General features: G+C 45.0%; 3 protein-coding genes across 5 annotated transcripts; 1 reads left to right on the top strand and 2 right to left on the bottom strand.

Annotated features, from left to right (window-relative positions):
• Positions 1-5,277: 5,277 nt before the first annotated feature.
• On the bottom strand, positions 5,278-10,106 carry LOC129705280 (UDP-glucuronosyltransferase 2C1-like). The gene has a single exon (XM_055648788.1). It carries the CDS (start codon positions 6,874-6,876, stop codon positions 5,278-5,280), a length of 1,599 nt encoding a protein of 532 aa, XP_055504763.1. The 5' UTR covers positions 6,877-10,106.
• A 6,674-nt stretch (positions 10,107-16,780) lies between these two features.
• On the bottom strand, positions 16,781-22,129 carry LOC129705279 (UDP-glucuronosyltransferase 2C1-like). Its single transcript, XM_055648786.1, has 2 exons — positions 21,992-22,129; positions 16,781-18,518 (listed from the first exon to the last, which is right to left on the bottom strand). The coding sequence occupies exon 2, from the start codon at positions 18,491-18,493 to the stop codon at positions 16,883-16,885; it is 1,611 nt and encodes a 536-aa protein (XP_055504761.1). The 5' UTR covers positions 18,494-18,518; positions 21,992-22,129; the 3' UTR covers positions 16,781-16,882.
• Positions 22,130-33,611: 11,482 nt separating this feature from the next.
• Positions 33,612-73,405, top strand: LOC129705281 (BTB/POZ domain-containing protein kctd15-like). Of its 3 annotated transcripts, none has more exons than XM_055648790.1 (6): positions 33,612-33,654; positions 37,356-37,477; positions 50,779-50,954; positions 59,957-60,101; positions 61,399-61,704; positions 72,669-73,404. In XM_055648790.1, exons 1-6 carry the CDS (start codon positions 33,627-33,629, stop codon positions 72,825-72,827), a joined length of 936 nt encoding a protein of 311 aa, XP_055504765.1. In that variant the 5' UTR covers positions 33,612-33,626; the 3' UTR covers positions 72,828-73,404. The 3 variants fall into 3 exon arrangements, with proteins under 3 accessions (XP_055504765.1, XP_055504764.1, XP_055504766.1); XM_055648789.1 differs by lacking the exon at positions 33,612-33,654 and adding an exon at positions 36,673-36,850 and having other exon boundaries at positions 72,669-73,405; XM_055648791.1 differs by lacking the exon at positions 33,612-33,654 and adding an exon at positions 37,031-37,180.
• Positions 73,406-126,327: the final 52,922 nt, after the last annotated feature.

The raw sequence follows: 126,327 nt of genomic DNA on the forward strand, positions 1-126,327 counted from the left end.
AGATTATAGAGGAGCAAGAGCTCCTCTATAATCTTTGGTTTGGAGATCGATCGCGGAAACAAGCCCTTCCCCCCACCGGGTCCGCGCCGATCAGCGATCCCTGCACATTAACACGATCCTGAACCCACTAAGAACATGTTTTACATTTACTAAGCCAATTAACCTACAACCCTCAGGGGGTGCAGCAGCATCTACGGTTCCTGATCCTTGCAGCTCCATAGATGCTGCTGCGCCCGCTGAGTTTCTCCAACTTTTTTGTGTACCTTCGATTTTCCAGCATCTGCTTCCTTCTGGAACCTACAAACCTCAACGTCTTTGGCAAAGATCTCTTTGGTCTTTGGGGTGTGGGAGGAAACGAAAGATCTTTGGAGAAAACCCACGCAGATCACGGGGAGAACGTACAGACAGCCCCCGCCCCCGAACTCCGGCGCTGCATTCGCTTAGGCAGCAACTCTACCGCTGCACCACCGTGACCTGTCCCCTGTAGCTTTTACCAAAGATTATCGAGGCCAAAGACTATAATCTTTGTCTTTTACTGTCTCCCGTTCATGTATACTTGGAATTTTAATATAAAAGTTACAGTTAAGTTTGCTCCTTTTACCCTTTCAGGCTTCCGAAAGCATAACCACTCACTGCATGAAAACATTTTCTTCATATCCTTTATAGTTCGTTTGCCATTCACCTCAAATCAGAGTCCTCTGGTTCCTGACCCTTGCAGCAGTGGGAACCAAAGATAACAAAGTCTCCAAAACATTGAACAGGTCAGCACACGAACACGTTCTTTGATTCACAACGACTGTGCCAGCTTTGTTAGTCCCTTTTAAACGCTTGTATCAAATTGCTTAATCCTTCTCGGTTCTGGGATAAACAATTCTCAGTAATCCCGCACGGGTTACCACAATTGAAGATTTGGCACTAATCCAACTACTGTTTTCTGCACTCTTTCACCGTCCTTCAAAACCTTCGCAAACCTGTTCCTGGTGAATCAGCAAACTTTAGTTCTAATGCTCCAGGATCATAACAATGCGCCAGTGCTTCCCCACCTCAAAAACAATCCTTAAATAGAATCCCAAATTTCCTGGAATTTGATGGTATTTCCTGAAATTTTCAAAAATGCTTCCTCTGTGCTATTTGGTTTTTTTTTCGCGGGCACACGTTAACAACACAAAGAAGAAAAAGGCAAAACCAGGGCTGCCAACTCTTGCATTTTGAGTCTGGCGAGTGTTTGCCGGGCTCGCGAGTCGCTCGCTGCAGCTCCGGCCATGGAGCAGTGCAAGAGTGCTGAATTCGCCCTGGTGACCGGCATGGATCAGGCAATGCTTCTGGAGAGTAGGAATGAGTGAAGTTTCTGGTCGTGAAGGGTCTTGACCCGAAACCTTCAGTGACTTGGAGAGTGGGCTGGACGAGTGCCGCAGCTGGTCGTGGCTTCCTGATCTACGTTATTCCCACACACTTATGGGCCTGTCCCACTGAGGCGACTGTTTAGGCGACTGTCAGGGACTAGTTTTACTAGCATTCACCTATGACGCCTCGCGACACCCTACGACACCTCCGACAGCCACTCTCGCTTGTAGTCGCCCAAAAGATCGCCTAAGTGGGACAGGCCCTTCAGGTTGCGGCTCGGTGCATCCTGGAGGACAACCAGTGGCTGCTGGAAGTAAGTACCTAGCACTGGGTAGAAATAGTGGAAAATAGTGGCCTTTAAATGGGGGTGGTTGGAGAAAGCATCCTGCTTGCCTGCTAGATTTTCACTTACTGTAACTGCAGGAAAAATGGTCCCGATGTTGGGGGAGTTCAGAACCAGGGGTCACAATTTAAGAAGGGTAGGCCAGTTAGGACTGAGATGAGACCAAACTTTCTTCACCCAGAGAGTTGTGAATCTGTGGAATTCTCTGCCACAGAAGGCAGTGGATGTTTTCAAGTGAGTTACATTTAGCTCTTGGGGTTTGCGAAATCAAGGGATATGGGGAAAAAACAGAAAAGAGGTACTGATTTTAAATGAACAGCCATGATCATATTGAATGCAGTGCTGGCTCGAAGGGACGAATGGCTTATTCCTGCAGTTATTTTCTATGTTTCTATGCTTGAGTGTGTGACAATAAAACTCGACCACTTGATTTTTAAGCATTCATGCAGGGTGGAGGTATAATGTAGTCATAGTGATACAGTGTGAAAACAGGCCCTTCGGCGCAACTTGCCCACACACGCCAATATGTCCCAGCTACTCTACCTGCTTTTGGTCCATATCCCGCCAAACCTGTCCTATCCATGTGTCAGTCTAACTGTTTCTTAAATATTGGGATAGTCCCTGCCTCAACTACCTCCTCTGGCAGCTTGTTCAATACACCCTCCACCCTTTGTGCGGAAAAAGCTACTCCTTAAAAAATTACCTTAAAAATACTTCAAACAAAAAACATTGAAATCATACTTCTACAGTGCAATAAAACATGATTTTAATACATCAAATTTCAAAAAGTCCCAACCGTGTGAGAGGGGACACCCCCCTCCCACATCCTCCCTCCACTAGGTTGCTCCACTCCCTCGCTGGTTACCCCCAAGGCGAGTGATCAGTCAGGCCCCCCACTTTCAAAAACGCTCCATGGCCCCTATTTCAGACAGAGAGCACTGCCAGATGTGAGAGGGGAACTGAGGCCAGTTGTCCGTGATGTCTGGATCCCAATGCTCAGCGCTTTGTGTTTCGGAGTTGGCTAATGTTATTGATTAGTAATTAGCCTGATTTGTAATTAGTTGACAAAACCTTAATTTATTAATCCGGAATATCCAGGGGTATGGGAGAAGTGTGATACTAAAATGACATGCAAGGTGTCAGGCTGTCTGTCACAACATCCAGTCCTGATAACCCATTATTTCCTTCAGTTAAATATTAGGAAGGTAGCACTATTGTCATTTGCCACTCAACTATCATGTTTGTTTACCACACTGACAATTTCTAACCCTCCCCCCCCCTAAATTCCTTTGACAGGTCAAATAGAAATGTCCCCAATCTCGTTGTTTTATTAATTGAACACGTAGATGAACATCCTCAAGGAGTGCAATCAGATGGAAACGAATTCAGATGTGATGTTTAAGAGCATGTTCAAAGAAGAGGCGTATTTTAAAGGAGTGACAGAGATACTTGCAGGGGAATGTATGAGGAGGTTATTATTTGTCTTTAGTTTTAGCTTGAACCAGGACATCTGAAGATTCATTGTTTAATATAGTAATTGTGCTGATACCGACTCCAACCAACCACGTAATGAATATCATCCATTCCGGAGGTTTTATTTTTTTGATGCCATTTAAACTCACTTGGATTTCAATTACTTCAATGTAAAAATAATTAGGAATGGGGAGCATTGGAGCAAAAATTTATAATGTATGCATGTTGGTGGGTGCAATCAAAACAAAGATCTTTTTTATCATTGTTGTGTTATGAATACCACAGAAAATATTATGTACTCTTAAAATCACTTTTAATAGAATTATATTGCTTAAATATATAGTTATTGGACTTTGCATTTCGGAAAAGTCCCAGCTGAGAGGAAGACAGCAAAATACTGAAAATATTGGGGATGAAAATGACTTCAGGACAGTTTGTTGGGAAAATGAAGGGAATTGTAACAGAATACTTATACAGTTGAGTGAGTATAATTTTATGGATGAAAAATTGTGTTCAACCAATTGACTTCTTTGACAAAGTAACTAGCATGTATGATAACAAGGAAGCCATCGGATGTAGATTATGCCAATTTTTATATTTAATGTGACTAACCATTAAAGCTCGTACATTTTTTTGCTGTAGAGGGAGCCAGTGGATTGAAAGTTTTATGTTATGGCTATGTTCTAAAACGATCATCACCATTAAAGACCTGCGAACCAGTAGTGGGTCTGAGCATCTCTAAGTATGAATCAATCTACTTGTCTATGATTGAATGTTCATGTGCTAATTTGTATGCATGACTTGTGGCCTAGAATGCGACCATGGTGTATGGAGAGAGGAAATTGTACTGGGTCCGAATGCAGTGTGATTGGAATCTGGGCATGTGTAATAATGAAGCATGACTGATTTCAGAGCTAGACATTCCAGTCGTACAGCATGGAAACAGGCCCTTCAGACCACCATGTCTGTGTCAACCAATAAGAGTTCATATGGATTTCATCAAAATGTTGCCTTCAGCGAAGGGCTTGAGTTATAGGGCACGAATGTGCTTGTCTTCCCTAAAGCAAGAGAGTGAGTTGTGACCTGATAAGGTAGATAGCCATTTCGCCACCTCCAACGGGATCCCACTACTGGCCACATCTTCCCATCTCCTCCCCTTTCGGCTTTCCGCAGAGACCGCTCTGTCCGTAACTCCCTGGTCAAATTGTCCCTTCCCACCCAAACCACCTCCTCTCCTGGCACTTTTCCTTGCAACCGCAGGAAATGCTACACTTGTCTCTTTACCTCCCCCCTTGACTCCATCCAAGGACCCAAGCAGTCTTTCCAGGTGCGGCAGAAGTTCACCTGCACCTCCTCCAACCTCATCTATTGAATCTGCTGCTCTAGGTGTCGGCTGCTCTACACCGGTGAGACCAAACGTAGGCTTGGCGATCACTTCGCCCAACACCTCCGCTCGGTTCGCAATAACCAACCTGATCTCCCGGTGGCTCAGCATTTCAACTCCCCCTCCCATTCCGAATCCGACCTTTCTGTCCCGGGCCTCTTCCATAGCCAGAGTGAGGCCCACCGTAAATTGGAGGAGCAGCGCCTCATATTTCGCTTGGGTAGTTTACACCCCAGCGGTATGAACATTGACCTCTCTAATTTTAGGTAGTCCCTGCTTTCTCCTTTTTCCCCCTCCCCTTCCCAGCTCTCCCACAGCACACTGTCTCCATCTCTTCCTTTCTTCTTCCTGCCTCCCCACCCCCACATAAGTCTGAAGGGTCTCGACCCAAAACATTGCCTATTTCCTTCACTCCATAGATGCTGCCTCACCCGCTGAGTTTCTCCAGCATTTTTGTCTACCAGGTAGATAGCCAGTGTTCCCACAGTTGGAGTGTCTAAAACAAGAGGGCATACATTTAAGTTGAGAGGGAAGAGATTTAAAGGTGACATGTGGGGTACATTTTTCTCAGTTTATATTGCAACTGCCAACCTCTCACCATTTAAACTATTTTTATCCTTCTACCGACTTAATGTCCTTCCCACAATTTGCTAATCCACATATTTTTGTATAAGCTTACTGTTGCACTTCCCCTGCACCCATTCACACAGGTTGACTATACTTACTGAACTTTTTATTTTCTCTTCAGTAGAACAAATAGTTTCTTCATTGTGAAATCTGTAAGTAATACAATAATTAGTGTTATTGATCCCAGGAAAATGATTACATCCACAGAGTAATAAACGAACCATGAAAATTTGTAAGATTCAGAGCGTAATTGTGCTGCGCCTTTGTTTCGGGCAGTGTACTCAATCCAGAAAATGGCTCTTTCCATTGGGGTCTCTGGCTGATCCCTGTGGAGAATTGAAAGTTTCTGCATGTTTTCTCGATAAGTGGAGTTATTTATGATTTCATTAAGTGCCCACACTAGATCTGATGACTGGAGAAATGCAACATTGACCACCTTTGCTGCTCCTCTAGTTTCAAGTCTGACCATATTATCAAACTGGTCATAAAACAATGGTAGGCCAACCACCGGCACCCCATGATAGATCGCTTCATACAGTCCATTGGTGCCACCATGAGAAATGAAGGCTCGAGTCTTGGCATGGCCCAGTAGGTCATTCTGAGGAATCCATTTTGCTATGAGGGTGTTATTTCCAGTATTGGGAGGGATGTCTCCATTGTGTCTCCAAATGACCTTTTGGGGTATTTGGGCAAGGGCTTCAGCGATTTTCATAGTAAGATCCAATGACAAAGTGTCTATAAGAGTACCCAGTGACATCACAACAATACCATGCTCCCCAGAGCTGTCAACAAACGTTTGTAGCTCTTCATCCAGCGGTTTGGATGGTTGACATTGGAAACCTCCGATGTACACAAAGTTTGGCATCGTAGGTCGCGGAAATTCAAGTATGAAATCTATTCTAATTAACCACACATCTGCCTTTCGCAGAACCATATTGATGTTAGTATCTCCGCCGAGGTATTGCTGGCACAAATCGCCATACAATGGATTAATTACAAACTCAAAAACACCAAGCTGAAGGAAATGTTGTAGCACATTTTGAACTCGTTGATAAAAACTCATTTTATCTGTTAATTGTGATTTTAGAGCTGGGACATAGGAGGGTGGAGATGGGGCAGCAAAGAAATGAGCACCTTCAGCCGTCATCCATCGGACATTGTACACCAATGGGATGTTGAAATAATAAGCAAGCATTGGGCCTGCATAAAGAACTGGATCTGCAAGTATCAAGTCAAAGTTTGCATCTGCGATTTGTTTCAACAATGCCTTGTTCTCAAAAATTGAGCAAGTTAAACGCCTCAACCAAAGATGGACTTCATGCATGAATACTGTTAACTGAAAATGAAGCCGGAGAAAGGTCCACAGTGGGATGTTAGGGTTGGAGATGGCTAATGAGTTTTGTACCAAAGTTTGTATGCCATCTGCCTCTTCCATCAACCCTTTACTTCCATGTAGCTGGACTACCAGGGACTGATACAAATCTGGTTCCTTCTTGATATACCAGGATGTTGATGAATGAAGTACGGTAATGTTGTTTCCGTGGAGTCTCAGTTCTTTCACTAGAACCCTCATGTTGACCCAGTGACTCCCTTCAAATGGGACGACCAGTATGTTAGCTCCATAAGTAACTGAACACGAAAGAGTTACGATGATACCAAGAGCACATGTGACTAATAAGCTGGTGTTCCATCGAGAAAATTCCATTTTGAATCAAATATATGTATAAATCCTGTTTGGAAATTATATAAAATGATTAGGAAACAATATAAATTGGCAATTTAATCAGAAGGTCAAGTGCAGCAAGTGTATGCAAACATAGAAACTAGGTGCAGGAGGAGGCCATTTGGCCCTTCGAGCCTGCATGCCATTCATTGTGATCCTGGCTGATCATCCACAATGAGTAACCCGTGCCTGCCTTCTCCCCATATTCCTTGATTCCGTTAGCCCCTGGAGGTCTATCTAACTCTCTTTTAAATTCATCCAGTGAATTGGCAGAGAATTCCACAAATTCACAACTCTCGGGGTGAAAACGTTTTTTTCTCATCTCAGTTTTAAATGGTCTCCCCTTCATTCTTAGACTTTGGCCCCTGGTTCTGGATTCCCCCAACATTGGGAACATTTTTTCCTGCATCTAGCTTGTCCAGTCCTTTTATAATCTTATACGGTTCTATAAGATCCCCTCTCATCTTTCTAAATTCCAGTGAATACAAGCCCAGTCTTTCCAATCTTTCCTCATATGACAGTCCCACCATCCCGGGGATGAACCTCGTGAAACTAAGCTGCGCTGCCTCAATAGCAAGAATTTCCTTCCTCAAATTAGGAGTCCAAAACTGCACACAATACTCCAAACAGGGTATCACCAGGGCCCTGTACAACTGCAGAAGAACCTCTTTACTTCTATACTCAAATCCTCTCGTTATGAAGGCCAACATGCCAATAGCTTTCTTCATTGCCTGCTGTACCTGCATATTTACATTCAGTGACTGGTGTACAAGGGCACCCAGGTCTCGTTGCACTTCCCTTTTTCCTAATCTGACACCATTGAGATAATAATCTGCCTCCTTGTGCTTGCCCCCAAAGTGGATAACCTCACATTTATCTATATTATACTGCATCTCCCATGCATCTGCCCACTCACTCAACCTGTCACCCTGCAACCTCCTAGCATCCTCTTCGCAGTTCACATTGCCACCCAGCTTTGTGTCATCTGCAAATTTGCAAGTGTTACTTTTAATTCCATCATCTAAATCATTAATATATATTGTAAATAGTTGCGGACCCAGCACCAAGCCTTGCGGCACTCCACTCGCCATTGTCTACCATTCTGACTCTCTATTCCTACTTTATTCCTACTCTTTGTTTCCTGTCTGCCAACCAACTCTCTATCCATGCCAGTATCCTACCCCCAATACCATGTGCTCTAATTTTTCCCACTAATCTCCTGTGTGGGACCTTATCAAAGGCTTTCTGAAAGTCTAGGTACATTACATCCACTGGCGCTCCTTCATCCATTTTACTTGTCACATCTTCAAAAAATTCCAGAAGAATAGTCTAGCAGGATTTCCCCTTCATAAATCCATGCTGACTTGGATCAATCCTTTCACTGCTATCCAAATGCACCATTATTACTTCTTTAATAATTGACTCCAGCATCTTCCCCACTACCGATGTCAGGCTAACTGGTCTATAATTCCCCGTTTTCACTCTCGCTCCTTTCTTGAAAAGTGGGATAACATTAGCTACTCTCCAATCCACAGGAACTGATCCTGAATCTATAGAACATTGGAAAATGATCACCAATGCGTCCACGATTTCTAGAGCCACCTCCTTGAATACCCTGGGATGCAGACCATAAGGCCCTGGGGATTTATCAGCCTTCAGTCCCATCAGTCTACCCAATACTATTTCTCGCCTAATGCAAATTTCTTACAGTTCCTCTGTCTCCCTAGATCCTCTGTCCTCTAGTACATCTGGGAGATTGTTTGTGTCTCCCTCAATGAAGACTGAACCAAAGTACCTGTTCAACTCTTCTGCCATTTCCTTGTTCCCTATAATAAATTCACCTGGTTCTGCCTTCAAGGTACCCACTTTTGGCTTTACTAATCTTTTTCTCATAACATACCTAAAGAGGTTTTTACTAGCCTTCTTTATATTCTTGGCCAGCTTACCCTCGTACTTCATCTTTTCACCCCGTATTGCCCTTTTTGTTACCTTCTGTATCCTTTGAAAGTTTCCCAATCCTCTGGCTTCCCGCTACTCTTTGCTATGTTATACAGCTTTTCTTTTAGTTTTATTCTATCCCTAACTTCCCTTGTCAGCCACGGTTGCCTCTTACTCCCCTTAGAATCTTTCTTCCTCTTTGGAATGAAATGATCATGCATCTTCTGGATTTTGCCCAGAAATTCCTGCCATTGCTGTTCCAGTCATTCCTGCTAGGATCCTTTTCCAGTCGACCTTGGCCAGCTCCTCTCTCATGCCTTCATAGTCCCCTTTGTTCAACTGCAACACTGACACTTCTGATTTAACCTTCTCCCTCTCCAATTTCAGATGAAAACGTATCATATTATGGTCACTGCCTCCTAGCGGTTCCTTTACCTTGAGTTCCCTTATTACATCTGGTTCATTAGACAACACTAAATCCAGAATTGCCTTCTCTCTGGTAGGCTCCAGTACAAACTGCTCTCAGAATCCATCTCGGTGGCACTCAACAAACTCCCTTTCTTGCGGTCCAGAACCAACTTGATTTTCCCAGTCTACCTGAATATTAAAATCTCCCATAACTACAGTGGCATTACATTTGTTACATGCCAGTTTTAACTCCTGCTGCAACTTGCACCCTATATCCAGGCTACAGTTTGGGGGCCAGTAGATAACTCACATTAGTGTCTTCTTACCTTTACAATTCCTCAATTCTATCCACAGCGACTCTACATTATCAGTCCCTATGTCACCCCTCGCAAGGGACTGACGATATAGGGTCACCCGGAGGTTCGCTTCCAAGTGACACACCTTGCCTAACGCCTGAAGGACTGCAGCAGTTCATGGAAGTGGATCACCAGCTTCAAGAACAATGGGGTTGGACAACAAATGCTGGTCTTGACTCTGATACAGATTTCTATTAAAAAAAATAAACTGGCAGTTGAAATATATTTTTGCCTAGTCCTACTTGCGATTTCTTCTGCCCAAATTTCCTATCACCACATTAGCTCCCAGGGTGACATTAAATGCTGATGATCAGTCAAATGCCATTAACAATGATCATTCTAGAAACTTCATTCAACTGTAGGGCGCCGTTCAGGCTAATCGCGGCAGGACCAGCTTTGTGCAAGAACAATCCAGTTATACCTGTCCCCTGCAGTTTTACTGTCTCCTTCATGTACTCTGCGAATTTTAACTTAAAAGTTAGAATAAAGTCTGCTCCATGCTTCCTAGAACATAACCACTCACCGGAAAAAATGTATTCGTATCCTAGAGTTTGTTTGCCATCCACCTCAAATCAGAGTCCTCTGGTTCCTCATCCTTGCAGGAGTGGGGACAATGTCTTAGAACATAGAATAGTACAGCATAGAAACAGGCTCTTTAACCCAACTTTGCCTGTGCCAACTTTGTTAGTCCCTTTTAAACACCGGTATCAAATGACTTAATCCTACTCCATTCTGAGAGAAACAATCCTCAAAAATCTGGTCTGCCCATACAGTTGAAGACTGGCACTAATCCAACAAATCTTTTCTGAACTCTTTCACTGGTCTTCAAATCATTCTCAAGCTCATGCCTGGTGATTCACCAAACTTTACTCCTAGTGCTTCCAGGATCTTAATAATGTGCTCAGAAATCTCCACAATCCCAAATTAATTCACGTACTTATCACTTGGATATAAATTATTTCCACATGAAGCCAGTTCCGATCATTTGACCTGCAGAAAAAAATGTTATGGGGAAAAAAGGTTGGTACACTGTACTGAAAAACCTGTTTCCATGTAACCTCTCTGCTGTAATCAGATCCTATACTCTTAAGAAATTAGTGCGTCAGTTTCACTGAGGGAGACCATTAAAATTGACGTGATCACTTTTATTGACACCTGTGCAATGGTCGTCTCACAAAACGTACAACCTAAAGTATTTTTTACCTTGTATTAACAATAGTAAACATAATTCTCCAGCTCTTATCTTCCTTTTCCCCATTAACACAACTGTTTTTACAAATATGATTTTCTATAACGAGAGATTTCTTCGGAGAGCAACAATTGCATTATAGTAGAACTACCTATACGGTCCAGAACCCTTGAAGTTATTAGAATATAAACTAATTGTTTTACTGACTAGCAAAGCATAAACCAATAGCTACTGGAATTAATGTCAACACAATTGATTTTTTATGTTTTTGAAAGTTTGTTCATAAAGGAACAATGTCCACATCAGTGCATATTGATAGATTTGATAACAATGCGACTAAAGCTGATTTAATGTGATTAGTCCTTTGCTCTCCAGACATGAAACTGTTGATGAATTTCAATCAGAAATATCAATCGTCTATTTCCCTCCACAGATGCTGCCTGTCCCGCTAAGTTCATCAAGTAGATTGAGTGTCAAGAGTGATTAATTGTCATAAGCATCAATAACAGAACAGATCTTACTTGCTGCAGCTTTTCAGGCAAATTATGCAACAATAAACATATAAATTAACATAAACAATAATGCATTAAAGTATCGGTTCTATTAGGTAACTAGTGCAAAGGAAAGTACATAGTGCATTAAATATCACATCAGTTTATTGCTGAGGTGGGATTGTGCGGTTCAAGTCCCTGATGGTTGCTGGGAAGAAGCTGCTCTTGAACCTGGAGGTCACAGTTCTCAAGCTCTCCGATAGTAGCTGTGAGATAGGAGAATGGCCAAGGCGGTGTGGATCATTGATGATATTAGCTACCTATTGTGAGGAAGTCAGTACCTATGATGGACACATGAATAGAAAAGGTTTAGAGGGATATGGGCCAAACATGAGCAGATAGGACTAGTGTAGATGGGGCATCTAGGTGGGCTGAAGGACTTGTTTCTGTGCTGCATCCACTTAAGCCCAACTGCCCTCATCTACTTCAACAATTACCTTCCGTGTTCCACAAGGTCAGAAATGGAGCAGTTTGTTGACGTTTGAAGTTTGAAGTTTGTCCAAAGACAGTTACTCGGCAAATGAAGAGAAGACAGCGAATTGTTCTGAGCCAGTGAATACCAGGTGTGGCAGTGAGCGCCGCCCACTCCTCACTGCCGCGCCGGCGAGACACCACCCGAGTCCTTGACGCCACCGCGCGGACACATGAGAAGCCGTCCTTAGTGTTTCCCGCCTATCCGCGAGCCGAGCCGTCATGGCCGCCGGTGCTCCCACGTTGTGGAGATTGTACCCGCCCGTGGGGACTTGTTCACACCCTCTTCCCCAGCGGAGCCGGAGACTGAGGTCGGGTTAGGAGATAAAACATGCTGGCGAGCCGAAGTTGTGAGGAGAAGGGGGGACGTGGATGAGAGGACAAGGCTTTGTCAGGGTCAAAGTGTTTGTTGTGCGGTCAGTCATTATGCTGGAACTACGATGGAGAACGGAGACACAAGAGGCTGCAGATACTGAAGGCTTCAGCAAAACATGCAATGCTGGTGGAGCTCAGCGTGTCGGAGCGTGTTGGAGAAGATAAATGTGTGGATGATCTTTTCGAGGTCATCAAACTGGAGGAATTGTTTTATTTTAGCTATCGTCCGAAGCTGGAAGAAGCTGGCTTTTACCACGGCATTGACTTGTTTGTCAAATTTCAATGCTGAGTCAAATATCACGCCAAGGTTTTTGACGTGAGATTTGAGTAATGGGGAAAGGCTTCCAAGGCTGCCTGCTATCATTTTGATTGAGTCCGAGGGGCCGAGAAGGATGACCTCAGACTTACTCTCGTTTAGTTGGAGGAAGTTCTGGGCCATCCAACACTTTATATCCTGGAGGCAATGGATAAGGTTAAGTAGATTTGATCGTTTTTGGGCTTCAGGGGGAGATAGTTGTGTATCGTCTGCATAGCAATGGAAGGAAATGCGTGCCTTTGAATGACTTGGCCTAATTGGAGCTTATACAAGGAGAAAAGAATGGGGCCAAGGATGGAACCCCGCAGCAGAGGCTAACTAGGGAGGAGAAAGAGTTGCCTACGTTAGTAGAGAAACTCTTACCTTTGAGGTAGGAGATGAATCAGTTCAGGGCAGTGCCATCAATACCAACCCCGTACCAGAGTCGGTCAATTAGGATGGTGTGGTCGCTGAGGTCGAGAAGGAGCAGGAGTCCACAGTCTCTGGAGTCAACGGTGAGCAGTAGGTCATGTACCTTCAACAAGGCAGACTCTGTGCTGTGGTGGGCCCTGAAACCTGATTGGAAAGTTTCCAAGATTGCATTTTGGTGAAGTTAAGGCATAAGTAAACTTAAAATTACCTTTTCAAGGGCTTTTGAAAGGAAAGGTAGTTTTGAAATAGGTCTGTAGTTGATGTCTGATATGAATTAACTCAACCACTGAGCCTCCACAGCCATCCAGAATACAAAATTTCCTTTCGCTGAAGAAATCTCTCCTTGCATTCAGCTTTATTTTCAGTTTCTGACCTCTGGCTTTAGACTCGACCAGTTAATATCATGTTAGTGAGATCACTTCTCGGTACCCTGAAGGTGGTGACAGAGATAAATAAGGTGGTAAAAGTATTTAGCACAATTGCCCTCATTGGTCAGGGTATTGACTTCTGAAATTTTCAGTCATCCAAACTACAGCAATAAAACACCAGCCGAAATATCAACGGCTTCTTTGCCTTGTACGATTGAGTAAAGTGACAATGATGACAATTTTTATATTTAACGTGACCAACCATTAAAGCTCATACATTAATGCTGCAGAGGGAGCTAGCGGATTGATTATTATATGTTATAGATATGTTTTAAAACAGTGTACATCATTAAAGACCTGTGAAACAGTGGTGGCTCTGAGCATCTCTAGGCAGTCAGCTCTATGACTCAATGTTCATGTGCTAATTTGTATAGATGACATGGTCTAGAATGCGACGAGGTGTATGGAGGGAGGGTATTGCGCTGGGTCCGGATGCAGTCAGACTGGAAATGGCCGTGTGATAATGAAATATGACTGATTTCAGAGCTATACATTCCAGTCAAACAGCATGGAAACAGGCCCTTCGGCCCAACATGTCCTTGCTAACCAATAAGCGTTCATATGGATCTCACCAGGATGTTGCTTGACATGAAGGGCTTGAATAATGGGGCAGGAACCGATCGGCTGGGCTTGTTTCCCCTAACGTAAGAGGCTGAGGGATGATCTGATATATGAACGTATGCAAAGCACAGATAGGGTAGACAACCAGAGTGTACTTCCCACGGTACGAGTGTCTAAAATGAGAAGGAACATGTTTAAGGTGAGAGGAAAGAGGTTTAAAGGGGATATCTGGGCACATTTTTCACACATCATATTCCGACTGCCAATCTCTCACCTCTCAAGCTATTTTTATCCTTCTGCGGACGTTATGTATTTCCCACAACTTGCTAATCCACCTCTTTTTGTATTAGGTGAGACAGAATGAAGCTCACTCTGCACTTTCCCATCAATTATTCCAAAGGCACAGGTTACACACAGATTAAAGCGCACTCAATACTGTCTATCAACCCATTCACAGGGTATGGGGTAATAATTTAAAAAATATCAAGTCTGGGATTTTGTATTTGCTGATTAATGAACAAGCACACATCTTTAATAGCCAATGACCTCTGAAATGTATGAATCATGCAATCATTTACAAGAGAAAAGCCTTTCCTCTGGTGGGTTGTGAGCTTGGTCCAGGAGAGGGAGCCATTGCATCAAATAACAGTCCCAGTGTTTTTGGTTGAGTCGCTGGTCAGTTGCCACTTCATATCTGCACTGCCACTGCCCCTTTAACTTCAGAGGATTCAATTAGAAATGATTACATCCAATTGCGATTATGTCTTGCTAGACTTCAATAACCTTTGATTAATCAACAAACTGGTTTTGATGACATACCTTCTCATTAGATTTATGTTTATTATTGTGAACTACAAAGTACAGTAACAAGCTTTGGTTTGCATGCTATCGTATCAAATCAGGTAATACTATGCATGAGTATAATCAAGCCAAACGCAAATACAAAACGTGAAGCTGTATCAGACGGTGTACTCAATCCAGAAAATAGTCCTATTGGGGACTGGCTGATTCTTATGGAGAAGAGGGTTTCTGCATGTTTTCTTAATATGTATGATGTTGTTAAGTGCAGAATATCGTTTCTCAGCATTGTGGTGTAATAGTTTCAGAGAAAAAGTCCAATGTCTGCAACGTGGTAGTTTGGAATATCGGGACTACACCCTATATTGTGGAAGAACCCTTTCAGAAGTCTGATAACATTGGGGAATAGCTTTTTCTGAGTCTGAGAGAGCTAGATAGGGCTCTTAAAGATAGCGGAGTTAGGGGATATGGGGAGAAGGCAGGAATGGGGTACTGATTGGGGATGATCAGCCATTATCACATTGAATGGCGGTGCTGGCTCGAAGGGCCGACTCCTGCACATACTGTCTATTGGTTGTGTGTATTTTCAAGCTTCTGTACGTCTGCTGGACAGGAACAGGGAGAAGGAGGAATGACTGAGCTTGGACACGTCTTTGATTTGGTTAGCTACATTCCTGAATCAGTGTGAGGTGTAGATGTAGTCAATGGTGAGGAGTCTGGTCTTTGTTGGACTGCGCTACCTCCACACGTCAGTAATTTCTTGCGGTCTAGGGCAGAGCTGTTCCCAAGCCAACATGAAGCAACTTAACAGTATGCCCTCTACAGTGCATCTGTAGATGTTTGTAAGTCTTTGGAGACATGTATTTCCTGAGGAAGACGAGGTGCTGGTGTGTTTTTTTGTGCGTAGCTTCAATGTGTTTGGCTCAGGATAGATCGTTGGTATTATTTGTCCAAGGATCTGGAAACTCTACCCATTTCCACTTTGTTGTTGATTGGGCCATGGATCCCACCATGCTTCTTGAAATCTAATGCTAGTTCCTTCCTTTTGCTGACATTGAGTGAAGAGGATGCAGTCTGACAGCATGTCACTAAGCTCTCTATCTCCTTCCTGTGCCAACATTGTTCCAGATCTGACCCACCACAGTGGTGGCATCAGTAAACTTGTATTTGGAGTTGGTGCAAATTTAACCACACAATCATGAATGTATAGGGAGAATAGCATGACTGAGACACAGATCCTTAAGGGACTTTACAACAAATGGGATGGAGTCATTGGTTAAAATATACATTTACTGTTAAAGAGGATGCTGGCGACGTTACATCTATTGGGAAATGTGGTTGAGAGTGTTTTCAATATCAGTGGGAAAGCACTTTGCAACGGGTGACCAGAATTCTAAAGTTCTAAGTTGGTGGTATTTGCATCTGCCTCTGTGCATGGCCTTCTAATTGGCAGCAGTGTGGAAGATGTTGTTGACGAACCTTGGCGATGTAATTCAGTGTTCATGCAGATGGTATATACCAAAATCTCAATTCACGAGTGGTGAAGGGAATGTGTGTTTAAGATGGTGGTTGAGTTGATGGTCAAGCAGACTGTTTTGCATTGGATCAAGTGGAATCCAGCTCCTGACTTGTTCTTCTCAGATGATGGGAAGTTTTTGAAGCTGAAGGCAAGTCCGTTCATGCAGGACACATGGGCTCCAAATGCCTGTGTAGTCCCACTGTTTATGCAGCTGGTCTGGTTAGGTTTTTGTCAATCCAATGTGGTCACTTTAGAATTGTAATATCCGTGTGGCATGTCATTCTCTTACTCATTCCCCTTCCTTTGTGTTATTTCTGCATGGACAGGAAGTGCTGATGGGCTAAAAATGGTGCCACATTGGGTAAATGTGATGTTTATGCCAGTATCTACAACTTTTGTGTGGAATGGATCCATCAGGTGGTGCACTTGTGATCTATAGAGCACTAGAGAGTCAGAGCGAAAGACCGTGCGTGCTACTTGGCTATGAAAGAATTCAATATTTATTTGAAGATAAAGAAGATGACTTCATAGAAAGCCAGGTGTTGCAGCTGTAAGACAAGTCAAATGGGATCCAAATGTTTAATCTTTAATGTGTTCAGATCTTTCATTAATACAAGAAGCTTACTGTTACACTTCCTCAGCACCCATTCCCACAGATTGACCAGTCTTACTGAACTTTTTCTTTTCTCTTCAGTAGAACAAACAGTTTCTTCATTGTGAAAACTATGAGTAATACAATAATCAGTGTTATTGTTCCTAGGAAAATTATTACATCCACAGAGTAATAAACGTACCATGGAAGTTTGTAAGATTCAGAGCGTAATTGTGCTGCACCTTTGTGTCGGGCAGTGTACTCAATCCAGAAAATGGCTCTTTCCATTGGGGTCTCTGGCTGATCCCTGTGGAGAAGAGAGAGTTTCTGCATGTTTTCTCGATAAGTGGAGTTATTTATGACTTCATTAAGTGCCCACACTAGATCTGATGACTGCAGAGATGCAACATTGACCACCTTTGCTGCTCCTCTGGTTTCAAGTCTGACCATATTATCAAACTGGTCATAAAACAATGGTAGGCCAACCACCGGCACCCCATGATAGATCGCTTCATACAGTCCATTGGTGCCACCATGAGAAATGAAGGCTCGTGTCTTGACATGGCCTAGTAGGTCATTCTGAGGAATCCATTTTGCTATGAGTGTGTTATTTCCAATGTTGGGAGGAATGTCTCCATTGTGTTTCCAAATTACTTTTTGGGGTATTTGAGCAAGGGCTTTAGCGATTTTCATGGTACGATCCAATGATAATGTGTCTATAAGAGTACCCAGTGACATCACAACAATACCATGCTCCCCAGAGCTGTCAACAAACGTTTGTAGCTCTTCATCCAGCGGTTTAGGTGGTTGACATTGGAAACCTCCGATGTACACAAAGTTTGGCATCGTAGGTCTCGGAAACTCAAATACAAAGTCTATTCTAATTAACCACACATCTGCCCTTTGGAGAACCATCTTGATGTCAATGTCTCTGCCAAGGTATTTCTGGCACAAATCGTCGTGCAAAGGATTAATCACAAACTTGGAAATACCAAACTGAAGGATATGTTGCAGGACATTATGAATTCGTTGATGAAAACTCATTTTGTCTGTTAATTGTGATATTAAGGCTGGGACATAGGAGGGTGGAGATGGGGCTGCAAATAAATGAGGTTCTTCTGCAGTCATCCATCGAATATTGTACACCAATGGGATGTTGAAATAATAAGCAAGCATTGGGCCTGCATAAGCAACCGGATCTGCAAGTATCAAGTCAAAGTTTTCATCTGCAATTTGCTTCAACAATGCCTTATTCTCAAAAATTGAGATGGTGAAATTCCTCAACCAAAGATGGCCCTCATGCAAGAACATCGTTAGCTGAAACTGAAGCTGGAGATAAGTCCACAGTGGGATGTTGGTATTGGAGATGGCCAATGAGTTTTCTATCAAAGTTTGTATACCATCAGCATCTTCAATCACTCCTTTACTTCCATGTAGCTGGACTACCAGGGACTGATACAAATCTGGTTCCTTCTTAATATACCAGGATGTTGATGAATGAAGTACAGTAATATTGTGTTCGTGGCGTCTCAGTTCTTTCACTAGAACCCTCATGTTGACCCAATGGCTCCCATCAAATGGGACGACCAGTATGTTAGCCCCATAAGTAACTGAACACGAAAGAGTTATGAAGATACCAAGAGCACACGTGACAAAAACGCTGGTGTTCCATTGAGAAAATCCCATTTTGAATCAAATAGATGTACAATACCTGTTTGGAAATATAAAAGTCAAGAAATCAATATAAATTAGCAATTTAAGTAGAAGGACGTGCAGCAAGTGTATGCAAACACCACCTGGAGGTTCCTCTCCGAGTCACACACCTTACCCAACACGTGAAGGACTGCAACAATTGCGGGTCTCCGGCACTGCAAGCACTGTAAGGCAGGAATTCTACCGCTGAGCCACCGTGGCTGCCCTATCATAGAGGTGGTTCACCAGATTCAAGGACAATGCGGGATGGACAACAAATGCTGGCCTTGTTCCTGATGCAGGCAGCTAATAAACTAATAATTCTAATATATTTCTCCGTAGTTCTACTCGCAATTTCCTCTGCTCAAATTTCATATCACCACATTAGCTCCCGGATTGACATTAAATGCCGATGATCAGTCAAATGTCATTAAACAAAGAGAAATTCTAGAGACTTCATACTACAGCAGGATGCCGTTCGGTTCATTGCAGCTGGGCCAGCTTTGTGTACGAGAAATCCAGTTAGATCTGACCCCTGCAGATTTACTGTCTCTCCTTCATGTACTCTGAGAATTTTTACTTAGAAGTTACAATTATGCCTGCTCCTTTTACCCTTTCAGGCTTCCCAGAGTCTAACTGCTCACTGCATGACAACATTTGTATCCTTTATAGTTTTCTATTCACCTTAAATCAGTCCTCTAGTTAATGATCCTTGCAGCAGTGGGAACAATGTTTTACTTCAGAACATAGACTAGACTTGACAGAACGTAGAATGGCCTAATTTTACTTAGGCCATTATAGAAATGATTTAATGATTTTCTATAAGGAGAGATTTCTTTGGAAAGTAACTATTGCATTATAGCAGAACAGGCTCTTCAGCCCACAATGCCAGTGCCGACTTTGTTAGTCCCTTTTCTGTATCAAATGACTTAATCCTTCTCCATACAGTTGAAGACCTAGCACTATTCCAACAAATCTTTTCTGCACTCTTTCAACTGCCTTGAAATCCTTTTCGAACCTGTGCCCAGTGAATCAGCAAACTTTGCTCCTTGTGCTCCCAGGATCATTAACAATCCCAAACTGATTCACATTATCGCAGAGATATCAACTATTTCCACATACAGATAGTTCTGTTAGTTTGGAAATTGACCAGGTGAAAAAAGAATTTGGGGCAAAAAAATCAGAGTTAGAAGAAAAACCTGTTTCTCTGTAACCTCCCTGCAGTAATCAGACACTAGTCCCTTAAGAGAGTCTCTCAGTTTCACTGCGGGAGGCCATTAAAATTGACGTGATCACTTCTATTGCCACCTGTTCAATGATAATCTATTAAACAACACAACATACAACCTCAACTATTTTTTTCTTGTAGTAACAAAAGTATACATACCTATTTAAAAAGAAAACCTGCAGGAAATGATTTTCTATATATCAAGTTTGAAACCCTCTAGCCTTAACAACCTTTTCTCCATTAACTCACCTGTTTTTACACTATGATTTTCTATAAGGAGAGATTTCTTTGGAAAGTAACTATTGCATTATAGCAGAACCACCTATACTGCCCAGGACCTAAGAAGCTCTTAGTTTTGAAGATGTAAATGTTTTGTTCACCAGCAAGGCACAAACCAATAGCTACTAGGCTAATTGCCAACACTATTGACTTTTAATGTTTTTGAAAGTTTGCTCATATTGGAACAATGTCCACGTCAGTTCTGTAGATTTGATAACTATGCGACTAATGCTGATTTCAGGCGATTAGTCCTCTGCTGAAAGGACATGAAACAGATGAAGGATTCCACTCAGAAATATCAACCATCCAGTTCCCTCCACAGATGCTGCCTGACCCGCTGAGTTCCTCTAGTAGATCAAGTGTCAAGAGTGATTAATTACCAAATGCACCAAGAACACAGATCTTAATTACTGCAGCTTTTCAGGCACATTATCACAATAACAGAACAAATAAATATATAACTCATGGAATAAATTATCAGTTAGATTAGTTAACTAGTACAAAGGAAAGTACTTCCAATACCAAGTTCACAGTAGTTTATTGCCGAGTTAGAATTGTGCAGTGCAGTTCAAGAGCCTGATGGTTGCTGGGAACAAGCTGTTCTTGAATCTGGAGGTCATAGTTCTCAGGCTCCTGTACATTCTTCCTGATAGTAGCGATGAGATATGAGAATGACCATGGTAATGTGGATCTTTGATGATATTAGCTGCCAAGGCAGCAACTGCTGTAAATCCCTTCAATGGCAGCGAAGTCTGCACCCAAGATGGACCATGCAGTGTCAACCGATTTCTGCACCTCCTTTGTTTTGTGTGCCACTTGCCGAACCGGACAGTGATGCAAATATGCCCTACACCATAGACACCTGTAGAAGTTTGATAGAAAATTTGGCAGACTGCCAAATCTCCAAAAACCTGAGGAAGTTGAAGCATGGATGAGCTTTCTTCATGACTGACAATGTGCCCAGGGCACATCTTAAGAGATTTGCCAGCAGAGGGGGAAAATGACTTTAATCCAAATTTAATAGGCCAAAATGTGATTTTGGCCCCATACGAACCGGCAGTGTTTTTCCTGCCGATATGGGTTTCAAATTCACCGCAACCGCAACGTTCCAATCGATCGCGTTCCACAAAAACCCACTCGCAAGATGATTTAAATGCCCATTCATTTATGGGAATTAAACATTAAATTCCTTCCATTTGGCCTATAAATTCATGACAATGAGATTTTAAAATCATGTTATATTGTAAATTCTTGTGTGAATGTTATTTGGACACTTAGGCTATTTAAAAATGTTTACCTTTTCTTAAGAAATGGATAGATGTTTTGATCTCATAATTGAATTTTGTAATTAGCTACAATTAGGTAACTTGCTAATTATATGCTTTAATTTCAGGTCATCTAAGTAACATTGTTTCATATTTGTTTTGGAATGCTTCAATCTATAATAACTGAAAATTTAATTCAGTTCTCTTAATTTTTAAGAAAGTTATGGGCTTTTGAATGTCCTTGATCACAGCTTTTGAGTTAAGTCAATGGAAAAGCAATAGGGAACAAGATACTAATTTCAGAGTATGAAAATGGACATAACTTTTTTAATACTGAAGATATGAAAGTGAATTAGGTGTCAAATTAATTCTTTATATGCTTTATCTGATGGGATAAATTGTAGACTAGAACTAGCTGCCTGAGGAAGTAGCTAACTCAGATACAACAATATTTAAGAGATAGGTTACACAGAAAAGCTGGAGAAACTCAGCGGGTGCAGCAAGCTGGAGAAACTCAGCGGGTGCATTTAAGAGATACTTGGCCAGGTACATGGATAGGAAAGGATTTAGTGGGATATGGGCCAAACGTGGACAGATGGGACTACATTAGATTGGTCATTTAGGTCACAATTGGCAAGCTGGGCTGAAGGACCTGTTTCTGCGCTGCATGACCTGTGAAGAACCTGTGAAGCATGTTACTTATCTGTTTCCAACACCCACCACGGTCAGAAATGGGGAAGTTTCTTGACGTCCGCTTAAAGTTCCAGTCCAAAGCCAGCTCCTCGGCAAATGATGAGAAGATGGCGAATTTCTCCGACCCAGCGGTCAACAGATTCAACTGTGGCGGTGAGCGAAGCCCGCTCCTCACCAAAGATCATTGCTCCTCACTGCCGCTGAGACACCGCCTGACTCCTTGACGACGCCGCCGCGCGGTCACGTGAGAGGCCGACCTTATCAGTTTCCCACCTCTTCGCGAGCCGAGCCGTTATGGCCGCCGCTGTGGAGATTGTGCCCGCCCGTGGAGACTTGTTCTCGTCCGTGGAGACTTGTTCTCACCCTCCCCTCCCCAAACGGAGCCGGAGACTGAGGTCGATTTCGTAGATAAAACGCGCTGGCGAGCCGAAGCGTGCTGGGGATGGGGCAATCTGGAAAAGGGGGAGAAATGTGAAGTTTATTGTGCAGAAACTACTGAGGACTATAATAAAGGTACAAGAGTGGTCATATAAATGGGGATTCAAATTTTCTGTGGAAAAGACAAAGATAATGTTTTTTACTGATAAGAAAATTGGTAGTGAGGTGAAATTAAAATTATATAACCAGGAATTGGACAGAATAAAATACTATAAATGTTTAGGTTTATGGTTTGATGAGAGGATTACATGGATGGTTCATATTCAGAAAGTAGTGGACAAATGTAAGAAGATACTTAATGTAATGAGATGTTTAGTTGGATGTGATTGGGGGGCAGATAGAACAGCTTTGTAGGCTGTATACACAGGGTTAATTAGATCTGTGTTAGATTATGGTTGTGTGGTGTATGGGTCCGCATCAAGTACTTCTCTTAAGAAAATAGACAACATTCAATATCGGGCATTGAGAATATGTACAGGTGCAATAAAAACAACAACAACAGCAGCATTACAGGTTGAAATGGGGGAGATGCCTCTAGAGATGAGAAGGATACAGCTTTCATTGAATTACTGGATTAACCTACAGGGCCACAGTCAAGAACACCCAGCACAAGTTACTGTCAAACCATGCTGGGAAAAGGAGAGAAGGGAAACAAAAAGTTTTGGATGGACAGTGACCCAGAGAGCATTACAAATCAGCATAGCACAATTAAATGTGGTTCCAACGGTTCCATTACCTTCAATTCCACCTTGGATACTTCCAGATGCAACAGTAGACTTTAGAATATTAGAACAGAAAAACAAGGATAAACAACATATGTATAATTCAGTCATCATACAGGAATACATTGACAGATACTACAGTTTTGTCCAAATTTATACAGATGCATCAAAAGATTCAGTAGATAAAGTAGGAGTAGCATTTGTTGTACCAGAATTTCACATCAAAGTAGGGAAGAGGATTAATAATGAGGTCTCAGTATACACAGGTGAAATGATTGCAATATTGTTAGCGGTACATTGGGTCGAGGATACTAGGCCTTTAAGGACAGTTATTTGTTCAGATTCAAGTTTAGCAATAAAGAGTTTACAGCACAGCCATTCAGACAGTAGACCACACATTTTTATTGATATACAACAAACACTATTCAGAATTCAAATGATGGGGCTTACAGTCATATTTTTATGGGTACCAGCACACATTGGCATTAGAGGAAACAAAATGGCAGATAAGGTAGCAAAAGAGGTAACAAAAAGAAGTAAGATTGATTTAAGTATTAACATAGGTAAAACTGAAATCAAATACATTATTAAGCAAAGACTGAAGGAAAGATAGCAAAAGCAATGGGAGGAAGAGCGGAAAGGACGGTGGTTCTACAGCGTCCAGGGGAAAGTGGGAGAAATGAGATGTGCAGGAAAAAACAGAAAAGAGGAGACAGTAATTTCAAGAATTAGATTTGGACACACTGGTCTGAACAGTACACTTTTTATAATAGGCAAGCATAATACAGGCAGATGTGAATACTGTGGGCAAGAAAAGACAATAGAGCATGTCATTGTACATTGTTATAGTATGAGGAGGAGAGAGGACGGATGAGTGAGCAGTTCAGAAAAGAAAGAGTACAATTTGATTTGGTAGATATTTTGCAAGGGAGTTCATATAAGTGCTATCAAATCCTGTTGCTTTTTCTTAGGGTAACCAATTTGTTCGGAAGGATAGAGGTTATTAGTATATGTAATGGTGTTGTTTGATCCACACTCCATGCCAGTTGGTGGCGGTAATGCACCAAAAATGTTTTTTGCCAACCGCCAAAAAACACTACATAGAAGAAGAAGAAGAAGAAGCGTGCTGGATTCGACGTTATGAGGGGGAAGGAGGGACGTGGATGAGGCCACATCGGGGTCAGAGAGTTTGTGGTGCGGTCAGTCAGTGCACTGGAATGAGGACGGGGAACGGAGACACAAGAGGCTGCAGATTCTGGAAGTTTCAACAAAGCACGCAGTGCTGGAGGAGCTCAGCGGGTCAGGCAGCACCTGTGAGGAAATGGACAGACAACATTTCGGGTTTGGACCCATAGAAGCATAGAAAATAGGTACAGGAGGAGCCATTCGGCCCTTCGAACCAGCATTAGCCATTCATTTTGATCATGGCTGATCGTCCCCAATCAATGATTATAACACTTCATGCTTATTCATTTGTTCCCATTGTTCCCCTGACATCTTCCAGCTCTGAATTATAAATATGGAAAGTAAGAAAACTAAACATCCTATCTTACAAAAATCCACCAGATGAGGATACCTACTATTTAAATGAAAATGTGTCCTGCATGAAGTACAGCAGTTCAAAGATTTAATCTTTTCATGCTGAGCAGTGCATGAAAGTGCTGGTTCGAAGGGCTAAATAGCTTCTCCTGCACCTATTTTCTATGTTTCTATGGATCCCAACCCATGCCTGCCCTCCCCATATCCCTTGATTCCACTAGCTCCAAGAGCTCTATCTAACTCTTAAATCCATCCAGGGATTTGGCCTCCACTTCCCTTTGTGGCAGGGAATTCCACAAATTCACAACTCTCTCGGTGAAAACGTTTTTTCTCACCTCAGTCTTAAATGGCTTCCCCTTTATTCTAAGACTGCCCCTCAGATTGCTGGAGTAGGGGGTGGGAGTAATTGAGTGAGGCCACATGCAATTGGACGAACAACACCATTTATTCATTTAATATTTTTCATCCTAATGGTTTGAACATTGAATTTTCCAATTTCAAGTAAGACCCCCCCCCCATTTCTTTCTCTGCACCTCTGCTGTTGCACACACTTTCTCCCACCCCATTCACCCGGCTCGTTTCCCCTCCTCCCTAGGTACATCTCCCACCCATGAGTCCCCACCCCCTCTTTCAGCCCCCTCCCTGCTTTCTGCCCCTCCCCCCTTTCACTTGCTCCAGGTTTATATTTCATTCCTCATTTTCTATTGTTATCTGACACCCTTTTGTCACTTATTCTGCCCATATGCTCACAGATGGGAAAGGGTTGGTCTATAGGTAGACATGGCAACATTGGCAGTGCATGAGATAAGATTGGAGCCAGGCAACTGGTGCTGTGAAGCAGCCTTGCCTCTGCCCTGTATTGCTACTGTTAATGTCTGGTGTGAATTACCTCAATCACTGAGCCTACAACCTATTTTCAATACAAAATGTATTTCTCATTCTTGCACAGCTCCTTGATTTTGTATTTCAAGCAGTTTCAAAAGATCAAGGAGTTGGGGACGAGTTTTGAGGGAATGATAGTGTTGAATGCCGAGCTGAGGTCAATGAAGAGCCTTCCCACATATGTATTCCATTTGTCCAGGTGGGTGAGCGCAGTGTGAGTTGCCATGGCTATGGCATCGTCCGTGACCCTGTTTGGTATATATGCAAACTGAAGAGGGTCCAAGGTGTCGGGGAGAGAGGAGCAGATGTGAGTTTCGACTAGCCGCTCGAAGCACTTCATGATGACTGATGTCAGTGCGACAGGACGGTAGTCATTTAAACAGGAGATTAACGGTTTCTTTGGAACAGGAACAATGATGGATGCTTTGAAGGGAGTGGGAACCGCAGACTGACTCAGGGAGAGCTTGAAGATGTTGGTGAACACCTCTGCCAGTTGATCAGCGCACGCCCTGAGAGCCCGCCCTGGAATACCATCCGGCCCTGGAGCTTTGCGGTCATTGACCTTTTTGAAGGACTGCCTCATGTCTGCCGTTTGTAGGGTAGTATCGAATTCGATAGTAAAGAAAGCAAACTCAATGCTAGCATTTATTTCAAGAAGACTTGTATACAAAAACAGGGATCTAACGCTGAGGCTCTATAAGGAGCTGGTAAGGCCGCATTTGGAATATTGTGAGCAATTTTGGGCACCATATCTGAGGAAGGATGTGGTGGCTCTAGAGAGGGTCCAGAGAAGTTTACAAGAATAATCCTAGGAATGAGCAGGTTAACCTATGATGAGCATTTGTCGACACTAGGCCTGTACTCGCTGGAGTTAAGAAGAATGAAACATACAGAATAGTGAAAGACTTGGATAGAGTGGATGTGGAGAGGATGTTTCCACTAGTGGGAGAGTCTAGGACCAGAGGTCATAGCCTCAGAATTAAAGGACGGTCTTTTAGGAAGGAGATAAGGAGAATTTTTTTTAGTCAGAGGGTGGTGAATCTGTGGAATTCTTTGCCACAGAAGTCTGTGGAGGCCTAGTCAGTGGATATTTTTAAGGCAGAGATAGATAGATTCTTGATCAGTACAGGTGTCAGAGGTTATGGAGAGAAGGCAAGAGAATGGGGGAGAGATAGATCAGCCATGATTGATTGGAGCAGTAGACTTGATGGGCCGAATGGCCCAATTCTACTACTATCACTTACGATATACCATTTTGCAGTGAAGAAATAGGGTAGATAGACTTTTTGCCAGGATGGGAGTATGACACTAGAGGGCACGACTTTAATGTTTTAAAGAGATCTGGGTGGCAGCTTTTTCACACAGAGGATGGTGGTATATGGAGCAAACTGCCAGAGGGGGCAGTAGAGGCTGGCAAAAATTGCAGCATTTAAAAAGCATATGGACTTATATGGATAGGAAAGGTAGAGAAAGATATGGCACAAATGCAGGAAAATGGGATGAGCTGATATGAGCATCTCAGTGGCATGGACGTCTCATACCGAAGGGCCTATTTCCAAATCATATGACTATAATTCAGTCATTGAGAAGTTTCCCTATAATACTGCAATAATACTCTTTTTTATAAAAGTTATAAATTTATTATATCGGAAGACTGTTTTCGTTCTACAAGCTACTCAATAAAATGGAGGAATAAAGAATGTGTTAATTTAGTCATTAATGTGGGTCTCACGCTGATGATTTCATGCCAAAAGTGGCTCCTTACCAGTGAAAATCACTGTACTGAAACACTGCCCTAGCGTGTAAATCCCAGCATGTATCCTTGTTTTAGATTCCCAGAATCACACAAATTTACTACATAGAAGGAGTTATTTCTACCTATTTTGTTGATATCATCCAGTAATGAAGCTATTTTCAGTATTCTACTACCTAAATCTCAGTCCTTAAGCTTATTGGTTGTGACTTTCCGGGTATGTATTAAATATGATAAAGACCTGCCATTTTCTCTGATTTAGACAGTAAGTTCCAGGTTGGCATTTCTGAAGGATGAAAGCAACCTTCAATTTTCCTTTAAGCCATCTACTAATTAAACAAATCTATCTCTGTGCAAAAGGAAACATCCTTCCTACTCAACTTGCTTAATATTATACACCTCAATTAAATCCTCTTCGCCCAAAAATGAAATTAAACACAGACTCATCATCTCTTGTCATAACTTTAACTTCCAGTCCTAACAACTGTCAATGGCGCAGCCACTAGAGCTGATTCCTCATCATTCCAGCGAACTGGTTCAACCCTGACCTTGGGTACTGTCTGTGTGGAATTGGTATATTTTCTCTATGACCGTTTTGGTTTCTTCTGTTTCCTCCCACACCCACAGTAGTACAAGTTTTTGGGGTAATTGGCTGCTGCAAAAATTAACCCAAATGTGTTGTAGAATCTGGGACACATTGATGGAAATTTAATTAGGATTAAGGTTACAGGTGCATAATGCCCCTGTCCCACTTAGGAAACCTGAACGGAAACCTCTGGAGAATTTGCGCCCCACCCAAGGTTTCCGTGCAGTTCTCGGAGGTTGCAGGTAGTGGAAGCAGGTAGGGAGACTGACAAAAACCTCTGGGAACCGCACGGAAACCTTGGGTGGGGCGCAAAGTCTCCAGTGGTTTCCGTTCAGATTTTTTAAGTGGGACAGGGGCATTATGCACATGTAACCTTTATACTATTTAAATTTCCATCGAAAATCCGCCAACGTTCAGCGAGGTCCGAGTCAAAAATCAGAGGATCAGGTTTACGGAATGAGCTGGCCATGGCAACATGAGAAGAGGGACAAAACGGGTGAAAATAAAACACTGGAAATAAATAAAAACCGATATACTTAAACGCGGAATGGGTTAACCACGGCTGACACCATGTTGAATGAATCAAACATACTCACTGATCTGGTATAACAGTATTTATTGAGTAACGCATTCAGCACACTACAGCATATGACATCTACTGTATGGCAGCACATGTCGGTTTGCGATAATGATAAAGCATTACATTGGTTAGTAAGTAAAGTATCCAATCTACAGACACAAAATGCTGGAGTAACTCAGCGGGACAGGCAGCATCTCAGGGGAGAAGGAATGGGTGACATTATGGGTCGAGACTCTTCCGACATGTCAGGGGTGTAGGCAGTACATAGATAAGGAAGTGTATAGATAAGGAAGAAAACACAAAAGGAAATGCAGATCAAGGAAAATGTAGAATCGATCATTGTTGGGAGTAGGTAACAACAAACATAAAATGTAGTCGGAGACAGTGACTGGTCGGAAAACTGAGAAGGGGGAGGGGATGGAGATAGGGGGAAAGCAAGGGCTACTTGAAGTTAGAGAAGTCAATGGTCATACTGCTGGGGTGTAAGCTGCCCAAGTGAAATATGAGGTGCTGTTCCTCCAATTTGTCCTGGGTCTCACTCTGACAATGGAGGAGGCCCAGGACAGAAAGGTCAGTGTGGGAATGGGAGGGGGAGTTAAAGAGTTGAGCAACCGGGAGATCAGGCTGGTTAAGACGGACTGAGCGGAGGTATTCAGCGAAACGATCGGCGAGCCTGCGCTTGGTCTCGCCGATACACAGGAGTCCACACCTGGAACAGCGGATAGAGTAGATGAGGTTGGAGGAGGTGCAAGTGAACCTCTGTCTCTCCTGAAAAGACTGTTGGGGTCCTTGGACGAAGTTGATGGGGGAGGTATAGGGACAGGTGTTGCATCTCCTGCGGTTGCAGGGGAAAGTACGTGGGGAGGGGGTGGTTTGGGTGGGAAGCGACGAGTTGACATGGGAGTTGTGGAGGGAACGGTCTCTGCGGAAAGGGGTGGAGATGGGAAGATTTGGCTAGTAGTGGGATCCCGTTGGAGGTAGCAAAAATGATGGAGGATTATGTGCTGAATGCGATGGCTGATGGGGTGGAAGGTGAGGACAAGGGGGTCTCTGTCCCTGTTGTGAATGGGGGGAGGAGGAGCAAGAGCGGAGCAGGATAGTGAGGGCCTCATCTGTAATGGAAGCGTGGAACCCCGTTCCCTAAAGAATGACATCTCTGATGACCTGGTATGGAACACCTCATCTTGGGCACAGATGCGACGTTGATGGAGAAATTGTGAGTAGGGGATAGAGTATCGAAGACAAGGTGGGAAGAAGGATAGTCTAGATAGCTATGCGAGTCAGTGGGTTTATAATAGATATAATACTGTAGATCCTTTTTGAACATATATGATTTGACTGTGGTAAAGAATGCCCCAATTCCACATTTGAAATTCCATAATCATTCCCAATGTCTAGGAAATCCCAGATCAGGTGTCAAAGTCTTAGGATAAAGGGTAAGCCAATTAAGACTGATGACAAATTTAATTTCCCTGAACGCAAGCAAGAATGTTATTGTGGACACTCTGGTTGTACTGTCTGAGGAGCTAGTGCTATCTTCAGTATGCAGAGGTGAATACTGACTGGAGAAGGTGATGCACTCTGGAAACTACAATATCACCTTGTGTGTCGTCTTAATTTGCTGAGCAGTCATCCATTTCTACTACTTCTGTGTATACTTAAGTAGGGAGCATATGTTGAAACATGTTATTTAAGTAACATGACAATTGAAGGTACTATTATAATACTTGTTGCCACTGAAGTCTGAAATGTGTTCAAATTGTACATTTTTTCAGTACATGTGGCAGTCTACAATGTGAGACGCACCCCAAATTTCTGGTGTTCTACAGTGTGTCTCTATGACTCTCCCACCTCTCCACAGGTGTTACAATCCAATGTCTTAATGGCGAATTGTATCTAGCACGTATCTGGGCATGTGCTTTGACCAGGAAATGTGTCACAGCTGAAACTAATTTAGTCTTTATCATAAAAATCAAACACTGACCAATTTGATTTCCACAGTCAAAATTTAAAATATTCATATATTTGAAATAAAACCATAAACAGAATAGTCATACAGCCTGGAAATGGGCCATTTAGACCAGTAAGTCCATGCAAATCAGGATCTGTGTGCCATTTGCCCATGTTTGGCTCATATTCCTCTAAACCTTTCCTATCCATGTACCTTCCCATGTCTTTTAAATGCTGTTATAGTACTTGCCTCAACCACTTCCTCTAGCAGCTTGTCCCATGTACCCACGACCTTCTGAGTGAAAAAGTTGCCCCTCAGTTTCTTATTATATCTTTACTCTCTCACCTTAAAATTATGTCCTCTGATTCTTGATTCCTCTACCCTGGGAAAAAGGCACTGTGCATTCACTTCTAATTCCCTCACGATTTTAGACACCTCTATATAATCACACCTCAGACTCTTGCCCTCCAAAGAATAAAGTGTTAGCTTGCCATCCCCTCCCTATAGCTTAGTCCCTTGAGGCCTGGCAACATGCCTGTAAATCTTCTCCACTCTTTAAAGCTTAATGACATCTTTCCAATAGCAAGGTCATCAAAATTGAACACAGTACTGCAAATGTGGCCCCACCAATGTCCTGTACAACTGTTCCATAACATTCCAACCTTTATACTTAATACCCTGACTCTTGATGACCAATCTACCAAAAGCCTTCTTTACTATCCTATCTACCTGTGACATCACCTTCAGGGAATTGTGTACCTGCACTCCCAGATCCCTTTGCTCTACAACACTCCCCAGAGCCTTCCGTTCAGGACCTGTGCCATAGTTTGACATAATTTTTAACCATAACCATCAAGATTCGCTAGCAATGATACTTTAGTTACATTTGCAAACTTATTAATCATACCTTGTACATTCTCATCTAGATCATTGATATAAAACACTTGCAGCCCAACACCGATCCCTGAGGCACACTACTAGTCACAGGCCTCCAGCCCGAAAAATAACCTTCCATCACCATCTTATGCTTCCTTCAATGAATCCAATTATGCATTCAGTCAGCTAGCTCTCCCTTGATCTCGTGCGATCTAATCTTCCAGAGCAACTTCCAAGTTAAGCAACATCTGTGGAAAGCAAGACAGAGTTAAAGAGAATCAGAAAGGGGAAGTGTCTGCAGAAGAGTCCCGACCTGAAACGTTACAAATCCATGTTCTGCAGAGATGCTGCCTGATCCACTGAGCTACTCTAGTACTTTGTGACTTTTTTTGTAAACCAGCATCTGCAGTTCCTTGTGTCTAAGGGAAAGCTATCTGGCCTGATGAGTGTTTTGAGAATATTCTGTTTTTACTTTCAATCTACATTTTTCATGCACAAGTGTGCCAGCAAGGATCACTTTGATGGTGAACAGAATGGGAATTCCTGCTAAATTCCCCTCCCTAAACTAGGTGTAACCAGACAACAGTATATTATTAGATTGAAATCAACTTTGTTGACACCAATTGTGATCAAACTTGGAAACGTCCTAATTTGAGTGGCTTAATATAATACAAGGTAGACATCCCACCCTGCTTCACGATAATCACTCCACACTCTTGATTTTGCTGTAGAAGTATTAGTTTGTGAGTACATGGGCTGTTAATGGAATTAAATTAAGGCATTATGAAAGGGTTGTATAAAGGATAAGATGTTCTAGTCATAACACAGGGGTTTCAGAATTTGAACTTGGTTTAAATAAATTTAAACTAAAAAGCTCACATCAGTGCAAGTAACCAAGGGGCTATTGAACCATGAAAAGAGAATATGACAGTAGTCCATATTTGTTCAGAAAAAGTTTGAAATGAAAGTAAAGGGTAGTTAAAGATTAATCATATTGGGAGTGGAGCCAGTTACAGGTCCAGCAAAAGTAGTTATGCTGCTGCCCCCCCCCGCCACACTTTTCAGTTTTTTACTTGTAAAAAAATTTGAAAACCATGTATCATTTTCCTTCCACTTCACAATTATGCGCCACTTTGTGTTGGTCTATCGCATAAAATCCCAATAAAATACATTTACGTTTGTGGTTGTAACGTGACAAAATGTGGAAAAGTTCAAGGGGTATGAAAACTTTTACAAGCCACTGTATATGGAGACATTTAGGAAGGCTAGGACTTTATTCCCTGAAGTGCAGGAGGCTGAGAGGTGATAGTATAGAGGTGTATAAAATCACTAGGGGATTAAAGAGGGCGAATGCACAGTTTTTTACCCAGAATAAGGAAATCAAAAACCAGAGGTGTTCAGAGTTATATGGGCAAATTCGGGCAAACTTGGATGGGGCATCTTAGACAAGTTGAGCTGATGGGCCTGTTTCCATGCTGTATGACCGAGTGTATCTGAGAGCTTCAAAGTTACTTTTGCAAATTCTAAGATTATGTTTGGGAGTTTTAAAAACTGATTTTAAATTTACAATTTGTTCTGGTGAGATTCATCAGATCATTAAGTTTGTGTTCTGAAATACGAATTCTGCAAAGTACCATTGTATACAACATCTGCTGCACATTTAGCTACAATATGGTATTTGTCTCTGGTTTTGCAAGGCACTCCCAGCTACTTAGTTATGACGCCCACAGGTTGGAAAGCTGGGACAGATCACTTCAAGGCCTGAAGGGAAACAACAGCTTGGCGGAAGGGGTGCGGTCCCAGCCTGCCAGGTGAGCCAGAGCCTCCCGGGCAAAATGTGGGGCCTTTGTTGGAATTGGAGATCTTAAATATGCCTCCAGCAATCAGCCTACGCCCTGATTTCTTCAAGCAAGATGTAGTTATATGGTTTATATCCCAATTTATCTCCTCCCTTCTGTCCTTTAATGCAGTGACACCTCGCTGTTGTCTGGTTCTATGATACCAGGATGCTTTTTAGTATTTAATCAACTTTAATTTATTACAAGGAAAGCCAGGAATTGTACTTTAAAAGCTAATAATTAGTCTGCCTTGTCCAATCCAAATGGGCCCGCAAATGTTTACAAGGTTTGTGTTTGGCATGTGGATAGTTTAGGAAGGATTTTAATGTAAGATTTTAAGCCCTCCCCTGATTGCCCTGAAGGCATTAAGAGTCAACTGTTTTATTATGAGCCTGCTTTCTTCAACTTCACAGAGTATTGCAGCGGATCCTAAACATCAAAACGTGCACTGGAGACCATGTTATCTTCACCTTACCCCGAGAATTAAGTACTCATTCATGGAAAGTAGAAATCACGGTGGAGAAGGTACCCAAGTCGTCTAGTCATCAAGTCTTGAAATCTGAAGGGTTTCGACGCAATACATTGCATGTCCATTCCCTCCATAGATGCTTCCTGACCTGCTGAGTTCCTCCAGTACTTTGTGTTTAACTTAAACTTACAGCATCTGCAATTCTTTGTGTCGCCAATAGTGACTACTTGTTAGAAAATAGTTCAAAATGGCTTGCTTAGTGACATCCTGGGATGTGAAGTGTACTAAACTAATGACGATTCTTTCTGATAAAGAGTGTCTATTACTAAATGCAGATATTTGAAGTTTTAGCTACCTGCTGGTTGGTATGTTTGTTTGATCATGGCCTGAAACTGATCCTCAGGGAGAGTTATTTAGATAGCACTCTCATCTTCTTAAGTTGTATGTCCCATAAACAGATTATAAAGCACTTATCAAACAGCAACTTCTCCGACTAGGCATTACCTTTATCACACAATTCTTGTCTCATTTTATGAAAAAAACACGGTAAAATGTAAATCTGATCAATACTACCTTCTGATTCTTGTCACTTGGCCAAATTTCTGTCTGTGCTACAATTGCCCCTTTTATTTCACAGTTGATTTATAAATGGTTTGTCTGCAATCTTGTATCCTTTTGTCTGTGAGATGCTTTCTGAGAAAATCTGTCTTTGCAATATCCTTGCGACTTTCATTGATTTTCTTCTGGCAACGTTCCCATTGCTGCCTTTGTTTTCGAGCCAAGATGATGAAAACATTAAAGGATTAGGTAGTGGTCAGTCCAGGGGTGACTAGCATCTGTCATGGTGTAGATGCAGGCTCTCCTGCAGTCTTTCATCCAGACAATAATCTAATCAAACATGTGCCATTTACGTTGCTGTAAGGTTTTGTGGTTGTCCCTCTGATGAAATGGGATGTTGGTTGTGACAAGTCTCCTCCCAAAAGAAGATTTTGGTAGAGTTAGCTTAATTTACTTTCTCCTTGACAATCACACCATTTCCAAAGCGTAGTGTCTATTCAGACCCCAGCGTTGATGCCATTGAGGATCAAGTTGTTTCCCAACAGGAGTGTCTTCAAGATCAGAGTAAGTCCTCCTGCCTCACAATAGCATCAAGGGTTAGGGTGTATGTACTGATGACTGCAATATGTGTAATCCATGTTCGAGTAAGCCTAAGCCATGAGATGCACACAGGAGGAATTGCCAAGGCACCAGACCAGATCATTTTATTTCAAGGCAAAACCCACCCCCAGGAAGATGGATCTAGGAACTCGAGTATGAATCACATAAACCTAGCAGGCAGGACCAACAAGTAGTTGAGATGGCAAATGTCATGTTGGATTTTATTGTGAAGGGGTTGGAGTTTAAGAAAATGGAGGTTTTGTTCCAGTTTTACCGGGTGCTGGTGAAACCTCAGCTGGAATATAGGGCACAGTTTTGGTCACCAGACCTAAAAAGGCATTGGAAGTGGTCCAAAGAAGATTCACCAGGCAAATTCCTGGGATGAGAGGGTTGCCCTATCAAGAGAGACTTGACAGGTTGAATCTATATTCTATGGCTCACTAGTGGGGAACCATAAACAAGGGGATATAAATACAAGATATATTATTTAAAACTGAGATGCATGGAAATTTCTTTTCCGAGGGTAGTGAATCGCAGAAATTCTTTCCAAGGGTTGGGGAGGTCAGATGATTCGATACATTTAGGATGGAGATAAATATTTGAAAGAGTCATGAATTGAGAGTTCTGGAAACTGGTACAGAATAGGTCAGCCATGGTCATACTGAGGTAGGAGGGACCTGGCAGTATTCTCTGTCCCTTATTTTCGTGTATTCTTGTTCTCTTCTGGTTTGCCCTTCGAAGAAGTTGGATACATTGTCTTGCCAATTAAGTGGATGATAGATAGGTACATGAATATATAGGGAATGGACGGATATTTAATATCAGTGTTTAAAATAAATTTGGACAGATACATGGATAGGAAAGGTTTAGAGAGACGTGGGCCAGACACAGTTAAATTGGACTAGCTTAGATGGGGCATAGAATCATATAGTGATACAGTGTGCAAACAGGCCCTTCGGCCCAACTTACCCACACTGGCCAACAAGTCTCAGCTACAGTAGTCCCACCTGCCTGCATTTGGTCCATATTCCTCCTAACCTGTCTTATCCATGTACCTGTCTAACTGTTTCTTAAACGTTGGGATAGTCCCAGCCTCAACTACCTCCTCTTGTAGCTCGTCCCATACACCTACCACCCATTGTGTGAAAAAGTTACCCCTCAGATCCCTCTTAAATTGTACAATGGAGGGATATGGATCATGTGCATGTTGACATCATGTTCCGTACAGACATAGTGGGCTGAAGGGCCTGTTCCTTTGCAGTACCTTTCTATGTTCTTTGTCTATACTCCAGAAAACATTGTTTTATATAGCTTCATATTGTTGTCCTTAAACATCCCAGTCAAAAGTCACCCTTACATGATAGTGTAGCTAGTTGGCGCCAAAGATCAATTTTCAAAACATAAAGAGGGTAAAAGAAAGTGCAGGAATTTGAGTTGCAGGTAAATGTGGAGCAGAACTCCTGAACAACTCCTTTCACTTCTACACAATCCGCGCCGACAAAGAGGTGGGAGCGAAATCAACCTTTCAAACACCTTTGCAAAAAAAAAAAAAAAACAGCTTCGTCGAGAAACTGGAAGGCTGATCGTGTGTGTATGTGTGAAAAAAACATATTATAATAACTTTGCATTCGAAGTAATGACATTGCAATGAACTGCAGAGTGGGAGGGAAAGTTTTTTGGCAAATAAAAAAAATTAAGACGAGCAAAACATGAAACAATATTTATAACAATCTATAAAAACAAAGAGAGAGGGGACAAGAAAATATTTAAAGATGGTTTTAAAGAAACAAAAGCAATTGAGGCCAATCGCCGGCGGAGCTCCCGGAGAAATTTTAGTGGCAGACACATAGCTATAATTGAAATGGCGCTTTACGCCAGAGGCAAGTTGCGAGGGCGCTCTTTACAATAGAAGAATGCATGGGGATTCACGTCATTGGGATTTAATGGCCAGCAGGAAATTTGGCATTGGAGACGTTAGGAAAATGCAGAAAAATACACATACATGCTCAGCACATCTATTTAAAAATGCAGATGGAATCCTAGCCGGCACCTTCACATCAACAAGTCCCCCACTATTTCTGTTAATCAGCCTGGGTAAAGATCGCAGCAAACGTGTTCTGTGTTACTTATTTTTCTCAGAACTGAAAATTTATGCCTGGTTAAAAATGCCTGGGGGAAGATTACATCAGAAGGAATGACAATGATTAAAATCAGCTCTATTTTTTGGGGGGGACGGGGGGTGGGAGGGGGTTGCCAAATGTATTAAGAGATGTGACAGTACATCTGATTAAAACCGTTATCCAGAGTAGAGGGGACGGAACCGGGGAGTGAGAAATTGAACCGTTAGCAACAGAAAGGAGCAAAAAAAAGGAGAGAATAATCCCACCACCGAGGGCTGTGGAGAGACTGTTTCGCATCAGTTCGGTAGGAGAAAAAAATATTTCGAAATGAGCCAGAGAGCGATTTAATCGGAGCCCTGTCCCTGCCCCGGGGCCGTGTAATAGCCCGCGGCACAACAGCTTTTTTTCCTCCTTCGCCTCCCTGTGTTATTTAGAGACTGATTATTGGTTTTCTGTCTCTCTCTCTTATTCTGCAACAGATCCCAATCTGCTTTTAACACAGAAAGAAGCCAGCCGGAGAGAGCGAAGGGAGGGCGAGAGAGAAATCCCCATCGAATTGTGTTCGGGGCGAAGGCAACAGAGAAGAGATTTAATGTTCACGGTAGGAGCCCCGGTTTTTTACAGCGGTCGCCGCGTCTTTTGCAACTTGCTATGTCTTAGCTGCTTGTACTTTGACAGTGTTTCGCCGGTCGCCGGTTTTTTTTATTGTCCCTTGTACCGAGCTCTGGTCGCCGGCTTCGGTCCCCCGGTTGGTGGTGTCGGTGCCCGCGCCGCTACTACCGGAGCCGGGCTCTCTCCTTGCCCACTGCCTCTCCCGGAGACAAGCTCCAATTTCCGCTCTACCCTTCCCTTCTTTCTTCGGGTTCCCCTCCTGTGATCCCGGGGTCGAATGTGTTATTACCAGAGGTCCCGGTTAGCTCCGGCTCCGAGGTCACGGCTCAGGAGCCCGCGGAAGAGACTCGGCTTTTATTCCCGGCAACTCCCAGCACTTTACAACAGTCTCCTCCTGCAGAGCTTCATGTATTAATGTTGATGCAGGGTTTTGTGACCAGCTTTGTTGTGAGCTTTACTGACTAAAGGTTCAGCGTTTAAAAGACAAATTCAGTGTGGGAATGAAGGAATGTCGATTTGTTCAAAGTTTGAATGAATGAATGAATGAATGGGGGACCCGGAGAAGTTAAACCTAAGTTCCCGCAGCTTGTACAGCTGCCACCGGCAGGCTGGAACAACTGGGGGAGTGAGAGCTGCGGACGGCCTGCGAACAGAGTGCAGTTCCCCGCAGGTTATCGGAGAGGCTCCGCTCCACTGCCGCCCGCCACTCCTTGCGGCAGAGCGGGCCCCACCAATATCCAATATCTCCACAGATTTACAACACCACGGAAACCTTCCCTTCATCTGCCGATCAGATCGTCCGTTAAATTATTTGTTCAGCAGGTAATCAGGAAGAGACGTGTGTTAATAAAGCCACAAGACGTTGGCTGGTTTCATTCCTATCAGGCTTGGATTGAAAATTAACTAGGACTTTTGTTTTGCTTGTAGGGAACCTGAATTATGTCTTGGAGTCTTGTGAACATTTCTAGTATCCATATTACAACAAAAAAATGATGTAGAGATACTGGAAAAGGTGCAAATATATTTTTTTCTGGAGAGATTCCAAAATAAGAGGTTATATCCAGTAGAAAAGAATGTTCTTTTCCCTAAAGTGGGTCTTGAAGATTAAGCCAATATGTGATTATTCATAAATGAAGTTATAATCATAGGGAAACGGGCCCTTTGGCCCACTTTGTCCACACCAACTAAGTTGACATACTGGGCTGGTCCCATTTTCCTGCATTTGGCCCATATCCTGCTAAACCCTTTACTATCTGTCCAAAGGTAGACACAAAATGCTGGAGTGTCAGCGGGACAGGCAGCATCTGTCGATCTATCTGTCCAAATGTCTTTTAAAAGTCGTAATTGTATCCACTTCTATAGCTTCCTCTGGCAGCTTGCTCCATATACGGATCGCCCCCTGAGTGAAAAGGTTGTCCCTGAGGTCCCTCTTAAATCTCTCCCCTCTCACCATAAGCATCTCATTTTAGAATCTTCTATCCTGGGAAAAAGACTGTGGGCATTCACTTTATCCATGCCCCTCATGATCTTGTACACCTCGTATGGTCATCCCTCAGCCTGCTACTCTGCTCAAAGGACAAAGTCCCAACCTATCCAGCCTCTCCTTAGAACTCGAGCCCGCAAGCCCAGGTAACATCCTGGGTGAATCTCTTCTGAACTCATTTCAAACTAATCACATCCTTCCTATAGCTGGGTGACCTGAACTGCTCACAGTACACAATACTACACACGGTGTGGTCTCACCAACTTACACAGCTGCATTATAAAGTGCCAGCTTTTGTACTCAAAACCCTTCCCAATGAAGACAAGCATGCCAAACATCTTCACCATACTGTTCACCTAACTTCCCATTTTTCGGGACCATGCATCTGTACACCCGGTAAGGTTATTCGGGTCTCGACCCGAAACGTCACCCATTCCTTCTCTCCAGAGATGCTGCGTGTCCCGCTGAGTTACTCCAGCATTTTGTGTCTAAGGTTATTTGCACATGCAGGCGACCAAAACTATAGATCACAAATATGAAAAAAACATGATAAATTCAATGGGCAATTCAGACAATAGATATTCACTGCGAGAAGAGTGAGAATGTGGAACTTGTCCCTACGGTGAATGGTCGAAGTAATGAGAGGGGATGTGATGCACTTGTGGGAAAGCTGGGTAAACATGTGTTGGAGAAAGAAACAAAGGTTTAGATAGAGAAACGTTTGAGGAGCCTCAGATGGAACATAACTCAGATATGAACCCAGTGGGACTGAATGGTCTATTTCACGACTACAACTCTACAATGATCCATGGAGTCATTGCCGTATGACTGAGTAGATTGTGAACTGGATATATAGACCGTGGTTCATTCGGGCTATGGGTTTGAACCCACATTAGAGACTAATCACAACGTTGATGATACAGAACTGAGTTTGGGGAGTGCTGCACTCTTGGCATGTTATATGACTGAAACCCCAAATCTATCTCAGATGGATGTAAAGATGCTTCAAAGATGAGCAAGAGGGTTATCCTGATGTGCTAGAAGTTTCTTCTTGGGCAGTCCAATAGTTCTAAGGATGATTTGTTCAAGGATGAGGGATGCATGATCCAATGATCTACCACAGATGGAGAGGAGGCGTTTGTTGAGCTGGTAGGTTGATGGTACAAGTTGCTTGCTTCTACTGTTATCATGGGACTTCTGCTTGCAGCTGACAAAGATGTTGGAGATTGACAGTCCCATCCTGAATGCTCTGCCCCCTTACTGTGCAGTCATTGGGCAGGGATTGCTGCGCTGTGAGGGAGGGAGGTCCTGAGGACATCTTTGAATCATTTCCTCTGTCCACCTGGTAATCTCCCCCAAGGGTGGAGCTTGGAGCTGTGAAGCTAACGTTGGCCATGCCCACTGGAGCCAATTAAACGTAATGCTATTTCTGTTGGCTAGGAGTGTCATCCAACCTGCCATGGGATTGGGAGGACTTTGCAGTTACAGTACTGATGGTATCTCTCCAGTGCTTTGTGATGTCTGCTGCAGGTATTCCATGGAAATGTACAAGAGGATGCGATGTACAAGATTCCTGGGATGTCAGGACTTTCATATGAAGTAAGACTGGCTTGTACTTGCTAGAATTTAGAAGATTGGGGGGAGCATCTTATGGAAACTTACAAAATTCTTAAGCGGTTGGACAGGCTAGATGCAGGAAGATTGTTCCCGATGTTGGGGAAGTCCAGAACAAGGGGTTACAGTTTAAGTATAAGGGGGAACCGAGATGAGAAAAACATTTTTCACACGGAGAGGGGTGAATCTGTGGAATTCTCTGCCACGGAAGGTAGTTGAGACCTGTTCATTGGCTATATTTAAGAGGGAGTTAGGTGTGGCTAAAGGGATCAGGGGGTATGGAAAGTGGCAGGTACAGGATACTGAGTTGGATGATCAGCCATGATCATATTGAATGGAGGTGCAGGCTCGGAAGGCCGAATGGCCTACTCTTGCGCCTATTTTCTATGTTTCTATGTTTCTATGATCACTGCTATCAATAGACAATGAGCTTTGTGCTGGGTTTGTGGTCCTGACCTTTGAACTTCTTTGGTCCAGATAGGCCAGGGCTGTGCTGGCACACTAAAGATGGCGGTAAATGTCATCATCCATATGTCTGCACTGAGAGGTGTTCCAGGGGTATGGAAAGCAAGCCAGGGTTTTAAGCATCTTCACTGTCAGTGATGCTTTGAATTACAGTGAGGGGCACATTAGTTTGCAGATTTCAAGTGCAAAGTTGATTACGTTGTACGCCTTAGTGAATGAGTGCAGAGTGACTTGGAACTTGGCTTCCAAATATGTGCATCGAATCATAATTGTAACATAAATGCGTCTTTATTTATATGATTAAAGCAGAAATGTAGGATGTTGCTGAGATTGGAGGCTATATAAGGAGAGGTTGGTTATGAAAGGCCTGGTATCCTTGCAGCAAAGGAGGCTGAGGAGGTACATTCTGAGGTTTATAAAATCAAGAGGGGTATAGATAAGGTGAATGGGCGCAGGGTTTTTCCCAGGCCAGGTGAGTCTAAAACTAGAGGGCATTGGTTTAAGGTGAGAGGGGAAAGATTTACAGAGGATAGATGGAACAAGCAGGTCCAACAACAGCATTTAAAAGACATTTGGACAGGTTTCTGAACAGGAGATGTTTGGTGATACAGGAAAATGGAACTAGCTCAGGAAAGCATGTTGGTCAGCACGGATGAATTGGGCTGAAGGGCTGTTTCCGCGCTGTATAACTATATGACTGTCCACCAAGTAATGATGCCTGTAATTACTAGATAATCTGATTCACATCATCATGTTCTAAGAACAGTTTATAAAATCTGTCTATCAGATGATCTGACAAGATCACCTATCGCATTACTTGTTTTACAAGTTATTAAACATATGGCTCACGCATATGTATACCTGCCTACCTAGCTACTGACTTACCATTTTCAGTGCAACTATTTAGCTGGCCGTGTGACTATCTATCTCACTATGCCCATACATCCATAGTGTATCTGTGTTATATATAACTGATGCTCATTAATCTCTCCAATAATATTGGCTGGAACTGAAACCTATAATGGAGGTTGCCTCTATGGACCCATTCTTCGTACTTAGAGTGTTTCCGGGAAATCATTTATAAAGCAGTCGGCAGCAATACAAATCAGTGGCAATTCTTCCTTTGCATCTTGTACCCCAGTAGACTCTAGTTACGTACAGTCCGCTGTGTTGAATAGACCGTATCATTCAAATCCCTTACACTAGATTCCTAAACTTGAATCTCTTGCATCCTAAACTGGTGTTCTGCTCTGAGCTCTGTTCTGGAAAGAGATAACCAAACAAACAGCGGGCAAGATTCAAAAATGTTTTCAAAGCCTCCTGGAAAAAGTGTGACACCCCCACTGACTCATGGTGATCTCTGGCCCATGTCTACTCAAGGTGTTGAAGGATTTTTGGGAATGTTATTGAGAATGTCGTCCATGCGTCGGATGCCCTTGCAACCCAGTGTCAAGAGTGGAAGGAATACCTCACTCCACCTGCCCCTTCTATACAAGAGTCTACATTCCCACATTGGTTGCACATTCCATACCCGATGAAGGGTCCCGACCCGAAACATCGACTCTCCATTTCCCTCCACAGATGCTGCTCAACCCGCTGAGTTCCCCTGCTGCTCTAGATTCCAGCGTCTGTAATCTCTGGTGTTTCCTGCATTGGTCTCATTGGCAACTTCAGAATCTACCACACTAAAGTGGAAGCACATCTTGACCAGCTCCCTCTTTCTCTAATAATTTTATTCGGTCCCCTCATAATGTCAAACTGTGACCTCTCTGCCCCAGTGGTCTGTGCCGGTGACTGCCTTGTTGATGTGTCGATGTGTTTTTTAACCTGGTGTAAATGATAATCCCTTGGTCACTTTGTGCATAGGACCTTTGGTAAGGGTGCCATATATTGTAACAGGCTATTGTTCTCTGCTTTCTGAACTCTTGACTCTGTCTTCAAGTAACATCTGTCCACATGCTCTTTGAGGCAGTAACTAGCTAGTTTAACTCCTTCACAGCTCAACACTGCTGAAACCTATAAAGCACTAATCCAGCTCAAGATTAGCAGTGCCAGCCAGACCCCAGGCCTGTGTTCTGAGTAGGTTTATTTGACATTTTTTGTAGGGTTAGATGGGCTAGGTGTAGAGTAGATGTGTGTTGTCCTGGACTAGGAACCATGATTATGAGATAGCAACAAATTAGAAATTTAGTACAACCCTCTTTCCCCGGACAGCAGTGAGAATGTGGAACTCGTTCTCAAGGGAAGTTGTCAAGGTAAATCACAATCGGGGAAACTGAGGAAAGAAGAAACTGTGCTGATGGGAAGAGGTGCAGTTCGAAGCTTGTGTAGACTATGAACCAGAAGCCTTTTCGGACAAAGGGCCTTTCTCTCTCGTAAATTCAGCATAATTTTGAGAAAACATCACTGGCTGTCCATGGATGTTGGTGTGAAGCAATAAAAAGGTAGTAAAAAGGTATTTGGAAACAATTTACACCAGAAATCAATTAAACTGCTCTGCGGTGACAGGCTGTGCTTCCTTTGGTAGAGATGTTATATCACTCTCTGTGTACCTCTTGCGATGTTCTGCTCGCGTTACCCTTTTAGAATCACAGGGTCATCCAGCATATAAACAGCCCCCTCAGCCCACCGGCTCTGTGCCAACCATAAACTGTCCATTTGTAGTAATTCTACTTTAATCACATTTAAAAAAAATCTCTGCACATTCTGGGGATCAACTCCTCTGTGATCAAGCCAACATGGATAGGTTACAAGACTGAAGAAGAGTCTTGACCTGAAATGTCACATCCACTTTCTCCAGTGATGCTGCCTGACCCGCTGAGTTTCTCCAGAATTTTGTGTCTATAAGTGGGATTTGTACAGGTAGGTACAATGGTTGTCATGGATGTGGTTGTCAGGGATCATGGATGTAGTGGGTCTATGACTGTAGCCTGTGAAACTGTATTCCTGTGAGAATTTGTGTCTATATTTAAAAAAAAACACCCCTTTAAGAGTCATTGTCATAAATAACCGCAGCTACAATGGGGTCACTGTTTAAAGAAGTGGATCGCAGTCAGAATCAGTACCTGAGGGACTCGTACATTAATGGAAATCTGTGCTTGAGGGATTGTATCCCAATGACAAGTGGCAACCTGAGGAGCTGGATCTCAGTGACAAGTTGGTACTCTCAGGGACTCTTCCCCCAGCGAGTGTCAGCATGCTTAGGAGGTCCCCTCAAGATAGTCCCATTGTCAGAATTAATACCTTCAGGGACTACCACAACAGGAGTCATTACACTGAGGATCTGTATCGAACAGAGAGACGGCACTTTCTGAAGCTTTGAAGTGTTGAAGCCTTCACGAATGGTACCCGAGGGAGGATCAACATCCTCCGGAGCTGATCTCAGGGATAGTCAGTGCCCATAGTACTGCATTGTGAGGAGTTGGGACAACAGGTATATACGTTTCAGGCCCTTCACTTCTCTTTTGGTGACCTGTCTCTTTCCGATCTGAGTACAGTTGGGGTTTGGCTTTTATGGTGTTCCCCCCTGGTATGCAAGGTCATGAGGCAGCCACCCCGAGAAATGCCACTTCCTTTTGAAGGCCATTCCCTGGCACAGGAAACGAGACAACAGCCTGAATCACAACAAGTTGCGTCACTGCTAGTGCAGCATTTCAATGTCGACGCATGGAGCCCCACGCAGCAACGACTGCAGCAAAACACGACGGGTTGGGCAGCATCTGTAGAGCGAATGGGCAGATGACATTTCAGGCATGGACCCTTCTTCAGACTGATGGAGTAGAGGGGAGAAAGCTGGAGGAGAGAGGTGGAGCAGGATAAAGCTTTATATGTAGTCGGCGAATACAGGTGAGGACGTTTGGTTGGGAGATGGGTGGAGTAAGTGACAAAGACAAGAGGTGAAAAGCATCAGGTGCTGCAGTATCTCATAACACCAACTATTGCAGTAACTTGTTCATGTTTAAAACAACAAGCAGAAGAGACTGCTTTCCCTCGGTTCATTAACACAGTGTCCCAGTGAGACCGACGCTGGCAGCAGGAAAATACTAGCTGGTTGAAGACCTGAAAGAAACTTGAAGATACACCCAACTTCAGCCCCCCCCTCCCATTGCCACCACATGCACCCCCCACCGCAGTGCTGCCATAGTGCTGTTAGGTTGGGACAGACCAAGATTTTAATCCATTGATGAGGAAGGAGGGGGGTGAGACATTTTAAAGGTGATAGGTATGTGAATTGCAAGCAACACTGGTCCCATGCTTTTGTTGCTCCACCAGGTAGTGCATTGTGATTTTAAAGATACACCCATTCTCAGACAATCAGAACATAAAACAGTGCAGCACAAGTGCAGAATATTTGCCCACAATGTTTATGCCGAACATGATGTCAATTTAAACTGGTCTCTGCCTGCACTTGGTCCATATCTTTCCATTCCCTGCATATTCATGTGCCTATTCTGAAAGCCATTTAAATGCCACTATCATATCTGCCTCCACCACCACCCCCAGCAGTGCGTTCCAGGCACTCTCCACTCTGTGTACAAGAATATGCCCCGCATCCCTCCTTTAAACTTTGTCCCCCTCACCTTAAATCTATGCCCTTTAGTCTTTGACATTTCCACCCTGGGGAAAAAAGACTTTGACTGTGGCAGTTCGTTCTAAGTCCATTGCTGAATATTTTGAAACAGAACTTGAATTGGAAAATGACAATAAAGGAATCTAATTCTAATTCTAATTCTAATATGTTTGTGCATAATACATTTGCCATACCTAAAGGAATTTAGTGGTAGTCTGCATTCACTAAAATCCTTACATTATTTTGTTAACACTCACTGGGTCCTTTTTAAACTTTACGATTGCAATAAGGAGTTCCTTTCTCTGACTGCGGTGTTTTGGAAATGAAACAGCTGGATTACAGTGCACAGTTGCAGCTGTCAGCCTCAGTGTGATTGCTGAACATTCAGGTGGACACTTGCGTCTCAGAGGCTACTTCAGCAGCTGACGACTGCAGCTGTTGGTGAAAGTCAAACAGCTCTGAATCCGTCAAGGCTGCTCCCAACAAAATCAGAATTACCTTCCTTGGTTTTCAAGGTACCTTCATTGTTTTTCACATTACCATAAACCCTGGAAATATTCGCCATCATCATTAGATTAGAAAAAAACCCTTAAAGGGCTGGAGTAACTCAGCGGGTCAGGCAGCATCTCTGAAGAACAAGGATAGGTGATGTTTATTCAGACTGGTGGGGATGGAGGGGGCGGGAGAAACCTGGCAGAGAGAAGGGGAGCAACAAAGCAGGGCAAGTGATAGAAGGATACAGGAGAGGGGACATTGGCGAGACCAAGCGTAGACTCAGCGATCGTTTCACCAAACACATGCACGCATTCCACCAAGGCCTATTGGATCTCCTGGTTGCCAACCATTTTAACTCCCATTCCCATCCTGACCTTTCTGTCCTGGGCCTCCTCCATTGCCAGAGTGAGGCCACAAACAAAGTGTAATAACAGCACCTTATAAATCGGTGACCCCCGATCCACAAATCACTGCAAATGGGAACAACTCCCTTCTTTTTACCCCCGATAAACTCATGATAATGTTATTATCAAATCTTCTTCAACCCCCATAGCCCAATTTAGCCCAAGAGTCTTGCGTGTTTAACTGGCAACGGAACATTGAAATGCTTAGTTACTGTAACGTTACAGGCCCGTTAATGCAATAACACACTATAACCCGGTGTTGCTGATAGTGAGGAGGTTATTCTAGGCTATAAAATGATATTATATAAATTGATTCGACAGGCAGATCAGTTCAAGATGATGCCCTTTGTGAGGATCAATAAGGGTAGATCATACACCATGAATGGCAGGACCCCAGGAGCAATGAGGAACACGGACATCCTTACTAAGGATCCATGAAAGTGACAGCACAAGTAGATTAGAGAGTGGAGAAGGTAAATCAGAAGCTGTCCCTCATTAGCTGGGCATAGAATATCACAGCAAAGAGAATAGGTACAATTTTATAATACCTTGGTCAGACCTAATTAGGGCACAGTTCTGGTCCCCACATTATATGAAGGCTATGATCGCACTGGAAAGAGTGCAGGGGAGATTCACCAGGATGTTGTTTAGGGAGGAGCATTTCAGTGATCTGGAGACATTGGGGTTGTATTCCTTGAAGGAGTCTGATGAGGGAACCTTAGAGAGGTGTTACAGTATATGGGTAAACTGTTGGCTACTTTTCCCTATTGTGAAGGTGTATTAAACTGGTCACTAGGGTTAGAGTAAAGGGTAATAGGTTTACATAGAAACATAGAAAATAGGTGCAGGAGGAGGCCATTCGGCCCTTCGAGCCAGCACCACTGGTGAAGTGCCAGGTGATTGGAGGAAGAACTTACTCACCCAGTGATCGGACTCTTGAACGGATTGGCTTCATGCTGGGGGCAGTTCCTCCCAGGACAGTTAACATGTAGATGAATGCTTTAATGACCAAGGGGTGGCAGGTGTCGACCAAGTGCCAGTAAATGGGATTGATAAAGATCAGTTCTGGGTGGTGGGCTCAAGGGTCTATTTCAGTGCTCCATGCTGGGCACATTCAAGCAATCCATTTCTGTCATCTGCCCGAATACATAAATTACTTTCCTGTGAATCATTTCACCCTTCCTCGTGCTGCTTGTTACTCGAAAAGATTCCTGAATCCTTTTCCGTTAACTGCTACTCTCATACTCTCCCGTTGTTGGTCCTATTTTCCTTTAAGTTTCTCCACAGCATTCAGAGCGCTGGCTTTTAGTAAATCGGTGCGTCACATCTGCTCAGATCCAGCTGTGAGAGCTGAAGCTTGATGGTGAGGTTCAGAATGTGAGGTGTGGGCTGTGGAGTCCAAGGCCAGGTCCTTGAGGATAGCCTTTGCCTTTGGTCAGGGAGCGGGAGTAGTGTGGGGCGCTGTGTGTAAAAAGGGGGATTTGCCGGATGTGAGGTGCAGATGTGATGTGTGAAGCACATGATGTAAGACGAGGGATCTGAGGTGTGAGCGGCAGAGAGTGAGGTGGTGTGGAAACAGCCCCTACGGCCCCCTGAGTGCACGCCGACTGTCTTTCACTATTTACACATTTGCATCAACTCCTCCCAGATTATAACATCAACCTACACACTAGAGACGCCTTCCAGCGACCAATTAACCATCTTCCTGCGTGACGGGGAAATGGCCGCCGGTGATGGGCCTCTGGTCTTTAGCCACCTCTGCATTCACTCTTCTCTCAGGCAGAAGATACAAAAGCTTGAACGCATGCATCACCTGGTTCAGGAACAGCTTCTTCCCTGCTGTTATCAGACTAGTGAACAGTCTTCACACAAACTAGGGTGTAATTCTGGTCTCCCAACGTATAGCTTTGTCGACCTTGCAATTTTTTTCCTGCACCTTCTCTGTACTTGTAAAACTATATTCTGCACTCTGGTGTTTTCCTCTTTGCACTGAGGTTTAAGACGAGAGGGGAAGATTGAACAGGGATCTGAGGAGCAACTTTTTCACACAGAGGTTGGTGGGAATGAGCAGCCAGTGGAAATAGATGAGGCAGGGACAATAACAACATATAAAAGGCATTTGGACAGGTGCGTGGGTAGGAAACATGACAGGTACGTGGTTAGAGAGATGTGGACCCAGTACAGGCAAGTTAAACTAGCTTGACAACTTGGTTGGCAAGTGTAAGATGGACTGAAGGCTATGTTTGCATGCTGTATAATTCTATGACTCTATAAACTGCCTGTTGTACTTGTGTATGTCTTGATTACACCCATGAATGGTATGATTCAACTGTATAACACGCAAATAAATATTTTCTTTGTATCTCAGTACACATGCCAATAATAAACCAATACCAATCTTTTTTTATTTCCAACAGCAGTAATCAGCACTGTACCAGTCATTAACAATTCCAGCTACTGCAGTAGCAGAATCTCCATCCCCCTAATTAGATGAGCTGCCTTCAATTAGATTTTTACTCATTTGCAGTAGTTTTAAATACAATGGAATATTCAAAGAAATGCAGAATGAGCTGTCTCTTTTAGCGACCTTTTGAATCTTGTTCCGTGTCGGGGCGATCACTGTGTAACTGCTGGATAGTTAGTTCAGGGCAGCAAGTGAAGATTGGCTGTCCTCAACAACCTTACATCCAAGTCCACAGATCAGTGAGATGATTGGTCTAAAAACGGCTCGCAGATACATAAATACATAGAGAATAGGTACAGGGGTAGGCCATTCGGCCCTTCGAGCCTGCACCGCCATTCAATATGATCATGGCTGATCATCCAACTCAGTATCCCGTACCTGCCTTCTCTCCATACCCCCTGATCCCTTTAGCCACAAGGGCCACATCTAACTCCCTCTTAAATATAGCCAATGAACTGGCCTCAACTACCCTCTGTGGCAGAGAATTCCAGAGATTCACCACTGTATGAAAAATGTTTTTCTCATCTCGGTCTTAAAGGATTTCCCCCTTATCCTTAAGCTGTCACTCCTTGTCCTGGACTTCCCCAACATCGGGAACAATCTTCCTGCATCTAGCCTGTCCAACCCCTTAAGAATTTTGTAAGTTTGTAAATTTTAAATGCTTAGGAGAGAGGGGAGATGACGGAGAGGGAGAGTGCTCAGATGGAGAGAGAGATTGAGTCGGCTCACAGATTCTGAAAGCTCAGAAGGAATGAGAGACCAACTTACACTTCAGGTGCCAGTGTGTGAGATACAAACCTCTGTCTATCCTTCCACCCACTGCATCAGAGCCAAGCCAAAGCTGCTGAGAGCAGAGTGTTACTGATTGGATTGTGGCGATCACACAGGCTCTCGATTCCACTGCCTCAGCTGTGGACTTTAACAAACAAATCTCACAGATATTACATTGAATGGGATCAATAAACCTCCCACTCGTTGGTTCTGCACATGTTACTGATCTCCCTCTGCTAGCCTGCAAGTGTCTAATTGTAAAGAGTCCAAACTCACACAGGTTGAAACACAAGCATCTTTATTGTTCATGTCATTATCTACTAAGCAGGTCATCACACATTCACACTGCTACTCTAACTGGTAGACAGTGGGTTGGCTCTTACACTATGAATGTTATAATTAATAAGCATTCTAATTGGCTAACATGCTATAGCCAATCTACATCTCTTCTTCTATAAATGAAAAGTAGATAAAGCGTTATCACTACGATGAGTAAATAAATTGTTACATACAAAATGTTGCATTTAATAATAATGGGGTTACACATAATCGCCGTACGTAACAGGTGGCTTACTAACCCGCCCGATCTTCGTACGGCAAGGATCTGCCTCATCAACCTTTTCTTCTGAAAAGTTAAGGGCACCTTTGGGTGAGCTTAGGGGGCTCTGGGGAGACACCGTAGGGGAAGACCGTCGCGGGGGGGTACCAGTGAACCAGTTACAAAGGGGGAAGGGGGTGCAGACTGATGCGGGGAGTGGTAGGGAGTAGCATCTGCAGACACTGGAACGGATATGACATTGAATGGGATCAATAAACTTCCCACTCATTGGTTCCGCACATGTTGATGATCTGCCCTCGTAGCCTGCAAGTGTCTAATGTTCCAAGTATTACATATTTGAGTATTTGGACCTGTGCCATCTCGTGCCCAGTGCCCCATTGTCTCTCTGGCCAGGCAGCAGGTGGTATAACACAAACATAAAAAATGTTGCCTGTGTTACTGATTCTATCCGTGTTGTGTTTCCAGGAGGGAAGAACAATGTCACGCCTGTCTTTGACTCGCTCCCCTGTGTCACCAGTGGCATCTCAGGGCATCCCACTGCCAGCACAGCTCACCAAGTCCAATGCTCCTGTTCACATTGATGTTGGCGGACACATGTATACCAGCAGCCTCGCCACCTTAACCAAATACACAGACTCCAGGTAAGAGTTTCAACGTGTCAGCAACTCGCAGGCACTCATCAGCAGATGGTTAATGGTTAAAACATGGACACTTGCTACTGGATTTTCATTTTCATCAGTCTTAATATGACCAGTCTACCCAGGTGATTATTCCCATCTCACCCTGCCGAGGTGCACTTTTATCTTGAGCAAAAAACAAGTTGCCAGAGGAACTTGTGTTTAAGAAGGAACTGCAGATGCTGGAAAATCGAAGGTAGACAAAAATGCTGGAGAAACTCAGCGGGTGCAGCAGCATCTATGGAGCGAAGGAAATAGGCAACGTTTCGGGCCGAAACCCTTCTTCAGACTGATGGAGGGACTTAGCAGGTCAGGCAGCACCTGTGGTGGGAATGGACAGAACACGTTTCAGGTCATGACCCTTCTTCAGACTTGTCCATTTTGTCAATTTTCATCCATAGATGCTGTCTCCACCACTTTGTTTTGCTGAAGGTTCCAGCATCTGCAGTTCCTTGTGTCTCTGAAATGTCATCTTGCTGTTTTATTATAAACTCAGTCAGAGACATTGGGAAATGGAGATGTAAAATGGGCAGAAGGTTCAATCTAGAAGGAGTTGGACTGTTGGAAGAACATAGAATAGAAACAGAAGCATTCACAGCCTAGCATCTGATCTGCCATTCAGTAAGGTCTTGGCCATTGCTACTTCATGTCCCATGAAGCTTTAATTTCTCTGCTGAATGCAACTGAGCCTCCTCAGCCATCTGTGTTCTCTTCGAACACCAGGGTATTCTGGAGGGACTGATTTAGAGACTGAATAAGAACAGAAAAGATAGATGCAGAAAAGCACAGCACAGGAACAGGCCCTCCAGCCCACAATGTCTGTGCCGAACATGTTGCCAAGTTAAACTAATCTCCTCTCCCCGAATATGATCCATATTCCTCCATCCCCTGCAAATCCATGCACCTAGCTAAAAGCCTCTTTTAAAAAAAGTAGGTCATATGGCCCCTGTTACTACTTTTATAAGAGCATGGCTGACCTTTTACCACAGTGCCACCTTCCCGTCACAATCTCCTTCCCATTGATTACAAATTCCATCAAACACTACATTGAATATGCTCAGTGACTGAGTTCCCACAGCCTCGCCTCCGCTACCCTCCGGCTGAAGGCGTTTCTTCTCATGACCTTTACTGTAATCCCACTATCACAAGTGTATCCATCTTGAGTAGAAAGACCTGACTTTTATAAAACATTCCAGATGCTGTCTCACCAGAGTTCAGTGTAATCACCGTACAGGTTCACCACCGATCTTCTGGCAACTGATAATCCGGCACCTCCTTAAATCCGGACAAATTTACAACCGCATTGCATGTGCTCTTTCAGAACGTGTGCCTCAATCCTGCAAAAGTTAAATGTTTACTTCTTTGTTAATTGGTAATTTATTATTTAACTTTCTAGCAGTGCATGGTGCTTTAGAGATACGAGAGTTATAATTATCAGGTAGAGGTGTATTGTTGAATCATTATTATGTGATGTCTCTTGGTCCGGCAAAGTGGATAATTCGGCAAGGCTCTGGAACCAAGGGTGCTGGAAAATCGGTGGTGGACCTATAATACTTATCCACTCGTGTTAAAATTCCCTTGTAATAAAGATGAATGTATCTTTTGTTTAAGAAGGAACTGCAGATGCTGGAAAATCGAAGGTACACAAAAAAGCTGGAGAAACTCAGCGGGTGCAGCAGCATCTATGGAGCGAAGGAAATAGGCAACGTTTCGGGCCGAAACGTTGCCTATTTCCTTCGCTCCATAGATGCTGCTGCACCCGCTGAGGTCCTCCAGCTTTTTTGTGTACCTTTAATGTATCTTTTGCCTTTCTAAATGCTTGCCAAGCCCACACGTTAACTATCCACTGAACACAAAATCTTTCAATGTCTTACCATTTCAAAATTACCCTAATGGAATAAATTCACAATTTTTACAAATCATATTTCATCTGCCATGTCCTTGCCTTTTCATTCAATTCGTCCCTATAACCCTGATGCATCTCTCATTCTCCTCCCATCCCATACTGCCGCCTAGTTTAGATTCATCAACAAAGTTGCATATTCTAGTCCCGATCCCATCATTTATGTAGATTGAGGTATCTTATCAGGCACCCCTGCTGAATCCAATAATGAAACACAATGTGCTGCAATAACTCAGCGGGTCAGGAAATGGATAGGCAATCTCTTGGGTTGGAACCCTTCTTGAGATTGATCAGTTCCCTCAGCACTTTATGTTTTGCTGCTAATTCCAGCATCTGCAGTACCTCGTGTCTCCTTGTGCTCACAATAATAATTTGTTTTCCTTTCCACTGATCTTCAGCCACACCAAGATACTGTCCCCAATCGTGTGTGTTCCAATGTTGTTCAATAATCTCTGCGCGGTACTTTATCAAATGCCTTCTGAAAGTCCCGATGCACCACTTCTGCTGTTCCGAAGATAAGAAATAGATTCATGGACAAATGACTCGGACCTACTCTACCATTAGACTAGATCATGTCTTGGCCTCGAAAACTCCTCTTTACACTCTCCCCATACACTTGACTCCTTTGTGTTTTGTGCCAATCTCCACCTTCTGTACATGCAATAACTCCACCTCCAACATCTCCCTGACGAGGGAATCCCAAATCTCTGCAGTAAAACCTGCTGTTACAGCAGCTTCATCACTTGCTGGACCTGCATTATCACCTGATGCAGTATTGCAACCCAAGACATTCAGCTTCTCCTCACACCCACGGATGCTGCCTGACCTGATGCTGAGTTCTTCCAGCAGTTTGTTTTTTTGCTCCAGATTCCAGCATTTGCAGTCTCCTGTGCCTGCATTATAACCCTTTGTGTTTCATTCACTGGGACTGGCAGATCCTTCAATACAATTTATAGTCTCACTCCTTTTCCATATTTTTCTTTTTTATTTTCCCTTCCAGTGTGGATACCCTCGCATTTCCCCACATTATACTTGGTCTGACAACTTCCTGCCCACTCACAACCCAGCCAACCCAGATCTGTCTACAGATACTTTGTGCCTCCGTCCTATCTTTGTATCATCTGCAAATCTGGTCACGGCACATTCTGTCCCTTCATCCAAACTTTATTGCAGAGAGTTGAGACACCCGCACTGATCCCTGTGGAACCCCAGTAGCTAATAATTGCCAATGCAAAGGTGGGCTATTTACCCCGACTCTTTATCTTCTGTTAGTTGGCCAAAGCCCTATGCGTGCCTGCATTTGACCCCACACTCAGATGCTCCTATCTTCCACAATAACCTTTTATGTGGCACCTTACTGAATGCCTTTTGTAAACTGAAGTGCACAGCCACTTTAGTTCCCTTTATCCACCCTGGTTGTTATATTTTTGTTAAAGAGCTTCAGGAAATATGATCTCTCTTCAATAAAACTATATTGACTTTGCTTGATTTTCTTATGATTCTCTAAATATTCTGCTCGTGTCTCCTTCATATTAACCCCCAACATTTTCCCAGTGACCGTTGTTAGGCTAGCTGGCCTTCACTCTCCTAATTTCTGACTCCCTGCTAAAACGCAGTTTACAGCCGCATTTCAGACTAGAGAACAGTCTGGTTAGGAATTGTTCATAGAAACGGAACCCTGTTATAGCCTGGGGAGGTGCTGTATATTTCTTCCTGGTTTTCTCATTCACTCCATCTTCTCATCTACTCTTCCTTCCAACACATTCTCTCTCTTTATATCATTCTTTCAGTTTAGATTTGCTCGGTATCCAACCTATGCTGTCCCTGCTCTCGGATTGTTTGATGGGATGGTCTAGAGATATAACGTTTACTTAGTGAGATTGGCTATATAGCCTTCCACGTGCCTCTTACTTAGTTTCGTATCATTTGCTTCGAGCAGTCGTTCGTCTGAAGGGTCCAAACCAGAAGCATCGACTGTCCATTTTCCTCCACAGATGCTGCCAGACCCGCTGAGTCCCTTCAGTTTGTTTTTTGCTCAAGATTCCAGCACCTGCTTATTGTTGGGATGTCTTATTATTATTAATGTTCCATAGATATTCACTTGTCTAGGAGATATGGATTCCCCTGAATGATCCTGGGGCTGAAGTTGATGTTTTGAGTGGTGAAGATTGACCTGTGCACATTGATGTTTAAAAAAACTAGTGGTGATTATATTGAAGCACACCACAGTCACAATAGGTGGGATGTTGAGGGGCAACCACTCTCACTGGAGGGTCTTGTACTCAAAGGCACTGTCTCAGGATAAGGAGTTGACCATTTGGGAGAGAGATGTGAAAAAAAATGATTCAAATAGAGAAGTCAAATGTTTTTTTGCCTCGGAGACTTGGATACTTATTTGTTGAGTATGCACAAGGAACTGCAGATGCTGGAATCCTGAGCAAAAAACACAGTGCTGGTGTAACTCAGCAGGTCAGGCAGGTGCTATGGAGGAGAGGCAAGAGTGTTTTATTGTCCCGAAATTGACAGTGAAATTCTTACATGCAGCGGCACATTAGACATGTTAACATAGCGCTCTGTAACATGAGAACAGGAACAGGCAATGCTTTGGGTGGGACCTGTCTTCAGACCCTTCACTTTGTCGAGTATATTCAAGTCTGAAGTCGCTAGAATTTTCAAACAAAAGGGAATCACAGGATATCTAGGTCAAGTGGGAAAATGATTGTGAGATGTGAATCAGCCATGATCTCAGTGAGGGACGGAGGAGGTGCAAGGGCCCTTGTCACCTCCTTCTGCTTCACTTTCTGATGTTCTGGACAGAGAATTGGCACAAAATGTCCGCTCTGATCTTTATCAACCATGCCTGTGTATTTTTATTCAGAAACCGGTGGTATTGGGAGTGACAGAGAGAGAGAGAAAGCAGGAAAATAAAACCCCAGGCATGTAAGGGACTGCTTATTGATTGTGTAAAATGTTAGCATCGATTTCTCAGAGTCCTTGTGTCTCTGGAGAAATGATCATCTGCTCAGACGCTCTTGCCTATAAAATACCAGCCTCTGGAACAGAGAGGTAGCATTGCCTTATATTTCCACTGGATTTGTGACCACTTTCAAAATAAAGCATGGGTTTTAGTCTGCACCGCTGCAGGGAGCAGTTATCATGGGTCGAGCCCAGTCGTCCAGGTGGATATTTTCATATATCCATTTCCACATGTACGCGGGTGATGGGCAGATCTATTTCACCACACATCTTGGTGCTTTTATCATCTTAAATTGCATAAACAGAAATCTCCTCCCCAGTTAAACACTGGAAAGCCGTCATCTTCACTCCCATCATTAACTCTGCGCCCAGACCACTGGCCCCATCCCATTCCCCAAGCAACGCTTTCAGCCTGAAGCAGACCTATTGAACACAGCTTTCTAGAACTTTGATTAGAATGCATTTAGAATATTGTGTGTGGTTCTGATCGCCCAATTTCAGGACGAATGTGGAGAGGGTGCAGAGAAGGTTCACCAGAATGCTGCCTGCCTTTGACGGTATTAGCTATAGGAAGAGGCTGAACTAACCTGGAGGTTGAGGGAAGATCTGATAGAAGTATAGACTATATGAGAGGCTTAGACAGGGTAGACAGTCAGAGCCCTTTTCCCAGGGAGGAATGTTAAAGAGGAGAGTGCCTTTCTTTAAGGTAAGAGTGGCAAAGTTTAAAGGAGATGTGCAGGACAAGTTTGTTATACAGAGAGTGGCGAGTGCCTGAAACGCATTGTCGGTGGTGGTAGAGGCAGATACAATAGTGGCTTTTGAGGCATTTAGATAAATTTATAGATATGCAGGGAATGGAGGGATATGGATCATGTACAGCAGAGCAGATTATTGTAACTTGGCATCATGTTCAGCACACACATTGTGGGCCAAAGGGCCTGTTGCTGTGCAGTACTGTCCTACGTTCTATGCTGGATCTAGATGATGCAGATCTTGGTTGAATCTAATTCCATTGCTGTATTATCCTGCATCTCCGAGCAATATCCAGCCTCGAATGCTGGATCCGTTCAAAACTCATCCCATTCGCACGGTGCTGGCACCACACAACACAACAAAGACCATCGTCAGCACAAAGACTGTGTTTCGCCAAGGTGTTTACTCCTGCCTACACTGTTGCGAGTAGATCGTCCATAGCAGGTGGATTGGCGAGGAAGATTGTCCTGATTATACAAAACAAGTGGAATGATGTAGAAATTGTGGACAAAGAACTTAGAAGTACATGGGCCAAACGCGGGGAAATGGGACTAGCTTAGATGAGGCATCTTGGTCGGTATGGGCGAGTTGGGCCGAAGGGCCTTTTCCATGCGGTAAGACTCTATGACAATGAGAAACACTGGATGAAATAAGCACAGACAACGAAGAGGTAGGAAGTGTTTTAGGATCTTTAAATGTAGATAAATCACCACAGGCACACGCAGTCCAATCGGGTTGTTCGGAGAAATAAGTGAGGAAACTCTCCCCCCCCCCCCCCCCCCCCCCCCCCCCCCCCCATCCCACCGTTCTCCAATCCTCCTTGCCCACAGATTTAGTGCCGGAAAATTCAATGAGTGATATTTCCTCACAAGGAGTGAAAGAAATGTAATGACCAGGCTGGTGTACCCAATCCGCATTGGTGGGCAAACTCTTGGAATTAATTCTGAGTAGCAACATTGATCAACATTCAGTAAAATGTAGATTATTCATGGATTGTCAGCATGGATTTACACTGTGAAGGTTGTGTTTGTCTAACTAGATTGAGGTTTGTGGATTTAACAGGAAGGGTCATTGAGGATAACACATTTGATGTTGTCTACATGGATTTTGACAATGTCCTATATGACAGAAAATGAAAGCTCTTGGGATCCAAAGTAGTCTCAGTGGCAGGAAGCAAGCATTGATAGTGATCACGGACTTGTGACTGGAGGGCCCTTTCTAAAGGGCTTCCGCAGAGCGCACTTGCTTTTTTGTGATATGCAGTAATGAATAAAATTTGAATAATCATAGAGTCATACAGTGTGGAAACAGGTCCAACTTTCCCACACCGACTAACTTGTCCCATCTACACTAATCCCACTTGCCCGCGTTTGGTCCATATTCCTCTAAACCTGTCCTATTCATGTACCTGTCTAAATGTTTTTGAAATGTTGCAAATGAATGTAGCCAATATGATTGGAAAAAATTGCAAATTACGCAACAGTTGATAGTGTGGGCGAAACTTATTAGCTGAAGGAAGCCTGTAGAAGTCAGGGTATGGATTGTAGAAGTTGGGATGCTATGTTACAGTTGTACAACATGTTGGTGAGGCAACATTTGAGTATTGTGTTCAGTTTTGGTCACCCTGGTATAGGAAGGATGTTATTAAGCTGCAAGAGGGCAGAGAGGATTTACGAGGATGTTGCCAGGACTCGAGGGCTGAGCTATAGGGAGAAGTTGTGCAGGCTAGGACTATTCCTCGGAGAGCAGGCTGCTGAGGGGTGATCTTACAGAGGTGTAAAATCATGTAGGGAATAGATAGGGTGAATGAACGGAGTCTTTTACCCAGAGAATCAAGAACCAGAGGACATAGGTTTAAGGTGAGAGGAGAAAAATGTAATAGGAACTTTTAATAGGGGAAACATTTTCACACAGAGGGTGATGGGTATATGTGACCAACTGCTAGGTGAGGTAGTTGAGACTGATACAATAAAAACATTTAAAAGACAGTTAGACAGGTACATGGATAGGAAAGGTTCAGAGGGATATGGGTCAATTGCAGGCAAATGGGACTGGCTTAGGGTTAGGGTTAGCATCCTGGTCAACATGGACATTGGGCCAAAGGGCCTGTTTCCCTGCTATATGACTCTATGGACAGAATATTGTTGGTGCAGCCGTTTGAGCGGTAATACTGTTTACTGAGGATTAAGAAACCAATAAATGGTAAGTTTGTGCACCTGCAGTTCCTTGTGTCTGAACAAATCTAATTCAGCTGATCCCCACTGCTTGGTACGGGACCAGTCACCTCCTCAGTCCTTCTGGAGTTGGGCTTTGTGGCTACAGCGGGTGCTGCTAAACCACTCCTGGTCATGGACTGGTTCCCATCTGGTTGACGTGACCATGGAGAGGCTCTGAGTAGCAGCTGAGGATGGGGGGGGGGGGGGGGGGGGGGGGGGAAGGGTTGATTGATGCCACTTCAATCATACCTGGCCCCACAGTAGGTCAGGGACGAGTCCAGGAAGGGTGTGGACTGTTGCATCAAATGTGTGACTGTGCAAAATCTTTGACATTTGTCCTGGTTTATATATCCCTCCACATGTTAATGTGAAATTATTAAATCTTTATGGCTGATCTAAATTGTCAGACTGGAGAACACTGAAATAAACAAGAGCAAAATACAATCCCTCAGATCAGCTTTGTTTTGCGGTCCACATACCATAGACTGCTTAATGAAATTGCTTGTGTGTCCTCACAACTGGTAGCATGTGCGTCCTTACAATTTTAGTCGTGGACTAAAGTTCCCCCAGGAGCCCCAGTTGCTGCATCTTTGCAACATTGCAGCAGGTACAGAAGCCTCAAGTTCCACACCACCAGCTTCAGGAACACCTACTTTCCTGCAACCATCCGGTATTCGAACCGACCCACACAACACTAATCCCACCTCAACACCTCTTGCATTCCCATGGACTTTGGTGTTCTAGTTACGTTATTGCATTAATGTCTTGTTTCTTTGCAAAGTCTTCTCTCTTTTAATAATTGTAGGTGTGATTGTGTTTATGTTTGTGGCTGAGTCTATGTGCCTGTGATGCAGCTGCAGTTGCATTGTACCGCACCGTACTTATGCAATATGACATGAAACTCAACTTGACTACAGACAACGATTGTAGATACTATTATATGTTAGGTTCTACTTTGTAATGTAACAATATAACTGGCGCCATTTATCTTGCAGCTCTCAGATTGTTTTTTAATAGCTGGACATTTGCCACAAGTATTAATAAATTGTCTGCATTCAGACTTTCATGTCGTTGTTTCAAAACGAATACTAAACTGTGGTCCATCTGTTTTGGTACAGGATAGGACGCCTCTTCAACGGCACCGAGCCCATTGTCCTGGACAGTTTAAAGCAGCACTACTTCATTGACCGAGATGGAGAGATTTTCCGATACATCTTAAGTTTCCTCAGGACATCGAAGCTCCTGCTTCCAGAGGACTTCAAGGTGAGAGTGCAACAATATTTTGGATACAACTTCTCCTCATTCCTTTATCTATTTGGTAATCAGCAATATACCCAAAACTGCTGGGAAAAGGTTCTCATGACACCTATCTTCGTATTCCTGTAGCCCCTTCCCAAGACGAAGAACCCCCCTACCACAGAAACCAAGTTACGGCCAGCATGATCTCGCAGTGCGATGATGAGCAGAGAATCTGCTTTTTGATGTTTGTTGAAACAAACTAAATGATAGAAAGCAAGGCGAATGTCCCTAAAGAACAGCGCTGGAGGAACTCAGTCATTAGTCTAGACCTCAGTCTTAGCAGTCCAGTGGCACTGTACGATCATTTAATAGAATAAGCTATTCAGAGGGAAAAAGATTAAAATACGCGGTCCCTCAACAATCATTGTGGATCCTTCGTCCTTCATAGTCTAGTTCATTGTTCAGGAATCAAAAAGACAAATTCTAAATCAAAACACAGAGATCTGGAAGACTCGGTGTGTCAGGCAACATCTGTGGAGGGAATGGACGGACAATGTTTTGTGTCAGGACCCTTCTTCAGACTGATGGAGGAGGAGGGAGAAAGCTGGAAGAGTGAGGGGGTGGGACAAAGTCTGACAGGTGATAGGTGGGTACAGGTAAAGGGGGGGGGGGGCATGATTTGTAGATGGGTGGAATAAGTAACTAAGGCTGGATGTGAGAAGAAGACAAAAGGGTGTCAGACTGCCTGACCCATTGAGTTTCCCCTGCATGTTGTATATTTGCTCAAGATTCCATCATCCGCAGCCTCTCATGTCTCCTAATGCACAGCGGCAGAGTTGCTGCCTTATAGTGCTAGAGACGGGGGTTCGATCCTGACTACGGGTGCTGTCTGTACAGAGTCTGCACCTTCTCTCTGTGATTGCGTGGGTTTGGTTTGGGTGCTCTGGATTTTCTCCCACATCTCACAAAGACGTACAGATTGTGGGTTAATTGGCTTCCTTAAGTCGTGTGTAGGATAGAACTAGTGTGCGGAGAGCTGGTCGCCGTGGGTCCGGTGGGCCAAAGAGCCTGTTTCCACACTCTAGTGACCAAAAAATCTAAAAACCCGTGGATAGCACTACTGGGTATAGATGACAAAGCTAGGAAGCTTGCATTAAACATACGTGCCAGCACAAACCGGTTGGGGTGAGTAGCTGTGACATAGCCATACTATGCTCTTTGATTAAAAGGGAGCCAGCTCAAGGGTTGGAAAATCCTGTTCCCGTATGAGCAGGAAATTCAGTCCGGACAAAAGGCCGATGTGAAGTTGTTCTTGTTTCAGGATTTCTGCCTGCTATACGAAGAAGCCAAGTATTACCAGCTACAGCCCATGGTGAGGGAACTGGAGAGGTGGAAGCAGGAGCTGGAGCATCGGAAGTGCTCGCAGCCCTGCGAGTGTCTGGTGCTGAGGGTCACGCCTGACCTGGGCGAGCGCATCAGTCTGAGCGGGGAGAAGTCACTAATAGAGGATATTTTCCCTGAGACTGGGGACGTCATGTGCAACTCCGTAAACGCGGGGTGGAACCAGGACCCCACGCACGTCATCCGATTTCCAATTAACGGATACTGCCGGCTTAACTCCGTCCAGGTAAGCAGTGGTCCCGAGACCGACCAAATCCCTTGGTAAGGTTTACAAACCGTATGAGCACAAGGGTTTTGTGGTCACTGTCTGGCTGCTCCAACAGTCTGCTGATACTCAGTGTTTGTAAATAAACCTTGGCGAATAACCCAGGAGGCGCATTGGTAGAATGATAGCTCCTCAGTCACCCCAAACATTCACTCCCTCCACCACCAGTGCACCAAAGCTATTGAATGCACTGTGGTTACTGGTTTAGCATCTCCTGAGCCCATGTCCCCCACACCCTCAGGCTTTCCTCTGTGGGCAGTGGCACTCACCTTGACGAAATACATGCCCTGTATTTTGGAGCTTGTCTCTGGCCATTTACCTGCACTGAGACCTCTGCCCCATCACTCGGAGGGTGCTAGCTCCAGCCATGACTTCATGCTTTGCCGGGAGATGGGTGCTTTGTTTTCATGCTGAGCTCGATGTCATTCCATTGGTGGATGTGTATTGATTCCATCTGTTCCATCTTTGAACCATGCACCAAATGTTAAGCAGATGTTGGGCTGCTCTGAGAGGAAACGAGAGTTTGCCAAACTAAATACCACTTAATAGCGCCCTCCGGCTCTTTAGTGCACACTGATCCCTTGATGTGAACATGTGTAATGTACACCTAGTTGTGTAAATCCAAAACAGTATACACCACGAGGCTCTTCATCGCCAATTTACTGGTCAATGGAAATGATCATTGTAATCTCTACCCTCTCAAACCTTCTTGAATTTCCCTCTGAACCTGTTCTGCCCCAGACAGTAATCTGTACAAATTCCACCTCCTCATCTCTGAAATTCTGTGAATTTTAACTGAACTTTCTCATTGTTCCAATGTCCTTTGTACAATAATTGAGTATCTCGTGTGATCAACATTACAAAGAAACACCTTGACTTACCGATCATTTATTTTGCTTATAAAATCCAGAAGTACGTTTTTGCACTTTTTTTCCTTCTTTCTTAAAAAAGGGAGCAAACTAAGAAAAAGTTGCAGTTTATGGTTATAGTTATGGGAATCGCGCCATCGGTGGAGCAGTACCGATGATGCAATACCCATGCGGCAGTAGTCAAGATGGATCCTGAATAAAAATGGCTGAAGCTAAGGCACGAGTGTAAAGCCTCCGTTAATTAGTTGTGAAGCTGTGATGGAGCAATTTACAGTAAGGAAACACAATACTAAGATCGGGACCTGTTTCAGAATTAGTTGAGTTTTGATTAGGTGCACGGCAACGGCGGACGACGTATGCGAGTGAGTACTACCGAGAGACGATTGTGCGGCCTACATATAGAGGGGCGGATTTGTCATGAAAATGGAGCAGCTAAAGCCCCCAAGGCAAATTAATTTTGAGGCAAGGGACTTGCCAATGGAGTGGAGACAATGGAGGGAGGAGTTTGAGCTCTATGTTGATTTGAGCATGGAAGGGAAGGATGACAAGACAATGAGGAAACTGCTCATGTACCTAGTTGGACCGCAATGGAGAGAGCTCTACCAAACGCTGGAGACACGGACGGACGTCAGAGGGCAATGTACAAGAAGTTACGCTAGAGCAGGCTCTCGATGCTTTCGAACAGCATTGTCAACCCGTGACGAACAAGACCATCGACAGGTATAGATTTTTTACGAGGGGCCAAGAAAGAGGGGAGACTTTTGACTTGTTTTTAATAGAACTGAAGCTCTTGACAGCCTATTGCGGTTTCAGAGAGTTGAAGGATTCACTGATACGTGATAGAATAATATGCGGCATAAGAATGACATGCTGCGGGAGAGGCTTCTCCGAGAAAAGGGTGTGAAGGCATGCCAGCCTTCGGTGCTTGCCAAGGCCAGAGTTGATGTCCTGTTAAGTGACTAACAACAAGATGTCTGTGCAGTGAGACAAGAGGGGAAAAGATACCAGCCAACCATACAGTGCAAATACTGCAGATACACACATGAGAGGAAGAAGGAGATATGGCCGGGAGTGTTTCAAATGCCATATGAAAGAGCATTTTGCATCACAATACATGGAAAAGCAGGTGCAACTGAAGAACCAGAAGAGAGAACAGAAAGGGGAAATCCTGTGCATACAGTGGAGGAAGTGGAGAGTTCCAGTGATGAGTATAATGACAGTCAAGAGGATGATGAAATTCACACAATGGAACTGCAACCAGAAGCAGTAGAAGCAGAAAGTGCACAATGTTGAGGAGACTCAATTCCCAAAGAAAATCTTTGCGACCATGATGCTGAAAGGGAAGGAAGTAAAATTCCAGGTGGACAGTGGAGTCACGTGTAACATCACTGCCAAGATGTATGCAAAGGATGTGGATGACACCAAGCAAGCGTTGTCGATGTACGACAATACGATAGTGGTGCCTCTTGGGAAAAGCAAGGTGAGACTAGTGAACCCAAGGAATGGAATGAAATACAAAGTAGAGTTTGTAGTCCTGGAGGAAGACTGCATTCCAATCCTGGGAAGCAGGGCAGCACAGCAGATGGGACTCATCGCTGTGTGTAAAGAGAACATAATGACATTGAATGGCAGTGAAATCCCTCTGAGCAAGGAAAGACTGATGGCTGAGTATGCTGATGTGTTTGAAGGGACAGGTAAATTCGAGGGCAAGTAGCGTCTGCAGGTAGATGACAGCGTAACGCTGGTGATCCATCCACTATGAAGAGTCCCTGTAGCCTTACGGAGTGAGCTGAAAGAGGAGTTAGGCAGACTAACAGAAGCTGAAATAATTGCCCCAGTAGAGACCCACACTCCAGCCTTGTGTGTGTGTAGAAAAGCCCAATGGAAAGTTAAGAGTGTGTTTAGACCCGAGGGATCTGAACAAGGGGCTTAAAATAAGTCGTTACCCAATGACGACGATTGCAGATGTCCTCACATACCTGAATGATGCCAAGGTCTTTAGCACATTTGACCCAAGAATGGGTTTTGGCAAGTGGAACTGGATGATGAGAGTTCTCAGCTGATGACATTTAACACACCATATGGCAGATATAGATGGAGACGCATGCCATTTGGTCTGTCCATGGCCCCTGAAGAGTTCCAGCGAAGACAAAACCAAGTGTTGGAGGGCCAGGAAGGAGTGAGGTCTGTTGCTGGCCACATCCTAGTGTTTGGGAAAGGAAACACTGCAGAGGAAGCAGAAAGAGACCATGACAGGAAGGTCAGAGCTCTGATGGAGAGATGCCGTGACAGAAACCTGAAGCTGAACATAGAGAAGGCAAAGCTGAAGGTGAAGGAAGTCACGTTCATAGGACATAAGAGTCTCTGCTGCAGGACTGAAACCAGATCCAGGGAAGGTAGAAGCAGTGCTACAGATGCCTAACCCAACGGATGTTCAAGGAGTTCAGCGATTTATTGGGTTTGTGAGCAAATTCCTTCCTGGACGAAGCGACCTATGTGAACCGCCCCGCAAGCTGACACAGAACGATGTAGTTTGGTGGTGGGCAGAGGTGCATGACAGGGTGGTTATGAAAATAAAGAAGCTAGTAACTGCTGAGCTAGTACTCGGATAGTATGATCCATCCAAGGAGCTGACAGTACAGGCCGATGCATCAGAAACTGGACTGATGCGGGAGGGCCATCCAGTTGCCTATGCCAGCAGGGCCCTGACAGATGTGGGGACCAGATATGCACAAATAGAAAAAGAATTGCTGGCAGTGGTGTTTGGTCTAGAGAGGTTCCATGTGTGCACATATGGAAGGCCATTGAATGTGCAGTCAGACCATAAGCCACTGGAGATAATCGCCACACAAACCACTTCATCGTGCAGCAAAGAGATTGCAGAGGATGCTGGTGAGGACGCAGACAGGAGACTATGATGTGACAATAAGGTACAGACGAGGGAAGGAGATGCAGCTTGCGGACATGCTGAGCAGAGCATATATTCAGACTGGCAAGACTGACAAGACCATGAGAGAACTGGAGACTGTAAACCTGGCAAGGCACATCCCAATATCACAGCCTCTGCTAAATGGCATAAGGGATGCAACAAAAAAAAATGAGGCTATGCAGAGACTGCAAAAGGTGATCAAACGAGGCTGGCTAGAGAATAAGAAGGATGTTGACCCCAAACTTATTTCCTATTTCCATGTGAGGGACGAGCTGAGTGTTGGCGATGACCTCGTATTCAGAGGAGAGAGAGTAATCATCACTAAAGCTACGAGACGAGACATGATCACACGAGTACATGATTCCCACATTGGTATAATTGGCTGTCTAAGAAGGGCAAGAGAATGTCCGCACCGGCCCGGAATGAGTGCAGAAATCCAGGACTTCGTACAGAAATGTGAAACATGTCAAGTTCAAGGGAAAGAGCAGCCAAATGAAACACTGCATTCCCATGAAATTCCAGAGAGGCCATGGGCGAAGGTGGGTGCAGATTTGTTCCACTTGGATGGAAGGAACTATTTGATCACGGTGGACTACTTCTCAGGATATTGGGAAATAGACTATCTGGAGAAAACACTGGCATTTAATGTCATCCATAAAATCAAAGGCCAGTTCGCAAGATATGGAATACCAGATCAGCTCATCACAGATAATGGGCCACAGTTCGCAGCTGAGGAGTTCAATAGATTTGCCATGAAGTGGCAGTTTGAACATACGCCCGCATTATCCACAGAGTAATGGAAAGGCGGGGAGCAGTGTGAAAGTTGCAAAGTCATTGCTGAGGAAGGCTAAGGCTGCAGGAGCTGACCCTTACCTGAGCATACTAGCTTTTCGCAACACACCAACACCTGGCATGAGTTGCAGTCCAGTACAAAGACTGATGAACAGATGTACCAGGTCCATACTACCAACTACTCAGAGACTACTCAAACCTGAAATTCAGAAAAAAAGTAGGAGATGAGTTGAGAGCAGCTAGAGACAGACAAGTAGACTACTACAACAGAGGATCGATCCCAAGATCTGATTCCCCTGAAAGCTGGTGATCCAGTTCGATTGGTGACCGACATCAGCCCTGGAGGAAGGCTGTGGATGTAGGCCGTGTTGGGCAACCCAGGTCTTATGAAGTCAGAACCGAGGACGGCGTCATCTATCGTCGGAATCGGCGCCATCTGAGGTAGACCAAAGAGCCATTTCATTGCGCTGATGTTGACCTGGATGACCTGGTGACGTCGCCTGAATCGGAGTAAGACAATCGACCTATGAACCGATCACCGGTCCCCAGGGAGCATCAAACCCTGGCAACAAGATCTGGTAGATGCGTGAAAAAAACACGCTATCTGCAGGATTATGTGCCCAAATAAGGATGGCGCCTGTATATGTAGTTGATTATAGATTTAAAAGGCTATTGGGTTATGTTTTAAAATGTTAATGTTATATTGTTCTTTTATAGTTTGATATGCATAGTTTTATTTAGAAGTTGTGGTAATGGCCATTTTAAAACTAAACAAATTAATAAATAAAAAGGGGAAAGGAAATGAGGAAGCAGACGTGTTGTTCAAAGTTTAGATAATTACGAACACTGAACTGTCGCCGATCCAAGAAATGAGAATTTGAAAGCTAGCACGGAAATGTGCTGTCAAACGCATGTTGGAAAATGGACTGTCGGACACATGTTGGACTCAGTGAAATAAGATGCCATGGAAGAATTTAATTTATTGCTATACATGTACATAAGTGTTTTGTAAACAATGGGCGATGTTATGGGAATAGCGCCATTGGTCGTGCAGTACCGATGATGCAATATCCATGAGGCAGTTGCCAAGATGGATCCTGAATAAAAATGGCTGAACCCAAGGCTCGAGTGTAAAGTCTCTGTAAATTAGTTGTGCAGCTGTAATGGAGCAGTTTACAGTAAGGAAACACAATACTAGAACAGTTATAACATACAGTATGTTAATGGCCTTGGGACTAGGAAAGCCATCAACCTTTCATTGTGCTAGCCCTGGTCAGGTTGATGAGATGACCAACTTCTTGCTTGGACATTGCATGGATCAAGTTACATTGGACGGCAACTAATGTAATACTGGGCGTAGAATTCCAACCACAACTGCACTTGATCTGACATCAACTACAATTATACGGGCAATCACATTCCAAGGTGCGGATGGTGTGAAAATTATCAACAGCTGTGCGCAGTGAAGCCAAGGTGCTTAGTTCTAAGTGTGAGGAACTAAAACAAATGGTATTGGTATGGGTTTATTATTCTCATGTGTGCCCCAGTCAAATCATTGTTTACATGAGTACAATTAAACCCTGCTTGGGTACAACTGGTAGTGCAAATAGAGGACTACCAGAGTGCAGAATGTAATGTTACAGTATTGTAGCATTACAGTTAAAGAGAAAAGGTACGTCAGCGATGAAGTAGGTTGGAACATCGGGACAACAGAGTTAAAAAAATATTGGGACTGAAACTGAGAAGGAATGGAGAAAAATTGAAGTACAGATGAAGGGAGATGTTCTTTGGACATTTAACAAGTACTTAGATAGGAAGGTAAAGGAATGTGGACCTAACATTGGATTGGCATAGGTAAGCATCACAGTCAGCATGGATGAAGTGGGCTGAATGGTCTATTTCTGTGCTGCATTTTCCTGTGATGCCCGTATACAAATTGCAGAGGGTAACAGGTGCAGCAAATGGTTAGGAAGGCAAATTGCATGTTTGCCATTGCTGCAAGAGGGCTGGAACCTTACAATAGGTATTATTACAATCTTATTGTGCCTTTGTTTAAGACAGGCTGCAGGAACAAGCGAAGACACAACCCTGACATCAATTGTTGGAAGGAATTTATTTGCATTTGGAAAGGCAAGGCCTGAATAGGGTAGTCTCAGTACTGCTTTATGCATGGAAATCATGGCTCGTGCATTTGATTGAGATTTTGGAGAAGTTGACAAAGAGGACTGATGAGGGCAGCGTGGTAGATGGTGTAAACATGGGCTTTAGCAAGGCCACTGACAAAGCCCCATATGGTAGGCTGGTCCAGAGGTTAGAATGCATAGGATGCAGGGACAGCTAGTTTGCTGGTAGGAGTCAGATGGTGGTGGTGGAGGCTTGTTGTTTAGGTTGGAAACCTGTGATCAGTGGTGTGCTGCAGGGATCGGTGATGGGTCCTCTTTTGCGTGATTTGGATGTGAAGGTGCTTGATGAGTGAGTTTGTTCATGACGCCAACATTGGTGGCTTAGTGGAGAGTGAAGAAGTTTGCCTAAACTTACAACAGGATCTGGATCTGGATCAACTGGGGAAGTGAGCAAGGGGGTGGCAGATACAATTTAACTCGCGTGAGTGTGAGATTATGCATTTTGAGAAGTTAAACCAGGCCAGAACATACACAGTGGATGGCAGGGCTCTGGAGAGTGTTGTTGAACAGAGGCACCTTGGGGTACAATTCCCTGACAGTTATAAGATCAGGGGACACTCATTTAAACCCAAATACTGGAAACTCTTCTCGCAGATGGTGTGAGTCTGCACAATTCTGCCCCCCAGATTGTGGTGGATAACAGATCACATTAAAGAGATATTGAAAGGTCAGGGAACTGAGGGCTATGGAGACCTGTCCCAATACAGGAGTGTAGTGATCACATTGAATGGTGGATTAGTCTTGAGGGGCTGAGTGGCCTACTTCTGTGTCTATTTTTCGTTCTGAGATACAGCATGGAGACAGGTCCTTCGGTCCACCAGGTCAACGCTGACCGTCGATCACCCCTTCACACTAGTTCAATGTTATCTCACTTTCCCTGCACATTAGGAGCAATTTACAGAGGCCGATTAACCTTCAAACCCACACGTCTTTGGAGTGTGGGAGGAAACTGGAGCACCCAGAGGAAACCCACGCGGTCACAGGGAGAACGTGCAAACTCCACACAGATGGATCCTGGGTCTGGTGGTGTGAGGCAACAGCTCTACCCACTGCACTTTCTGCCACCCATATTTTTCATGAGAAAACCCGTAAATCATCTGGTAAATTTATCTCTGATTCTTGAAAGTGGTTAAACTCGGAGCAAAGGAAATAGGCAACGTTTCGGGTCGAGACCCTTCTTCAGACCTGAGAGAAGATTTATGAGCTATTGTGAGGTCCTGAGCGACAGGGAGAGGTTGGGCAGGATAGGACTTTATTGCTTGGAGTGCAGGAGGCTGAGGGGTGATCTTACAGATGGATATAAAATCACAAGGGGAATAGATAGGGGAAATTAATGCAGTATTTGAACCAGGGTAGGAGAAGCAAGAACTAAAGGGCATAGGTTTAAGATGAGAAGGGAAAGATTTATTAGGAAGCTGAGGAGCAACATTTTCCACAGTGTATGTATGGAATGAGCTGCTAGATGAAGTATTTGAAGCGGGTACTATAACAATATTTAAACGATATTTGGACAAATACATGGATAGAAGAGTTTGGAGGAATATGGGCAAAAGGCAGGTAAATGGGACCAGCTGTGATGGGACATCTTGGATGGCATGGGTAAGTTCGGCTGAAGGACCTGTTTCCATGCTAAATAAATGCAGGTCTGTCTGTTTATACACAAAGCACTGATTTGATGACTTTGCTTTGTCTCTTTTCCTATCATGTCACATCCCCAATGAAATCTATGTTCCTGTTTTAATCTGGGAGCTGAGCGTTATTGAAGCAAAGCTTCAGAGCCATCGGAAGTAATCCCAGGTCACAATTCTGGAGTGAACGAGGAGCTGTAGGAAACGAAGAGAATGAAGTTAGTTATAAAAATATAATGATGAAGGATGGAAAGTGCCAGCACCTGACGCTTCCATGCCAAGGTCCAGAACATGGTGGCACCGTGGAAACTAAATGTCATTTTCTAATTTGCCACAGATCCTGGGATCCTACGGATGGAAGGCATGAAATGTAATCCTGCTATTTAGGAAATGATAGGGGTACTAAAAGAACAAAAAAAGCATAGTGCTGTAAGAAATCAGCGGGTCAGGCAGCATCTGTAGGAGCAATGGACAATGTTTCGGGTTGGAACCATTCTTCAAGGTGGAGGGTAATGGGGCTGGGGGTCCCTGCAGGCAGGTGGCACTTGGGTAAAAGGTCAGCCATGGTCAGCCATGTTCTAGTTGAAGGGTAGAACAGGTGGGAGGGGCCAAATGGCCCCTCTTTACGCTTGGAATGTCTGTTGAGGAGCCCGGTTTCCGGGGAAGGGAATACACAATCCCTCTACTTGCTGGATCCCTGGTGCAGCCTCATCAGCCCACGCCAAGGGTCAGGCTGATTTGTACTGTGGAGTTTAGAAGAGTAAGGGGGGGACCTCATTGAAACATAGTGAAAGATTTGGATAGAGTGGATGTGGAGAGGATGTTTCCACTAGTGAGAGAGTCTAGGACTAGAGGCCATAACCTCAGAATTAAAGGACTTCTTTTAGGAAGGAGATGAGGAAAAATGTCTTTAGTCGGAGAGTGGTGAATCTGTGGAATTCTTTGCCACAGATGGCTGTGAAGGCCAAGAGTGAATATTTTTAAGGCAGAGAGTTAGATTCTTGATTAGTACAGGTGTCAGAGGTTATGGGGAGAAGGCAGGAGAATGGAGTTAGGAGGGAGAGATAGATCAGCCATGATTGAATGGCGGAGTAGACTGCATGGGCCGAATAACCTAATTCTACTATCCCTTATGACCTTGTGATTTTTTGTCACCATTTCACACATAAATTGGTTGTAATGATACTTGTTTTTAATATGCTATTTGCACCCCGTATAATTCCGTTACATTTCTGAGCTCTAGCCCAAGATGTGGAGGCAGGGCAGCCAGAGCAACTTGCTTGGTGTACATTGTATTTAAGTGGGTGTCCCTCATACCTGCTTACAGACACAGGCATCAGGTGCCGTGCTGATGATGGGCAGTGAGAGACCTGTCCAATACATCCCACTCCCTCTGGCCCCCAAACTGTTACCCTTCAAATATTTAACTGCATCCCCTTTCCAGTTGAACTCGCTTCCACTGCCATTCCTGTTCGCCCTTTCCACATCAGAATAGCCTGCTCCGTTGAAAGGAATTCTCCTCTCTCCCTCTGGCCAATCTCATTCAATCTGTGTCCTCTGATCACTGACCTTTCTGCCACTGGAATCAATATCTCCTCATTCACTCGTGAATGGTGGAGCCCCAGGGAGTATTTAGGAACAGAAGAGCCATTGTGCCTAGTCCCTGAAGGCAGTCCAGGTAGATAAGGTGGTGAAGGAGGCCTGTGGGATGCTTGGGGTACAGGCAGTCAGGGCAGGGACTGCCCACTACAACATTATGTAACTTTGAATAGGCCATTGCTGCCGTACAGTGCAATTCTGGTCACCACACTGTGGGTAGAATGTTATTACATTGATATTCGTTACACAGAGGGTGGGGGGATATGGATTATTTGCAGGCAGATAAGAGTTGGCATCATGTTTGGCACAGACATAGTGGGCCGAAGGGCCTGTTCCTGTGCTGTACTGTTCCACATTCCGAGGTGCAGAGGGGATAACATTTCAGTTATAAGGAAATTCTGAATGGGCTGAGGCTGTGGAGACTGAGAGGGGATTTGGTACATATACGGGCAGTCTTGGGTTAAGACAGGGCTCTTAAGAACTGTTTACAACCCAAACTGTGGGTATGTCAGAAACTGCCACATATGTGGTGTGGGAGAGACAGTGGTGAGGGGAGAGTGAGCGGGCATGGGGAGAGAGGTCGCCAGAGGCAGCACTGACTCGGTGAGTGAGGGTGTGAGGCTGCTCGGTGCTCCCAGCTCCACTTGGCTCCACCCAGCCCCCGATCCTTATGGTTCAGGGAGAGGGTGGAATGGGGTGGGGAGAGAAGGCACGGGAGTACCCCGCTTCCTCCCGGCAGAGGATGGACTGAGCTGTCAAAGCAGGTAGGTGCTGCCTTTAACCGACACTTGGAGAGGTACATGGATAGGAAAGGTTTTGAGAGATATGGACCAAGCTTAGATGGGGCTTGTTGGTTGGTATGGACGGGTTGGGCCGAAGGGTCTGTTTCCGTGCTGTGTGACTCTTGACATTGTCCTCCCTGCAGGTTCTGGAGCGGTTGTTGCACAAGGGATTCCGGGTGGTGGCATCCTGCGGTGGTGGAGTGGATTCCTCACAGTTCAGTGAATACGTGCTGTATCGCCGGGATAAGCAGTCACAGCTCACACCCACAACGTTCAGAATAAAGCAAGAGCCCCTGGATTAGTGTGAGCACCATCCAGCCTGGCCTGTTAGGCTTTTTTATGTTCAGTTTCTACCAACCCTCACCCTCCCCAACAGTCTACCTGTTCCGTTTTAGTTGCTGGACTCGAGAGCAGGCATCTGTCCGAGAGGAAGATTTCTGGACGTTGATATTTACAGTATCGCTGGATTGGATCCGCTGCGTTCCCGTTACCGTGCGCGTGTGGACAATTGATGCCGCCAGTCATTCCAGGATGGCAAAAGGCAGGAGGAGAAGGGGCGCTGGTTACAACCATGGCAGGAATCCAACGCTGAGGTTCACACTGCGATAATCCACAACTGCTGAAACTTGTAAAGTATTCTTCTGTCTCCACCGATTCTCCAGCCAAGCATTGTTGCTCCCATCCCAAAGAAAACAGTCTGCCTCAATGACCCTGGGAGCCGACCACCTCACCAACACTGGGCCATGTCTATGTGAACAGAGTTGACACAATCCACTCCAGTTACAGACACTCAGTGCTGGGATACCTTCCCTGGTACGCACACACCGTCCCTGTTACACACACCATCCATGTTACACACACCGTCCCTGTTACACACACTGTCCCTGTTACACACACACTGTCCCTGTTACACACACACACCGTCCCTGTTACACACACACACACACATCCCTGTTACACCCACTGTCATTGTTACACACACACACACATTGTCCCTGTTACATGCACACATTGTCCCTGTTACACACACACTGTCCCTGTTACACACACTGTCCCTGTTACACACACACATTGTCCCTGTTACACACACACACATTGTCCCTGTTACACACACACATTGTCCCTGTTACACACACACACTGTCCCTGTTACACACACACTGTCCCTGTTACACACACACACACACACCCTGTTACACACACACATTGTCCCTGTTACACACACACTGTCCCTGTTACACAGATTGTCCCTGTTACACACACACATTGTCCCTGTTACACGCACACATTGTCCCTGTTACATGCACACTGTCCCTGTTACACACACACACATTGTCCCTGTTACACACACACATTGTCCCTGTTACACGCACACTGTCCCTGTTACACGCACACACACTGTCCCTGTTACACACACACACTGTCCCTGTTACACACACACACTGTCCCTGTTACACACACACATTGTCCCTGTTACACACACTGTCATTGTTACACACACACACCATCCCTGTTACACACACTGTCATTGTTACACACACACTGTCCCTGTTACACACGCACACTGTCTCTGTTACACACACACACACTGTCCCTGTTACACACACACACACCATCCCTGTTACACACACACACTGTCCCTGTTACACACAGACAGATCCTGTTACATGCACACTATTACATGTTACTATTACAAACACACACACACACACACACACACACACACACACATACACAGAGAGTCAGTGCTGGGACATCGTCCCTGTTCCTACTTTAAAGATGATTTCTTGGGCTCCACCGTAATGCCTGACGATGTGATTTTAGTGAGCAGCCCACTGGTCAGCCAGCACTGGCCAGAGGTTTGATTATAGAATACCCGGGAGCAACGTAACCCACCCAGTGTCTCATTCTGCCCCTCACAGTCTTCGTACAGAGTCTCCTGCCCCTCACTTCACCATCATCTCACTCAGTCCGAGGCAGGCCCCAGACCTATGAGACTAAAGCAGCTAAAGTTAAAGTACAATTCATTAAATGCTGAAAAGAAAGCAGTTGATTTTTTTAATTATAAATAAACGAAGATGTTTAACTGAAACTTGTCTATGTTTTTTCTACAATAAAGCTATAGGAAGATGTCATTAAGTTGGAACGGCGCAGAAGAGATTCACTGGGATATTGCCTGGCCTTGCGGGCTTAAGTTATAGGGAGTGGTTGGAAGTGCTGGGACTTTTATTCTCTGGGGCTTGGGAGACTGAGGGGTGACCTTATTGATGTGTACAAGATCATGAGGGGCATGGATAAAGTGAACATACACACAGTCTTTTCAGCAAAGTAGAGGATTCTATAAATAGAGGGTACAGGCTTGAGGTGAGAGAATTCAGAGGGACCTCGGGGCAACCTTTTCACTCAGAGGGTGGTCTGTATCTCGAATAAGTTGCCAGAGTAAGCTATAGAAACGGATTCAATTGCAATTTTTAAAATACATTGGACGGATATATGGATGGGAAAGGTTTAGTGGGATATGGGCTAAATGCAGGCAAATGGGACTGGCCCAATACGCAACTTGGATAGCATAGACCAGGTGGGCCGAAGGGCCTGTATTCATGCCTACAGCTCTAGGACTACTCATGGGTTGTTCTAATTCCATTGTCCAGCAAAGCTGAATGAACTGTAGTTTTGTGTCTGAGACGGATGTTCAGCCAGATCATCCCTTATCCAGCAGCCCAGTATTGGGGCTGTGCTACGTTGCCAAGGCACCTCTCTAAACCAATTCCCCTGTCAGAAGGATATGGGGGATGTGAAGACCAGGGAGTTCCCCAGTGTCTGCAACAGCACGTATCCTGTAACACCAAGTATCCTGCAGCAGCGATCACTACCATATTCACTCGTTTTTACATTGGTATCCGTGGGAACTTGCTCCGTAATTTGATCGCTGATTTCTACATTACAACAGTGACCACACATCAGCGGAGACATTAGTGGGACAGCATGAATGGCGCAGTAGAAATGCCGCCTGTTCTCTCTCCCTCTCTTTCAGTCTTAGTTTAGAGATACAGCACGAAAACGGGTTCTTCGGCCCACTGATTCCACGCTGACCATCGATCACACGTTCTCATCCACTCCCCGCACACTAGTGGTAATTTACAGAGGGCCAATTAAATCATGATCCCGCACGTCTTTGGGATGTGGGAGGAAACCAGAGCACCCGGAGGAAACCCACGTGGTCACAGGGAGAACGTGCAAACTCCAGACAGACAGATCACTACAGCTTGCAAGCATTTCAATTCCTTCAACATCAGCCGCTGTATCCTGTCTGGCACTTGTGGGCCTCACATTCTTTAGTTTTGGCATAACAGGTTATTTTCTAATGATTTCATGTGCTATGTATTACTTAATCCTTCTGGTAGCACTGCAGTTGTGTATTGTCTGTGGTGAAATTTCAGTCAATTTACTGAATCATCTGCTCACCTGGACTTTATTAGTCAATTTCATCTCTAGACCCACCTGTCCATTGACATTCCCTCCATTACTCTTATTGTAAACTTATTTTGGTGCTTTTTATTGGACCTCTACCTCCCACTAACTTGAGCTCCTGACTTACACGACTTAAAAACTTCAAATTTAAAGCATTGTAACCATTTATAATTCAAAATAACAAAAAAAAAGATTCTAGTAACACTCAACAAGTTAGTCAGTATCTGAATTGAGAGAATCAGCTCAAATCATAGGCCTTTCATTCAGCTACGAAACAAAAGCAACCTGCTACAATGGAGACACAGGAATATCAAAGCTGTGTTTTGCCTCATTGATTATTCTCCCTGTGGGGTGTGAGTTTGTCTCAATTTTAGAGGCAACGTGGAAGTGTACACCTCATGGCACCCCCCTGTCTTAGGTAAATGGAAATTAAAACAACAGAATAAAAAAGACCCCACATCTGTGGAGCCACTGCCGTTGGAACCTGGGTCTGGTTATGTGGGGGGACCTAAAGACACTATGATTGAGTTATTCTATCCCAGAGCGGCCCAGGGAATGGTCTCCCTTGACCAATGCTTCACTGACAGTGAAATGTTCCCAATCGTGCAGACCTGCTGCAGACCTGAACTCATCCAAAGCTGCCTGCATCCCAACCTATGTGGAATCCCATTCACCAGCCTCTCAATTGTTGCCAAGACTAGAGGGTCTGAGCTATAGGGAGAGGTTGAGTAGGCTGGGATTCTATTCCCTGGAGCGCAGGAGGATGAGGGATGATCTGCCCTGTCAGTGGCTGCGGAAATCCCACTGCAACCCTGCAGTGAAAGAGCTCGCAGTGAGGGTGGAGATGGTGGGAGACGGAGACGGAGCGTGATCGGAGATGGGGATGTGTTGAACACCCTCGTCGGCCCATCCACTACAACTCTGCAGCTAACACATTCATGCAGCTATCAGTCCAGGGATGGGATTTTTACAGAGGACAATGGAGGCCACATGAAATATTAAACAATAATATGTTTTTATTCTTTTGGAAAACCAGTACAAGAATGAGAGCCTGTCTGTGTACATGGGAGGTAATTGTATATACAATAACAAAACTAACAACATTCTAATAAGTGCAAGTCCCTTTAAATGTTATTGACATTATCATCTTTCTAGAACCAGTTTTAATGGGAGTGTTGTCACTCGCTGGTATTAACAGCAGAACTAAAGTATGGGCTGGACCTGCGGTGAATGCAAGTATACTTGCTCATTAATAATCATAAAATAACAATATATTACCAGTTTAAGTATTCTTAAAGTGAGAAACTTTCTGATTAGCCTCTAGACTTACAGTCCTTCCTCTCTCCCTCCCGTACCCGGCTTCCCAATGCAGGGATCCGACCCCAGTGGACAGGGAACACCAGGCTTACACAAGCAGAGCGCATCCTGAACCCAGCTCACCACTATGGCAACACTGCCAGCTGTCTCTCTCAATCTACTTCATTGCACCGAGGTTTCTTAAAAAGTTGTAAACTGAAAAAAAAACCTATAAATTCCCTTCAACGCGTGATTCCCAGTGGTGCCAAAGGCTTCTGAATGTGGGAGCCGATGACCTGAAATTAACTCCTGGAATGGGTTACCCCATAAAACTACAAAATGAAAATCAACACAAGATCCGAACGTCTACAGCTTCGGTTCCCACCAAACGGTGTTAGCGTGGAGAGAACGGGCATGATGGGAATCTAAAACTGCTCCAAACCCCGGGTTATGCACAGAGTGGGGAGGTCAAAGAACGACCCTAGAGACCCTTGTGTGTCCCCCCAGCAGCTGCACTCAGCTGCGTCCCTGGCCTGGGGATGAAGGGCTTCCAGACCTGCCCCGGCCTGTCCTGATACCAGGCGAAGAGTTCTTTCTTTCTTTTCAACAAAAATGCAGTCGTCAGCGTTGGGGAATTTAAACAACAGATGCTGGCCAGATAGAGGTAGCTAAAGGTTAGAAGCAAAGATGAACATATTTGAATATCAAGTGATCTGTTTGAGGATGAGCTGAAGGAGGCAGTCACTGAGCAGTGTTCACCTGCTGATGGAAGCAGTGCATGGAACCCTCTGAAGAAGGGACCTGACCCAAAACGTCACACATTCCTTCTCTCAGCTGCCTGTCCCACTGAATTACTCCAGCATTTTGTGTCTATCTGCCCTCTGTGTTGGAAACAGAGCAGAGGTGATTCAGCAGAATGTTACCTGGGCTTGTGGGCTTGAGGTGTAGGGAGCAGTTGGATAGGCTGTGGCTATCTTCTTTGGAGTACAGGAAGCTGAGGGGTGACCTGATTGAGGTGTACAAGATCATGAGGGACATGGATAAAGTGAATGTTAACAGTCTCGTTCACAGTCGAGGATTCTAAAACCATAGGCTTAAGGTGAGAGGAGAGAGATTTAAGGGACCTCATGGGCAACTCTTTCACTCAAAGGGTGGTCTGTATCTGGAACGAGCTGCCAGAGGAAGTTATTGAAGCCGATACAATTCCAACTTTTAAAAGACATTTGGTTAGATCTATGGATAGGAAAGGTTGAGGGGGATATGGGCCAAATGCAGGCAAATGGTACAAGCCCAGTATGCCAAAATGATCTGCATGGATAAGATGGGCCAAAGGGCCTTGTTCCATGCTTTACTCTGTGACTATGAGATTCACAGCTTGCTTTTTTTAAAGAAAAACAGGTAACCGTGCAACTGTGTTGTTTAATCCCACCCCTTGTTCACAAGCAGACTGTGCTTTTGGGCTAGAGAGCCCCTATATCATGGGTTTGGAGATATGCCCAGGTAGGAAATTAAAATCTGTTGTAACCACAACCAAATGGAACCCAGATTCACCCGCACCTGATGAGAGCCAAGCATCACCACAAACACAGCATCCTCACACACACTGTGCACAGGCAGTAATACCAAGCCTATTATACAGCCTCGGATTAAGTACAACATCAGGCCAGCACAACTCCCCCGACCCAAAGCCCACGGTTTATGAGAGTACAAATGATACTCACTTTGAACAGGCTCCACTGCATTCACGTTAATCCACTAACCAAGCGGACCACCAGTTGCTGTTGAGGATAAAGTGCAGACGCTACAATCTGGAACAAAAAAAACATCGCTGGAAGAACTCAGTGTGTCGAGCAGCATCTGTGGAGGCAGAAGGAGGAAGTTGATGCCTGGGACCCTAAAGCGAGATCTCAACCCGAACCATTGAAGTGTAACTCCATCGTCAATTGTCTCTGCACTTTCCAACTTAATGGCATCTGCCCTGGGCAGGGAACGACTGTGAGTGTTAATCTCAGAAACTAGCAGTTATTTGCTTTTATGCAGTGTGAGAACTCCCAGATATCGGGAAATGTGACAAGTTTGATCAAATGAAGAGAGTCTACCACCTCTTGCCTTGAGACCAAAACAGCAAATGGATCTGAAGACACAAGAGACTGAAGCGTGGGAGGGTGAAGGGAGGCGTGATAGATGTATATCAAATTATGAGAGGCACAGATAGGGTAGGCAGTCGTAGTCTTGTTCCCATGGAGGAAATATCAGAGAGGCACAGGTTCAAGGTGAGAGAGGCAAAGGTTACAGGAGATGTGCAGGGCAAGTTTTGTTTTTCACGGAGAGTGGTGGTTATCTGGAACGTAGTGCCAACAATGGCGGTGGTGGCAGATAGGACAGTGGCTTTCACAAAGGCACATGGATATGCGGGAAGGGAGGAATATAGATCACGTGCAAGCAGAGGAAATGAACTTGGTATCATGATCAGCGCGGACATTGTGGGCCGTAGGACCTGTTCCTGCGCTGTACTGAACGATGGAACCAGTCACCGGGTCAAAACCGGTGGATCCAGTGACAGGCCGACACCCCTCCCTGTGTTCCTGCTCCATGTTCCCCACCCTCCCGTACCATGGGTGCTGATGTTTAGCTCGGTTTGGTTCAGAGATGCAGCATGGAAACAGGCACTTCTGCCCACCGAGTCCACATCTACCAGCGACCACATGTTCACACTAGTTCTACAGTATGTTATCCCACTTTCACATCCACTCCCTACAGGCTAGGGGGAATTTACAGACGGCCAGTTAACCTGCACGTCTTTGGGATATAGGAAGGCTGTCAGCATCCATAAAGACTCATCACACCCCTGTAACGGACTGTTTGAACTACTTCCCTCCGGCAGACGTTACAAGGCCTTCTACGCCCGTACCTCCAGACTCAGAAACAGCTTTATTCCAATAGCTATAGCGGCTCTGAACCGGCCCTGCTGAGTGCCCCCCACCACCCCTGGACTGTCTCCCTCGGATGGTCACGACACACAGCTTATTTATTTATTTTACTTTTCTTTTTCATCGGTTGGAGCTGCATACTAAATCTCGTTGCACTGACGTGCAATGACAATAAAATGTATTATTATTATTAATATTATTATTATTATTATTATTATTATTATTATTATTATTATTATTATATAGGAGGAAACTGCAGGACCTGGAAGAAACCTACGCAGTCACAGGGAGAACATGCAAACTCCACACAGACAGCGGCAGAGGTTAGCATCGAACCCTGTGGTCACTGAGCACCTTGTTGAGGATCGTGACCGCTGTATAAAAGAACAGCCAAGGTCAAACGAAGCTTTATGTCAAAGTGTGGAAACAAAAATCCGCAGATGCTGGCTCGTACCAGAGATAGACACAAAACGTGCTGAAGTAACTCAGCGGGTCAGGCGGCATCTCTGGAAATAAAAGATGGGTGATGTTTTTGGGTTGGGACCCTTCTCAGAGAGGTGTAACTCGGCAAGTGGCACCCCAGCCAGGTTAGCGGTGCCCCTGTGGAAGGGTGAGAGGGTGGGAGCGTGTGGGGTGCCAGTGGCCGAGGAAGGGAGGGGGGGGGGGGGGGGGGGGGGGGGGGGGAGGTGCAAGACAATCCAGCCAGCGTTGGTAGATCCGCTCCTCGTTACAACCGTAAACCAACCAGAGGCACACGGCCGTGGGGAGAAGGCAAGGCTGTTTTTGTTTACTGTGAAATAACTCCCAGGTTATCTGTGAGCACTTGTTTTTACTACAATCTGAATCACACAGGGGGAAAAAAAACACCTTTAATAAAGTAACTGCACCTTAAGGAACTCAAACAGAGGCCAACATTGTCTGTAGCCATAGTAACTAATTAGTGAGCAGCTCACTGCAAGAAGAAACACAACAGAAGAAGCCGGAGGGCAGGAGCAGCACAGTTACCCAGTCTCCAGGCTCTCTCCTCTCCCATCCTTCCCTCTGCCTGGCTCCTTCTTGTCCACAGTGATGTTTGTGTGCGTGTACATGTGTGTGCACATATTGTTCCGCTCCGCAGTGGCCCATTCTGCCGTCAGGGCTCCTGACACGGAACAAAGCGGTGCGTTGTTTTATGGGCTGCGTGGCCCCCGGGCATCCTCCCGCAGCCAAGAGGGTGGATCAGCCTGGCGCTGGTCGCAGCTGCAGCTCGCTGCTCCTCTGATCCGATGCCAGGAAGTGATCAGGCATGGGCGGGTCAGGTGATGGTGCTTTGGGAAAAACAATTCTGTTTTGCCCAGGGTGAAACCACCTCACTGCCTCACTCAGTAATGCTCTCTCTCACACTCTGCGGCTAAGGTGATATAGGTCGCTGACGGAGGGGCAGAGTGGGTGGGGGGGAACATTGCTGATTGATTCGTTCATCGTTCAGGAGTTCAGTTAGGCAGCACCAGGTACGGTGTGCGTGACGCTGGTAAAGCCCACCTGGTCCACTGCTCATCTCCTGGCCAGCGAATCTGCACCACCTACCTGGGAAGGTGGCAGTCATACAGCATGGAAACCGGGCCTTTGGCCTACCTTGTACAGCATGGAAACAGGTCCTTCAGCTCACCATGTACAGCATGGAAACAGGCCCTTCAGCCCACTTTGTCTATGCTGACAAAGTTGGCATATGGCTAGTCCCATTTGCCCTGCATTAGACCCACTTCCCACTTCCTATCCAGATATTTGTCCAAATGCCCTTTAAAATACATAATTGTATCCACTTCTATCTCTTCTCTGGCAGCTCATTCTAGATACGGGCTTCCCTCTGAGTGAAAAGGTTGCCCCCAAGGTCCCTCTTAAATCTCTCCCCTTTCACCTTAAGCCTGTGCCCTCTAGTTTTAGAATCGTCTACCCTGGGAAAATGACTGTGAGTGTTCACTTTATCCATGCCCCTCATGGTCTTGTACACCTCAATAAGGCCACCCCTCACCTTCCTCCGCTCCAACGGAAGAGGTCCCAGCCTATCCATGTTCTCCCTGTAACTCCAGCCCAGCTTGTTCTCCAGAGTGTATGAATAACCAGGATCACTGGTCCTCCATGGACCGTGGATGTTTGTGGGATAGCAGGTCCTCAAACAAATGCCTTTGACCAACATTGCTCAGACAGCCATAAGCATTGGCAGCTGCCTCTCTTCCCTAAACCAGCTGTGTGGTGGTGTGTCTGATCCATACAAAGGACCCTGCTTGTACTGCTTTCACCAGGTCAGTCATACATCATAGAAACAGTAGACCCTTCAGCCCAGATCATCTATGCCCACCAAGTTGCCCTATCTCAACTAGTCTCATCTGCCTGTATCTATTCCATATCCCTCTACACATTTTCTATCCATGTAACCTGCCCACGTATTTTTGGATAAGGTCTCAGAATTTTCTAATGGGTAGGAGGCCACTTGGCCCGTTGACTCTGTGCTAGCTTACACAACAATGCTGATGAACCCAGTTCCCACTTGCTTCCGTGTAACTTATCCTCCCTCACATTCCCATCGACTCTCGCCCCCAGCTCCATCATCCACCCGCACCAGGGGCGATTTACAGCAAACAATCAACCCACACCTCTTTTGAATCACGGCCCTGTATTCCAGGCAACATCCTGGTGAATCACTTCTGCTCTCTCTGTTGCTGCCGCATCCTTCCTGGAGTGTGGTGACCACTTACAGAAGGGGTAGGAGAGGGTGAAGGGGAGGACGAGAGGGGAAGAGCTGGGAACTAGGAAAATAAGAGAGGAGAGATGAAGGTAGAGGGTAGGGGGGCGGAAGTGGATGGGGTGGTAGAGGGGGAGAGAGGAGAGGAGAGGAGAGAGGAGGGTAGAGGGTGGAGAGACGAGAGTAGAGTGAGGAGGGGTGAGAGTGAAGGGACGGGGAGAAGGGGGGAGAGAGGAAAGTAGGGGGAGAGTGGAGGGTGGAGGGGGAGAGGGGAGTAGAGGGGGGTAGAGTGAGGGGGGGTGAGAGAGTAGGGAGGGGGGAGAGTGGAAAGTAGGGGAGAGAGGAGGGTAGCGGGGAGGAGAGGAAAGTAGAGGGAAGAGAGAGAGGGAAAGATGAACAGAGAAAGGAGGGACAGAGGGAGGGAGGAGAGTCAGATAGAGGGAGGGAGTGAGGGGAGAGGAGGAAGCAGAGAGAAAGAGGTGGGAGGGAGAGAGGGACTGAGGGGATGTGTGCAGTGCAACATATTGAGCTTCAGAAGGTGGACTTGCAGGAGTGGATCTGGGGACTGCAGAGTGGATCTGGGGACTGCAGAGTGCCTCTCACTGTTGAAACCGTTTCAGCGTTTCCCTCCACAGCTCTGCACTTCAAAGTGATTCATTACACGTTAAGTGCTCTCAGACTTTGGGAGGCAGAATGAGATAGTGCAGGAGTCTGTGTGCTTTCTGATCTGTGTAATTGAGAATACGCTGTGCCAGTGCGGTGAGAGGCAGGACTGGCTCACCGCACGGAGGGCGGTGGGAACGTTTCCAGAGGGACCCACATGACGGCACTGCTCAGACTGGGGCATCTTCACCCCAGTGACAGACCCCTCACCTGATGTACAAACCTTTCCTATCCCCCCTCACCACCTTCATTCATTCACCGTGCCCCTCCCTCCCCTCCCCCCCCTCAGATTCCTATTAAATCTTTCCCCTCTCTCACCTGAAACTTATGTCCTCTAGTTGTTGATTCCTCTACCCTGGGTAAAAGACTGTGCCCTCATCCTATGATTCCCCTCATGGTGTTACACACCACGGTGGGATCACTTGTCTCACGAATGTCCCAAACCAGTTAGTCTAGCGAGGGATATCAGCAAACGTACTGAGCACAAGGAAGGATAAACTGCGTACAACACACGGTGCAGGAGTGTACAATGGGCACATTACAATTGCACGCGCGCAGACATTGTTTGTGTGTTTAGCTTGCTTGTTTGTAGAATGTGTGTATATGCGTGTGTGTGTGTGTGTGTGTTCGCATGTGTGTGTGAGCACTGACAGAATGGGGAGGGGCCGGGGGGGGGGGGGGGGGGGGGGGGGGGTGGGGGGGGGGGGGGGGGGGAGGGCAGTGTTGGGGACTGGTTCCAGGAGGGGGAGCTAGGGCTGGGGATTAATTCAGAACTGGGAGGGAAGTGGTTTAGAGGAATCTGGGCCAAACGTGACTAGCTTAGATGGGGCATCTTGGTCGGCATCTATGAGTTGGATTAAGGTCCTGTATGACTGTGGACTTATGGGGGGAAGGGATGTGCTGATGTGAATTTCTGGGTGGGGGTTGGATTGGTTCAGAGGTGTAGGCTTCGGGGTTGGGAGTGGGGGGATGGGACGACTTGGCAGGCAGATCGGTGAGTAAATGAGGACCCGCAGCAAGGGCCAGCATCTTCTACAGATGCGCCGTAGCAAGCATTTTATCAGGATACATCACAGCATGGTTTGGGAACAGCAGCAGCCAAGACCACAAGAAATTGCAGAGAATTGTGGACGTAGCCCAGACCATCACATAAACCAACCTCCCTTCAATTGACTCTATCTCCACTTCACACTGCATCGGCAAGGCCACCAGCATAATCACGGCTCAGTCTCACCCCGGTGTGGGGTAGGATGGGGGGAGTGGGGTGAGGTGCTGTGGAGGGATGTGAGACCACGTGAACTGGGAAGACTCAGGGGGTAGTCCGCATCTGGGACGAGTGGCCAGAGGAAGCTACAGAAGTCGACACAATCACGATCTTTAAAAGACATTTGGAGAGATATATGGATAGGAAGGGTTCAGAGGGATATGAGCCAAATGGCAGGCAAATGGGACTGGCCCAGGATGCCAACTTGGTTAGGCATGGGTAAGATGGGCCGAAGGGCTATTTTTCCGCGCTGTGCAGCTCAGTGACTGTGACTGTGGGCTGGAAGAGGAATTGCTGCAGCTTATTCCAATAATAGACTGTGCTGTGTTTCGGCGTTGAGAAATGTGCCTGTTCTCACACCCTCTTTCTGTCAGCCCTCAAGTAAGTTGACAGACTCACTGGGATCCACAGCGGAACAAATGCCCGCTCTCAGCAACGGTTAACTGCAATCTTTGCTTCGTTTGATGCCCTGGGGCTACACTAACATATTGTATTACATTTGTTGTCATTAGAATATTGAAAAAAAAAATTTCCATTTAGTTTACGTTAAAATATTTGACTCAACATTGAATGCTGGTCCTTCCATCTGTTTTACAACTCGGTTCAATTTATCTTCCTTTCATCGCCCCTTTTATACAAACCCCGCCACCCATTCCCATTTGACCAGAGAGTGTCGCTGCTTGTCCAGGGGGGATGTGGACGGCGAGCTCCAGCCACACCTCACACAGCTGCCCACATCTGGACACCACACCTGGACGTGTGGAGGAGGTCCCACACTAAGGGGCAGGGATCTGAGGAAGCTAGAGGTGGGCTTCTCCCAGGCGGGTATGGCAGAAGAGAGCAAAACTGAGGGTAACTGAAGTCTCTAACATGGTCCAGCAAAACAGGCGGCACCATGGCGCAGCGGTAGAGTTGCTGCCAGAGACCTTGGTTCAATCCTGACTACCGGTGCTGTCTGGATGGAGTTTGTACATTCTCCCTGGGACCACCTGGGTTTTCTCCGGGTGCTCCGGTTTTCTCCCATGCTCCAAAGTAGGTATAGGTTTATAGGTTAATTAGCTTTGGTAAAAGAAAATAGTAAATTGTCCCTAGTGTGTTAGTGTACAAGATGAGTGTTGGGCGGTGTGGACTCAGTGGGCTGAGGGACCTGTTTCTGTGCTGTATCTCTAAAGTCTAAAGTGCCGGAGCAACTGAACGGCTCAGGCAGCATCTGTGGATGGAAATGAATGAGTGACGTTTCGAATCGGGGCACTCCTTCAAGAGTGGTGTCAAGGGGGCAGAGTTGACAGACTGCGGTGATGGGAAGGGGCGGGGCAAGAGTTGATGGAAGAGGATTTATTGACAGATGAGTCAGGTGGGAGGGGGGGGGAAGCAGGGTGGAGATAGTGATCGAGGCTGGAGGTGATGAGTGGGGAAAACAAAAAGGGTGCAGGCGGGGGAACCTGATGGGGAAGCAAGGGTGGGGAGAGAAATGTAGAACCAGGGGGAGGGATAATATTTTTGAATAAGCCAAATGACAATACTTTATGTGTAATTTTAAAGGATTCAAATGAAGGGAGAGGATAACAAGGAGAATGGAAAAGAGCAGGAAGGGGAAGGATAGAAGGGGTGGGGATTTATAACCTGACTCCCTTGTCTCCATCAGTGAGGGCTGCAGGAAAGGTAGAGGAGAATGTGATGAAGGGCTCCGACATCATTTCATGAGAGTGGTAGCTGTGTGGAATGAGCTTCCAGTGAAGGTGGTGGAGGCAGGTACGTTTTTATCATTTAAAAATAAATTGGATAGTTATATGGATGGGAAGGGAATGGAGGGTTATGGTCTGAGCGCAGGTATATGGGACTAGGGGAGATTATGTGTTCGGCACGGACTAGAAGGGTCGAGATGGCCTGTTTAGAAACATAGAAACATAGAAACATAGAAATTAGGTGCAGGAGTAGGCCATTCGGCCCTTCGAGCCTGCACCGCCATTCAATATGATCATGGCTGATCATCCAACTCAGTATCCCGTACCTGCCTTCGCTCCATACCCCCATCCCCTTAGCCACAAGGGCCACATCTAACTCCCTCTTAAATATAGCCAATGAACTGGCCTCAACTACCCTCTGTGGCAGAGAGTTCCAGAGATTCACCACTCTCTGCGTGAAAAAATCACGATCTTCTTCATCTCGGTTTTAAAGGATTTCCCCTTTATCCTTAAGCTGTGACCCCTTGTCCTGGACTTCCCTAACATCGGGAACAATCTTCCTGCATCTAGCCTGTCCAACCCCTTAAGAATTTGTAAGTTTCTATAAGATCCCCTCTCAATCTCCTAAATTCTAGAGAGTATAAACCAAGTCTATCCAGTCTTTCTTCATAAGACAGTCCTGACATCCCAGGAATCAGTCTGGTGAACCGTCTCTGCACTCCCTCTATGGCAATAATGTCCTTCCTCAGATTTGGAGACCAAAACTGTACGCAATACTCCAGGTGTGTTCTCACCAAGACCCTGTACAACTGCAGTAGAACCTCTCTGCTCCTATACTCAAATCCTTTTGCAATGAAAGCTAACATACCATTCGCTTTCTTTACTGCCTGCTGCACCTGCATGCCTACCTTCAATGACTGGTGTACCATGACACCCAGGTCTCGCTGCATCTCTCCCTTTCCCAATCGGCCACCATTTAGATAATAGTCTGCTTTCCTATTTTTGCCACCAAAATGGATAACCTCACATTTATCCACATTATACTGCATCTGCCAAACATTTGCCCACTCACCCAGCCTATCCAAGTCACCCTGCAGTCTCCTAGCATCTTCCTCACAGCTAACACTGCCCCCCAGCTTAGTGTCATCCGCAAACTTGGAGATATTGCCTTCAATTCCCTCATCCAGATCATTAATATATATTGTAAATAGCTGGGGTCCCATCACTGAGCCTTGGGGTACCCCACTAGTCACTGCCTGCCATTGTGAAAAGGACCCGTTTACTCCTTCTCTTTGCTTCCTGTTTGCCAGCCAGTTCTCTATCCACATCAATACTGAACCCCCAATGCCTTGTGCTTTAAGTTTGTATACTAATCTCTTATGTGGGACCTTGTCGAAAGCCTTCTGGAAGTCCAGATACACAACATCCACTGGTTCTCCCCTATCCACGCTACTAGTTACATCCTCGAAAAATTCTATAAGATTTGTCAGACATGATTTACCTTTCGTAAATCCATGCTGACTTTGTCCAATGATAAGTGTGTTTCCGTGCTGTAATTGTTATATGGTTATATTATATGGTTATATCATTGAGTGGGGGCAAGGAACTCCATCGATATCAAGGCAGCATTTGATCAAATGTCACATCAATGTGGTCTGGTAAAACTGGTCAACAGGCATCAGAGGGAAACACACCCAAACAGCTGAAGTTACACCCTGCATAAGGATTGTAGCTGCTGGAGGGTCAGCAGCCCGGCTCCAGGGTATCACCGCAGGAGTTCCTCAGGGCCGTGTCTGGACCCAGCTATCTTCTGCAACTTCACAAATCTTCCTTCCAACGGAAGGTCACCAATGGGAGCGTTCGTTGAAGGTTGCGCAATGTTAAATTCCATTTGCAAGTCCACAGCGTACATACAGGGAGACCTATATAATATTCACTCTGGGGCTGAAAAGTGACAAATAGCATTGCGCTATAGAAGTGCCATGCAATCCCCTTAGCCAACAAGGGAGTATCTAACCATTGACACTCAGTGGCATTAACCACAACAAAGACCCCATCAGCATGATTCAGGGGGGGTGGGGGTGGGTCTCCATCCACATGAAATTCAACTTAACCAGTCACATTGACTCTATCTACACTTATGCCTCGGGAAAGCAGCCAACATGATCAAGAACCACTGACAGCCCGGTCTTTCCCTCTGCTACCATCTCCTATTTTCTGAATAAGCAGAAGATACAAAAGCTTGAAAGCACGTACCACCAGATACAGGAACAGCTTATTCCTGCTGTTGTCAGACTGCTTAGATGGTCCTCCCTTAAGCTAGGTTGGTGTCCTGATCTTCCAACCTACCTCATTGTGGCCCTTGCACTTTAAAAAAAAATCTGTAACCACAACACCATAACACTGTATTGGTATGGTCAAGTATACCGAGTGAAAAGCTTTTGTTTGTGTGTTATTCAATAAATCAGATAATGCCATGCATGAGTACAATCAAACCAAACATACGGTAAGTAGAACAGGTAGAGCAAAGGGAAAAACACCAGAACGTAGTGCTAACATTGTAGCGTTCCTTTTCCAGAGAAAAAACAAGGATTGGGACTACATCCTAGCTCAAAAGTCAGGTAAATAGATGTTCCTGAATGTGGTGCTTGTAAACTTGGTGAAGGTCAGGTGGAGAAGAGGGAATGACCGGGTGTGAGTGATCCTTATGTTGGTTGTTTTCCCGAGGCAGCGTGAAGTGTGGATGGAGTCAATAGTAGGAAGGCTGGTCTATGGACTGGGTTATGTCTATAACTCTGCAATTTCTTGCAGTCTTGAGCATAACTGTTCCGAAACCAAGCTGTGGTGCAACCTGATATTACAGTTCTATGATTCTGTAACCGATTGTAAATTCTCCAAGAGTTTGAGGCTGGCATCTCCAAAGTTAGTCTAGGTACAATCAGTGAGTCATTTTACCCTCTGCCCCATCCCTTAACATGGTTTGTGCAGAGCTCCAGAGACGGAAAGGAAAGGAAAGTTGTTGATGTTTGTAGCATCTGGATGTGTGCGCGGTAATGTAGTGTTTATGTAACTGGGTAGGTCATCAGAGCTGGCGTGAGCTATACTGAGAAGTTGACTTCAAATCCAAACAATGAATTCACGAAATTTCAATTTTCTTTTACCGAAAATTTTGCAATTGCAAACCGGGGTTTGTGAAAATCCATATGGTCTACTCCTGCCCTGGAGTAGAAGCAGCCCCCGTCTCTCCCTATAACTCCAGTGTCAAGTACCAAGCCAAAGAGGTTGACACCGAACCTCCCAATGGAAAGGCCATGCGTGTAGTGTCAAGCAAGGTGCCTAATGCCAGCCCGAGACACCACAGCCTGGGACAAAGGTGAACAAAGGTGATTGCCACATTTGCTTTAAAGAAACTTATCGCATCCGGAGATCATTGAGAGAAAAGGCGATCTGAAAATATAACAGCATCTGCTGTAGCTTTAGAGAAGAGCTCCATCTTCTTTATGTCGACCTTGGGAGAAGAGTAGAGCTTCCGACACCTTCAGTGGGAGCTTTCTCTCGGATCTAACACCCCAACCCTACACACACCACATAGAACAACACAGCACCTGGGGCAGGCCCATCGACCCACAACATCTGTGCTGGCCACGGTGCCTATTTTAACTGATTGCATCTCCCAGAGATGCTATATATCTCCAATCCCTGCCTGTGCATGTGCCCAACTAAAGGCCTCTTAAACTTTGCTATTGTATCTGCTTCTACCACCTCTCCTGGCAGCGCGTTCCAGGCACCCACCACTCTCTGTAAAACACTTCCCCGACACATCTCCTTGAAACTTTTCACTTCTCAACTCAAACATATGTCCTCTGGTATTTGACGTTTTCAAAACTCTCCAATCCAGGCAACATTCCGGTAAACCTCTTCTGTACCCTCTCCAAAGCCTCCGCATTCTTCCTTTAACGGGGAGAATAGAACTGTACACATTACTCCAAAAAAAGACACAAAGTGATAGAGTAACTTTAGGCCATACAGCATCTCTGGAGAACGTGGATAGGTGAAGCTTTGGGTCGGGAACCCTCTTCAGACTTGCTACCCCATCCATGGTCACATATCCATGTTCTCCAGAGATGCTGTCTGACCCGCTGGTTTATTCCAGCACTTGGTGTCTTTTTTTGTAAACCAGCATCTGCAGTTTCTTGTTTCTACACAATATTCCAAATGCAGCCTAAACCATGACTTCCTGACTCTTATACTCAATGCCCCGACCGATGAAGGCAAGAATACCGTACACCTTCCTCATAGTTCAATCTACTTGTGTTACTACTTTCACTGAGCTGTGGGCCTGCATCCCAGTGTCTCGGGAGTTTCAGGAAGGCTGGCTGGAACCAAAGCTGTGGACTAAACGCTTCAACAGGTATGCTCCCTGGCTCCTCACAACAACTGCTGCTGCACCAGTTGGTCTGGCTTGTGCCATTGTTATCCTGCTGCTGTCTGCGATTACAATAACATGCACTCACTGTATGTAATGCCTTTAATGAGTACAAACTCTCCCGGCGTTTCACAGACGCAGCATCAAACAGCGGATGCAGCTGATCAAAGGTTTGGCCAAAGAGGTAGGTTTAAAGGAGGAGAGGTTGTGGGGTTGGGGATTTGGTCCTTGGGGTTCCGGCAGCTGGAGGCAGGACTGCCAATGGTGAACACCAGGCAGGGGTTAGATGGGGAGATACTTGCGAGGATTTGACAGCAAGAGGTAATGAAGACAGGGAAGGAAAACTCACGGGGGAATTGTTTTGATCGAGCTTCCTTCGGAAAACGTATTAGAAAACCTGACTACTCCCCACTTCTGTCATGATTTTGGCAAACTGCAGATGGTCTCTGGGGAGTGTGGTGTTACCAGTGGTGAGAGGCCTGTGCACAAGAAACTTGCAAAGCCATCCTGCATCCTATTATCCTGGTTTGGGAACAGCTCTGACCAACACCGTGGTTGCACCAAGTGTTGTGGATGTAGCCCAGTCCATCACACAGACCAGACTCCTGTCTCAACCCATTCCTTCGCTCCAAGAGATGCTGTCTGTCCCGCTGAGTTACTCCAGCATTTTCTGTCTCCCCGCCATTGACTCCATCTACACTTCATGCTGCCTCCGAAAAGCAGCCAATGTAAGCAAGGATCCTTTCACCTTGGCCGGTCCCTCTTCTCCCCTCTCTCTTCGGGCAGAAGATACAAAATCTTGAAAGCACATACACCAGATTCAGGAACAGTTACTTCCCCTCTGTAATCAGACTACTGAGGGTAATCCCGTAAGCTAGGGTCTAGTCCCAATCTCCCAACCTACCTCAATACAGCCCTTGCACTTTTTTTTATCTGCACTTTCTATGTAACTGTGACACCATAACATAACACTATATTCTACACTCTGGGGTTTTTATTTTTGCACTACTGGTTGTCCTTGTGTCTAGTTGGATTGTACTCATATACAGTATGTTTTGACTGGCTGGTACACAAAGTTTTTCACTGTATCTTGGCACAGAATCAGTACCAATACCAATAAACAGTAGCAATATTACTGATACACATCCATCGGGAAGGCAAGAACAGCAACAGTATGATCAAGGCTCAGATTCCATTTAGGGGTTCTCAATAAATGTAGCAGCTCAGGGCTTGAGAGCAAGTCCAGGGCAATAACCAGCCATGGGATAACATTTGCAGGCGATGATCTCCTCACATAAGGCGCAGTCTATCTGCCCGGCTTTGATATTTGGTGACAGACCAGCACCCAACACCTACCCATTCACACAACAGGATTCCCCAATGCCCCTGAAACAAGGAACAGCTCAGTCAAACTTGTTGGTGGTTCTGGAAGACAAATGAAGTAGAGATGATGGAAATCTGAAAGAAGAGGTCAAATGGCTGGAAGCACTCAGCAGTTCAGGCAACATCTACGGAGAAAGAAGCAAGAGTTAATGATCAGACTCCGGCCTGAAATGTTGACTATGTTTTGCTCTCCACAGATGTTGTTTGACCTGCTGAGAACTTCCAACCATTTCTGTTTCTCTTGGGGCCGGAGTCACATCCTGAGGGAAAGGAAGCAGGTTTCCTTCAGTAAAGTTACAGTGAAATGTTCCAGCTGCCATGGATTCAAGCTGGAGTCTCCAAACAACCAGCCTGGATTCCAGCAGTAGTTCACCACACTGGGACCTTTCCTTAGTTGATGCAACCCATGGCCTCTCTCACCTAGAGAGGAATGCTGGCACTGACAGTCCCATCTTGACTGGGAATGTTCGCAATGTGTGGATGTTCAGTAAATATTAGCCATGCTGGTAACACACCTTGTAATCCGCTACAGGAAGCTGGTATGATTTGCACGGCAAGATTTTTTTATTGATTGAATATTTACTTTAACATCATGGGTACTGGTCTCCCACCATCGAAGGGAGCAACAGAAGGCCCTGCCTCAAAAAGGCAGCCGGCATCACCAGTCTGACCACACTCTCATCTCGCTGCTACCATCGGGAAGAAGGTATGAGTTTGAAAACTGTGACCACCAGGTTCATGAACAGCTTCTTCCCACCAATCATCAGGTTCTTGAACATTGCACAACACTAACCAGAACCTTACCTCTGCAAATATCTACTGTGGACTTTGTTTTTAGTTGCACAATGTATTTGCTTACTATCATGGCCTGGTTACTGAATATTAGTAATTATCAATTAACTGTATCGTTTATTGCATATTTTTTTGTGTGAAATTAAGTTTACGGGCCAGTAAAGCTACTGTAAGTGGGAATGTTATTGTTTCCTTGCACATGACACATGACACATAAACGCTCTTGATTCTTGAAGAAAAAGATCTGAGTTGGTGACAACATCGACCCTTCTATCTGCAGCTCCCGTGCATGGAGACTACTTTCAGCTCGCTCCACCCCAATCACAGCGCAGTCCTCAAGAACAAATTACACTGAGGCATCACCAGGGTTGGCATCTGAGAGTAGCATCAGGCACTAGAGTGGAACCAGGAGCGCACGCACATGCACACACCTACACACACACGTGCACACGCATACACACGCACACACGCACACACACACACACACACACACACACACACACACACACACACACACACACACACACACACACACACACACACCCACACGCACACACACACACACACACACACACACACACACACACACACACAGAGCATAGAGGAGGCAGCCACAACGTACAGGGTTAGAACAATTATTCTGGACATGTTGTGGTGGTGATGGTGAAGAGATCCTGAAACTGGGGAAAAATAGGTGCCGAGCCTAATAGAATACAGGACAGTACAGCACAGAAACGGGCCCTTCGTCCCACAATGTTGGTGCCGAACATGATGCCCAGTTAAACTGATCTCATCGGTCTGTACATGGTCCCTATCCCTCTATTCCTTGCACTTCCATGTGCCTTTCCAAAAGCTTCTTAAATGCCACAGTTGGAGAGATTTGCATAAGCAGCACTATTCTAAAGCAGAGAGTAGGTAACAAAATTCGTTTTACAACAGAGCCCAGTGGGGAGTATACATTACACGCATGGTGTCAAAGAGAATGCATTTTAGCAACCAACATTTTTACTTGATTCGAAGATACAGCGCGGAAACAGGCCCTTCAGCCCATTAAATCCGTGCCGACCATCGATTACCCATTAACACTAGTTCTATGTTATCCCGCTTTCTCATCCACTCCCTAGGCACCAGGGACAATTTACAGAGCCCCAATTAACCTACAAACCCGCATGTCTTTGGGACGTGGAGGGAAACCGGAGAGCCCGTAGGAAACCCACACGGTCACAGGGAGGACATGCAAACTCCACACAGACAGCGCCCGAGATCAGGATTGAACACTGGTCTATGGTGCTGTGAGGCAGCGACTCTACCAGCTGCTCCTCTGTGCCACTAATGCACTTTACTACCTTTCAGATTGATGGGAGTGAGGGGTGGGTTGACAGGGCCACACACGTTGATGTGGGTGACACAGGCTTGCAACAGGACAGTTCTGAGAACTCAAACCCCAGTTTATATTCTGACCTGGCACAGTTGTGAACAAGTGGGAGGGTGAAGGAAGGCCAGTTCAGCTTTGTAAGGGAAACTTTAATTTTGATAACAGTCAAATGAATCCACAACTCTGCCTGAAACAAAGCTCCAATTTAAAGAGTTAACATTAAATCATCGGCTCTTTAAATTGGAGTTGAGTTTGCACTTTGATTTACGTAGAGGTGGAGGGGTTTATTTGATGAGGATTGAACTCAATTCTCATTTTACCTCTCTCATTTCTGGAAAAGAAACAGGAAAGGTGTCAACATCTTTCCAGTAGTTTGTTGACTTTCTAAAGCAGATAATTTGCTTAGTCACATATCTGTCCCCGCACCCTCTCACCCCGTCTGCGTGGCTGTGCCCCCTCCCATGGTTCTGTTGGAGAGGAGACTCACGGGTAACAAAGAGTTAAGAAGAAATCGAGCGGGGATGCTAGGGGCCGCAATGCTGCAGAACACAGCAGTGTTCGTGCGAAGGCAACTCATTTCCCGAAACACTGCAGACATACTGCCCGGGGCGATCCAAAACCTTTCGAGACTAAAATGGCTTGCAGGACTTCGAAGTAATAAGGTGTTTTTTTTTTTCCTCCCACTCTTCCTTTTTATCCTAGTCTGGGGGGAAAAAAAGGGTTTGCATGCAGCAAAAAACCCAAATATTACCACGGCGAGTTTTATGTTAAGTTGCTGGTGAACGTGGCTTCTTTGTAAAGCTTTGTGTGTTTATTAAGTAACATTATGTCATCGTCAAAATCATTGTTCTGGTATCATAGTGGAAATTAAATTGTTTTGTGGGATTAACCCTCTCATTTGTGGAAATTTTCATCTACTCACCAAACTCACAGAAACATAGGCACCTAGGAGGGGTGTCTGGGTCGAGAGCAACAGAGAGGTGTTGAGTTGTTGATTAATACCTTGCAGACTAGCCCCCTTCCCCTGCAGCTTAAAGCAGCCTCACAGCTATCTGACTGCTTCACGGCACACAGTACATGGAAGGGGATTTGATTTCTTGGTTATTTAGACGGATGCGTTAGCTCTGCTATTGTCGGGTGTGGAGTGATGTGCGATGTACAAATAACATGGGATATGGCACGCATTTCCGATCTAAGCAAACACAACCATTGAACTTCTGATAGACACAAAGTGATGGAGTAACTCAACGGGTCAAAGGATGCTTGACAGTAAAAGGATGGGTGATATTTTGGGTTGGGACCGCTCTTCAGACTGAAAGATTCACATTGCAATGTTTAAGAAACATTTAGACAGGTAAATGGATAGGGTAGGTTTAGAAGGATATGGGCCAAAGGCAGGCAGGTGGGACTAGAGTCGATGGGGCATGTTGGTCAGCGTGGGCTATTTGGGCCGTAGGGCCTGTTTCCACGCTGTATGACTCCAAGACTCTGAAAGTTTAGGGGGGAGGGTGAAGAGCTGGAGGCGAGAAAATACCAAAACCGATCAATACTGGCCACAAATGACCTCAGTCTGGGTGGTGCCTGGTAGGTCCATTGATGGCTGGGGAAGGAGGCATCTTGAGAAGGATGAGGCAAGGGTGGCACAGTGGCACAGCGGGTAGAGCTGCTACCTCCCAGCGCCAGAGACCCGGGTTCAATCCTGGCCTCGGGTGTGGAGTTTGCACATCCTCGTGGTATCCTCCAGTTGCCCCAGTTTCCTCCCACATCCCAAAGACTTGCGCGTCTGTAAGTTAATTGGCCTCTGTAAATTACCCCTAGTGTGTAGGGAGCGGATGGGAAAGTAGAATAACATAGAACTAGTGTGAATAGGTCGGCATGGGTGGTGGACCGAATGGCCTGTTTCCATGCTGTATCTCTAAACTAAACCATATTTGTAAGTCACGTCATGTCACCACTTGCTCGGTAAAGAATGTTCTGGAGCAGAGTAGCCAGTGGTGTACACTTACAATGACAGGCTATGACACAGCCCTCCTCTCTCCATCGAGCCCGTCCCAGTGACCTCACACACGGCATCGTACCCCATGTGAAACACTGATAATAAGTTGCAGGAGCGACCTGATGAAAGGACATGTTGCGTCTCCTGGAGTGGAGCAGGAGCGTTTTGCTCCTGGGCATCGCAACGTAAGGCAAAGGAAAGATCAAAATCCCGGCTCCATTGTATCAGTCAGTGCTGGCAAGACCCACCAAGGAGTTTGGACATTTCAGATGAGAAACTTTAATTAGTCTAGAAATCTGATAGCTTGCATAAATTCTCTTGACGTGTTCTGTGAACTGAGGAAGCCTATGTGCGATGGGAGCAGAGAGGCCACTGTTCTCTGCTGGATATCGGCCACCTGTTGGATGAAGTACTGGGCTCAGGTGGTACAGCCAGAGTCAATGAGGCCTAGCTCAGGCCTGACCAATGATGGCTGCAACAAGGTGGCGGAGGGAGCCAAGTGCGGAGAAGAGCAGAGAACAGATGGATAACGGGTGATTGTGATGGAGAAACATGTCTACATGTTGCACTAGTTCTAACACACAGAGAGCAGCCAATTCCCAGCACTAATCCACAGTGATTTATGACTGGGAACGTTTACACAGATGACTGCTAATGTCTCTACCAATGACTCTCCTCCTGACACCCCAACGCTGTCCTATCATCAGAGTGTGGTACGATGCTCTCCACTTGCCTGCACCAATGCAGTTCTAGCAACAACATAGATAGGGTAGACAGTCACAACCTTATTCCCAGGGTGGAAATGTCAGGCTGGAGGGCATTGGTTTAAGGTGAGGGGGCAAAGTTGAAAGGAGATGTATGGGGTAAGTTTTTTTATACAGATGGTGGAGGGGGTCTTGAACACACTGCCAGGGGTAATGGTGGAGGCAGACACTATAGTAGGGTTTAGGAGGCTTTTGGATAGGCGCATGGATATGCAGGGAATGGAGGGATATGGATCACACGCAGGCAGTGGTGATTAGTTTAATGTGGCACCATGTTCAGCACGGGCATTGTGGGCCAAAGGGCCTTTTCCTGTGCTGTATGTTAACATTCAAAAAACGGCAACACTTGACAAGGCTTGTTCACGATCGGACTGACTACCCAAAACGTTCAGCCCTTCCATCTCCAGGTACAGTGGTTGCAGTGTGCCTCACATGAACAAAAAACACTGCAGTTGCTCAACCAGAGTACAGAAGGGGTGGTGGAGAGGAGGGGGTTGCCTGAATGCGTCAAATTGAATATTCCTGCTGTTGGTGGTGGGTTACCCGGTGTAATGAGGTGCTGTTCTGGGCATTTGTGTCCTGCCTCACTGTGATAGTGGAGATGGCTGAGATAGCTCGTTGTAGGAATGTGCAGCCCTGATGCAGGGTCCCGACATGAAACGTTGATCGTCCCTCTGCCTCCACAGATGCTGCCTAACCCGTTGACTTCCTCTAGCTGATCTGCAGTCTCGTGTCTCACTGAAAATTCAAATTCCTTAATCAAGGCTGATGTAACAAACAGACCCAAGCCTTTAGCAGAAAGTGAAGACTGAGAGAGATGGCATGAGGTCATAAGTGATAGGATCAGAATAATTAAGCCAAGCAGCCCATCAAGCCTGTTCCGCCATTCAATCATGGCTGATCTATCTCTCCTTCCTAACACCATTCTCCTGCCTTCTCCCCATAACCCTTGACACCTGTACTAATCAAGAATTTATCTATCTCTGCCTTAAAAATATCCAGTGACTTGGCCTCCACAGCCTTCTGGGGCACAGAATTCCACAGATTCACCACCCTCTGACTAAAGAAAGAAATGCCAAGAAAAGATTACTGTGGTTGTAGGGATGATGAAAATGTTCTGCCATTTGTACTGATGAAGATGTAGGCTAGGATCCAGCAAATAATTTGACACGTACGATTTGTAAACACATTTGAACAGATATATGGATAGAAAGAATATTGGGATATGGGCAAAATGCCGTTAAATGAGATTAGCCCAGTATGCAATTTGGTTGGCATGGACAAATTGGGCCAAAGGGCCTGTTTCCATGCTGTACAACTCCAGGAGTTGGGGGGAAGAGTTGAGGATTGGACAGGGAAAGGGTAAATCTGGGGGGGGGGAGGAAAAATGGTGCAGGGTTTGGCAGATCATGGCCGAGATGTCTGTTGCTTGCTCCAGTACTTTCAACACAACATATCAGGTGAGCTCGGTGTAAAACATTGCGATGGAACTTGTGGAGCAGCACGGCCAGCTGACCACAGACTGTGCCAAGCCAAGAGGGTTGAAGGAAGGTTCATTCTCTTGTCAAAACTGGCCGATGCAGTGAGCTGGAACACTCTCCTATCACATTGCTACGTTCTGGGCTTTACTCCAGCCCAGACAGATGGGATTATGGTCGGCACACCAATGCTCCCTCTCTGAAGCTTGCTGAAGTCCATGAAATATAAGAGGCTGTGCTTCCTCAGTCCAAGCCTCATCACATGGATCCCATCAAGGAAGATGGCTGGAGGGCAAACATCCCAGCCCAGGAGCACGGACCCCACTTGCTCAGATGAGTCCAGCCCCAACATCACACCAAGCTCGATACCATCCAGAGTAAAGCCATCTATTTGACTGGCACTCCATCCACCATGCTGAACATTTAGTCCCCTTCACCACCATAATCTAGGCGCAATCCCGATCTTCCAACCAACCACATTACGGACCTTGGACTTTTCCTCTGTAACTGTAACACTGTATCACTATATAACACTATATTCTGCACTCTGGTATTTTTCTCTTTCCACTACCTGGTGTCCATGTATAGTTTGATTGTACACGTGTGTAGCATGATTTGACTAGATAGCTCGCAGACAGTTTTTCACTGTACCTCGCTACACGTGACAATAGTAAACCGACACCGATGTCGGACCATAGTGAACACTGTGCATCATCAACAAACGCCACAGCGGTTACCTACCCAGGCCAATCCCACAGCGCCTCCCAAACTTGGCACCTCTGCCAAGGTTTGGGAGAGGTGCCAGGAAGGAGAATGGGAACACCACTGCCTGCAGTTTACCCTCCAAGTCACACACATCCCTGAGCCCAGAATAAAAGGACCTACCTATAGAAAGGAGATGAGCTAGAAATTTCTTTAGTGAGAGGGTGGTGAATCTTTGGAATTCATTGCCACAGACAGTTGTGATGGCCGTCATTGGGTATTTTTAAAGCGAAGATTGATTAGTTCTTGATTAATAAGAGTGTAAAAAATTATGGGGAGAAGGCAGGAGAATGGGGTTGAGAGAGTAAGATAGATCAGCCGTGACTGATTTATAAAATAGACTCGATGGGCTGAATGGCCTAAAACTGCTCCTATTGCTTATGAACAGGATTCGGAAGAATATCGCTGCTCCTTCACTGTTGCTGGGTCTAAGGCCAGGAAGTCACTGCTCAGAGCACCATGTGAGTACATGGGCTAGAGGGGAGTGCAGCAGTTTGAAGAAGCAGCTCACCGCCTCCCCCCCCCCCCCCCCCCCCCCCCCCCCCCCCCCCCCCCCACCTCCCCCCCCCCCCCCACCCTCTCATGAGGGTCTCAGGTGGTAATACCTGTGCCACAAAGGAGAGGCAGAGGACATACTGTGTGAGATGTGTCACTCACAGCTGGTGCTCAGGAGATAGATTTAATTTCCATAATGATGGAATCTCTAAACTAAACTAAACTAAAGAGAGCTCAAAAATGTGCAGATTTATTTAAATTTGACTTTAAACATTGGAAACTGGGAGCTGAACAGACAACGTGATAGTGGGAACTTAAGCACGGCCACCCAAAACTCAGAGAACGAGGTGAGGTTTATAAGGATGAGTCAAAAGAGAAGAGTTGGATAGTTTAACGAAAACCTCTATTTATACCTTGTCATGACCAGTTAGTGATGAATGAGTCAGAGTGTTTGTATAATCTACTGCTCCAGCAGTTTCAGATCGGGCAGAAATGATGTCCCTGATTCCCTGTCACAGCCAGTAGTCTCTCAGCTGGTTCGCATGTGAACAGTTCCTTATCATCAAGGTGCATAGGAATAACATTCCTCAAATAGAGTTGGAGTCATACAGCATGGAAACGGGCCCCTCGGCACAACCTGGGGTGTAGTTATTTTGATGATCATATGGAATGAAACCTTTTTTTTAACAGGATGTTCTCCCCAATCTACATCGCTCCCCTCCTTTGCTCCCCAGCACTGAGATCATTCTCAGGAACAAGCTTGATGGCTTGAGACCTCACGTAAGTTCTCTTTTAGCCGTCTGATGGTGCCTGAGCTGATTACAACCCCAGGCAGGGCCTGGGTTGGCCAGATAATGGTGCGCCAAGCTGACTGAAACAAAACTGAAAATAAATCTGACCCCATCATAGAGACATACAGCAAGGAACCAAGCCCTTTGGCCCAACCCGGCCTTGCTCATCACAATGCCAATTCTAAGCTAGTCCCATTTGCCATAAAGGGTACAGAGAAGATTTCCGAGGATGTTGCCAGGACTTGAGGGCCTGAGCTACAGGTGGAGATTGAGCAGGCTAAGACTTTATTCCTTGGAGGGGGATGAGGGGTGATCTTATAGAGATGTATAAAATTATGAGGGGAATAGATAGAGTGAATGTACAGAGTCTTTTACCTAGAGTAGGAAAATCAAGAATCAGAGGACATAGGTCTAAGATGAGGAAGGAAAACTCTAATAGAAGCCTGAGAAGATGGCGGACATATGGAACCGAGAGAAGGTACATACAACTAGTTAACTTTTCATATATCTCAGTTCCCTCTCCTCTGACTCTCAGTCTGAAGAAAGGGCTCGATCCGAAACGTCACCTATTCCTTTTCTCCAGAGATGCTGCATGACCCACTGAGTTACTCCAACTTCGGTGTAAACCAGCGTCTGCAGTTCCTTCGTTCACGTGCTGCCAGAGGAGGTGGTTGAGGCAGATACCATAGCAATGTTTAAGAGATATTTAGCAAGGTACATAGATAGGAAAATTTTAGAGGGATATGGGCCAAATGGTGGCAGGTGGGATTAATGTAGATGGGACATCAGATATGTCTTAATCAGTGTAGTCATCATCGTTTTCATCCAAATCATTAACATGTGTCACAAAAATAAGTGGTAGGCCATTTAGGACTGAAATGAGGAAAACCATTTTCACCCAGAGAGTTGTGAATCTGTGGAATTCACTGCCACAGAAGGCAGTGGAGGCCAATACACTGGATGTTTTCAAGAGAGAGTTAGATTTAAATCTTGGGGCTAAAGATGGGGTTCCCAACCTTTTTCGTCCCGTTTACCCCAGGCAACTTTAATAGCACATAACAATGTTATTTCATTTATTTATGAACAACTAATGATGAACAGATACCAGTATACCAGAACAAAACACAATCAGCCAATGAGAAAAAATATGTACAAATTCAGAATCAACAAATTTATCCCATGGGTAGGCGAAATTTACCCTCTGGGGGAAAATTTACCGCAGGTTGGTAACCCTTGGGCTAAAGGAATCAAGGGATATGGGGACCAAGCAGGAACGGGGTACTGATTTTAGATGATCAGCCATGATCACATTGAACTGGCTCGAAGGGCCGAATGGCCTACTCATGCACCTATTTTTCTATATTTCTATGTTTTTATGTTTTTAAATCACTAATATCTATTATATTATCCCATATATTCTACATTAATCGATTTTTTAAAATTCTCCTCACATGCCTATTGACTCACCCCAGTTTCTGCAACTTACCTACACACCGGGAGACAAGTTAAAGTGGCCAATTAATTCAGTGACTCAAGCAATACCCCTCCAACATAGGAGAACGTGACAGCAACACACTGGCCCCTCTTTACATATTTGTTCTAAAGATAACAAGTACACAGAAAAAACAGAAAATTTGGAAATCTGAGATAAAATCAAGGACAGCTTCTCCCCCTCTGTTATCAGGCTTCTGAATGGTCTGCCCACAATCTAGGGTACTGTCCGATTCACCTCTGCCACATTGCGGCCATTGGACTCTGTCTATAGAAATGGTGCACTGCAGTGCTGACAATTATATTCTGCATTCTGTATCTTCCCCTTTGCTCTGCTCATTGTACTTGAGTTTGCCTTGATTGTATTTATGTAGTGTTATTTGATCTGATTGTATAGCATATTTTTCAAGCTTTTCATTGTACCTGGCTTGAGGATGTAACTAGGAATATGGATATGGGAGAGCCAGTGGATGTAGTGTACCTGAACTTTCAGAAAACCTTTGCTAGGGTCCCACATAGGAGATTAGTGTGCAAAATTATAGCACATGGTATTGGAGGTAGGGTACTGACATGGATAAAACATTGGTTGGCAGACAGGAAACAAAGAGTAGGGATTAACGGGCCCCTTTCAGAATGGCAGGCAGTAACTAGTGGGGCACCACAAGGCTCGGTGCTGGGACCGCAGCTATTTACAATCTATATAATTAAAAGTCTCATCTTGACCATTTCCTGTTTGCACTGTGCTTTGATTTTAGAAATAACACTACCACATATGGCTGTGATTTTTTGGCCATCTTACTCAGAGTCCTTCTCCGCTGCGCAGGCCCCGAGGATTTTCCCATCGGTGAAAAATAAAAGACTTAAAAAATGTTTAAAAAAACAAGTGTTTAAAAAATCTTGAGATTCTCTCTCCTGTCAATCACTGCCATGAAGGCTATAAAACCCGGAAGTGTGGGCATGGCTCAGTCTGTCAGCAAGTTGGCGAGGGAAAGGTCACGACTCTCTGTCTGAGCTGGGAAACTACACAACACTGTGAGTATGCAATATACTTGAATAAATGATTTGATAGCCCTTAATGAAAATGAATTGAGTTGTTTGGCCTGCCCTGTGCTTGAAACTGCATTGGCAATGAAAATGAAGTGAAAATGCAATCAGCTGTTTGGCTTGAGCCATATCCTGTGCTTGAAAGTGCAATGGCAATGGAAATGAAATGAAAATGGAATCAGCTGTTTGGCTTTGCCTGCCCTGTGCTTGAAACTGCAATGGCAATGGAACTGAAATGAAAATGCAAAGAGCTATTCGGCCTGCCCTGTGCATGAAACTGCAATGCAATTGGAAATGAAATGAAATGGGTTTTGGCCTGCCTGAAACTATTAATTTCAGCCCACAAGGCCCCTATTAGCCAATAAACCAGTCCCTTTTGCCCAAAATGCCCGTATTAGCCCAGGAGGAGCATTTTGGCCCAAAAGACCCGTGCCAGGCCAGGAAAAGTCCAGAAAAACTGCTTCACTGAGATTTCACTCTGATTTTTTTTAAAAGAGCCCTGGCCCATCAGGCCTGTGCTAGCCCATGAGTCCCTTTGGCCCATCAGTAAGTATTCCCCCCGCAAGTATTAAACCTCACCCCAGTATTTTTCTCCCTCCCTTCATTTGCTCCCTGTGAGATCCAGGCCCAGGATAGACTTACCTCCTTCATTGCAGTGATCTGCTGAAAAAGAGTGGGCAGATGCAGTTTAATGTGGATATATGTGAGGTTATCCACTTTGGTGGCAAGAACAGGAAGGCAGATTATTATTTGAATGGTGTCAAATTAGGAAAAGGGGAAGTACAACGAGATCTGGGTGTACTTGTTCATCAGTCCCTGAAAGTAAGCAACAGGCAGTCAAGAAAGCTAATGGCATGTTGGCCTTCATAACAAGATGAGTTGAGTATGGGAGCAAATAGGTCCTTCTGCAGTTGTACAGGACCCTAGTGAGGCCACACCTGGAGTATTGTGTGCAGTTTTGGCCTCCAAATTTGAGGAAGGACATTCTTGCTATTGAGGGAGTGCAGCGTAGGTTCACAAGGTTAATTCCCAGGATGGCGGGACTGTCATATGTTGAAAGAATGGAGTGACTGGGCTTGTACACACTGGAATTTAGAAGGATGAGAGGATATCTTATTGAAGCATATAAGATTATTAAGGGATTGGACACGACAGAGGCAGGAAAGATGTTCCCGATGTTGAGGAGTCCATAACCAGGGGTCACAATTTAAGAATAAGGAAATACATTTTCACCCAGAGAGTGTGGAATTCTCTGCCTCAGAAGGCAGTGGAGGCCAATTCTCTGGATGCTTTCAAGAGAGAGTTAGATCGAGCTCTTCAAGATAGCAGAGTCAAGGGATTTGGGGAAAAGGCAGGAACGGGGTACTGATTGTGGATGATCAGCCATGATCACAGTGAATGACGGTGCTGGCTCGAAGGGCCGAATAGCCTAGTCCTGCACCTATTGTCTACCTCAGTATGTGCGACAGTAAAAAACTTAAACCTACATGATCAATGTCAGAAATATACAGCTGTGGAGTCAGGGCCCGAGAAGGGCCAAGTGTGGTGACGGGATGGTAAATATGAACAACCATTAATATAATAATATCTTTGAAAAGTCTGACAAGAATGATGCCACACAGGTGAAAAGCAAGTGGAAAACAAGACGCATTAGGAAAATAATTCAAGACTTCTGACAGTGACGGAGAAAGTGGTTTAAAGCTGCAGGAAACCTGACCTTTTGTGCACCCCTGGTGTTTGTGACCTTCAGTCACGGTTTAGGCAGCCAGCACTCATTTTGCTGCAGCCTCCATTGTACACTCCCCTTCTCCTGACGCTGCCTGACCCGCTGAGTTCCTCCAGCACTTTGCTTTATGCTCAAATTTCCAGAACCTGCGTTTCTTGTGTCTCTGGAGTCAGTCTGTGACCTCTAAGATCAGATTTTTTATATCGTCAAAGACTTGTGGCACTTGCATGCTAAAGCATCATCAAGGCCATCAACAGAACAAGATAATTCTTTGCTTTTCTCTAGCTTAGGGAGGGCAGGTGGGGTTGCGGGGGAAACAGGGGCAGGGATGTTTCTGCGGCTGTGGAAGACAGTGATAATTCAGAAGCAGACATACAAGTCATTAAAGAAATTTCACAAAAGACGAGAGACGGGAGTAAAAGTGATCGAGGGTGCAGAGACAGATCCATCAGAGTTGATGCTTTATTGGTGAGCTGGCCATTCCTCAAACAGTGACCAATTACAAGTGGCAGCATGTGCCCAAAACCAAGCTCCCAGGAAAGACAGAGGGGCAGGTTAGGAATATTTCACATTCATCAGACACAACAATTAAATGGACCAGCGTTCCCTGAAAGACTAAGACACAGCTTGCTATTTTTTGACGCATGTCTCAAGTAAAAATCTATTGATCTCAAAGAATGTCCCTTGGCAATTATGAAATATTAAATCCAAGCCATGCTCTCTCTTTAAAAAATGCAGTTTAATTTTTTTTTTATATTCACCGCATTTTTCATTTGATCAATTTTAATAAGTTGCAATATGCTCTGAATATTGTTTTTTTTTTTAATAAAACTCCAACCCATCATTTAATACTGTCCTTAATAATATTCTCATTTTTACTTTTAAAAGGAGCACACATTTTAATCAAAAACTCCTGGATAGATCTTTGCGGGGAAACTGTTCAGGTGCAATTTGAAACAAGGACTTTGATTCCCAATGTGACCCATCGCATTTTATAACATTGAACCGTACATCACAGGATCAGGCCCTTCGGCCCACAATGTCAGTACAAAACATGATGTCAGATTAAGTTAATCTCCTCTGTCTGCATGTGATCCACATCCCTCCATTCCCTGCATATCCACATGCTTATTTAAACGCCTCTTAAATGCCACTATCGCACCTGCTGCCTCCACCACTACCCCTAGCAGTGTGTTCCAGGCACCCACCACCCTTTGTGTGATATTTATTACCTCACACATATCCTTTAAACTTTGCCCCTCTCACCTAAAACCCAGTGGCGTTGAGTCTTTGACATTTCCACCCTGGGGAAAAAGGTTCTGACTGTGTACCCTATCTATGCCTCTCATCATTTTATATACTTATATCAGGTCTGTCCTTCAGCCTCTGACGTTTCAGAGAAAACAATCCAAGTGTGTCCCACCTTTTCTTGTACTGTAATAAATAGTGAATTGCTTCAAGGTGGAATGACTGACGTATGGTGCAGCCAGGCAGTACACAGCAAGATCCCATGATCAGCGAATTTGTTTCTTGTGACACAGGTTGAAGGAAGCACTGCAATCAAGCACCAGGAGTAATGCCCCTGTCCTACTTGGGAAACCTGAACGGAAACCTCTGGAGACTTTGCGCCCCACCCAAGGTTTCCGTGCGGTTCCCGGAGGTTTTTGTCAGTCTCCCTACCTGCTTCCACGACCTGCAACCTCCGGCCACCACCTGCAACATCCGGGAACTGCACGGAAACCTTGGGTGGGGCGCAAAGTCTCCAGAGGTTTCCGTTCAGGTTTCCTAAGTGGGACAGTGGCATTAATGTTCAATCTTTGAACTGTTGGGCCCATTGGAGTGAGCAGCTAACTTCTCATGTCATTGGACAGCAGCTCAGACCTCAGCATGGGAGGCTGAGGGTGACCTTATTGAAGTGAGGGGCACGGATAAAGTGAGCGCTCACAATCTTTTTCCCAGAGGAGAGGAGTCTAACAACAGATGGCATAGGCTTAAAATGAGAGGGGGGAGATTTAAGAGAGACCTCAGGAGCAACATTTTCACTCAGAGGGTAGTCTGCATTTGGAGTGAGCTGCCTAAAGAAGCTATGAAATTAATTACGACTTTCAAAAGACATTTGGACACATATATGGATAGGAAGAGTTTAGAGGGATATGGGCCAAATCCATGGAAATGGGAGTAGCCCAGAAGGCCAACTTGGTCAGCGTGGATAATGTGGTCCCAAGGGCTTGTTTCCCTGCTGTACAGCTCTATGACTGTGACAATGTTCCCTGAAACTGGCGACCCAGGTACACAGGGTGGTGAAGAAGGATTTGTTAAGGTTGACTTTCTGGATCAGGACATTGAGTATAAGAGTTGCCGTCATGTTGCAACTCTACAAGAGGTTGGAGGCCACACCTGGAATATTGTGTGCAGTCTAGTCGCATAGGTATAGAAGGATGTCATTAAGCTGGATAGGGAGCAATATAGATTCACAAGTATGTAGGTGCGACCAGAGGGCTTGAGATATACAGAGAGACTGGAAAGGCTGGGGGCACAGGTAAATAGATCAGGTGGATGTTCCCAGTCATACCCAGGGTAGGGCTGTCTAAAACTAGACGACATAGGTGAGAGGGGAAAGATTTAATAGGAACTTAAGGGGCACCTTTTTCACACAGTGGATAGTGGGTTTATGGAACGAGTTGCCAGAGGAAGTGCAATTGTATTTTATTTTGCATAGAGAGGGAGATAGATCATAAGATCATGTGATTGGAGCTGAATTAGGCCAAGTCTACTCCGCCATTCAATCATGGCTGATCTATCTCTCCCTCTTAACCTCATTCTCCTGCCTTCTCCGCGTAACCTCTGACACCAGGTAGATGCTGGTGGGCGCTGGAATGGATTGCCAGGCGAGGTGGTGGAAGCAGATACACTAGCAACATTTAAGATGTATTTAGACGGGCGCATGGACAGGCAGACGGGATGGAAGGATACAGACCATACGCAGGCAGAGGGGTCAGTCAGATTGGGGTCATGGTCAGCATTGGCATGGTGGATTAAAGGGTCCATTACTGTGCTATAAAATACCTAATATTTCTAAAAGAAAGAAGATTGTGCCAAAGAAAATCAGAAAAAAACAGTTCATGGTAGTGAAGGAGGTTCCTGTTCTATGTTTCCACCAACGAATCAGGCCACGGTTTTAGGTTAGGAACGTGGACTTAAGGTCCAGGCTCTCACTGAATGGTAGAACAGGCGAAGAGAGGAGATGATTGCCACCTAACTGTATCTCTGAAGTGCCAGGAGCCTCCCCTGTGAGGTCATGTGGGCTGTTTCACCAGTTATCAGGCAACACTACCTGGCAAGGACTGCTTTTCAGTTTGATAAACACATGTAGAGTAAATTTGAAACCGGATCTAACAGAAAGAGGGGATTGGATTCTCAGTTGGGTTATCTGAAACAGAAACAGCTGTGAGCACCTGGGAGCAAACAGAGAATATGAGAAGGTGGGGTTAACTGTGGGCAAACATTATTTGCCATCCACATCTGGAACAGAAAGTGTAGACACCCCACAGTCTATGCACACCAACAGAACACCAGCCTGAGAGATAACATTATTGTCCAAAGCATTGTAAGATGATCAAAACACAAAGAGGTGGAGTAACTCTGCAGCATCTGTGGAGGACATAGACAGGCGATGTTTCAGGTGGGGACCCTTCTTCGGACCCAAACCGGGATGTCATCTGTACAATTCCTCCACTCCCTCCAATCCCTCCACAGATGCTGCAGACCCGCCGACTTCCTCCAGCACTGCGTGTGTTGCTCAAGTTTGCAGCATCTGCAGTTCCTTGTTTCTGCATTCTGGGATGAGTCCAGTGTAGTTGAAGCTCGACCTTGTTAACAAATGCACAAGGGCAGTACAGTTGTTGCCTCACAGCGCCAGAGACCCGGGTTCCATCCTGATTACAGGTGCTGTCTGTACCGAGTCCGTACACTCTCTCTATGATCGCGTGGGTTTCCCCGAGCGGTCTGGTTTCCTCCCACACTTCAAAGACGTATAGGTTTGTAGGTTAATTGGCTTTGGTAAAACTGTAAATTGCCCCTCACGTGTAGGATAATTCTAATGCACAGGGCCGGCATGGACCCGTTGGGCTGAAGGGCTTGTTTTCACGCTGTATCTCTGACATCTAAAGTACACTGATGCACCGGTAAAATAAAAAAGTGGAAATTCAGTTGTTATATAATTACATTTTGTCACTTTACCTAACTCAATCTTTGCATCACATTTATGAAAGGACAGTGTTGAGCAGCATAGCAGTCTCCAGTTCGCAGAGGTTATCAGGAGGATTTATAGGCTGCTGGTGTCTCATGGAGCTTTGTTTAGCTGCCTGAGGGAATCTGAGCGGAATTTCCAGCAGTTTATCCTGAATCAGCTTCGGTTTGGGTTTTTTTTTTTGCTTCTCGCAGGAGGCTGCATGATTTACGAATGTGGGGTCGTACTAGTTCTGTTACTGAACCAGTGTTCGGGAAAATTAAGCTTCAGGTCTCACCATGACAGGTGAGAATTGAATCTGGTTTAACATATGCGGATAAAAATCCAGGGTCGGCATGGATGGCCCAAGTCAGAGTGTCATACAGTACGGAAACGGGTCCTTCAGCCCAACTTGCCCATGCCGATAACGTTAGCGAACCGAGCAAGTCCCACTTGTTTAAGAAAGAACTGCAGATGCTGGTAAAATCAAAGGTAGACACAAAATGCTGGAGACACTCAGCAGGTGAGGCACCATCTATGGAGAGAATGAATTGGCGACGTTACGGGTCGAGACCCTTTCCTGTACCTGGCCCATGTTCCTCCAAAGCTTTCCAATTTACGTACCTGTCTAAATACCTGTACACATTATATGTATACCCACCTCTACCACGTCCTCTGGCAGCACAATCCATATCCAACCTGCTGAATTAAAAATGTTGTTCTTCAGCCCCCGTAAATCTTTCCCCTCTTACCTTAAACCTTTTCTCTCCAGTTTTCGACTCCCCTGCCCTGGGGGAAAGACTGTGGCTATTCACCTTATCAATGTGCCTTCATGATTTTATACATTTATATAAGGTCACCCCTCAGCCTCCTGGGTCCTAGGGAAAAAAACAGCCAGCTGATCATCCTCCCCTAATAATTCAAACCTCCCACCCCTGGCTACATCCACATAAATGTATTTTTGCACTCTTCCCAGTTTGAGACATTTTTCCTATAGCAGGGCAACCGGAACTGTGCACAGTACTCCGGAAGTGATCTTATCAATGTCGTGTACAGCTGTAACAGGACGTCCCAACTCCCGTACTCAATAACTCGACCGATGAATCCCCACGTGCTTGTTTACCACCCAAACCACTTGTGTCACCACCTTCATGGAGCCATGTACCTGCACCCCTCAGTCGCTTTGTTCTACAATACTTCCCACTGGGCCTTAATGCAAAGCAGTCAGATTGTCCTATAAACCCTTCGTATTCATTAATGTCATTTAGCAAAGAAAACCTGCTACTCTCATGCCATCTGGTTCTTAAGTGGTTCCAGCCACTCACCAATGTAGTATAGAACAGTACAACATAAGAACCAGCCCTTCGTTTCACAATGTCTGTGCCAAATATAATGCCAAGACCATCTCTTATCTAGCTATGCATGATCTATATCAATAGCAGGAGTAGGTCATTCAGCTCTTCGAGCCAGTACCTCCATTCACTGTGATCATGGCTGATCATCCACAATCAGTACCCCGTTCCTGCCTTCTCCCCATAATCCCCTGACTCTGCTGTTTTTAAGAGCACCATCCTTCCATTCTTGCATATCAATAAGCTATCCAAAAGCATCTTAAATGCCACTATAGTATATGCCTCGGCCAGCACCCTTGGCAGTGCATTCCACGCATTCACCTCATCTGCGCAAAAATAGTTGCCCTGCACAGCTCCTTTAGATTTTGCCCCTCTCACCTTAAAGTTTTGCTTTCTAGTATTTTATTTATCCATCCTGAGAAAAAGGTTCTATCTTTTTACCCTATCTATGCTTCTCTTCATTTTATATACTTCTGTCAGGTCTCCCCACAACCTCGCAACACTTAACTGTTACTTGATGTGACTTATTAAGACACAGACTTTCTCAGGCACTGAATGCTGGTCCCAGCACACAGCAAGTATGAGGAAGAGATCACACCAATGGTGCATGCAGCTATTTTCATGCAACATCACCCTAAACTGAAGCATCTAACTCCTTCCTTTGGAACAGCACAGACATGGCACGTGTAAACAGCAGGGCTGGATGAATGATGAATCTGTCCTTAGCTTTCGGGATTTTGGTTTCAAATTTCTGTCCCTCTTTTTGACTTAAAAAACATCTAATGAAATTGGCGAAGAGCCAAAGTTTCCTGTTTCTGGTTCAGAATAATTGCATAATACAGTGAAAATGAAGTTTAAAGACAAAAGAAAGATCAAGTGGTAAATGGTTACCGGAGTCCTTGCAACATGCAATGTTAAAAAGAGTAGGCGGCAGATCTTGAGCTGCTATCTCAGAGGTTTCTTGTTTCTCTGCCCTCAGAATGGACTGTAAGTGATGGTAAGAGAATGTGTATCGTGCACTGATACTGTTCCACACTGCTCAGAAATGAACAAGGAGCCATCAGTGTGGATTGGTAACCATATAACATATAACTATATAACAATTACAGCACGGAAACAGGCCATCTCGGCCCTACAAGTCCGTGCCGAACAACCTTTTTTCCCTTAGTCCCACCTGCCTGCACTCATACCATAACCCTCCATTCCCTTCTCATCCATATGCCTATCCAATTTATTTTTAAATGATACCAACGAACCTGCCTCCACCACTTCCACTGGAAGCTCATTCCACACCGCTACCACTCTCTGAGTAAAGAAGTTCCCCCTCATATTACCCTCAAACTTCTGTCCCTTAATTCTGAAGTCATGTCCTCTTGTTTGAATCTTCCCTATTCTCAAAGGGAAAAGCCTGTCCACATCAACTCTGTCTATCCCTCTCATCATTTTAAAAACAACATCGCCTCCACTTTGACCATCATCACAGGTGCTCCTCAGAGCTGTGTATTCAGCATCCTGCTCTGTCCTCTGGCTGCATGGCTAGGATGAGCTCCAACACTATCTACAATCTCACCGATGACACCACTGTGGTTGGCCGAATCACCGGTGGTTGAGGCAGTGTGCCTGAGATGGATAGAACGCCTGGTTGAGTAGTAACCGCAACATCAACCTCTCCCTCACCGTCAACAAAGTCATAGGGAGTCACAAGCCCTCCGGCTCAACTTGCACAAACTGACCAACAGGCCACATCTACACTACTCCCACCTGCACGCGCTTATGGAGAAGGAACTAATTGTTGAAACAAGGAACTGCAGATTGACTTCAGAAAGGGGAAGTCGGGGGAACAAGGCACCAGATTTCATCGATAGGTTGGCTGTGGGGAGAGTTAGCTGCTTCAAATTCCTGGGCGGTAACACTCGATGTCCTGGACGCAGAACATAGATGGAATTACAAAGAAGACTGCAAGGTACGCAATTTTGTTCAAACTAAAAGTGTGAATGACAATAAAGGAAACTCTAACTCCAGAAGGCGTGTTAGCGCCTCAACTTTCTTAGAAATTTAAAGAGATTTTGTAAGAATCCAAATAGTCTAACAAATTTCCACAGATGTATTGTAGAAAGTATCTTGACTGGTTGCATCATGGCCTGGTCTGGCAATTCCAACACTCAGGACCACAAGAGTCTGCAGAGAGCGGTGGACTCAGCCCAGTCCATCACGGGCATCGCCCTCCCCACCATCAAAAGCCTCTACACCGGGCGCTGCGTCAAGTATGATCACGGATCCCCACCATCCGGGCTGTGCCCTCTCCTCACCGCTACTGTCGGGCAGGAGGTACAGGAGCCTGAAGCCCCACACCACCAGGTTCAGGAACAGCGACTTCCCTGTGTCCATCAGGTTCTTCAACCGGCCCACACGACCCTAATCCCACCTCAGCAACGGAGCACTACAGACCACCTCTTGCACCACCATAGACTTGTTTAATTTAATGTCTTGGTTTCTGCACAGTATTCTCTCTTTTAGAAATGTTGTGTGTCATTTATGTATAATTTGTTTGTTGTCTGTTTGTTTGAATCTATGTGCCTGTGATGCTGCTGAAAGCAAGACTTTCATTGTCCCTGTATCCCACTGTACTTGTGCCGGTGACAATAAACTTCACTTGACTCGAACACCGCTGGTTACTGGTTTAGCAACTCGAACGCCCAGGAACGAAGGAGATTACAAAAAGTGGTAAACACTGCCCAATCCATCACGTGTACTGACCTCCCCACCATCCAAGTGAACCATAGGAGGTGCTGCCACAAAAAGGCAGCCAGCATGGTCAAGGACCCGCACCACCCTGGCCATGCTCTCCTTTTAGTCCTGCCATCGGGAAGAAGGTACAGGAGCCTAAAAACCACGACCTCCAGGTTCAGAAATAGCTTCTTCACAACAACCATCAGGCTATTGAACCAAACACAAAATAGACACAAAATGTTGGAGAGTCGAACAGTTCCCACTCTTGAAAGTAGATACTATAACCACTCTATTTAAGTAAAAAGAGAGAGAAAACAGGGACTGCAGACCTGCTAAATTGACATCGTAAAAATCTTGAAATCTATTATTTGTAAGCGGTCGCAGGGCAGTTGGAAAGTGTATTCACTCTTTAAGTATAAGCCACTGCTTATTCCATCATATCTTTTAATCTAATTTCCTAATCTACTGTAGTCCTCACGCCTCCTACCTTCATTGTTTGCTTTGATTAGTTTACACTCTTTGCTATAATTTATGTATACAATTCTATCTCTGTTCTTTAAAAGCCCCAAAATCACCAGATCATCAATGAATCCTTTCTCATTACGCAACATTTGTACATCAATATCTTCTTCCCTCGGCTCCGATCGAGAAGAGCATCTCTCATACACTCTGTGAATTCATCTTCCATACTGCTGATTCAGAAGTAAATTAAAGTGATTATTGTATTATCTTAGCCAGAGCGAGACACAGCACGGAACCAGGACCTTCAACCCCTCGAGTGCCACGTTTAAACCTGGTTCAGAAACATCCATCAAGACAAAGCCTGCAGGTTTACACATAGAGCTGCAACCAGACCCATCTCCTGCAAGACGCTGCCCCAGACACAAGGCACACTCAAAGCAAACACCAGAGAAACCTCTAGCAGGCGACTGATGTGAAAAGACAACACTTCTTTGCACTACCTGCTGTACATGTGTATGGCAGGATTATACTCATGAATTGTACGATCTGATTAAATTGGATAGCATGCAAAGCCTTTCACTGTACCTCGGTACACGTGACAATAAGAAACCATTACCATTATCAACAGGACTCAAAAACCTAAATAAGTGCAAATCCCTTTTCCCGAGAGAGCTGTCCTGATCTCCCATCTACCCCATTGGAGACTTTCAAACCATCTGTAATCAAACTTTAATGGACTTTATCTTGTACCACTCTACTGCTTTTTTTAAAATTAATTGCTGTTTTCTTTCCCTTTTTCCTTCCGCCCACAATATTCAATATGAAAAAGAATATGTGATTCCGTTACATTCTGTTTGTAGTTTGTTTGGTTGTTTGTTTTTTTGTACAAAGTCGGCGAGCATTGCCACTTTTCATTTCACTGCACATCTCGTATGTGTATGTGACGAATAAACTTGACTTGACTTGACTTGCACTAAATGTTAAACCCTTTATCCTACCGTACACTGTGAACGGCTTGATTGCAAACGTGTATAGCCATTTCGCTACCTGGATAGTATGCAACTAAAAAGCCTTTCACTGTACCTCAAAACATATGACAATAATAACCTAACCTAAACTAAACTCTTTGGGGCAGGGCAGATTCTAAGTTCAAGTCACACTCTGGATGATCAGAAAGTGCTGGAGTAACTCAGCGGGTCAGGCAGCGTCTCGGGTGAACAAAGAGAGGTGATGCTTTGGGTTGGGATGCTTCTTCAGACCCCTCTGGAAGTGTGAGCACTCAGTCCATGCTCTGAAAGAACATTGAAAGTCTTTTGGAAAGAGATTAAATTGACCAAGGGCCTATCAGCTCTCCGGTGCTTGTGAAAGTCTGGAAATAATGGAGGAGATTCCTCACCAGGGGCCAGGCCAGTATTTGTCCCTTAAACCAACAGCACTGAAGCAGATTATTTAGTTGTCATCACAGGGCTATTTCTGGGCCCTTGATGTAAGCAATTGCTTTGCGTGTATTCCAAGGGGCTGCACAGTGGCACACCAGTAGAGCTGCTGCCTTACAGTGCCCGAGACCCGGGGTCGATCCTGACTATGGGTGCTGTCTGTAGAGCATTTGTACTTTCTCCCCATGACCGTGTGGGTTTTCTACAGGTTTCCTCCCACTCTCCAAAGAGGTTTGTAGGTTATCTGGCCTTGGTATAAAATTGTAAATTGTCCCGAGTGTGTAGGGTAACGCTAGTATACGGGGTGATCGCTGGTCAGTGTGGGCTCGGAGGGCCGAAGGGCCTGTTTCCGCACTGTATCTCAACGTTCTAGAGTAAAGTCCAAAGCCTACAACAGTAACAAATCAATAATTAACCAAATAATAAAGTGGGTTCAAAGCCCTTATGGACATCCCAGGATAAATGCAGGAAGCTTCACAAATGCACAGCACACCCTCATGGGAGTTATCACAATGTGCAGGAACGTACAGTGTTGAATAAGTCAATACTAACTAAGCAAATCTGTTGTTTCTATGTCAGAGCTTTACAAGGCCATTCAGCCCACCTTGTCCATGCCAACCAAGCTGGCCCCATTTGCCTACATTTGGCCATAGCCTTCTAAACCCTCCTATCCAGTAACATTAAAAAATTTAAAGTAACATTTAAAAGCTGTTATCTACAAGAGATTTTAAATATTTGACACTTTGGACAATCTGCCAACTCTCGACTTCCTCCCCTCCCCATAAAATACTTGGGTGTCTTGGGCCGATCAAGGAGAGATGGATGTGATTTAATATGAACCTGAGAAATAATGTTTTCACTCAGAGGGTGGGGGTATTTAGAACGAGCTGCCTGAGGAGGTAGTGGAGGCAGGTACAATAACAACATTTAAAAGACAATTACATGGATAGGAAAGATCAAGTGGGGCATGGGCCAAACATGGGCAGGTAGGAACATCTTAGATGAAGCATCTTGGTCGGCATGGATGACATCAGGGCTGCCAACATTCAGTGAGAGTTGGGAGTGAGAAATTGCGAGAGACCAACCCCGAGGGAGTGTAGCGTCCGGGGGGGGGGGGGAGAGGAGGGGTGTGGGAGGGGGGGTGTGGGAGGGGGGGTATCTCCCCTTCCATTGGTACGGAGCTTTTGTGTTTTTCAGCTTGAAATTGTGTGATCTGGTGCATAATGTAGCGAGTCTTTTAACACAAACTTGAATGCTATATTTATGCTTTAAATTGGATTAGCTATGAATAAGGTTAGGCTAAATTACATTCCTAATTACATTCCACAGTAGAGCCAGGCTCTGATCAACAGATGCAGCACATGAATGATCTTAGTATATTCATGTATGGTAATCAGATTATAATCAAACACTTGGCCCATGTTGGCCAACCTGGGTCTCACTGCACATGTGGTACTACATCTGACCCTGACTCCAGTTGCATACCTTCTCTCATTCCTGACCCTGAGTCCAGCCTTACACCTGGCCCCCTATTCTACCCTGGTCATAACTGCTTACCTGCTTAGGTTCCCGGTGCTGAACACTCCCATTGTCCCAGCTTTGACTGCACACCTAGTACTATTCCAGACCTTGACTCTGGATACACACCTGGCCTTGCTCATAGCCCCTCTGCACTAACAATATATCTGGCCCACACTTAAAGCATCAAATCTGACCCCCTGGATTTAACCTATTACGTTCAAGTCCACAGGTACTTATCTAATGTGGTAATCTTTTATGGGGCACTTCACAGAGCAAATTTTGTATAACAAAAATTGCTATATCCATTGGCTTCCTTGTTATCTAACATGCTAGTTACTTTGTCAAAGAAGTCATCAATTGGTTGAACACAATTCCTCATCCATAAAATTATACTCACTCAGCTGTATAAGTATTCTGTTACCATTTCCTTCATTTTCCTAACAAACTGTCCTGGAGTCATTTTCACCCCTAATATTTTCAGCATTTTGCTGTCTTCCTCTCAGCTGAGACTTTTCCAAAATGCAGTCCAATAACTATATATTTATGCAATATTATTCTATTAAATGTAATCTTGAGAGTACATAATATTTTCTGTGGTATTCATAACACAACAATGATAAAAAGATCTTTGTTTTGATTGCACCTATCAACATGCATACATTATTATATTACAGTTAATATGTTCCGAGGGCAAATTTTTGTTCCAATGCTCCCCATTCCCAATTACTTTTACATTGAAGTGTTTGAAATCCAAGTGAAGTTTAAATGGCATCAGAAAAATAAAGCCTATAAATAAATTGGATGATATTCATTACGTGGTTAGTTGGAGTCAGTATCAGCACAATTACTATATTAAACTTTGAATCTACTGATGTCCTGGTTCAAGCTAAAACTAAAGACATATAATAACCTCCTCACACATTCCCCTGCAAGTATCTCTGTCACTCCTTCTTTGAACATGCTCTTAAACATCGTATCTGAATCAGTTTCCATTTGATTACACTCCTTGAGATGTTCATCTACCTGTTCAATTAGTAAAACAACGAGATTGGGGACATTTCTATTCAACCTGTCAAAGGAATTTGGTGGGTGGGGGGGGGGGTTAGAAATAGTCAGTGAGGTAAACAAACATAATAGTTGAGTGGCAAATAACAAAAGTGCTACCTTCCCAATATTTAACTGAAGGAAATAATGGGTTATCGGGGCTGTATGTTGTGACAGACAGCCTGACATCTTGCATGTAATTTTAATTAGATTAGATTAGATTAGATTAGATTAGATTTGTTTATTGTCATTCAGACCTTTCGGTCTGAACGAAATTTCGTTTCCCCAGCAGTCATACATATAATAAAAAATGACAAAAACACACAACCAACACAGATTTAACATCCACCACAGAGAGTTCACCAGACACATCATCACTGTGGTGGAAGGCAAAATCTTAAAGTCTCTGTCTCTTCCCTCTTTGTTCTCCCTCTGCGCCAAGGCGATCCAGGCTCCAGATGTTGTGACTCCACCGGGTGATGGTAAATCCCGCAGCTCAACCGTGCTTCGCGAACGGGCCGGTTCAAACTCTGCGGGTGGTCGCTGCCGCTGCCACAGCTCCGAGGCCGAGACGGGTCTCTGCTTAATATTACACTTATCCCATCCCCCTGGATAGTCTGGATTAATAAATTAAGGTTTTGTCAACTAATTACAAATCAGGCTAATTACAGATCAATAACATTAGCCAACTCCGAAACATGAAGCGCTGAGCATTGGGATCAAGACATCACGGACAACTGGCCTCAGTCCCCCGCCCACATCTGGCACTGCTCTCTGTCTGAAGGGTACTTTCAGACAGAGAGCTGGGACATTTTGAAATTTGATGTATTAAAATTATGTTCTAGTGCATTGTAGAAGTATGATTTCAATGTTTTTTGTTTGAAGTATTCTAAGACGTAACTTTTGAAGGGGTAACTTTTTCCACATAAAGGCTGGTGGGTGTATGGAACAAGCTGCCAGAGGAGGTAGTTGAGGCAGGGACTATCCAAACATTTAAGAAACAGTTAGACTGATACATGGATAGGACAGGTTTGGAGGGATATGGACCAAAAGCAGGTAGTGTAGCTGGGACATATTGGCGGGTGTGGGCAAGTTGCACCGAATGGCCTGTTTTCACACTGTATCACTATGACTACATTATTCCTCCACCATGCATGAATGCTTCAAAATCCAGTGGTCGAGTTTTATTGCCATATACTCAAGCATAGAAACATCGAAAATAGGTGTATTTGGCCCTCCCCTTTCCATTCGAGCCACAGACTGTCTGCCATTCAATATGATCATGGCTGTTCATCTAAAATCGGTACCTCTTTCCTGTTTTTTTCCCGTATCCCTTGATTTTGCAAGAGCTCTCTCTTGAAAACATTAAGTGAATTGACCTCCACTGCCTTCTGTGGCAGAGAATTCCACAGATCCACAACTCTCTGGGTGAAGAAAGTTTGGCCTCATCTCAGTCCTAACTGGCCTACCCTTTATCCTTAAACTGTGACCCCTGGTTCTGAACTCCCCCAACATCGGGATCATTTTTCCTGCAGTTACAGTAAGTGAAAATCTAGCAGGCAAGCAGGATGCTTTCTCCAACCACCCCCATTTGAAGGCCACTATCTTCCACCATTTCTACCCACTGCTTGGTACTTACTTCCAGCAGCCACTGGTTGTCCTCCAAGATGCACCAAGCCGCAGCCTGATCCATGCCGGTCACCTGGGTGAATTTGGCACAGAGACTCTCACGGCAGCGGTGCAACACTTCCGATGCCTCTGACAGCCCGGGACTTTTGCACTGAGGTTGCTCCATGGCCGGAGCATCCTGGCAAATACTCGCCAGCTTGGCAAACACTCGCCATCCCGGCAAATACTCGCCAGCCCCGGCTCCCCATCCGCATCTGTCCCCGCCGCTGCATCTGCTTCCATCCCTCCCTCCCTCAGTCCCGGCTCTCCAACACCCGCGGCCCATGCAGTTGATGTGACTTTTTAAATTTTCGTTGATCACTGAATTTCTCACAACAGAGCGTGATAAATGATCAGCGTGAGTGCGTGAGAATTTGGCAAAATGCGTGATTCTCACGCTCAGTGCGTGGGAGTCGGCAGCCCTGTCATCGGATGAGTTGGGCAGAAGGGCCTGTTTCCACCCTGTATGACTCCGCAATCAAATGCACTTGCTTCTACATTAATATGAAGACAGCATAACTCCCCCGTTAACTCTGGACAGTTCCATAGCCAGCGGAAACACCAGACGCAGGTTTATTCGAAACTCAGTCCATCTGTCGTCTCACAAACGGGCGCTCGGGTTAGATGTTGCTGAACAAAACTCTGCGCAAAGGGGAAACCTTTTTTTTTAAACTTTCAGTGATCAAGGTGCTTTCCATATGTGTGGCTGCGGAATGGACTGGGATCCCAGACATGATTAGAAAAAGCAATAACAGTGCAGAGAGATTACAAAAATCGGGTATGGGTTTGTTCAGTTCATTAGCTGAGATTACAAGTTTAACTTACAAAATGAAGGGTCAAGAATTCTCATTAACAAAGAGGCCATACACTGCTGCAGGGGTTGGATCAAGAGACCAAGTCCTACAGCGAACTATACATTCAAAATCTCTCTTTGATGTAAACCCCCACCCTCCAGCCCACACCCCCACCCCCTTCCTTTTCTCTTGGCAAAGAGTTGATTTTAATTGTAGCTACATGCCGCACTAGACTTCTGCCTGGAAGCCAGCCTCCACATCTGCAGCGCGAGAGGCTCCAGTGATATTAGGTGCAGTCCATTGCCCCGGGCAAGTTTTAATGGCTCCCCTTTCCATTCGAGCCACAGACTGTCTGCCACGTGACTCCTGTTCAGTGTAGCTGCAGGAAAGGGCATTCATTTCCCTCTGAGCGCCTGAGCCAGACTCAGGAACAAGGTAAGTTGCGAAGGATGAGCATTGTGCCTGTTCCTGAAACCACTTATGATTCAGAATACTCACAATTATTTTCTGAAAGCATTTAAAATATGCTTAGAGCTACATTTATGATGTTGTTTATGATGCCACCTCAGATGTCAATGAGGGTTTTATTCCTTGGATCGCAGGTGGCTGAGATGATCTTATAGTGGTGTATAAAATAATGAGGGGTATAGGATGAATGCACAATATCTTTTACCCAGAATAGTTGAATGAAGAACCACAGGGCATATGTTTAAGGTGATAAGGGAAATATTTTTTAATAGGAGGGGCAACTGTTTTACATGGAGGGTGGTGGGTGTATGGAACGAGCTGCCAGAGGAGGTAATTGAGGCAGGTACAATAACAACATTTGAAAGACATTTGGACAGGTTTAGAAGGATAGGGACCAAACACAGGCAAGTATGACTTGCTTTCATGGGGCATCTTAGATGTTGGGCCAAAGGGCCTGTTTCCATGCTGTACGAATCTATGCAAGATCTTTGACAATCTATACAAAGCCTTTAACAAAAATGCACCTTCCGATACCGTCTGAGGCACCTCCAGGCAAAACCACGTGCTGGGCACCATGGAAGAATAGTGATGAAGATGAATATGCAGACATCGTTAAAGAGCCTAGATTTCAACGGATCTAGGCATGGGGACAAGAACCCCCCACACAGCTTATTGACGTTGGGCTGGGGGAGGGGGTAAATTATAAACAGCTTTCACTACCCCTCCACTTCCAACTCTATTCCTTCCTCCAGCTTCACGCCGTAACTCTTCAATCCTTTGGTCTCACAGAGGTCTTTTCATCTCAGGCCTTTATCCAATCATCTGCCTACCAAGTATCCCTCCTCACCTGTGCTCACCTATAACCTGCCTGGGTTACACAAAAAAGCTGGAGAAACTCAGCGGGTGCAGCAGCATCTATGGAGCGAAGGAAATAGGCAACGTTTCGGGCCGAAACCGAAGGGTTTCGGCCCGAAACGTTGCCTATTTCCTTCGCTCCATAGATGCTGCTGCACCCGCTGAGTTTCTCCAGCTTTTTTGTGTAACCTTCGATTCTCCAGCATCTGCAGTTCCCTCTTAAACACTATAACCTGCCTGGGTTAGTCCAGCCCCTCTTCTCTCTCAGCGTTTTTCTCTCCCCGCACCTCAACAATCAGTCTGAAGAAGGGTCCTGACCTGAAACGTCGCCTATCCATGTCCTCCAGCGATGCTGCCTGATCCACCCCAGCACTCTGCAGTTTTAACTTCTACATTTCACACGTTGTTGATGGTATGAATGGATAAAGGAAGCTGGAGCAGAGAAAATAAATCAGTCTCTTTGGAGCAAGCCCAATGAAAACGATTGTTTTAGAATCTCTGGCTGGTGAGCAAGGAAAGTGGGGCATGGGGCAGGGGGAGGGAGAGGAGATTTTTGGGATGTTGTGCAGCTTGTGGTTTTATTGAGGAAATGACAGGGAACCTGGAGCAACGTGAGAGAGTGTTCTGTTGTACATTCACGATCCCACAAAGAAATGCTGCAATTTCTCTCAATGCTAGCAGACCAATCTATCATTCATCTCTATCATTGATGCTTCCAGAACAAAGCACACCAACGCCACTACATCTTTGGGAGACGAAGGAAATTCTGCATGTCTGTAACGATTCTTACCAACTTATGCAGTTGCACCGTAGAAAGCATCCTATCGGGATGCATTACAGCTTGCTCAAGAGACTGCAGCGAGTTGTGGATGGTTCCCAGTCCATCACACAGACCAGCTTCCTCACCACTGACTCCACCTACTGCCTCGGGAAAGCAGCCAACATAATAAAGGACCATTTTCACCCCAGTCCTTCCCTCTTCTTCCCACGCCCGCCAGAAAGACACAACGGCTTGAAAGCACGCACCACCAATTTCACGAAAAGATTCTTCCCCACCGTTATCAGACCACTCAACAGTCCTCCCATAGGTTACGGTGTATTCACAATCTTCCAACCTACCTCATTGCAGATGCACAACTTTTTCTCTGTAACTATAACGCTACAATGCTGCAACACTATATTCTGTTCTCTGATATCTTTCTCTTTGTACTACCTGTTGCACTTGCGTGTGGGTTGATGTACATTATGATTTGACTGGATAGCACACAAACAAAGCTTTTCACTGTGTCTCGGTGCAAGTGACAATAACAAACCTTGAAGTTAGGTGGCGCACAGAGTCGCCACAATCCAGAACCATCTTGAGTAGATCGGGACTTATCTCTGAAATTATCAGGTCTGATCTCGGCCGTAGGAGATATACATTTCTTATTTCCTGACCCTGTGACACTGGGTGAGTGTGGGGGTATTAGTGAAGTACATGAGGGTCTGGCTCAAGGGGTGTCGGTGATGGGTTTCAAGAATGTAATTGTCAAGCAAGAATTTCATTGTCCTATCTGGGACACATGACAATAAACTCTCTTGACTTGACTTGGTCTTGCCCAGGGGGTGTTGGTGATGTAGTGGTTGGTCTGGTCCAGGGGGTGTTGATGTAAAGGAGGGTCTGGAACAGTGTGATGCTGTGGGTTCCTGTTGCTCTGGGCAGCTGCTGAAGCCTACGCTCGCTCACCTGGTTCCTGTACCTCCTTCGTGATGCCAGCAGCCAGGTGAGTGCATGGCCAGGGTGCCATGGGTCTTTGATCATGCTGGAAGTCTTCTTGAGATAGCGCCTCCCGTAGATCCCTTCGATGTTTGGGAGGTCAGTACCTGTGATGGAGCGGGCAATGTCCACCACTCTCTGTAATCTCCTTCGTTCTTGGGCAATCAGGATGCCAAATCAGGTCATGATGGAACTAGTCAATATGCTCTCTAATGTAAACCAGCGGAGTTTCAAAATGGTATTCATCGTCATTCATCTCCGTCATAGTGAATCTCCACAATCTTCCTAGGAAGTAGGTGCGTTGATGAGTTTTCTTTGTGATTGCATCAATGTGCTGGTCAAATGATTTCCTTCTGCACTATAAATTTCCGTGATTCCACAACCAGGGGATTTGGGGAACAGATTCACAGAACATTAAAGGCAGCTTCTCAGGCAGTTGAGAACATAAAAAGTTAATCGAATTTAAGGTTTTATCACTGGGGATCAGAATACAAAGCGGAAGCAGAAATGATGAGACTTTATAAAACCTTAATGAGCCTTCGGTTAAGAGCACAATACTGAGCTCCACACCACAGGAAGGGTAGCATGGATTTAGAGAAACTACAATGCACACTCATTAGGATGCTGCCTAGAATGAGGGGAAGGTAAATGGAAAAAGACTATTTATTGTTTGATTTAAATGATGCAGATTATGGGCCAATATGAAGAGAGTTTAAATTGACAAGTGGCCCCAAATCTCCCTGCAACTTTTCTAAGTGGATGGTTGGACTTGTATCTACCTAAAAATAAGATACATTAGTAAGGCAGCTATATTTAGAAAGTCCTTTTTTTTTTAAACCGCAGGGCAGGAGCTGACAAAACTAAACAGTCGTTAATATTTTCCCTGGTAGCACAGAGTTTATTTCAATAATTATTAATCATTCAAGTGAGGTGCGACTCTGTGGTCCAGTGGGTGAAGTTCACACCAGATTTCAGCCTCGTTTCTGTTGTGCAATAGCACGCAGTCCCAACAATGAATATAGACGTAGAACATAGATGGCACAGTGGTACAGCGGTAGAGTTGCTGCCTCACAGCGCCAGGGAACCGGGTTCGCTCCTGACTGCGGGTGCTACAGTCTGTACAGAGTTTGTATGTTATCCCTGTGACCACGTGGGTTTTCTCCTGGTGCTCTGGTTTTCTCCCACACTCCAAAGACGTACAGGTTTTGTAGGTCAAATGGTTTCCGTAAAATTGTAAATTGTCCCTAATGGGTAGGAAAGTGCTAGTGAACGGGGTGATCGCTGGTTGGCGCCGATTTGGTGGGCCGAAGGGCCTGTTTCCGCAGTGTATCTCTAAACATAGAACAATATAGCGCAGGAACGGCGCTTCGGCTCACAGTGTTTGTGCTGAACATGATGCCAAGTTGAACTAATCTCATCTGCCTGTACATGATCCATATCCCTCTATTTCCTGTACTTCCATGGGCCTATGGAAAAGCCTCTAAAACATCACTCCCACATCTGCCTCCACCACCACCCTCCCAGCAGCGTGTTCCAGGCCCCCCCCACTCTGCGTAAAAAACGCGCCCCGCACGGGGGAATAGATTGGGTGGATGCACAGAGTCTTGCACCCAAAATATGGAAATCAAGAATCAGAGGCCATAGGTCTAAGGTGAGAGAGGAAAGATTTAATAGGGATATGAGGAACAACATTTTCACTCAGAAGGTGGTGGGTGTATGGAACGAGCTGCCAGAGGAGGCCGTTGAGCCAGGTACAATAACAACATGTTAAAGACATTTGGACAGGCAATGAATTGGAAAGATTTGGAGGAATGTGTAGGAAAGAACTGCAGATGCCGGTTTAAATCGAAGATAGACACAAAATGCTGGAGTAACTCTGGAGAGAAGGAATGGGTGACGTTTCCGGTCGAGACTTTATCTTCAGACTGATCAATTTGAAGAAGGTTCTCGACCCGAAATGTCACCCCTTCCTTCTCTCCAGAGATGCTGCCTGTCCCGCTAAGTTACTCCAGCATTTTGTGTCCATCAAGATTTAGAGGGATATGGGCCAAACGTGGAGTGGTGGGACTAGTATAGAAGGGGCATCTTGGTCAGTATGGACGAGTTGGGCTGAAGGGCCTGTTTGCGTGCTGTGAGACTCTATGATTCTTGGATCCAGAGGTGCATAAAGGCCCATAGAAACAGGCCGTTCAGCCCAACTCGTCCATGCCAGCCAGTATGCACCATATAAGCTGGTCCAACTTGCCCACGTTTGCCCCATATCCCTCCAAACCTTTCTGATCATCCTTCCACCTGCTCGGTCGACACTATTCTCAGCAAAAGAAGCTCACAACCACCTGACCTACCTGGCACGCCAGTCATAATATAAATGCACGGCACAGAAAACAAGGCATTTAACCCAATCATGCCCACACCAGCCAAACAAGACTCCGACTCATGATATTCCCCCACCATGGTTCCCAGTCAAGGGCCCCTCAGTTATAGCGAAGTTCACTTTAAATTGGCCGCAGGTTTCTGCCCGAATCTCTGTCAGGCCGCAAGCTCCATCTCCCTCTAATCAGTTAAGCAATTAACATAAATCCACCTCCCCTGGTAATCAATCTGAGGGAAACTGATACTTTATTTTCACCCTGTCTCAGTCTCTCTATTTTATACAACTAAATTAAATGTAACCCCCAGCCTCTGGCTTTTTTTCCCCAGAGTAAATAAGACAGTCTCTCCTCAAAGTTCCAATTCCCCAGCCCTGGCGAAAAGACTGTAAATCTGCACTGCACCCCTTCTATGTCACCACATAATTACCACAGCTCTCTACCGCAGGCCTCATATTGGTCCACATCCCAAGGCCATAGAACATAGAATAGTGCAGCACAGGAACTGGCCCTTCAGCCCACATTATTCGTGTCAAACATGAAACATCAAGCTTTTCTGCCTGCAC

This window comes from Leucoraja erinacea, chromosome 17 (assembly GCF_028641065.1).
Source record: "Leucoraja erinacea ecotype New England chromosome 17, Leri_hhj_1, whole genome shotgun sequence".
NCBI classification, from domain to species: Eukaryota; Metazoa; Chordata; class Chondrichthyes; order Rajiformes; family Rajidae; genus Leucoraja; species Leucoraja erinaceus.

What these genes read in the sequence shown, in the direction of transcription:
- LOC129705280 (XM_055648788.1), bottom strand. Translation starts at nt 6,876, where the DNA reads ATGGAATTTTCTCGATGGAACACCAGCTTATTAGTCACATGTGCTCTT.
- LOC129705279 (XM_055648786.1), bottom strand. Translation starts at nt 18,493, where the DNA reads ATGGGATTTTCTCAATGGAACACCAGCGTTTTTGTCACGTGTGCTCTT.
- LOC129705281 (XM_055648789.1), top strand. Translation starts at nt 36,700, where the DNA reads ATGGCCAGCAGGAAATTTGGCATTGGAGACGTTAGGAAAATGCAGAAA. An exon ending in ATTTCTGTTAATCAGCCTGG is followed by an intron (nt 36,851 to 37,355) that starts GTAAAGATCGCA and finishes ATTCTGCAACAG; the next exon opens with ATCCCAATCTGCTTTTAACA. An exon ending in GCCGGCTTAACTCCGTCCAG is followed by an intron (nt 61,705 to 72,668) that starts GTAAGCAGTGGT and finishes TCCTCCCTGCAG; the next exon opens with GTTCTGGAGCGGTTGTTGCA.